General features: G+C 45.0%; 4 protein-coding genes and 1 long non-coding RNA gene across 7 annotated transcripts; all 5 read left to right on the top strand.

Moving 5' to 3' along the window:
* The first annotated feature begins 10,804 nt into the window (after positions 1-10,804).
* Positions 10,805-18,234, top strand: EIF3D (eukaryotic translation initiation factor 3 subunit D). Of its 2 annotated transcripts, XM_062492134.1 has the most exons (15): positions 10,805-10,895; positions 11,186-11,319; positions 11,599-11,644; positions 12,033-12,169; positions 12,268-12,353; positions 12,828-12,900; positions 13,035-13,150; positions 13,327-13,459; positions 14,023-14,170; positions 14,406-14,536; positions 14,983-15,068; positions 15,295-15,424; positions 15,870-16,012; positions 16,775-17,055; positions 18,067-18,234. In XM_062492134.1, the coding sequence occupies exons 2-15, from the start codon at positions 11,197-11,199 to the stop codon at positions 18,078-18,080; spliced, it is 1,647 nt and encodes a 548-aa protein (XP_062348118.1). In that variant the 5' UTR covers positions 10,805-10,895; positions 11,186-11,196; the 3' UTR covers positions 18,081-18,234. The 2 variants fall into 2 exon arrangements, with proteins under 2 accessions (XP_062348118.1, XP_062348119.1); XM_062492135.1 differs by lacking the exon at positions 10,805-10,895 and having other exon boundaries at positions 11,023-11,319; positions 13,038-13,150.
* Positions 18,235-18,949: 715 nt separating this feature from the next.
* FOXRED2 (FAD dependent oxidoreductase domain containing 2) lies at positions 18,950-26,337 on the top strand. The gene is made up of 8 exons (XM_062491301.1): positions 18,950-19,500; positions 20,901-21,152; positions 21,634-21,903; positions 22,606-22,772; positions 23,400-23,565; positions 24,066-24,307; positions 25,141-25,311; positions 26,072-26,337. The coding sequence occupies exons 1-8, from the start codon at positions 18,992-18,994 to the stop codon at positions 26,335-26,337; spliced, it is 2,043 nt and encodes a 680-aa protein (XP_062347285.1). The 5' UTR covers positions 18,950-18,991.
* Positions 26,338-28,356: 2,019 nt separating this feature from the next.
* TXN2 (thioredoxin 2) lies at positions 28,357-34,853 on the top strand. Its single transcript, XM_062492133.1, has 3 exons — positions 28,357-28,827; positions 29,816-29,939; positions 34,707-34,853. The coding sequence occupies exons 1-3, from the start codon at positions 28,610-28,612 to the stop codon at positions 34,821-34,823; spliced, it is 459 nt and encodes a 152-aa protein (XP_062348117.1). The 5' UTR covers positions 28,357-28,609; the 3' UTR covers positions 34,824-34,853.
* Positions 34,854-45,693: 10,840 nt separating this feature from the next.
* On the top strand, positions 45,694-52,947 carry LOC134043593 (uncharacterized). Its single transcript, XR_009933166.1, has 3 exons — positions 45,694-46,796; positions 47,485-50,433; positions 50,515-52,947. It is a non-coding gene; the product is annotated as an uncharacterized LOC134043593 (long non-coding RNA).
* A 5,068-nt stretch (positions 52,948-58,015) lies between these two features.
* On the top strand, positions 58,016-126,871 carry MYH9 (myosin heavy chain 9). 2 transcript variants are annotated; one of them, XM_062492131.1, is made up of 42 exons: positions 58,016-58,112; positions 73,499-73,851; positions 78,643-78,799; positions 88,703-88,730; positions 89,458-89,551; positions 94,522-94,614; positions 95,308-95,371; positions 95,917-96,015; positions 96,887-97,030; positions 99,984-100,079; positions 101,179-101,297; positions 102,386-102,538; positions 103,737-103,910; positions 104,699-104,872; positions 105,438-105,552; positions 106,028-106,090; positions 107,891-108,084; positions 108,423-108,544; positions 108,908-108,977; positions 109,929-110,089; positions 110,806-110,914; positions 111,906-112,037; positions 112,676-112,882; positions 113,335-113,472; positions 113,972-114,095; positions 114,763-114,934; positions 115,516-115,728; positions 116,169-116,313; positions 116,801-117,007; positions 117,936-118,040; positions 119,288-119,440; positions 119,804-120,052; positions 120,542-120,754; positions 121,406-121,618; positions 121,970-122,131; positions 122,802-122,930; positions 123,275-123,363; positions 123,569-123,692; positions 124,745-124,953; positions 125,360-125,468; positions 125,764-125,936; positions 126,102-126,871. In XM_062492131.1, the coding sequence occupies exons 2-42, from the start codon at positions 73,519-73,521 to the stop codon at positions 126,220-126,222; spliced, it is 5,949 nt and encodes a 1,982-aa protein (XP_062348115.1). In that variant the 5' UTR covers positions 58,016-58,112; positions 73,499-73,518; the 3' UTR covers positions 126,223-126,871. The 2 variants fall into 2 exon arrangements, with proteins under 2 accessions (XP_062348115.1, XP_062348116.1); XM_062492132.1 differs by lacking the exon at positions 106,028-106,090.
* The last annotated feature ends 13,503 nt before the right edge of the window (positions 126,872-140,374 follow it).

The following is a 140,374-nucleotide window of genomic DNA, read 5'->3' as shown; positions in this document are numbered from 1 at the left end:
CCAGGGACCCTTCCCAGCAGCAGCCTCTCCAAGAAGGAGGTCACGGGGGGGAGAGGCAGCAAAGCAGCAGGAGCCTGTCTGGGGGGACACCAGGGAGCTCCTGGCCCTGCCACATGCTCATCTAGGAGGTAGCTGCCTTCCCACCCTGTCTAGTGCACAGACCTCAAAACCTTCTCACCTCCTCCTCATCTCCTTGCCTGGTTCTGAAGCCTCCACCAGTGCTGAGGGGTCCTGCTCAGGCATGGGTGGGATAAGCTGAAGGAACCCCCCTGCATTTCCTCCATCCACCCTGTGATGTTTCTAATCCTGGACTGCTGCAGAGCTTGGGGCAAGAGTGTCCTCTCTCATCCTCGCCCGTACCGGTGAGGCACTGGGGAGATGTGGATACACTTCCCACACAATGTCCTGGCCAGAGCGAAGGGGGTACATGGATCACCCCCTCTGCACAATTCCATGTGGGGCTTCTTCTTCGTAGGGTTCAGATGCTTCTCCCCTTCTCTGTCTGGCATTTATGGGATGAAGGAGCGAAGCAGCAGCGACCTGAAATTAGGTGTGGGGAATGCTCCTCAGACAGCGCCAGCCTCCATGCCATAATAATTACTACTAATATTCAGCACTTATACAGCACTTTTCATGTTCAAAGCACTTTGCAAACATTAACTAATTAATGTCATATTAAGTGATGTCTTAGAGGGGCAGCATCGAAAGCAAACGACTTGTGTGTGGGCAGAAGCTCTCATTCCCTACCTATTCCCTAGGCACATTAGGTAGGTGAGAGACCCCAGTGTTTTCCTGAGCCCCTCCTAGTTCTCGGTGCTCTCCATGCCACCTGCTTGCTTCTCCCACTGCTGACTGTGCTCTGGCATGCTCCAGAGCAGGGCACCAGGGTCCTCCCCTCCACAGCACTGAGCCACTGAGGCCTTAGGGAAGCTGAAGACTCATGACTGACAGGTCAGTGAAAAATATTTGGGTTGGAAAAGTTCCTGCCCTAATCCCAAGCCCCAACAATGGGAAAGGAGAGACAGCAGGCCCCTCATAACACAGCCAGAGTGGAGATGGAGCAGACAAAGCCTGGTTCAATGCCTTCAGCCAGGTCCCTGACCTGCCCCTGCCTTGTGACCTCTTTGGGGCCAGTAGTCATTCCCTGCTTTCAGGTGCCAAAGGAATGCAGCATGTGGCCCTGCATGGGGCTGATTTTGGACAGCACCTCTCTGAACCTGAGGACATGCTCTCAATTCTCTCAAACGCTGGCCAGGGATGGGTAGAAGGCAGGCAGGGCATCTGCCAGAGAGAGTGCTGCCCTACTCAGATAGAGCAATCCACAAGGATGCCTCTGGCAAAGGATCTGAGCTCCAGAGGGTCTGCACTGCCCAAGGGATGCTGGCCTGAGCTGGCAGAGGTGCCAAGTCTTCCATCCCATGGAGGCACAGCATGGTTGGAGAAGGGGCTGCCTTTGGGGGATGGCGTGGGGCAAGGGAGCACTTGCTACTGAGTAATGCCCAGGCCCTCACGTGTGTGGGTCTGCTGTCAACATGTGCTTGCTGCTCCTCTGCTGCCTCTCTGATCTGGACCACAGCCAGAGCTGGCTGCATTTTGCTTCAGTGGGAGACGCTCTGAGAGCTCCTCATGTGGGGAAACCCAGATACTTGGTTATTAAATTAACGTCGGGCATTTGACTGCAACATTGAAATGGTTTAAACACCCAGGAGTAGTAATTAGTAATTATGGTTTGGTGAGGGAGGATATTAAGACCCAGGTATGGAGCCCAGTATTTTTCTCTGCAGATAATTTTTAGTGCCAGATGACTACAGAGAGAGGCCAAGCGTCAGACACGCAAGCCTGCTGTCTTGCATGTGTGTGAGGACTGCCATGGGGGAAGGAGGCAGCCACACAGCTCGCCTTTCAAAAGCCAAGCACCGAGGCCAAGGACAGAAAGGTTTGAGATGGAGAGCTGATGGAGAAGGAGGGTCCGTGAAGAGGTACTGTCAGCATAACTAATGCTGCTAGATGAGCAAGGTTGGCAAAGGACAGGCTATCTGAATGTCCTGGAAGTATCCTCAAAGTTAGAGGTGGGTCCAGACATCTTGGCATCTCCTTCCCAGGTGCCTTCCAGCTGCTGGGGCCTTCTCCCCTCATCTCCCCAGACTTTTCTGGACACCTTCTGGAGAGAGAGAAACAAGGGGCAACAGTTTTGGTAGCGAAGAGTGGAAGACAGAGGATAAAACTGAAGTGGGACATATGCAGATAATGCAGATGTGAATGAAATACCACCAGGCATAATTTTACTTCCAAGAGGGAGGAACAAATCACTCCTCAGGCTAAGCTGAGGCATGGAGCTGGACCACACGTGGGCTGCTATGCAGTATGCAGCTCCTCACCCAGGCAGGGCATTTGCAGAACTTCTGACCAAATCACAGTTTGCTGGCTCGACAGAGCTCCAGACTAGCTGTGCAACCAACATGCCCCACGGAGATGAGAAACTCCCCTCCAGCCCAAGAGAGGGGACAGGGCCCTGTCACCCGGACACGGTCATAAAAAGACCTTTAACTGGGGATCTGTGCCCACAAGGGAAGGGAGGACATCTGTGATGTCCCAGCGTCTATGGTGGCTGCACTTCACTAAAGCCATCAGTGGTTACTGGCTAGTTGAGGGGTGCTGAGGACCTGCCAGACATGGAGCTGCACTGAGGACCCTGACAGAGAATCCAGGACCCCAGTGGGCCATGCTGCTTCCTATAACTGCAGCAGCAAAAACTGGGTGACCGCCTCCATCTCCCTGGCTGCAAATCCCAGCTTTGACCTGGCTGTGGCAGAGCCAACACAGACGTGAACCATTCTGGCAGAGCGTTGTCACTTGTGCCAATTTTACACCGTGGAGAGGAGTAACGTGCGAATGACGCCAAACCCCGCTGGCCTCATTTCACTTGCCCTTTATTGGAACCTTCAGGCCTTGCACCCCGGGCTCGGAGCGATAAGGGTGGCAGGGCTGGCGTACACAGCGAGAACCCGGCATCAGCATCCTCTGCGGCGGTCAGCTCTGACATTGTGGAGCGCCCGCAGTGGAGGAGCCGGCCGGCCGATACCCGCGGCTCCTGCAAAGGGGTCAAGATACACGGCTACGGGCTGAGTCCCAAAAACACATCCCCAAGGACAAAGTACTGGGCTCGGGAAAGGGTTTTCTCTGCTGCTGCTCCTCCTGCTGTTCCTGATCCCCTCGGGGATGGAAAAAACAAGGGATTTTGCTCTCTAGGGACCTGTCAATCAGAATCTGCCAGCACCGTTTAATTTGCTGCATTTACGCCTGCCAGGAGCGCCGGCCGGGCTGGCTGTTCCTGAGCAGGCAGTGCCATCCCGCGGGACGAGCTCGGCACAGCAGCGGAGCTTCACAGCCGCACTGTGCGGGAGCTGGAGCCGGAGCTGGAGCAGCCCCACAGCTTCCCGGGAAGACGAAGCGCTGGGACCCTTGCCCGGTGTCCCCCCGGGGCACAGAGGTGGCCGGCGGACATTTCTACTCTGCCAGGGTTCTTCACTACCTGCTTTCCTTCATTCCCCCTCTCCTGACAGCAGCTCAGAGGGGACACAAGGACATAATTTGAACCTAGGGGTTCAGCTTAGTCCCCCCGCCCCCGTGACGGGCTCCAGCCAGCACAGGGACAGGTACTATTTTAGGAGGGGATGGCAGACAACAAAGCTCTTACTGTGATGAGCATGCTGTGGCCCTGAGGTTGGAGGCAGCATGTCCCAGGAAGCTGCCTATCATCAGCAAGTCCCCCCACTTCTCCTACTCTAAAATCTGCAGGTCTGACTAGTGTCTGGCCAGGGATCATCTAGGAGTGTTTAGTGGGGTAATACTTAATGCATGCAGAGAAAAGAGTAATTCCACAAAGCATTTCCAAAGTCAGGGAGCACCATGGCTGCCACATGTCTCCTGCCCTTGCTACTCTCCCTCGAGTACCTGGTGGTGCTTGTGGATCCTTTGGGAAACAAGGGGTGAAGAGAAGGTTCCTTTCCAGCCCAAACCCCTTCCCATCCCCTACAGCCGGGGCCAAATGTTAAGCCTGGGACTGACCTTGGGAATCAGCTGTGACCTTGGGAAGTGCCTGATCCAGAGGAACAGGCTGCAGACAGGGAAAAGGAGAGAAAGAAAGACCTTGGACTGCTGCAGTGGGAGCTTTCTGGAGCAAAGCTGAGAGTGCGCATCCGTCCCAGCTGCCTCGGGGTACCTGACGCCCAATGGGGGACATACGCAACACAGCTTTGCCAGAAGGGACAAAAGCACCCAGCTGACTCCTCCAAAGAGAGAAGAGAGCAGATGGCACTGAAATCTGCTCAAGAAGAGAGGAAGGAATGGCCCCGAGGCTCCGTACTCCCTGTACCCTCCACACTCCCTGTACCTCAAGAGGCACATTTGTCCGCGGCCAAGCGTGTCGGCCAGCCCTGTCTCTGACTTACCAAGGAGCAGAGAAGGGAATGGCAACCATGGACTTGCTAGGCTGCTGCTTATCCCTTGCTGCCGTTCTCTCTTGTGGGGACCTTCTTGACAGTCCCTGGGAAGGGAACACTATGTTACACATAGGTAGCCTCTGCTTTTGACTCCTTGCTGCTTTGAAACTAGGTCTTGTGCAAATAGGGTTCAACTGTGCTTCCTAGCAGAAATTGCTTGCACTCTTTTTCTGGCTCCTGATATTCTGCTTAGATCTCTTTTCCTGGCTGGCATAAACATTAAGCCTTCCAGAGAAGACACCAGCCAGGCAAGAGTATTTGCACAGCATGTTTAGCCCCAGAAGATTCTGATATTTCACGGAAGTTACTCTAACACTGATGTTGTTGAAGGAAATAACCGTGGGTGCTTCTGTGCTGGGCAAGGGCCCATGTAAAGAAAAACCATGCTGCTCATAGCCCTGCTCACATCGAGAGCAGTGCTGCATACAACTCAGGGAGTGGATAACGGCAGGGCAAGGAGCAGGGCCCCAGGAGCTGAAAAGCAAACTGCTAACTCAGTGGTGAGAAGGCACTGTGAGCCTTGCACCTTCCACCACCCAGAGCCCCATCCTCTTCCCTGCTGCAGATCTGCCTGGACCTATGCAGCATTTCCCAGAAGCAGCAGCCTCTGTTGACATGGTTCTCCAACACCATAGCTTGTATTTCCTTCAGTCAGGCAGGGAGTGTTGTCCTCCCTGCATGACATGGAAGTGACAAGCACCCACTGCAGAAGCTCACTGGTGTGGCCTAGAAAACAGCCACAGAGCAGGGATTTGCAGCTGAGCCTGTGGACTCTCAAGCTCATACCCCAGTCACTGCACCAGCCTTCCTCTCCTGATGCAGGCTTGAAGCCAGCAGGGATGCTGCTGGCGCCAGCTGCTCTAATTGAGCTTTGTAGAATAAACTTGTGGAATTAGCCTGTTGGCTGCTGGGATAAAATCCAGCACTGAGTGCAGATCAAAGGAGACAATCTTGCTGACAGTTTGAGGGGAGGCAGCAGTACCTGGGCTCCTTCTGCAGCTCTGGAAAGGGTAGTGCTCAGCAGCCAAGAGTGAGGATGCATCATGACACACACACTGCCTCTTCGGCAATTCATGTGATCCAGACCCTGATGGTCAAAGCTACAGAAGCCTTGAGGGAGTTCTAACACTGGTGACAAAAATAGTCAAAACCAGGCAAGAGACAGCACTAATTCAGAGAAAGACAATTTTTGGATACACCAAAAGTCTGTGGCTTTCCCTCGTAATATGTGAGGAGCAGAACATGGAAGGTGCACTCAGGCTCTGAGCCCAGCCTACAGAATCTGTGAGGTTGAAGAAGGGGAAGTCTGCCCTTGCTCAGTTTCTGTCTGTCTGTGAGGACAAGGCAGAGTAGCCCAGCAGCCAGAGAGAGCTCAGCACAGCAGGAGGAGGAAGAGGGGAAAAGCCTCATAGTGAAAACACTATCTGCTACCCAGAATAATGAGCTCAGCACATTCCTTGTGCGCACCTTACTGGACAGACATGGCTGGTCTGAAAACCCATAGTAAATCTGCCAGGTGCCACCTGCTCCCAGCCCCACTAGATTGCACAGGCAAGCAAATTAAAAATCAGATTCACCGCACACACACAGTAACACTGTTTTATGGCCATTTTTCCAGGGTTCTTGAAAATCCAGTCAAGAATTTTCCTGGAAATCCAACCAAGAATTTCCCTGACAAAGCTGGTGAGCAACAACCACTCAAGAGGACACGTTTATAGTTCAGCAACCAGGACAACAGCAAGAGGAATGAAGCTCTTGGAAAGGAGGGCTAGCATTGCAGAAAATCACCTGGCCTGAGAGAACAGCAGACTGAGGAGGCAGATAAAAGTACCGTGGAAAAGATGGGATGCAAAGAGGAGGGCCAGGGAAGGAAGGAGGGCTTCCCAGCCCATGAATATCCATCTGGGGCATGAGTTCATACATGGCCAAGGCTGGTTGCAACAAAAGCCCTGGAGCCAGCAATAAGTTTTGCTGCTTAAAGATGATGACAATGATTGCAGAAGAGGAATCTGACCTGAGGAGGTGTGTGTGAACATCAGGGCTTCCTGCAGTGGGAAGGTGTTAAGGCTGAACAGTATTCCCCTTGGTTTCTGGGTTTGTCAAGAAGCATGGGGCAGTGGAAACTAAGCATATGGCACAGGCATACGGTGTGTTTGGTCTTTAGCAAGGAAAAGGAACCCAGCTGCCTATTTTTGATGCATATCTTGAAAGAATGAGAAAAGGAACTACTGGAAAATAGTATTTTAATGTGAACATTAGTCTTCCAATCCTCAGCTGCCTCTCTGATTGGAAGTACCATCACACAATCTGGAAAGCAGCCCATTTTAAGGCTTTCCAAAGTTTTTTTCAAGGCAGAGGTGATCTGTTTTCTAGGAAGGGCCCCTAACAGGTTGGGAGCTTGGACTTGCTCTCCTTCACTTAAAGCTGGCAAAGCCCTGGTAACACTGCTGAGCTGTGTATCATCCTCTCTCAGCAGGAGGAGGCTGCTCAGCACCAGTTCACGGGTCGACAGCTCTCCAGCAAGCCCCAAACCACAGAGGTGAATGGAAGAGAAGGCTTTGGACTGGAACATCAAAGGTACTAGAATGAGACCCTCATGGAATGAGACCCCTTCATGGGTCTGATAACACCACACAGAGCCCAAAGCCAGAGAAGTGGGAGGCAAGAACAGAGAAACAGATGGAAGCAATTTATCCTGGCTGTTCTCATGAGCATCTTCCAGGGAAGAGTCATTAGTCTTATTAACTGATTAAATGATTAATTAACTGATGAACTGAAATTATGGATCAAGGATCAAATGATTGCAAGGCAAGTGTATTTGGAGTACTTTTCCAGGAAGCGGCGTATTTCACGTGCCTTTCATGAAAACCTGAGGCCAGGAGGGGAAGTGTTTGCAGCAGTGGCAGCAGAGTGTGGGGTCAGCAGGACAGGACCAGAGGCACATGGAGCTGTGGGGTCCCAGCAGGACACAGGAGGTGCAGTGCCTGGTGTGAAGTGGGAAGCAAGACAGACCTGCTCCCTCTGCTAGTAAATCAGACCTGAGACAGGCTGAGAAAGTTTGGTCTGTTCATCCAGGAGAAGAGAAGGTCTCATGGAGATCTCATGGCAACCTTCCAGTATCTGAAGAGGGACTACCAGGAAGCCAAAGAGGGACTCTTCATCAGGAACTGTAGTGATAGGACAAGGACTAATGGCTACAAATTAAATGAGGGTAAATTTAGGCTGGATATTAGGAAGAAATTCTTTGCTGTGAAGGTGATGAGACACTGGAACAGGTTGCCCAGGTAACTTGTGGATGCCTCAGCCCTGGCAACGTTCAAGGCCAGGTTGGATAAGGCCTTGAGCTACCTGCTGTAGTGGAACATGTCCCTGCCTATGGCAGGGGTGGTTGGGACTAAAGGATCTTCAAGGTTCCTCCCAATCCCTAATTCTCTGTGATTCTAAATGTTACAGAAAATCTCCCCTGCTCAAGACTAGATTTTTTTTCATAGAACTCTTCTTCTCCTTGCCAAGAAAATGGAAGGTTAGATCCATGCCCAGGGCAGCATTTATCCCACACCAGCTACTCCCTGCGCATGCAATCTCCTCCAACCCACACCTAAATCCAACTGTGTCACCAGAAAAGGAAAACTGATGGGCTGAGACCAAGCTGCACATGATCTGGCATCTCTGGTAGACAGCAGCAGCACTACATTCTCTTGCATGCACCTCACACAGGCTCAGGAGGGAAGAGGAAACTGTGGAAAGCACGGGATTTTGTTTTATCAGTCTATTTCTCTTTGTTCATTAATTCATTCCTAAGTCTATTTCTCTTTTCAGAACTTCTTCCTCTTTTCCTCACCATCTCCTAAGTTGTGAGTCCCTCTGAGCCCATAGAGCCCATTGTCCCAACCTGGGGGGACGAGGAACAGGTGCTGTGGGTGTCACATGGAGCTGAGATCCCACTGAGCCACTGCAAGAGAGCAGCGAGGCAGTTCCAGCACTAATGATGTTTGTCTCCAAAAAGGCTGTTTAGGAGAGACAGTTACAAATTGTATTTTATAAACTGTATTTCTATAAGTGGATTTTTTTTTTTTTTGCTAGCGGGAAGAGGCACTTTAATAATCCCACTTCTGATTAATGGCAGGGTGTCTTGTCAAAGCAAAGACCGCTGCAGCTTCGGTTCTTTCTCAAGGAGAAATCACAAGTGGAAAATAAAGAAGAAAATGCACAACCTCTCTGCCTGGAAAATATTGATCCAGACTCTTCCTAGGTAAAAGATACTCAGTAAAATTCTCTGAAGAGTTTTTTAGCCTGTAAGCTGAAGAGATTTGTAAACCAGATCCTGTCTTTTTAGGGGTCAAGAAAATTTCAATCACTCTGGCATGAGAACATTTGGGATTTAATGATTTATTGCCCTCACACCCTGAGAAGAAATACTATCCCAATTACAGAGACAAGGATCCGAGGCACTGCTGTATTAAATCACTGGTTCATGGTCTCCTAGAGAGGATGTAGAGCTGAATCAAACTTCCAGCCCTAGGTCTGCCTTCCAGCAGGTCCAGGGAAGCCATCAGGATGATGGGAAAGCTTGAATATCACACTGTGAACACAGCAAGGGTAACTGCAATTCCCCTTCTTCACACATCTTTTACTCTCAAAGTCAAGTGGTTTTTGTAACACCCTCTAAAAACAAAAAGTTGGTTGAATGATCATACAACTACAGCCTGGAAAGTACCTGATTTTCCACAGAATCATTGCAGAGTTTGGAATATATTTTTATTTTAAGAAGTTGTGTGTGTGAGAAAATGAAGAGGTACACCACTAAGTCATGTTTCCTGTCCTAGCAAGTGACTTTATTGACATATTTCTTGTCCAGAGTCCTGTAAGTCTGCTATCAAAGTCATCTCGTAATCTATATCTCAGTTTTTATCTGGGAAAACAGGAATTAACCAACCAGACATCACAGTAACTCCATCACCTGTCTGCAAAGCAAACTTTAATAGATGGGAACTGTATTTGACTAAGCTGAGAATCAATATTCTTCCAATCCATTATTTGTAACGTAAGTTGAATGCAAGTTTTTCCAAAGGAAAAAAAAAAAAAAGTCATTTACACCAAAGCCCTTCCCAAAAGGCATTTTTTGCGTACTGTAGAGCTGAATGTTTCTGCCAAGAGAAGTTCCCCAGTTCCAGGAAGTTTAGCACTGGGGATGTTTCTCACCTCACCATTATCCGAGCTACTGTGCTCTGTTGAGCCTTCAGCAAACACAGAAAGTCAAGTTTTCTTCCTCTTTATGACATCTGGGTACAAAGTGAATGGATTTTGTCACACACCATCCCCGCCCAGCTTTTATACTCAAAAGCCAAACTCAAGCGTTTTAATCAGCAGGGCAAATTTATACTACCCTTAATATCACTCTCCTTCCACTCCCACATATTTTTCCTTAGTAAGTGGCAATTATGCAGGAACAAAATTTCAGAAAATGACAGCGTTGACCCAAAATAGGTTCTTTCATCTGGCCTGCAAGAGGCCAATCCACACACATAACCCAGGTATTTGATTTATTTACAGTTCTGCATAGAAAGAGGTGCCGGAGGGTAAATCCACAAAACCAGCACAACAACTTTTCACCAAAACTTTTCACTGTTTATATATTTTGGCAAACTAAGGCATTAATGACCCTTGGCTACAAGTTACCTAATTCTCTTTTTAATTAGTATTCTGTCTTCTATTGGTTAATGATCCTCTCATTGTTCATGCCAATTAGTCTGCATGCTCAGTCTTTCTCTCCTTTTTAGTCGGTGGTTTCTTGGGTCCCTGACCATGATCTCCCCCTGACAGAAGTATCTTTAACCCAGTTGCTGAGCTGTCTTTATTAGTTTCTTCCTTGTCTTGGGGGTTCTGCCAAATGTCTCTGCGGCCTGTAAATTCTGCATTCTTGGAGCCCACTACCTGTGGTTCGTTCATCCTTCTTCCCACGCTTTGTTAACCTCCCCTGAGGTCACTGAAAAATTCTGCTGTCAGGTAATTTGTCTAACACCTGGACATCACTTGGAGCTTGTTTGTTAGCTGCTGTTTCACAGATTAAACCTCTTTTCTCGTTGATTAGACTTGAAAGCATACCAAGATCAAACAACATCCTTTCTTAAGATTTTTTTTTTTTTTAATAATTGACATTTTGCGACAACGCCGCTGCTTTACGGCGGCCGCGCTCGCCGGTCGCTTTTCCGGGGGGGTTGGCGGTTCTCCGCTTTTACGACAGGGCGCTGCCGTCGCGCGGCGCTGACGCGCAAAGGGAGCGCCGGGGCTGCGCGCGGCCCTTTCCCCGCCCGCCGCCGCCGCCGCTGCTGGAGCCGCTCCTGGATCCGCCGCTGGATCCGCCGCCATCGGGGCCGTACCGGGGCCGCGCAGGTGAGGACAGCGCTGGAGCCGCCCCAGAGCCGCTCGCCTGCCGCGTCGGCCCCTCCCGCGCGCACCGAGACCCCCCCCCGGCCCCGCCCCGCCGGTTCCGGTGGGGCCGCGTCCCGCCCCTCCCCGGCACACGCAGCGCTCACCGGGACCCTTCCTTCCTCCCCGGGCCTGGTTGGCGGAGGCGCTTTCCCTTCGCCAAGTGCCGAGGCGAGACCTCAGGTCTCGGTGCCATACCGTGCGACAGCTGAGGATTTGAGTGATTTTTTTTTTTTTCATATTTTCACCTTTAGAAAGTTAAAAAATGGCGAAGTTTGTAGCACCCGTGATCCAGGACAACCCGTCCGGCTGGGGTCCGTGTGCTGTGCCCGAGCAGTTCAAGGACATGCCTTACCAGCCTTTCAGCAAAGGAGACCGCCTGGGCAAGGTATCCGTGCCGTGCTGGGCCGTGAGCTCTGGGAGCCTTCCGGGCCTCCCCCCGCATGCTGCCTCCGGTGTTCGCTTTTGTTACCCTGTCTGCTCCTCTGGCACCCTTGGCAGTGCGTCCTAACACACTGAACACCTGGCAGGCTGAGGTGGGAGTCGAAAGGATCAGACCTGGGGCATATGGCAATGTTTGTTTCTGCTGCTGGGAGTCCTGCGCGTGCAGTTAAAGGTGTGGGGGAGAAATGTGTTAATACTTTTTATTGTTTATGCTCATTCTTAGGTGGCCGATTGGACAGGAGCCACATATCAGGATAAAAGATACACAAGTACGTGCAGTCTGCTGGCTGTTCCTGGGGTTTATTTTCTGCAAAGTTTTCTTCCAAGCGTCAGTTCCTGCTTTCATGTCTCACATCCACCCTGTAATTACCTGCACAACTCAGCAAGACAGGCAGCTTACTTCAGGAAGCGTGCTTTACCCTTGGGAGAGCTCTGTGGGGCTCTCCCTGTCCTTGGGGCTTACTCTGGGTCTTTTTACTGCCTTACTACCCAGGCTCATAAGGGAGGTTTAAAGGGGGAGAAGACATGCAGGTGTAAGGCAGGAGTCCCAATTTAGACATCAGACTTAGGTGGAGGGAGCTGGGGAGAGAAAGGGGCAAAGCATCAGGTTTTTTTCTCTTTGCACCTTGGTGCTGAGATACTTTGTTTTATTTCCAGACAAGTACTCGTCGCAGTTTGGCGGCGGAAGCCAATATGCCTATTTCCACGAGGAGGATGAGACCAGCTTCCAGCTGGTGGACACGGCCCGGACGCAGAAGACAGCGTACCAGAGGAACCGCATGAGGTTTGCACAGGTAATGTGTTCAGGAGACAGCATCAGAGGGGAGCTTCAGCAGCACAGGATTCTTTCACAATTCAAATGCCTTCATTTTTCTTTCTGTCATTTCTTTAGAGGAACCTTCGGAGAGACAAGGACCGTCGGAACATGGTGCAGTTCAGCATGCAGACACTGCCAAAGAGTGCCAAGCAAAAGGAGAGGTGAGGCTGCAGAGACAAGCATACTGAGCTCGGGTGTGTGAACATACTGCTGATGAATTTGCAAACTTAAAGTAACAGAATCTGCTGGAGCAAACAGTCAGCAAAGAATTTCAGGATGTTTCGAGTCCAGTGTTCTGCTGGTGTCAGTAGTACTTAAAAGCGTGGATTTCAAATGGCTGCCTAATAATTTAGGAGAATTTTTTAATTGTATTTAGAAAGCAGAGGTGGCACTGAAAGCAGTATATGCTCTCTGAAAACTACATTTCAGTCTTGAGGTAAAACTATATAAAGAGCTGCTCAGATCAAAGAACATGCCTCAGACATCTTGATCAACAGATGGCTCAACAAATGTTTTAACAGCTCAGTGCCTGAGAGCACTGCTCCTCTGGTAGTAGTTTGGAAGTGGAGGAATAGTTGTGGCACATGGGAATCAAGAACTTCTCTTCATGGCTTTTCTCACATTTGTCATTTTAGAGATCGTTTGCGCCTACAAAAGAAGTTTCAGAAGCAGTTTGGAGTGAGGCAGAAATGGGACCAGAAATCACAGGTAGACAAACTGATGAGCACTGTGCCCCTTCTGATGGTTAGATTACGCTGGCTGCACTCAACAGGGCAGCTCCTTGCACATATCCTGATGTGTCTCCTTTTCTCTCTGTACCTGTCCCACCTCTGGCCGCGCAGCAGAAACCTCGTGACTCCTCTGTTGAAGTTCGCAGTGACTGGGAGGTGAAGGAGGAGATGGATTTCCCTCGGCTGATGAAAATGCGCTATCTGGAGGTGTCCGAGCCACAGGACATGTGAGTTCCTAAAATGTTTGGAAAGCAGGAGCTCAGGGGTCTCCTGCCTGGTCCCAATGTTCGCATGGGGGTACCAAACCCAGGGGGAGGTAATGGAACACCCAGCAGGCCCTGTGTGGTTTATGGGTGGTGGCAACTGTAGGAGGGGTATCCAGATGGTTCTCTTACCTTTGCAGAGAGTGCTGTGGAGCCCTCGAGTACTATGACAAAGCCTTTGACCGCATTACAACAAGGAACGAGAAGCTCCTGAGGAGCATTAAGCGCATCTTCCATACCGTCACCACTACGGATGACCCAGTTATCCGAAAGGTATCCACCTGTTTGTAAAACTCAGTGTGTGCTGTTGTTGGAGACCAGCTGTCACGCTCAAACCAAAGGGCAAAAGCAAGAAGCATTAGCTGGTACCAGTATTTTTCTTCGGTGGAAGGCAGAGGTAAATTCATGCAGAGTTAGGAACACTGGCCAAGGTAAAGCTATAATTGTGGAAAGGCAAAGAGACCAGTACTTGAGCTGTGTTGGGAAGAAAACTTAGGTCAGAGACCTGATCTTTGGGGCCTTGCTTTTGGAGGTGAGGAAGGCTCAGACATTTCTCTCGTGACCTGATTGCCAATGAGAAACCATGCATTTTTCAAGAGAATTAGCATCTTGTAGTAGTTTCTTACTTTGCCCTTGTGTGGGTGAGGGTGGGCCAGGATTGCTGGGTAGTACCTTATGCTTTGTCTGGCAGTGGATGTGGTACTTACAGTAGTTCAGCTTTCTCAGAACAGCAGAAGAAATCAGGGATGTGGTTTGCTAGCACTTCTCGTCCTGCCTAGGGACGGGGTGTCTGTTCTTATTGCTGAAATGGTTTTCTCTTCCTTCTGTATTCACAGCTGGCCAAGACACAAGGGAATGTGTTTGCCACAGATGCCATTCTGGCCACACTGATGAGCTGCACTCGCTCTGTCTATTCCTGGGACATCATTGTCCAGAGAGTTGGATCCAAGCTTTTTTTTGATAAGAGGGACAACTCAGATTTTGGTGAGGAAAAGTCCTGAAAGGAATTCTTGTTGCAGTAACTAAAGGGTCTAATTTTCTTTGTGCTTGTCTGGGTGTCCACACTGAACCCCCTGGAGAAGCTAATAATTGCAGTACATGTGATAGCTGTGTGGGGAATTTCAGTATTGATCTGCTCTGATGTGGGGCAAGAAACTCACCAAAGCTGACACAGTTACTCCCCGAAGTATAACCACTTGCATCTGATGTTTTTTCCCAGACCTCCTGACAGTGAGTGAAACAGCCAATGAACCACCTCAGGAAGAGGGCAACTCCTTTAATTCTCCACGCAACCTGGCCATGGAAGCTACCTACATCAATCATAACTTCTCCCAGCAGTGTCTGAGGATGGTAAGGTGGAACAGTGATGAGTAGTGGGGTCTGTGTTTTAGAGAGGCTCAAGAAGAGACTTCATTAAGGCTGCTTTAATAGAGTACAGAAGCATTTTAATTGACAGTTCTGTTATACCAGTGGTCTTTCAGTTTTGAAAGAGATGGGATTATTTCTGGTGAGCACTGTGACTTGTAGAAAGGTTTTTGCCTTGATTTCACAGAGAAGTCATCCTACTCCCATTGATGATGCTTCACACAGGCTTCTCAGTACACTTAATGAAGCCTAAGTGCCAGTACAGGTACTGCTTACAGTGCTGTGACTAATGTGGGCATGAGGCTTTCATCATCTGTCTTAATGTTTTGGTGTTCTGTGCATAAGGGAAATCAGCTACTGTTGCTGTGAAAGAATATTTTTCCAATAGAGGAAAGCTGTCTCCTAACATGCTCTGCTGTTCTCATCTGTAGGGAAAGGAGAAATACAAGTTTCCCAACCCAAACCCCTTTGTGGAGGATGACATGGATAAAAATGAAGTAGCCTCTGTTGCATACAGGTGAGTTGATACTTCTGATGCCCAGGTTTGGCAAGGGGGCAGGATGTTAGTGTGATACGAAGGCAAAACAGGTTGGGAATGTTATTGATAGAAGCTTTACCTTGAGACGGATTCGTGGATGACCTCACAGTGAAAAGATGGAGGAGGAAAGGATTTTGCTGAACTCTTACATGGATCTGGAGGAGAACAGAGGTCAGATATAACCAGCTGGACTGTTTATTGGCAGATACCGAAGGTGGAAGCTGGGAGATGATATAGATCTCATTGTCCGCTGTGAACATGATGGAGTGATGACAGGAGCTAATGGAGAAGTGTCATTCATCAACATCAAAACACTGAACGAGTGGGATTCGAGGGTGAGGAAGAACAGGATCCCCAAGCTAGCTCTTAACTGCTTCACTGCTGCCTGACATGCCAGGTACAGCAGGGAAGATGAGACAAACATCAGGCGGTGTTCCCCGGGTGTTAGGTTCCACTAAGGAATATAACTTTGATGGACAAGCAGTGCTGATTGTCCCCTAAGTGTTGTAGCTGGCTTGAACCCTCTTGCCCCTAGGTGTTCAGCACAGTAGCCAGTCTTCTTATGGTTCTCTTTAGAATTCTTCCCTCACAAATTACCCGTTCTAACCAATGGCACAAATATTGAGCAATCCCAACTGGTGGACTGCTCTTTAGGCTGCAGTTCACATTCCCTCACACGGTACCGTAGGGTAGACAGCTTCCGTATGCGATGGCAGGATGGCGGAAGAAATGGCTGCTGCTGGCTTGTCAGGCTTACCCTGCTTCTGATTCTCCTCTCAGTATTGCAATGGGGTGGACTGGCGCCAGAAGCTGGACTCTCAGAGAGGAGCTGTCATTGCCACGGAGCTGAAGAACAACAGCTACAAACTGGCCCGCTGGACATGCTGTGCGCTGCTGGCTGGATCAGAGTATCTTAAACTCGGGTAAGGTGGGATGGTTCACACTGAATATCTTCCGGGTGCATTTTGCATTATTAAACTTCCTAAACATCTGAGTGAAGCATTTAAGTAATCCTAAAGTCACCCAGTGTTTGAGTGGCCAAGAAAGGAAAGCTTGTGGTGAGTGCACCAGCCTTGGTGTAAGCTGCTTCCCCTCAGCATTGAGCTGTGACTGACCCTGCACACGAGGGACAGGTGGCCTCTCAGCCTCTTTGCTGTGGTCACCAAAAGGGAAATAAATACAGTGACTGTGGTGCCTGTCAGGAATCTGACTGAGATCCTCAGTGCCCTGTTACTGAGAAATTGAGTGGTGGGGGGAAATACAGCCACTGTGTTTTTTAAACAGCCGGCTTAAAATCAGTGGAGTACTGCAGGTAATGAACAAGCAGCTTTTGCTAAATAAGTTCTAGTGGTTCTGCAACCCTCAGTTCTGTTCACAGACATGGAACTGATACTTTTCCATCTTTTTCATGCCAAACTCCCAGCTAATCGTGCTATTGCTTAATTTTATCAGTAGGGCTAATTCTTCTTTATCTTCTGTACCTCTACATCCGATTTGGGGATTTCCAGGTGCCTTGCAAATTGACAGTTTGTAGCCAGGAGATCCTCTTAGCTTTCAGTGTTGGAGTATTAGGATTTTTCAGCCCAGAAAACAAAAATAAGATGATCACGCAGCTCTTCTTGCTGGTGTTTTGCTGTCTGGGTATAATCTCCTGATACCTCTATGGTTACTTCTTGCCCCCCTAGGTACGTATCCCGTTACCACGTGAAGGACTCTGCCCGCCATGTGATCCTGGGCACACAGCAGTTCAAGCCTAATGAATTTGCCAGCCAGATTAATCTGAGCATAGAGAATGCCTGGGGCATCCTGCGATGCGTCATTGATATCTGCATGAAGCTGGATGAGGGGAAGTACCTCATCCTCAAGGACCCCAACAAGCAGGTGATCCGCATCTACAGTTTGCCTGATGGCACCTTCAGCTCTGATGAAGATGAGGAGGATGAGGAGGAAGAAGAGGAAGAGGAAGGTTTGTAGCATACTTGGTACTTTATGCTTTTAAGTGATGTAGTAGTCTGGATGAAAAGCGGTGAGGTATGAGGAAGACCAGAGATAAAGGGTTAAATCTGACCAGTGCAATGGCAGGAGAGGAATGAGGTGGGAGAATGTGTGGTCCCGAGGGGGGGAGTCTGTGGAAGATGTGTGGGTGACATAGGGAGTACTCTTCTGGAAGAAAAAGAACAGCGCAGAGTTGGAAATGCAGATGTTGTGCCTCTGTACACATACTTGAGGAGGACTGATTTTAGCAGGGGCTGGGGGAGGTTCCAGATCCTGAGCACTGTCTGGCAGAGCGGAGCCTGCCAAGAAGCCCTTCATTCAGTGGCCCCAAGGTCTGCAGGAGTGGGTGGGTGCTAATTTCTGTTGGTACTGGGATATTTTTTGAGTGCAGTTATAGAAATGCAGTGACTATAAGGTGACACATTTGAAATGTGTGGTGACGGAGTGCAGTTGAGGGAACGTGGTGAAAGCTTTTCTGAAGTGACTCTTGAAGCTGAGCAATCACTGGCTGGTCAGGATGCAAGCTTTGGAGGATCAGTGGTGCTCGGTAGACAAATGCTGCCTTACCTTTGCTGCCAAAAACCATCTTTGGTCCCTGAGATCTGTGTGCTCTGCTGACAGTGGGAAACCATTTATCTTAGACTCTTGCTTCTGTAAGAAAAAATATCTCCCAGCTTATTTTTAGGCTGTTAAGCTTAGCCTGGCTGCTCTGGATTTTATTATGGAAATGTTAGTTGGGTTGCTGCGTAATTTGCTCAGGAATGTAAATTGTGTATGACAAGTGTGTGGTCTTGGCTCATGGGAAAGTTTGTTGGGAAGCTGGGGAGAGGCGAGGAGACGGTTGGAGGTGGGATAAATCTCCCTAAGTGGCAGCCTTGTTGTTTTGTGTTCCTTGTGGCATTTCCTTGACAGCGAGGGTTTAATTCTGGGGTTTTCTCTCCCCAGCAGCATTCACTTCATTTCTGTTTCTCTTCGTTTTCAGAGGAAGAGAGCTGAACCCTGCAACCAGCACCAACGGGCTGCAGTGCCCGGGCAGCCCCGGGCCCGGGGGGCGGGCTGTGGCAACACCTTCATCCCGGCTGTGCTGCGCATCGATGATTAATGGGGGGAAAGCGGAATAAAGTTGATTTTGCCGAGTGCCGGCGCTGTCTGTTTGTGTGTGTGTGTATGTGCCTGGTTCGGGTACCTTCCGCGGTCACGGCTCCGTCCCGCGCCTGCCCCTTTAAGCGCCGCCCGCCCCCGGACACGTGGTGCGCGCGCCGCCATGGTGCCGGCGGCGGTGGAGGCGTCACGTGACGCGGGGAGCGCGCAGCCCCCCCCAACCTCGCTCGCCCCCGCAGCGGGAGTGAGGCGGCGGCGAGGGAAGGAGGAGGGAGCGGAGCGGGAAGAGCCCGGAGCGGGAGGAGCGGCGCGGCGGGAGCTCCATGCTGCAGGTCAGGGCTCCGAGCGGCCGGCGGCGGTCATGTGCGCCGCGCCTCGTGCGCCGTTTGGCGGGGCGGGGGCATCGGGGCCGGGACCGTATTGGCGGGGGAGTGAGGGCAGCGCGGGGCACCCCATCTCCCATTGGCCGGGGGGCTTGCGCCTCTCGTCCCCATTGGCTGGTGGGGCGCAGAGGCGCTCGCGACCCGTAGCCCACAGGTGCTGCCCCACCTTGCCACCTGTGGGCGGGGAGCGCCCATTGGCTGGAAGGGCTGGGACCCCTGCTGTTATTGGCTGGCAGGGAGCAGGGCCCCGCCCCGACACTCTACTCTCTGTGGGGGCCTCATGGCGACCGGGTCTGGGCGGCGGCGGGCGAGGACTGATGGGGCTGAGAGTCTCCTGTGGGGAAGCTGCGGCCCCTGGGGTGACGCCTCCCGGTCCTCTTCCCTCCTCTTCTTCCCTTCAGGGCCGGCTGTGTCAGCCCCGCCATGGCCCCGGCGGTCTGTGGGACACTCCTGGGGCTGGCCCTGTGCGCCGTCAGTGGTGCCACGTTCCTCTACCACGACTATTGTGTCATCGGGGCCGGCCCCGCGGGTTTGCAGATGGCTTATTTCCTCCAGCAAGCCGGCCGGGACTACATCGTCTTCGAGCGGAGCCATGCTCCCGGCAGTTTCTTCGCACTCTACCCTCGGCACCGCAAACTCATCAGCATCAACAAGCAGTACACAGGCAAGTTCAACAGCGAGTTCAACCTGCGTCACGACTGGAATTCGCTCCTCAGCCACGACCGGCGGCTGCTTTTCCGACGCTACTCTCGCGACTTCTTCCCCAACGCTGACGCGATGGTGCGCTACCTGGAGGACTTTGCTTCCCTGCTGAAGCTGCAGGTTCAGTACAACACAGCCATCATCCATGTGACATTGGAGAAGAATGATCAGGTCTGGAACGGCCATTACTTTCTCCTGACCGACCAGGACAGGAAGAACTACAAGTGCAGGTAAGGGGCAAACCTGGGGCTTGACATGAAGCTCAGAGCTTTGCCCTGCTGAGGCATGAATATCTCTAAGGCTGGAGATTTCTCTTAAATTTCTCTCTTAGAGCCTTAATCACTATCAGGGGCGGAGAACATTTCTTAGGGATTGGCAGGTGGATGGGTAGAATAACTGCTCCTGAGAAGGCGTTGCCTTTTACGAGCAGTGTTTTGCTTTGAGCAGTTGAGGAGTTTGGCAGGGCAGATACAAATTGGCTGTGATGGCCGTCACTGCAGCGTCTGTCCTTGATAGGTATGCTTGAAATCACTTTTGTTTTATCACTAGATAATTGCTGTCTGTGAAAAAAGTAACTCACAGCCAATACTGCCATTAGTACAAACTGGACTGGGTCAGTGCAGTGACATCTCGCTCCTGTTTTCCCACATTTGCTCTCGTGTATATCCCAGACAAGTGAAGCCCTTGGTTGACACAGAGCTGGACACATGGGGGGAAGCAGAGGAAAGTGGGGCTTTTTTGGTGGAGGGGCAAGGACTGTAAGAAACAACCTTCAAGTCTGCTGGTCACTGAATTCCCCTTCCACGCATCCTATTTACATGTGTGTATCCTGTACCGCCACTGAGCGCCATTCCTAAAAACCTCGAAGTTACTCGTATGAACATACGGAGTATGTTTCTCACCTCTCCTGAGAACCTCAGCTCTAAGACAGCAGGTCGTGCTGGCTGTCACTTACCGATGTGCTGCTGGCAGGCTCCGAGGGGACAGAAGGCAATCCCGGACACCCACGTACCACGAGCAACTTGCTCTTGGGATGCTGTGTAAGCAAGGCTGGGACAGCAGGCAGCACTGCTTGCCTCAGCTGCCTGGTGTTTCCATCTAAGTCACCAGAACTTCCTCAAAAATCAAGTAAAAGCTCTTATGGAGTGATATAAAAAGATCACTGTGGTTATTTTTGGTGTTAACAATTAGCTATGTTGCTAACGTGTTTTTATGACTGGGAGTTACATTTCAAAATATTGAAATAATTTCCTGTCCATCTTAAAAATTACTTCTGCTCTGCCAAATGTCAACTCAGATTTTAAATCAAAGTTGTTTTTATGCAACGTATAATCAACCTGTGAAGCTATATTACATATACTGTCCGTGAGTTCATATGAGTAGAAGTTGCTTTCATAAACAGGCGACGGAGGTACAGCACCCACACTGACTATTGCTATATATAACAGTGTTCCTAGTTTTCCTGAGAATAGGGAAGAGAGGAGCATTAGTTGAACCTAGAGAGAGGCTTCTTTTGAAACCATGGCCTGTGCAGCTGGTCCAGTGTCACTGTGGGAGGAGGAAGGAATGAGGAGATGGAGCCCCTTTCCTGAAATTGCTGCATTTCCAAGTGCTATCCTTGTTTTTGCAGCTGTTTGTTGGTTGCTGCTGGGACGTGGGTTCCCAATGTGGTAAATTTTCCTGGCTCAGAGTATGTTGAGGGCTACGAGACTGTGTCCATCAATCCGGAGGACTTTGCTGGCCAAACCGTGTTGATCTTGGGCCGAGGGAACTCGGCCTTTGAGACAGCAGAGAACATCCTGGGCGTCACAAATTTCATCCACATGGTGAGCCGGTCCCGCGTGCGCCTCTCGTGGGCCACCCACTATGTCGGGGATCTGAGGTAAGAAACCTCTCCTATTCCTGCTGCTAATACAGCTGAAATACAAACAAGGAGAATCCCTTCTTTCCCAAGCAAGAGGCTGGACTGGTGCTCTGGTCATGGGGGCCACAAAGGAAATACAGGGCCTTGTACGTGTACGTCCTTGGTTTAAACTAATCCAGGTTGCAATTGCTGAACACAGAGGTTTGGTGAGAGCTTTTTAGGATCTGTGTGAAACAGAAACATGCCTACTTGGAAACTGTAATCTTTAAAATGTACTGGCTCTCAATTTATTCCCTTGCTTCCAGTCACAGAGGAAAGTTAGGAGGTTGGCTGCATCATGCAAGGACAGCGAAGCTGTGTTACCCTTGCTGTTCCTGTGAGCCCTGAGGCTCTGGGGATAACCCTTACACTGAAGAGGAGTTGGGATGCCTGATAAATCATCCCATTTTCAGCAGCTAAGACAGAACCTCCCTTCTTTACATTCTTGTATTTTCCATAGAGCAATTAACAACGGCTTGCTGGACACCTACCAGCTGAAATCTCTGGATGGACTTCTGGAAGGCGACCTAGAAGATCTGGCCATCATTAAGGACAAAAAGGGAAAGCTGCACATCACATTGCGGTTCTACTTGGAGAACAGGAACATCAGCACGGGCATCGACTCCATCACCCTCCCTCAGGATGAACTGGACAATTTTGCCACCCGCGCACCTTACGACCGTGTCATCCGCTGCCTGGGCTGGAAGTTTGACTTCTCTATCTATAATAGGTGAGGGAGAACCAGGATCTCCATGAAAGAAGGTGTTTAGGCTGAAGGGCCTGAGTAGGGAGGAAAGGGAAAAGCAGGTCTTTTCCCGGAAGCATTGTTTGGACCTCTGTGCTCCATGCTCTGAGCTGCTTGGTGCTGCACAGTCCTTTGTTTATCCTGTGGGTAAGGCTGTTTCCCAGTGGAAATGTGTCACTGCCCTCTGACCAACAGGCTGTAAGGCTGTACAGATGGCAGCAATGAGGCTTCAGTGACAGAGAAAAGTTTGTACCTTTAGAACTTAACATTCTGACCTGCTAGATCACATGGACAAGGCTAGCGGTGTATGGGGGTTTTTTGAAAATGAGGATGATAAAGGTGCAGATCGCTATGCAAAGGTTCTGTCTGGGGAAAAGAAATTCCCTGAGGATGCAACTTTCACTCCACCTTGGTACATCCTGCAGTTGAAAATGATACTGCTAACTTCACCGTCTTCCAAAATTCATTGTTAATGGCTCAGCTGAGGATTAGATCTTGTCCAGGGCTATCTTCAGATGAACACCCTTATCTTCCAAAGATCCTCATTTTAGTAGTCAACACCACTGAAAGCAGCAGGGGTGTGAAGCAGAATCTTGCAGTGGCTGCAATATAATGTGTATCAGAAGCCCTTTTTATTTTTCTACTCCTGTCCTTCCTGATAGCCTGCTGTTCTCTTTTGCATATCAGATCCCTGAGAATGATGCCAGGAAAAGGGAATATTAAGAAGTATCCTCAAATCAAACCCAGCTACGAGTCTAGAGGCACTCAGGGGCTCTTTGTTCTTGGCACTGCTAGCCATTCAGTTGACTTCAGGAAATCTGCTGGGGGCTTCATCCATGGATTCCGGTATACAAGTGAGTATTGGAGTGTACAGAAAGGGCAGAGGTGGAAATCATTCCTCCCTTCAAAGGAACAATCCATAGCTTACTGCTGGAAAGAGATTGCCCTTAGTCTTTTTCTGGCAATAAAAAGGACAAAACACAGTCAAGCTGCAGCCTCATCATCTGAAGTGGAGGAGAAGTGACTTGGGGTCATATATGAAGTTTTTGGTTGTCTGTCTTTGTTTTGTCTTGTGCCTCTCTTTCCTGCTGTCTGTTATTTATGTAACACAATAGATTTCTTCCTGCCAGACACTGTGCCTCGTGACAGGCTGTGGGTGAGAGGTCTGTGCTGTAGAATTAAAACCCAGCAGCTGTGGGCAGTAAAGAGAATTTCCTTCTCTGTGTGTGTGCCCATCCTTATCATTACAGGACTGCTGAGAAGTAATGAAATATCCCCAAGGACCTCCCCCACCACTTAGCATCACATCAGCTTTCCAAGCCATCTCTACTGCAGTTACTAGCAATTGGGGTGGGAGATCCTGAGCACAGAGTAGCTGTAAAGGTTGTTTATTGAGTCCTGCTGCAGCACAGAGATTGGATTCCTTAAAGCATAAGCTCGGGCTGTTAAATAAGCTGTCTTTGTTCCTCTCCATGTCTTAGCTCGGGCAGTCCATCGCCTATTGGAAAACCGTCACCATGGTGTCCCCTGGCCATCCACAGTCTACCCTATTACACAGCTGACCAATTCCATCATCAAGAGGGTGAACGAGGCCTCAGGCCTCTACCAGATGTTCAGTGTCCTGGCTGACATCATACTGCTGAGAGAGTGAGTGAGTAATTACTCCCAGCACTGTGCTCCATAATTTCATTTCTGTCTCTTTACCATTGCTTCCCCTGTTGCCACCACACAGATTGCACTGTTCCTGCCTAAGGATGTTACCAGTGCATAGGTAGCCAGCCCAAACCTGTACCACTACTTCACTGGTGCCCAATTGTACAGTCTATTTCTCCCTCTTAAAGGGTTGAAATGGTCCAGACCTTTCCTCTAGGCTCAGAGGTGTAGTACTTATTACTGACCCCAGGGAAAAACTTTGTTGAGCAGTGCTGCTGTAGAGAGAATCCCATAATAGAGGAAAGCAATGGTGTCTTGTAACAGTATCAGCAGCCTTTATAAGCTCTGCATCAAGTTCAGCTAATATCTGTAATGACCAAACAAAATTGCTATCTGATGACTTTTTTGCCTTAGCCTTGACCAACTGAGGGTGGATTGGATCCCAGCTGGCTTTCTCTGGTGGAAAATTCTGATGGTGTGTTTGCAATTCACAGGAATGCCACAGCATTTGAGTACCTTGAAGAGTACCCTATTGGAGTCCTGGCCGAGCTGGAAATGCAGACAGGAAGAAAGGCTCACAGTGGGCTCTTCGTCATCATCATGGAATATGGAAGGAATTTTTCTGGGGCTGACAAGGATGTCTTCTACTACAACCGTGCTGTAGGAGAGGCACAGCATGCCTGGCAGTCCAACTTTTTACATCCTGTTATTTACTATTACAAACGCCTCCCAACAGGTAAGCTTTCCTGCTAATTATGTGACACAAACAAAACAAAGAAGGGTAAGTATAAATCAGAGCCAAAGTGGGGGTGGTACCTGGAAGCACTATTCCCCCCTCCTGTGAGACACCCCCCACCACTGTATGAGCTGAACAGGAAGCTAAAAGTTGGCAAGAAAGTTCCATTGGTAAGACAGATATAGGGGCTGGGGGTGTTGTACTAGAGACCTTACATTTGAAAATAGGAACAAAAAGGCATGCTGGAAATTTCCCCATGGCCAAAAAGAGGAACAGTTCTTCCCTTTCATTGGCACCCTGTGTGTATTTTGCAGAGCCTCACAGATGAGGCTGTTGTTTGGCCATCTTGCTGCCCAGACAAAGCTGCTCTCTGGCAGGCTCAGGTCTGAGAGGTCACACAGACACACAGGCAGCCAAAGGCAAGGGCTTCAAGAGGAGTGTTCTATCCAGCAGCCAACAGGCTCAGAGCAGACTTCCTTGGGGAATGATTGTGTTGAAATCTTCATCTTCAGAAACCTAGGGTTAGGGTCCAGCTTGCCTTCACAGAAATAAGTATGATGGGTAGCAGCATTAAACACAGCTTAGCTCATCTGGCAGTCTCTGCTCAGGGGGAACAGGAGTGAAATGACAGGAATGCTATGGGCAGGGACAGAGGGCAGCTGTGCAGTGGCAGGGCTGTTGAGGACAGAGTTAGCAGAGGGGATTGCAAATGAAAGTAATGGATTAAAAGGTTAGGACAAAAGCGGAAACAGCTGTCACAGCTGCTTTCCATTCCCCAACTCTTTTTAATGCCATTTTGCTTCTAAGAGACTCCTTTAATGTTCTCTTGGCAGAGAGTGAGATGAGAATCCGTCCCCCAGACTGGCCTCTGCCCCGGCCAGATGCCATCCATCACATCGTGGAGGACTTTCTGACAGACTGGACAGCCCCAAACGCTCACATCCTGCCGCTGAGGCGGTTTTTGGAGAACTGCCTCAGCACCGACCTGCGCAATTTCTTTGCAGGTAATTTGTGCACAGGGTCAAAGTGGCAGGAAGAGGAGGAGGAATGTGAGGAACAAGTGACAGGAGTGATCTCCTCTGCAAATAGCTGAGAGATCCCTGTGGTGAGCTGCGTATCTCACTATCAGTCACACCTCCTCAATGCACTCACCAGATGGTACAAAGTGCTGTTCTGTGGGTATGTTCCCAAAGAGTCCTTGCTCTTTTTCACCATTAGAAAAAGACTGGCCCAGGCATGCCAGGATTTAGAGAAAGGCATGTAAGGTTGGGTTAAACCCTTTTTCTAGCTGCAGCTTTCCTTTCTTCTTCATTATCTGAACATTTCTTTGTGCCATTGTGTACTAGATCTCATGTACTGGTGATTGGATTGCTTTCCCGTGGGAAATGGGAGTGCTGTGATGTGAGAAGTCAAGAGCCTCTGCTGTCTCCTTTCCTGGTCTTAAGACTGGTGTGGGACCCTCCTGCAGGAAGCCCACGTGGCACACAGAGGGAAACCATCTTGTAGCCCAAAGAAATGCCAGATGGATGCAAGCTCAAATCCAGCTCCTTTTTCTCTCAGTGTATAGACTGGGGATCCCTCTCTGCATCTCCTGAGCTCTGTAGAATTAAGTTGATTACCAGGGCAGGGTACTGGGTGGGAAACTCCTGCCATCTTCCCTCATCCTCTGTGCCTTTTGTTTTGAACAAGCCCCTGATAGTTTATGGGAGTATTTCCCTACAGGGTGTCTCTGCTGACTCTAATTTTTGATCCTTTTCCCTGCAGAGTCCTGTTTCCTGTTTGCCTTCACCCATCAGAAGCTGCCTCCCTCCTGCCAGCAGGGTTACGTGAGAATGCAGGGACTGGTGGGGAGCCAGGAGCTCCGGCACCACGCGGTACAGGCTGGGCTGCTCCAGGATTACCCTCACACAGATTTTTTGGATGACAGACCCTCTGACAGCCATGATGGGTCACAGGAGCAGCTGATGAGAGATCATGGGATACCAATTCGTCCTCCGCAGCATCTTGTCAATGCCAAGGATGAGCTTTAACCTTTCTTGCTCCACACTGAGATCCCTAGGTGCTCTTGTTGACAGTACTGTAACGGAGATCCACAGCAGGATTCTGCCCTTTACAGCATCCCTTTCCATCCCCCTGCCTCCCACTGATCCTGAGTTGCCAAAGACCTGCTCAGATCTTGCTGTTACAAAGAGGACCAGCATGCTCTGAAGGATTGAGTGAGGGACCAAAATCCAGTGACGCTGAGGCTCCCATGTTGTCCTTGCAGAGTTCAGAGTTGCCTGAAGATGGTGTTCGTGTTTATCTCACTGACCAGTGTCTGCAGTGACGTACAGAGGCCACAGAAGTGAGCACAGGAATGCCTGGGAAACTTTGGATGTCATGTCATGTCCCCTGTCAGAGGTGACCTGCTCACACCCTGTGGCAGCCCAGTGCTGCTTCTCTGGTCCCTGGGTGCCGTACACTGTGCATACTTGAAGATTTGTTTCTGCGTTGAATCCTGAAGTGGTACTTCAGGCAAACTTCCTGGTATTTTTCCTGTGTTTGAGTTAGGGCAATTGTGTAGCTCGAGTGGGGAAAGATGATTTTTTTTTTTAAAGTTACTGTATAGGTCAGGTAATTTATAATTTCCCACAGAACACTACAAAGGACTCTTTCCTCCACAACAGATGAGTAGCTTTCTTGGAATGCCTGGGACACAGAGACTTAGTGAGTTTGGCTCTGCTGTCTTCGTGTTTTTCTTCTCCCACACCAAGCAGCCTAGAAGGTTAGTCTGTCTTTTATAAAGCATGACAAATATTTCTCCTATTTGCACTATGTCCCATCAAGAAAGTTTGATGTTGTTAAACTGGTCCTTAAAATGCCTGTTTTATTCCCCACCTAAAAGGACTGACAGGAAGGCTGTCTACACTTTACTGCTTCCTCTCTGAGCCACATGCACTTGCCTGTCACCTCCCTGTGGATTCCTTCCACGGGCCTGGAGTTGCAAAACGAGCAGTTTTGAGCTTGACCTCACGATGTCCCTGTGATTTCTAGGAAATAAAGGGGTGACAGGGAACAGACTTCTCTCCACACGTTTTTCAACCCTTTAGCTTCTTGAAAAATACACGCTATTGCTTCCAAACTGGGCGGGGGGGGGGGGGGGGGGGAGTGCTGTACCTTACATGTACCTAGAGCTCTCCCAGTCCTTTGAATTCAGCCGCTGTTTCAGTAAAACCCCCGTTCCTTGCAGAGGCTGGAGAGCAGAAAAGGTCAAGGAAGTGAGAGGGGAGTTACTGCTCTCTTTGAGAACACTGGGCTATGCAAGCAATGCTGCTGCTAGAAGATAATGCCTGTTCACATGCAGCAGGAGAGGGTGGCATGGGCCACGCTGCTTTGTGGTCATGCCTGAGTGTAGGGGTGCAGGCTCATTCCCGGTGTCCTGTGCGGGCGGGCACGTTGTGGAAGGGAGTTAATTGCTGTCCGGAGGGATTGTAGATCTGTGCGGTTCCAGGTGATCTTAAAGAAGCGGATGAAGCAGGCACCCCTTTGCCTAGCCCCAAGCCGAAGAGAGCTGGAGGCACCGGGGCCGCGCCACGGCTCGTGCTACGCCTATTGGAGAGTTCCCCCGCCAATCAGCGGCCAGGCTTTGCCCCACGTGACATTCCTAACGTCCCTCCCAGGGGCGGGGCGAAGTGGCGCGAAAGACGGACGGGTACGGTAGCCAATCAGAGGTGGCCGGGGGCGCGGGGCGGCTGCCGGCCGGTTCGCAGGAGCCTTCTGCTGGCAACGGCCAATCAGCGTAGGCGGGCGGGGCAGAGAGCGGAAGTTCCGTGTGTGCGGTCACCTCCGTGCCCGGGAAGGTGCGGGCGGGCCGCGAGCCCGGCGGGTGGATTTGGGCCGTCCCGGCTGTACTCTCCTGCCCTCGGGCTCGGGGAGCAGCGGGACGCTGGCGTCTGGGGCTGTTCTCTCCCGCAGGGTTGGGGGCCGGGGGCCTTGTGCCACCTTTTGGGACATCAGCTGAAGGAGCCCCGCGGTATCGGAGCAGCGGGAATCCCGCGGCCCTAGGGGTCGGGAGGGACGGGCGGCAGGGACAGCTCTGCTCGGCAGGGCTGAGGGAAACTGGGAGCCTGTGCCTGGAGCTGTTTCCTGTTAACGGGGAGGTGGTGGGGTCCAGCTGGGGGCCTTGCGGCTGGGGCTAGAGCTGCGGAGGAGGGCACAGAGAAAGGAAGCACACCCATGTCATATTCCATAAGCTTCTCTCCCGGACACCTCCTGGCGAGGGGGCTCGGATCATGACGCTGCTGCAGTGGGACCTGCCAGGGGATGCACTTACCCCAGCAACCACTCTCCCCACAGATGGCACAGAGGCTGGTGCTGCAGCGGCTGCTGTCCCTCCCCGCGCGGGGACCCCTGGCATCCCACGGCAGAGCCTTTGGCACCTCAGCTGGACGCAGAAGCACTTTCAACGTGCAGGATGGCAGCGACTTCCAGGACCGGGTGGTGAACAGCCCCAAACCCGTTGTGGTGGACTTCCATGCACAGTAAGTTCCACCCGTGGCTCTTGCACTGCTCTCCACCATGCACGTGTGTCCCTGTGACTTTCCTCATGTAGTGGCACTCCAGGCACACCACAGAGGAGCATTCCCAAGCTGTGAAGTCTGGTGTTGAAAGATGCTTGTGGCTGTCAGGCTCAAACCATGAAGATTCCCCTCGCAGACACACCCTGTAGCAGTGTCAAACAGGAGTGCCGGGAAGACGTTCCCCAGGGTGGCATAGCTGCACCTTCCAGGTGCTTAGGTGCCACCCCAGCTCCAGTGTTGTATCATCCTACAGAAGATGCCTCAGGAAAAACCTCTGATATCTGCCCTATTTGGCTTCATAGATGAAACGTCATCTTAGTAACATTAAAGTTTATTAACAGCCATGGGGCGTTCTGCACTTGCTATGCCTTGCCATTATTATGGTGTATCATTCCACATTTCTTAAAGCTGTGTGTTTTTGAGGCTGTTCGTAGCAAATGCCTTCATGCGTTAATAACAGCCATGTGACATCAATGACAGCAATTGTCATCAATAAAAATGCTGTCATCCACCTGCCAGTAAAAATATTCCTAGATGTTACCTGCTCTGTTAACAGTATAATTATCTTTGGGTTTTTCATGTATTTTCATAGTCCTGCAGTACCGTTATGTGAACCTGTTATAGCTGATTTGGGGCAAACAGAACACAAAACAGCCAAAAATCTTCTGCTCTAAATAAACCAACTGATGAACCACAGTGAGTATTAGCTGGGATTATACAGGGAGGAGAGGACAATTAATTGAAGCCTGAAATGGGGTACAGAGCTTCCTTAACTTTTGGCAGCTCCTTTGTGAGAGAAATGTTTTTCTGAGCTGTGGTTCCAGAACTGTATTTCCGGGCTGACTCTTGAGTGGAACACCAATGGTGGTAAAGGCACTGTTGTACCAGCATGCCTTCCCTGGCTGCACCTGCCTCTCCTAATTTCCCCTCTCTTTTCTTGCTCCATCAGGTGGTGTGGTCCCTGCAAGATCCTAGGCCCCAGGTTAGAGAAGCTGGTGGCCAAACTGGAGGGAAAGGTGCTGATGGCCAAAGTGGACATTGACGATCACACAGACCTTGCTATTGAGTACGAGGTAGGAGGTGGAAGAGCACAGACTTTCTTTAGCTGCCAGTGCAAAGGTGCCTCCCTGGGGAGAGCTGTGCCTGCACAGCAGCAGCGTTGGAGGGGAGGGAAAGCCCAGATCCTACACGTTCCTGATCCATTGGGTCAGCAGGTGGATTTTGCTGCTTGGCTCTGCTCCAGCTCTGCTGGTCATGCCCAGCATCCCCAGCTCTAATTCTGCAGGGAGGTGTTCTCTAGGCCTTGAAGGTGTCTGTCAGTGTAAACACTTCCCTGGCCTCGAGGACCCTGGACCACACACAGCATTTTGGTGTCAGCGGGGGCTGCTCAGGTTGAGGGCAAGAACGTGAAGTTACAAGCCCCACTCTTCTGTGCTACATGGTTCTTTGTGCAACCAGCATGCCTTCTCTTTCCCTTCCTTGTTCAGGATCACTAGCTAGGTCATAATGTCCCCATCCTTAAGTTGCAGCACAAGGAGACACAGTGAATTTTGTTTGGACGGGTAGAAGCCAGGTCAGAAAAAACACATAAACATCAGGAGCTTGTGTCCTGCTCTTGAAAGGAGAGGACCTTGGCGCTTACCTTGGTGTGTGTGACTTTACTGCTGGGTGTGTTCCCTATCATGACTTTCTGCTAGGAAGGAGCAGAATGACTGGAGATGCTATGGCTTTAGTTCACGATTCATTTATTTGTCTCCTCTGTCAGTGATTAGGTAGTGCTTAAGAAATACAAAAGCTCCTCTGAGGGCCGTGCTTACCTCTGTTGTCTCTCCTTGTAAACAACCACTCTGCCCGTGAAGTTGGGGCATCCTGCTGTTATGTTTTACAGGGGAAAAAAAGCTTCATTTTCACTTGGGTATCACACAGATGGATCTGCTCCCCCTCTGCAGATGAAGTCCTGCTCCCAGGGTGACAGCTAGCACAGCAAGCTCCTCAAGCTGCCCTGAAAAGTGAACCATCTCATGAGCAAGCTGTCATTTTGTTGAGCCTGGAGAAGATGCTGTGTTCCATTCCCGCGCCCTGCCGAGCCAGAAGGAGACGGAAGTGGAAATAGCTTGTTCCCTCCTACTCTTTCCCCAGGGAGACCTTTCTGCCTGTGCTGTGCTGGCGTGCCCATACAGCTGGTGGCTGCAGTCATGACTTGCAGCTCCTACAAGCTCAGCACGAGCATATCCACTGCTCTCCAGGGTGGAGGCGTGCTGGCAGATACACCCCAGGCCAGGGAAGATGGCTGCTGGCTCCTGAGCAGGGCTGGCTGCTGCAATCCCAAAAGGCAGCATAGCTTAGAACGTGCTGGTGAGAAGATGAAGAGGATGAGGTGGTTTTAGTGATGATCTAAGTGTGCAAATCCTAATCGATGCAGGGAAAGATCTGGTAGCAGCCGCACTAAGGAGAAGAAAATAGAGATTATTAGCTCAACTCATGTGTTGTTCCAAGCCTTCCAGTAGATAGAATTAGCTGGGATTACAAGAGGATAATCTCAGATGAGTGGAAAACGACAAGCAGGGCGTGTGCATGCAGAGAAAAGTCTGTGAAAAGAGGCTGAAAGTCCTGAGGTGTGCAGGTTTGATGATGTGCTGTGTGTCCTCTCCCCACGGGTGCTGAGGGAGCACTGCCTGCTGTGTGTTTGTGTGCAGGTAGGACTGAGGCTGCAGGGAAGGGTCAGCTTCTAGCAGTTCATTCTGGAACCTTATAAACAAACATAACGTTTTTGTTTTGCAAGAGGTCCTCCTCCACTTTTGGAGTGATGTGTGTGTGTCTTGTCTTGGCCATTATCCCTGTGGCTAAAACACCATCCCTAGACTGTCTGCAAGTACCATAGCTGCAAACAGGTAGGAGGATAGGAGAATTTTCTGCTCAGATCTTCATAGTTTGGAGCATCCTTTCTGAGGCAAACGTTTCGTTTGTGTGCTGAGCATGTGCTTGGTTTTGCTTCATTTTCTGGGAAATTGCCATATAAGGAGAAATGTAAGGATTGATGGGAAGGCACCAAGTCGAGATCAAAGAGGGACCAAATACAGTGTTTGTGAGAGATCAGGAGAACCAGAGGTGGGATCAGAAAAGATTTGTTTTAAAGCAATTCCATTGGGGATCAGATGTCTGCACATTGAGGAAGTCTTTGTTTGAAGGTTTTTAGTGTCCATGCCATCCCCACAACTCCTTCACTAGCTGCCAGGAAGTCTCACTCCATCCATGTTTATTCCCCTGCCCACGCACACACACGTAGCCCCCAGCTTGCTGCCTGCTTACACAATGTCCTCTGCAGCAGCCTCCTTGGCACAGGGGGAGGCTGAGGGAGGGGGAGACCCCCGGGAAGAGCTAAGGAATGCTGGCGCATTCCTTTATACAAGTGCTGTCTGCCCCTGGCTCTCAGCCATCCCAGCTTAGCACAAAGCACGGATGCATTTCCTGCAACTAGGAAAGTCCCCAGTGCCCTTCCCTGTCCTGTTATACCCAGCACAAAAGTGTTTTCTCTGGAGACTCCCCATTTTACCTAATACCTTTCATCTCTGGTTGTGGCCTTTCTCCACTGCTCCATCCAGCTCCTGACCTCTAGCCTCAAGAGCAGAAAGGGAGAAGAAATACTTTTGTTTATCTTCAGTCTCTTAAAATTCTTTAGATTCAGCTCTTGCCTTAGTGAGTTGCCTCTCTGTGTGGTGACTGGGAAAGGGCAGCCCATTCTCTGGCCCCAGTGGGTGGGCAGCTCAATAGAGCTGCTGGTACAGAGGTGGTCATTCATCAATGGAGCTCCATCTTGTTACCTCCTCACTCAGAGGCCTGAGTAAAATCCTTCCCCCTGCTCTGTTGTGTGGCATCTGAGCTGGTATAAAAGTTTCAGGTGGGAGAAAATCCCCTTGGTACAGGTGTTGCCAGGAATAACCTGGATGGTCATGTTTATTTATCTGTGTGGTCTACACTGATCAAAAGCAGACTGGTTTTTTTTTTTCCTGTAGAAATGCTCTTCAGGGAGGAGGAAAGTTTGTTTAGGTTCAGTGCAGATGGGACCTAAAAAAAGTGCCCTCAACTTTGCATTCTAGAAATTCCCATGACATTTTCTTCTCAACCAGCAAAACAAAGTATGTGCTCCATTAACAGGGTGCCCTTGCTGCAGCTGGCAGGAAGGAAGCTGACAAAAACATTCTGTTTTCTGAGCAGTGGAAAGTTGCTCTGTGCCCCCAGTTCTCATCTGGCTCTGCAGCACCAGACCCAGACCTTCCACCCTTTCTTGAGATTTACCCACCAGCATGAAGAGGGAAAGAGACAGAGGGATCAAGGCTGTGAAGCTCGTGGGTGTGCTGGTCAGCCTGCAGGGTCTGGCAACATGGTGTTGGCTGCTTCTCCTTAGGGCTTCCAAGAGTTGCCTGTTCCTTATCCCAGATCTCATAGGGGGCCAATTTTGGGGTTTTTTTGATGGCACTGGAGCAACTCTGCTCGATATTAACCCACTGTGCAAACCAGAGGGAGGCTCAGTGGAGGTTTGCCCTTCTTGGGGGAAGGAGCAGCTGAATGCAATGCATCCTTTCTCTCTGCTAAAATCACAGGGGAATGTGTTGGCACCATCGACGGTGCTGGGGCCCAGGCCCTCTGGATCTGCTCCTTGCAGTCACTAGGAGGAGCTGAAGATTGTGCATTGAGCAACCCTGACGCTCCCATCCCTTCAGAGAACTGCAGAGCCCTGAAGGACTGGGGAGCCACGCTGGACTGCCCAGCTGGGACTGGGTGGGAAGGGAAGACAAAATGTTCCTTTCATCTCAGGCTCCCAGTGGGAGAAAAGCCAGCCCTCTGATGGGTTTCCAGAGGGGTTTGCAGATCTTTGGTGGCAGCAAGGCTGGCAGTGCACACGGGAAGGCCCTGCAAGCTGGAGGAGAGTCACTAGGCAAGATAAGGCAAGATGTGTTTTTTTGGGGGGGAGACTTTGCAGAGATAAGGGCATCAAAGCGGTGGGGTCAGAAATGTGATCAGATCTTCCCTTGCTGCAGGTCTCCAAGCTCTCATTGTTCTTTCTTTCAGTCATGTCCCTGGGGTCTCTGCTGTCACCAGTCAACCAGCAAGTCCCTGGGGAGTATTGTCATTTCCAACACTGTTCTCTTGGATAATTCCCAGAGAACTTTGTTCTGAGCTAAAAAACCAGTGCCCAGAGCAGCACAGCTGACTGCTAGCTCTGGTCAGAGAGACTTTCTCACTTCTTACCTAATCATCAGGCATCTGCAGTGAATGACCACTGGTTTATGACCAGATAAACCACTGAAAACACAACTGGGAAAGGAACAAGGCTTGGAGGGTATTGGCGTTGCCATAATATGACAGAGCAGGAAATCTGCCTTTGCAGTAGTGGGGCAGGTTAAAATTAGAGCTCTAGTCCCATCTGGAGAAAAACATGGGTCCAAGTCTGATGATGCTCTGGCCATAAAATGTCCAAAGGTCATTATGTCTGAGATGTGTCCTAGATGTGTTCATTTATGATAGCAAAGAAAGGAAAGAGAAGAAGTATTTGTACTGGAGATGGTTTTTGTATTAGCTGTGGTTTTCTCTTTAAAAATTTGGCTCTTATTTAAACTCAAAAAAGCAGCTCAGCCTTGACTTGAGCAGAGTGTTGTAAGTCAGTTCAGAGAGGGTGAGCCTGGAATTCAGCTGGCCTGTTTTGAGAGTGGACATCTTACCCTAGAGCAGTGCATGCTCAGATGCCTTGTAGCCACTTCCTTAGACTTCCATTGGGGAACCAGGTGCAGGTGGCTTTCTGCAGGCTTTGCTCACCTGTCTCCCTGTTTCTCTTGACCCAGGTGTCAGCAGTGCCAACCGTGCTGGCTATGAAGAACGGTGACGTTGTGGATAAATTTGTGGGCATAAAGGATGAGGATCAGCTGGAGGCATTCCTCAAGAAACTCATTGGAGCCTGAAGTAAAAGGGTGTCTGTACCTCTGCCTCTGGACATGTCCATGTTGTGCATTCCTTGCCTGGGAGAGCTGAGGGCAGGTCAATTCCTGCCCTGTACAACCCGGGGGTTTCTTCAGTTTCGGTGTTTTTAGGAGATGGAAAATGTAACCCTTTCCTCCTTCTCCTCCGTCTCATGAGCAGCAGTAGTTGTAAAGGGCGCTGAGGAGCAGGGCTGCTTATTCTCAAAGTGGGGAATGTGGCTGGAATTAGGAGCCTGTATTTATCAGCCAAGAGCTGACGTGCAGAGCTGCTGCTGCTGAGCTAAGAGAAGGAATGTTTTTGTCTTTGTCTCACATCTGATAGCCCAGAGCAGAGGGCAGCTGCTCCCTGCAAGATGATGGTACATACCTGCCCTGGGTGGGTTTGTTTTAAAGCTGAGAATGCCTCTGCCTTGTCTGTGAAACCTGTCTCTTTCTTCCTCTGTCCTTGTGTTACTGGGACAGGTACAACTCCTCCACAAATCCATGGGCTCCCATCATAATTTTGTAAGAGAAAATAGGGAAAAATATTTTACGGATTTCCTTTTGTATGTCTGCAGTAGAGAACTTTTATCAGTCACTGCTGTCTAGCCAGGAGAATAAAACTTGATTCTCACAAATCTGTCCAGAGAGGTGAGTTGGGAGTATCAGCAGCACAGTTTCTAATGATGGGTTGGGAAGGTACAGGTTATGACTGGATCCCTCCTAAAAGTTAATGTGCTGAAAAACCAAATAGGGGATTCCTTCTGTGGGGCTTTCAGTGCTGCCTGTAGGACCCCCTTTGTGTGCTGCTGGATCCAGGGGGCCAGAGGGAGGACTCACCTCTCATGCACAGATGAACAGCTGCTCACTGCACACAAGGAACTTGAGCTGTGCTCGCTCCCCCCTGTTCTCTTCCTCTCCTCCTGTCTGTGGAGCCTGAGAGCCTCCCTCTCTCTCTTCTGGATAATTAAATGTGCTTGCACAGGTGAGCCCTGCCAGAAGGCAGCCTTTTGACTTCAATTGCCCTGACCTTTGGACTACGGGTGCCAGTTGTGGGCTTCTATCTGAACAGCCTTCAGCCCTTCCAACCTCTTCCTCCTCCTTCTCCTCCTCACATACACCTGTTTCCTGTCAACCTGGCTTCTGAGTGCTCCCAGCTTCCTCCTATGCTTGCAGGCAGAGTACAGCACTGATGACTACTGTACTGCTTAATTCCAGCTTGCTTATCTAAGCTGCATGAGAACATTGTAAGTGCTTAATAACCATGTACAAGCTGCTGCATTTTTATTTTTTTTTGCCACAGCTTCTGTTTCCTTCAGTCACTCTTAAATCTGCTTTGGCTTTGCTCCATTTCACCTCCCTGGCATATGAGCATCCAGGTAATTTTTTTTCTGCACCTCTGCATAACAATCTATGACCTTTGAAAGAGCCAGGGGAGTGGTGATCCAAGTCCTGCTGCAACAGCAGTGCTGCTGGCTGGCATCACAGCTCCCACCTACTTCTGTTACCCCAGAGCCTGGGCCACAGCACAAGGTGGTACTGGTCCCCTGAGGTGGGTACCTCCCATTTGGGCTGGGCTGATCTCACCACTGGCACGCTGCTAGAGGTGATCTCACTTAGATGTCATCTGGCAAAGAGCTGCTGGTCAGTTACAATCAATAAAAACTGGCATCTCGTTTTATTCCAGAGATCACAGAGGCTGTGCTGCTCCTGACCTCCTTAGGTTTCAGGCTGGGCAATTTCCCCTGCAGTTTCTGTGTTCCTGCTCAGTAAACACTTCTAGTAAAGACCCTCAATTTTCCTGCACAAGCAGGAAAAGTAGGGGAACAGCGTCACATACCCGACAATAATCAACTTTCTTGCCTTACCATCCTACAGAACAGGAAAAAACACAGTGACTTTGCATTGTGTAATCAAGGGGCAGTATAAAATAGTTATTTTATTGCTTCCTTCTAAAGAAAAGCAGAGTTAAAGTGTCACTCAGCTGTTAAAGTGCCTGCACACTTTAGGGTGCAGTATATGAAAGCCACAATGTTTCTTTGAGATAAATGCTGAAGGCCCACATACATGGTGCCCTGTGGGAATCCTTCAGAACAGTGCAACAGGTGGACAGTAGGAGAGGGGTTTGGGGACAACTTGAGATTCCTCAAGCACTTTGTAATGTTTTCACCACAGGGCAGGACTCAGACCAAAAGGATATTTTCTGTGCCAGGTTTTTAAGTCAGCTCCCTGTTTGCCAACTGCTGGGGAAGGCTTCAGGGATTCCCACAGCGGTATTAATAACAGGAGGTGTATGCAGGATGCAGTGCCAGCAGTTTATTTATGTAGTGGTTAAAGAGGAGTTGCACAGCAGTTTTCATGCCACCTGAATGTGATGTTGGTCTTTCCCGACTGAAGGGAGCTGAAGCAATGGATAGTTCTTCAGCAGTAGCTGTTTATTCCATCTCAGCTGGGAAAATTTTTCCTCTCTCTAGCAAGGATGCAGTTTGTTTTCTCTTTAGGAGTTAAGCACATTGAATCCTCCTCTGATGTGTCCAGCATCTGCTCTCTCCTACCCAAGCCTGTCTATTACAGTAGCTTTCTGATCCCTTAATGTTCCTTGTTTCTGTTTTAAGAGGACATGGCAGTCAGTGCCTTCCCAAGGGGAGCAATGCTCAGCTAAGCCCACTTCTCTTCCCCATGCATGTTTAGAACCCAACACCAAGGTTCCCCCAGGGGTCAGGCACAGTACCTCTGTCCTTGTAGTCTTGTCCAAGGTGCCTGATTCCAGCCAAGCAGAGGTTTTCCATTCATTTCTGTTGGCTTTGTACTTGCATCAAGCCCTAACACAGCTGCTCCTTTCCCCAAGATGTTTGTGCCTGCCTGCTGAACTCGGAGTTAATCTCCAGCTGCTCTGGCTCATAGTGAGTATCTGTAAGGAGGGAGGGAGAGCTTTGCTGTCTTCTCTACTAGAGGTGCTATGCCAGGAGCAGCTTCAAGGGCTGGTAGAGGATGGAAAACTCAGGTTGCTTGGCTTGCAGCACACAGTGGACTGTGTATATGTGGTCCTTTAAAGGGGATAGTTTGGGCCAGTTTGTTTGCAGTGAGGTCTGACCTTGGCAGCCTGGCCAGTAAATCCTTTGCTTTATCAACAAATATATGATTCCTCCTGTGCAAAGAAGAAAACAAAGACCAGCTCCATGTCAACAGGGAAGTGGCCCCCACTGCCACTGCCTTAGGCAGGGCCTTTCACCAGCCCAGCCAGGCTGTTGGCCCAGTTTGTTAATGACTTTGAGCTTCCCCTCACACACCTTGTTTTTCTCATCCAAGTAATTATAGGATTCAGACAGAATCAGCAGTTAAATTCTCCAACCCTGCAAGGCTGTTAGCAGCAATGTTAAGCTCAGTGTTGTTCAAAACTACAGTTAAATGGTGGCAAGTGTTTGCTGTGAGTTTCTGCAAGTTAAAGAGTAACAGCAGCTGCAATAGTCTAGTCAATAAAAAGATAAAACTATTGGCCATGCTCCTTCCCAGCTTCTTGTGTAAGTCTTCACTGTCAGAGCATAGGGAACTGAAAAGTTCTTGATTTAAAGTAAGCACTGCTTAAAAAGAAGTAGAGCATTGGTATGCTATCAGCATTATTCTTATACTAAATCCAACATACAGCGCTGCATTAGGTACTGGGAAGACAATTAACTCTGTCCCAGTCAAAACCAGGACACTGTCCATCACCACACAGGGTGGTATTCTGCCATATCTTGTTGCTCTTTTCAAGGATGTGGGGTGCCCTTGTGAGCTTTGTGGTTTCTCTGCCTCTGCAGCTCTGTAACTTAAGCACTTTCTCCATAAAACGCTATTTTTTTTTTCTCCATGAAACCTTTCATAGGCAAAAACAAAGACTGCAACTCTCAGGAGAGGGATACCCACAGACTGGATGTGGTTTGGAGGGGGCTGCTGTGCTGAGCCATGCCTGGTTCCTTTTTCTCTGTGTGCATTCTACCAGCCAGGGAAGGATGGAGGCAGGAGCAGCAGGAGAAACCCCAAATTTCTTAGACCAGAGGAGCCAAATGGGTGAAAATGAGAGGCCTACAGGGAGAGATTGCAAATGCATCTGCCCACATCCCAATGGGAGTGGAGTGAGGAGAAACCCTGTGGCTGCCTTCCTGATGGCAACGGGTCCCTTGCCCAAGGATGGGCAGTGAGACTGGGAAAAATCCTATCAGGAGAGGCCAGAGGGGGGACACTGGAGCTGCTCGTGTCCTGAGGGTGGAGGACAGCTGGAAGTTGCATACAACATGGCAGCACCCAACTTCCCACCCCACACTGACTTCCTAGGTTCTCATGATCCAAAAGTCATTATAAAAATGCACTAAAATTGATGGATTTTCTACATGGCCTGCATGAAATAAGGTCCCTGCAGGTGTATATATGTATATATATATATGTGTATGTATAGGTGTGTGTGTTTATCTACTCCCATACTTCTGTTCTCTGTTCTGGAGAGTGCCAGGAGTTGCTGTGACTCACAGATGTCTCCAGCAGCTGCAGCTGTTGACAGAAAAGGACAGGAGCCAGCCTGCTGGCTCTCCCACCCAAGGCAAAGCTGAGCTCCCTGCACCCTGCTCAGCCTCTACACGCTTCTCTTTGCTCTGCTGCTAAAGGCACCCTGGCTCCATCTCTCTTATGAGTGGACAAGTGGTTGAGCAATTTCCTGAAAAACAGGAAATTTTTGCAGTGGGAGTCCTCAGAAATACCGACTTCAAGTCATCCAGGGGGTACAACATGCACCAGAGATTTTGGTGTTTTCCAGAGATGGTCACCTTTGGTCACCCGCATGGCTGCAGCTCCTCCATACCAGTCCCACACTGTCAGTGAGAGGGTGTTTATCCCGCAGCCTCTGCACATGGAGCTTCATGGCCTCGGGAAGGAGAGGAGCAGCATCCCCCGGGGTTGCTCCATCCAGAGGCAATAACACTTCCCCCTCAGTGCCTGTAGCCTCGGGCGCAGGGACTGCACAGTTCCTTTCTCTGCAGGTGGCTTTACCTGCAGGGCCATGGCACAGGCAGCAGCAGGTAACAAACCCAGTCCTGGGTCTGGCTGTTGCAGGGCCGGGATGGAGATGGAGTGATGCAAGCTCCAGCATGCCTGCTGGTATTTATATAACATCGTTTTGCTTTAATCCAGCTTTTTAAGTAAACTGTCAAAGCCCTTTCTGTTAATTTGTTCACTAGGAACTTTTTTTTTTTTTTTTTTTTTTTTTTTTTTTTTTTTTTTTTTTTGACTGTGAGTTTCGTCTTTCAAAGCTTGGCTAGTTTTGAGCGATGCCGAAAAACCTCATTTACAGTGGCTTTTTGTTCTGTGCTGGTATTGTTCAGGCAGAAGTGGTTGTTTTCTTTTCATCCTGGCATAGCTCAGAAGTGACTGCATAGTCTGAGCTCAAACTTTCTAAAAATACTTACCCGTGAGGAGAGATCCAGCATGGCAGTGTTCAGACCCAGAGATTAATGCCTTGGAAAGGTGCAGTGGTGTGAAAAAGAAGCCAGTGGCAGTGTCCTGCCAACTCTGGTCACTGTAAGCCCTGGAGCTTCCACACGTGGCAGGCAGAGTGGATCTGCAGAGGACTGTGGATCTCTGAGACACCAGGGAAGTCCACCCCGTGCCTGCAGAACCAGCCCAAGGGAAATACTTTCTGCGGAGAGGCTATAGGGTGACTCAGAAGTCATAAAGAGAAGCATTTCTTGCTGCTTGGAGCAGCAAGGCTGAACAATGAGCCTGCTCTGCACCAGAGGTTGGTATTCATAATCATGTTCTCCTGTTGGAGTGTGAGATGGCTCTGGAGGAAGGGAGGATGACAGGCACTGAGCAGAGCAGAGATGAGACATACGACAAATTGCAGGAAAGCATGTGGGAGCTCCTTTTTGTCCTGCCACTGGCTGATTGCAGGAAGCTTCCCAGGTGACAGCTTTAGCAGCTGCTGGGACAGGAGACCTTATTGTTCGGCACTCATGTTTACAGCTGTGCCAGTTTTTGGCAGGAAGCTACAAGACAAAACCCCCACATTCCTTCTTGCTTGCCAGGTCTACTCTCAAGGGGCAGATCCTTCAGCCTAGCTATTTCAGCTTAGCTCACTACCTGAGGAGATCCAGCTTCCCCTTCCCAGCCAGGCCAGGTCCCATGGGCTTCATCCTAAAATCCTCGCAGGAGCATGGAAACTTTTCATAGAGCTCAGGCAAGATTAAAGGTTGTTGCAACCACTGCATTTATCATGTTAACTGTGTGGTTACCCAGCACTCCAACCCCTTTGTACCTGTCTGAACCCTATTTAGTTCTCGTTCCTCTTTTTCCTGGCCTTGGGATCAAGTTCTGTTCTCAGTTTTTTGGCAAGTCTCAGGAGGAAGCACATTTGGGGTTTTCTTAATCTGTCTGGCATTGCACATGAAGGCAGAGGCTGCAGCATCCTTGAGATGAAAGGATGCAGGAACACAAGGGACCCATCACTTCTGGTCTCACTGGAGCCTGTGGCACAGAAATTGGCAGCTTGTGGCCATGTCCGCAAGCAAACTCCTTAGGCTGCTGTCATCTCTCTGTTCTGCTGCCCCCCCATAATGCTGTGCCTCCCTGTGACATTTTGTCCAGCCCATCGTGGCCAGCAGCACATGACTGACCCAAGGGCACTGTTCCCAGCTTCATTTCTCCAGCTTGCAGCTGGGGTCATGATGGCTAAGTTCTGCCACTGTTACGTCCCAAGCCCTGTTTTCCTGCCTCCTTTCTCCTTCCCTCCCTGGGGTTTTATACTGAGGCCAGGAATGATGGTCATGTCCCCTCCAAGGAATCAACAGGCTGTGGCATTTCCGTTGAGGATGGAATCTGAGGCTGTTGGCAGCAAATCCCTCTGCCATGGAGCTGACGAGGCAAGGAGGCTGGTGTGTCACCGGCTCTGCAAAGGGGTGTCAGCCGAGGTTTTCCATGGACTGGATGCACCCGCTGTCGTAATCTCACCTGGAGAGTGCCTGGCTGCAGTTCAGCCCTGGCCATGCTTGCCTGTGCCTGTAGTCTCCCCGGGTTTTGCAAAAGCGCCGGCAGCCCACAGCGGGGGAGCTGCAGGGAAAGCTCAGTGCTGGGGGGATTCAGCCAGGGAGCTTCTGTCCCAGCTGAGTCAGGCTTTATTCCAGCATCTCCCTGTCCTGCTGCAGGGGGCTATGTCTACAATACATCTATGTCTCTTGCAGGAACTTCACAAACTGGGTCTCCTCTCCCCAGCGCTTCTGCCCCTTTGCCCCCCCAGCCCAGCATCCCAGCCAAAGCTGGCTCTGGCCGTGGCTGCTTCCTCTTCGCGGGACTGCTGTGCACAAACAGCTGCATCGTGTCAGCCCGGCAGGCTGCACTGCCCTGATAAATGACCCAGTTCTCAAGAGCGGGGACATAACTGCCAATGTACAGCTCCTTAGGCTGAGGGGAAGGCAGCAGATAGCCCAGCCGTGCTTCAGGAGCCTCACTGTCCTCATCTCCTATTTCATATCTCATCTCATCTCATCTCATCTCATCTCATCTCATCTCATCTCAGTCTCCTACCAGTATTGTGCATCCCAGTGTCCTCTTGCCACACACACACAGCAGTACAGGTAGCACCCAGAGTGTCTAAATCCATAAACCCTGCTTTGCAGAGAGGGTGAATGGCAGCACCACTGGCACTTTGGAAAGCCATGCCAATGCCTTGGAAAGAGTCAGCAGAGGCTGAGCACCTGCAGGTGGTGTCCTCATAAAGATGAAGGAGGAGCAGCCTCCAGCCATAGCCCACGGGCACTCAGCAGCAGCCCAAGAGCTTGGGCTGGGGACACTAGAAGATGAAATGCTGCCCTACAGGGTGTTCTCTTGCCCCATTTCTGCACCAGCCTTCGCTGGTTGTCCTTTCTCACTTCAGGACAGGGGGATGGGACAGGAAGGCCCTCATTATCCGAGGCTTGCTAATTAGACGGGAATGTTATCTCCAGCCCAGATGTCAGCTCTGACCTCCCTCTAACCTTCTTCCAGAAATCAAAACAGACACAACTCTGTTTGTTTTAAAATAAGAAAAATAAGCTTTTGGGGTGAAGCAGGCAAATCTGGCCTTGGGGGTACGTCTGGGGAGGGAGGAAGGCACAGATAAGCCTTGGTAAGGTTCTCCAGGCTGCCAAGCTGGGCAAGACTGGCCACCATGCCCTGGGCAGAGAACAAGGTGCAATGGCTCATGGTGGCTGTGCACGTATTTTGGGCCTTCTAACCCATATCCAGCAGGGGTGTGGTGCAGACACAGCTTCTTGTCTCAACTCGGGGTATCCCAGCTGGGTCCTGTGGATCCAGATGTGGAGCTTAGAGGGAAGAGCAGCTGAGTTTGTATTTCACCTCTCTGCCTTGCTTTTGGTATTTACAAAAGGGTCTCAAAATGAAATATTGATCCCTGGAACAAATTCTGCCTTTCAAACCTGACCTGAATTTCTTTTCCTCATGCCACCTAGGCAGTCCTTATATTGTTTCAGAATAAATGGACCTGGGTGACAACCAGCTGGTGATTCTTGCCCTTGACTTATACTAAAACCTTGCTTTATTGCATTTCTGTAATAATATTCTATAGCTGGGCAACAAACTTTGCCTGACTCTGATTGGGTCAGACCTTTGAGCACCTCACCCTATGTTAACCCAGATTTACATCTCCATTCACCATAGCAAACTACACTGTTTCACTTCCTCTTCTTTTTAAGACTACAGCTCCAACTTGAAGATAATCACCAAGGAGGTTCTTTACCCAACACCCATTTCCTTTTCTGTCTCAGGCATCCAAGCACCCTTGGCTGCAGCACCAAAGCTCCTTATGACAGAGGCTTGATGTAACTCTTGCAGTAAAATGAGGAATGGATGTGGCCAGCTGGGAACCATCATCTCATGGTTCTCTTCTGCTGCTGCTGCTGCTGCTGCTTCTGTAGCTTGGGGCAGTCACTGGCCCAGCCTTGGCTCTACCCTGCCCAGTCCACTAACACCACAGTACCAAAATTTATGAAGACACCAGAGGGATTGTTCATTAAGCCACAATCCCAATATTTCAGAAGTTACTGCTGATTTGCGGTCATGCAACGTTTTGCTTACCATATCCCCAAGACAGCAAGCAGGTAAAAGTTTTGAGGTGTCTCTTTTCACTTGACTCCTTTGAAAGCACCTTTTGGCCCCCTGAGTAATGGATGTTCTTTTTTATGCTCTGAAGGCTGTGCATTATGCTTGTGACATCACAGCAGTGATGTGTTGCCCTTTGGCAACATCACCAGAGCAGAAAATTATTTCTGTTGTCTTCCAGACCAGGCTACTGCCTGGTACACCCCGTCTCCCTGAGTTTCAGGGTTACTGAAGCAGAGTAATAGCTGAGAAGTGAGTAATCAAGAAGCTACCTGAGCAGGTTTAAACCTGACTGTAAACATCTTCTCCAACAATAACGGGAATGAGGATCTGTGCTTGCTAAGGTGCAGAGCTGCTGCAGGAGGACCATGTACAGATGTCCCTGGGACTCGGCATGGATGGCATTCACAAAGCACACCTGCAGGAGAGCTCTGCTTACAAAAACCACCACAGCTCCAGGGCCTTGAGTGAATTTGCACCCATTTTTATGACCTAAACTTCTGAGTCAATATTTACCCGAGAGGCGGATGCACAACTGCCCTGTGACACTGTGTACACACCTGGACAAATGCTGGTGCTGTGCATGCACACCCCAACACTCACACTCAAAGACTCGAGCTTCTACAAGCAGGCAGAGACACCTGCTCTCCTTCCTCAGGCTGCCTCAGGATGGTCTTTCACATTTGCAAGAGGGACACTGACAAACTGGAGCAACTCCAGGGCAGAAGTATGAAGCTGCCCAAGGGAACTGGACTGTCTGACACACGGGCAGAGTCTGAGGGAGCTAGGTTGGTTTCCAAAGGAACAAGAAAGCTTGTGAGGGGGACCATATAACCACTGACTTCTACTACCCAAATGGGGGCTATGTGGAAGGTAAAGTCACATTGCCAGATGTGCTCAGTGGAAGGACAAGAGGGAAAAGATGGTGGATTTGCCATCCTCTGAGTTTTTCAAATCCCAGTTGGATATGGCTCTTAGTACCCTGATCTAATTTTAAGGCTGGTCCTGCTCCAAGCAGATGGTTGACCTGGAGACCTCCAAAATTACCTCTTATGCTAAGTGATGTTGTGATTTTGGTAATGGTAGATATTTGATAGTAGACATTCTTTAATTCAGATACTGATTACAACCGCTTGCATGGGATGCTATAAGAACATCTGTGACCAGCCACACAACTTCTTGAATGAATTCAATTCATTCACAATAGCCCTGAAAAAGAAGCCTTCTGGCCTCTACTGAACTTCAATTCCCTCATAATTTCTGAGCAGCTTGTGGGTCTGGCTGTTCATGACTGTGCATTTTCAGCACCTCTGTTGCAGACATGTAGTCAAATGTACCAAGGAAATTATCAAACTGGAAACATCTGTCTTTCTTTTGATTCAGGGTTGTTTCCAGCTGAATCAGCTGTCGGTCATCTGAGACTGGCAGTGGGAGTGTGAAGATCAGAGGAAGGAGGGGAACAACCCTACTTCAGGGACTGCTTAGACTTTGGTCGGCTTCACACAGTCATCAAACCCCAACCCTGACCCATGAGGAGAACATGATGTTCCACGTTTGCAGGTTAATCTAACCTATGTTGCTCATCCCAGGGCAAAGGGTACACAGCTCCTCCTTCTTGAGAAAGAGAAAGCAGATAAAGGGTGGCTGTGGGGTAGGCTTAGGAGAGGGCATCTCCTGAAATCACTCCCATCTGTAGACCACTCTCACAGCTCCTGCCCCTCTCTTAAAATATGTGGTGTGAGATCTGTAACAACTCAGTAGGTGGTAGGGAAGGTCATTACATCTGGCATTTCTGCAAACTGGGGTGTCTGAGAACTGGTAAGTCCATGTAGGACCATCTAGCCCAGGCATTTCTGCAAGTCAAATACAGCCCAAATAACGAGAAGTGTATCATAGAGGAAGCTCTAGTGCCTGTTTCCTCTCACAATACAGAGATAACTGCCTCCTGCAGTGCTAAATATGACTGGTTTTGGTGGAGGCTGCTGAGGCCTGGTTTCATCAGTGTGTGCTTTGCCCTCTGGAAAACCAGCCTTCCACAGCTCCCAGGTGGCATGGCTAGCCCTTGCCTCCTGCTCCTTCCCAAATCATATCAGTATTCACAGAGGGAAGTGGATGCTGTAATTTTTTTGTTTTTTTCTTTTTCACCTCCTGCTGGGAGAAATTGAGTCACACTAGAGTGACGGCTATGGGCTGGTAGAAGGCTAAAAAAATTAAGTTAAAGCATGAATCTCCATTCACCATACCTTCCTCCCCATCCCAGGCAACATATGCTTGTGGCTTAACTTTTCATGTCCTTGGTTTAATGAACTCGTGTCAGGAATTTCATGTGCATAGCAACCTTATCTGATGACAGTGACATTTTTAGCATGTTTATGTTCAGTTTTATTTGCAAACCATTTCCAGCATAGTTCAGCTGAGTGGATTGGACGGGGCTGAAATGTGTAATAACCCAACACACAAACTGGAAGCTCAGCCAGAGTTACTACAGGGCTCTGAAGCACATCCATGGACAAAAGGATTTGCAACTGAGTTTGTGCACCAGATTTTCCAGCTGCAGCCTTTCACACACTTGCTTGTGTCCAAGAAGAAATGCTGGGGGGGGGCATGGGGAGGGTTTATTTCTCTTTCTTTCTTTCTTTCTTTCTTTCTTTCTTTCTTTCTTTCTTCTCTTTCTTCTCTTTCTTCTCTTTCTTCTCTTTCTTTTCTCAGTACGGTCACAATCAGATGACAATATGTTTCCCATGACAGCTGTGGGGCCACTCTCCAACCCAATGCTCCCTGATACCCACAACATTACAAAAGCAGACATCTCTGATGACATCTCTGCTTCACCGCAGCTCCAGCTACTAGGAGGTATGGGGAGAAGGGGGTGGGGAGCCGAGGCGTTTTGTAGTTTGAAATTTGAACAGCTGGAATCAGCAAGGGTTCCCAGGGTTTTTCCCGGGAAGGAGGTCAGCGGCTTGGGAAGGCAGATAGCCTGGGAGCGAACACCAGGAGTGCCCCTGGAGGCTCCACCTCCGCAGCTCTGCCCCGACCGGAGCGCTCTTGCCCTTATAAGGCTGCGGTTGTCACAAGGAAAAAGAGCCATAAATAGTTGTGTGATTGTTACCTGCTTTGCTCTTCCCAAGTCAGGCTCTTCCTGCCTGCAGCTTCCAGAGCTCTCCTCCCCTCTCCAGCTCCAGAAAGGCAGTGTATCCCACGTCTCTGCACATGGATGAGCAGGTCCAGGTCATGAGGTCCATGCTGTGCCCTGCGTTGTTTCTTGCCTTGGCCTTTGCAGAATGCCTCCTGCCTGGGACTGTTCAATTGCTTTACAGAATGCTGCAGGAGAGGGGCTGTGGTTCACCCATCTGTGTGTCTTTCTTCCACAGTTCATGGGTCAAAAGTTTCCTTGGTTTGAAGGGTGTCACTTTTGTTCTTCAATTTTGGGTGTATGAATAGGGTAAGGTGTTGGAGGAGAACACAAAACAGTAAATCAGGGCAAAATAAGAAATTTAACAAAAATGACAAGCAGCCCTATGTTTGTTTGCTTCTTTTCCAGAATGTGAGATCCATACCTAAATGCAGAGAAGATTTGGATGTCTCCTTGAAGGAGATCATGATGAGTAAGGCACTGTGGGCTGAGCAGTAGCAAAGTCTTAGACCAGCAATCAGGAGAGCTGGTGTATCCATCAGACAATTATTTGCTTGTTTCCTGATGTGGTTGAGTTTTACCCCTTCCCCCCTTCTCAATTTTTCTCTAAGTAATGAAGCAATTCATTGTCAGTGCATATTTTAAACACTGACTCTCTTGGTTCCTGTCTTAGACCCAGCACACACTTCCCAAAAGTTTCCTGTGGGCCCCAACTACAGCAGTTTAAACATTTTCCATCGTACGTGCCGTAGCTCTGTGCTGCCATGGGGTCCTCAGTTCCCTGATTTCTGGTCAGTCAGGGCAGTACCTCTACATACTTCCTGCCTGGGACCTGCTGCAGCCATTGAGGCCACTTTCAGCCTTTCTTCACTTCTGATCACGGTCTCATACTGAGTTTTCCTGGTCTGTCTGAACTTGAAAGCTCTTTGGGGAAAGCAGCAGGAGCTGATCTTGGCTTCAGAATCAGTCGTGCTACTGCAACACATAGAGAAAGAAGGCGTAGTTTGATGCGCAGCAATACAGGTCAGAATGCCTATCTTCCCTAGGCTATCTGCAGCCTCTTCCAGAGAGGAGAGGCAAGTTCCCAATACGAACTGCTGTGCTTGGGAAGCTGCCACTAAGAATTATGAGTTTTTCCCTAGACAGTCTTTTCCAGGTCTGCTGGCAGGATGGGATACGAAGCCCCCATTGGGAATGTAGCTTGAGCTACTAATTCCCCAGTCCCACATAAATGTTACTCCCCTGCTTTCCAGGCAGCTCCTTCGACACAAAGGTAGCTTAGAATATCTGGTGCCTTCTGTGTTGTAAAGGTGCTGGGCAAATAGCACTATCAGAGGCAGCAAGACAAGTGTGATGCTGACCAGAGACTGAATCATAATGTGCTTCTCCCAATACCATGAATTCACGTGCCTTGCTCGACCTTTCTCCAGAAATCAAACAGAAAACAAGATTAGAAGCAGCAGTGTGAAAGGTTTCATGCAATCATGGAATGGAAAATGTTCGGTGTTAACATGGCAGCCATCCTTATAGTACAGTTTTCCATCATGGGGATCGCCTCTCTTTGGGGCACAAGGACAGCCCTGAGCCCCTGGGTTTTGCTCCTTCCCTTGGCAGGAGGCAGAGGGAGGAGGAGAAGGAGGGTCCCAGCCTGGGCGGCTGGTGCTGCCCCAGCTGGGGACAGCTCGGTGCCAGTGGGTGAGGTCACTGCCATCAGGGAGGAGGGCAGGGGCTGCTCCCTTCCCAGCTGTTGTGTGTCCCGAGTCCCAGCACATGCTCAGCAGCCACTGGGGACGCCGGCAGGCAAGGAGATGTCTGGAGAAGTTGCAGTCATTCTCACTTTCCTCTCTTTCCTCCTCCTGCAAGGAAGCAATCATTTTAGGGCACACAAATCCTGATCATATTATTTCACATCCCCAGGCATTTACACCCAGAGTTGCTGCCAGGGTTCCAGTTCCTTCCATAAACTAGATTTTCAATTTTAGAGGGACTTTACATTGAACTTAAAAGACCTCGGTCTCCTGTATCCTGAAGAAGCACATTAAAAATGCATCTTTAAGTGCTTCTAATTATACTGGTATTTTTCCTCATGCTTTACTTATTTTCCTACTTGGGTTTGGTTTGGGTTTTCTTTTTTCTTTTTCTTTTCCTTGCTAATTAGAAGACTAATTTTAGAAATTAGTCTTGTCCACTCTGGAAACCTAATAGAAAATTAGTAAAAATGCAATAGCAGGAAAATAAAAGTAAGCCTGGGGAAAGGTAATTGTTTATAACTGAGGGGTTTTGTTAACTGCTGTGCTTAATTAACACGCTGCAGAGGGGATCCTTTGTTGAAACTTCCACATGCTACTTTCTCAGTTAAGGTACAAGAGGGATCCTCATAAAAAAGAGCTTGGAGACAACTGGTATGTCCCCTAGCAAATTTAGCATTCCTTAAAATAAAAATTAAAAAAAAAAATTAAATCCTCAAAAACCAAAACCAAACATATGCATACCCTCTTTCTTTTTTCTGTATATGATCATTTTTCTCCATGTAATCCAAAGCTCTTTCTCATTAATTCCTAGTAGAAACAAAAAAACTTAAATTATGATCCTCATTGCTGATGTGTTTTTAGCCCACAGGAAAAATGGGCTGGGGTGATTATTTTCAGGGTTATGATGGCTGGTTGAAGAAACTGCAGGAAAGCTGAATCATCGGGTGAGCATCTTGTTTTCATCTTTTTTTATTTTGCTATCCCACATCTAAGGGCTGGCTTATGAAAATTCAAAAGGCTTTTATACATGTACATTCCTCTATAAAGAGTCAAAGAATTACAGGCCACTGCAGTGTCTCACAAATAGCTACAAACTTAGGTAAAGGTGTGTGTTTCAAGTTCCCTGTCAGATGCAGCTGTAATCAAGAGAGTGGTAAAGCAGTAAGAGGCTTAAGGATGCTTTAACTTTATGTACAAACAGAAAAGTCAAAGAGGGAGAGGACAGGATTTACCATAGCTTGAATGAATTGCCACATTAGGTAGAAGAGAGAAGTGCTAGCTTATTTTGTGCTTTAGGTCTGTGTATAACTCAAAATCCAAATATTATTTATAATATTCTCTTCCACAGAAAAACCTTTCAACTTTTTTCTTCTTTTTTTTTCTTTTCTTTTTTCTCCCAGGACCAGTGCAAGAAGGCAGCAGTGCCTGCAGGACTCCTTACATCTTGACCTAACACAAGTTGCTACCTCATGTGAAGGAACTCCAGAAGTCCCTAAGTACCTCTGTCCTGTGGGTTTGATTCCTTCAACACTTTCCTGTCTCTTGGTAGCTGAGAAATTGCAGAGCAGGTTGTAGACTGGGCAGCTCAGAAGCCTGCTACTCCTTAGTGAGTTACTGACTTTTTTACCAGAATCTGTGTGTTATAAAAACACCCAGGATTTCCAGTGAGTTGCTTTCTTTGTTCCAGACTAATCCCAGGAAACGATGATCTGATAAATGGGAGAGAAGGGTGACAGTGTTAAACGGAGCTCATCTTCACCTCATCTGAAAGGAGGCTTCCCACAGTGATGGCACCTCACGTATCTGTGTTGGCAATTTCTCACATCCTACAAAGCTAGGATCTTGGCCTCAGGAGGTCCTGGTGAATTTTCTGCTTTCTGTGTCAGCACTGTCAGTTCACTCTTCTGGTCCATCTCCCTGACCCAAACGCGGGGCTGAGAATAAGGGCAATGCACAGATCTTTGTGCACAGCTTCCTGCGCTGGTCCATATGTCCCAAAGGCAGAGCAGACCAGCAAAGCCATCCAGAACAGTCCATAATGACAGTAGGAAGCTGGAGGAGCTGGGAGAATTGAGGAGGCTCTCAAGGGAGCAGGAAGAAAGTCCTAAATGTGGGAGGGAATCTTGGCAGAAATGAAAGGGGGGTTGTTGAGCAAAGCATGCACTAGCTCCAGATGCACAGAGCTTGCCATATGTTATGCTGAGAATCTGTGGGTGTGTTTATAAGACCTGCCACTGACTTGCAAGCACAAAGGATGTAGCTTCCTCTTATCAGAAAAATGTGGGCTTCAGCCTTGCAGAAGAGGGAAAAGGAACTTTCTAGTAACTTCACACTGGGTCTTCTTTCTGGTTGTAGTCTGACAGAATGATCCCAAAGTTTGGTTTTGACTGGACCGACTTTGGTTTCAGTCAGACAAAAGTGGTGTCTTTAATTGGGGCAGGCTATAAACGAGTTAGTTCCCCTGCAGTTCCCACAACAAAGCTACAGTGGGAATCTGGATGACTTTCTACGGCACTGGAAAAATCCCTTGCTCTTAACATCTCTTGGGCATACTAGAGAATTTCAAGCTAGTTTCACTTTGTCCTCAGCCAGCTTCCTGAAATGAGAACCACAGGGCCACTTCAGTTGAGCAAATATTTGGCCTTGATTACTGTAGCAGGCTGAGCCCAAAAACAAACAGCGGACATGGGATAAACTGAGAGGCACCATTAGTGGAGAAGAATTTCACACAGTAACCTCAGGAAAGGCAGCTAGCTGAAAGTAGGGGTGCTTTCTTGGCTTTTTGTAAGGAGGGTTTTTAAAAAAAAGGGGAACTAATTTCATCCTGGTAGAGGAAGAGGGAAGTGAACATTCAGTTAGATGCCTTTTGTTTAGAGGTCCATTAAAGATGACTGATGCTGAAAAGCAATTAAAACAATAATAAATTTTGTGAAGTAATTAAATGCTGCCACTCTTATATGTTCTCTGAGCCAAGTCCTGTTTTTGTTATAGCACAATCACTCTGCTACTGAATTCTTGGTTCTGTGAAAACATGGCCCAGCCTGAGACCTACAGAAGGAAAATAGAAGCAAAGGTGGCAGAAAGCTCTCCACAACCCTACCTTATCAGAGTGAATTAAACAGTGTTTAGATGGATTTATCAGTATCTTTAAAGTGTATTTTCCTTATCAGTACCTCACCCAAGCCCAGCTTGTCATAAGCATGACAGGTGCAGGGCACAGAGGGGCAGGGGAGGGATGCTATTTTCCTTTCAACTTATCCTCTGCTAAGAGGAATGCCCCCAAGCCCTTCTGAACTCAGGAATCTGAAGCATTTCTTACCCCCTCTGAGAAAGAGAGAAGGAAAAGGAGGTATTTGAGATGTTAATAAAGGCTCCTTAGCAATTGTTGAATCGGGGAGCTGTGAGGCCAGGGCAGACAAGCCTAAAATTTTGTACTTGTTGAATTATCACTGAAGGAGCTAAGGTGTAACAGATGTGTGAAAAATATTGTTTTCTTCAGAGAAAAAACACAAAAACCAAACAACAACAACAAAAACAAAAGAAAAAAACCCACAAAAAACTCAACACCCCCCAACAAGCAAACAAACAAACAAACAAACAAACAAAAATCCTACAAAGAAAACCAACAGTTGCTGTGCTTTTTAAAAAGCAGGTAACATGATGTTTTCTGCTGACATTTTGGACAAGTCTGGGCAGGCCCAAGTCAGGAAAATCAGATTCCAAATCTGAGTTTTGGGACAAAGATTCTTTTGCTGGATAGCTTGTATTCGTGTTGGCCATTTTGTTTACTGGTGTTGAATGCCAGCTTTTTTGAATTTAAAGCTGAGTAGAACACAGTGAGCAGCAAGAGAACAGGGCTAGAGGAAACACAGTTTGGAAGAGGATATAATGAACTAAAAAATGTCTGTTGCTTAGGACTATGGTTCCATATAAATGGCAGAGGTACCTCTTGGATTTAAAGAGCTCTGGGCCATTATTCTTAGTATGTCAGATTAGGAATGTGGTGTCTGTAACCACACCAAATGGAGTTGTAATCTTATCTCAGGGACTGGAGGAACTCACAAGCTCCAAGAAGACTTTTCCTGTGCCTCAGACAGAAATTTTCATCTAGGTGTGTTTCTGAGGATATTTCATTACTTCAGCCAGAGCACAGCTGTTTGACAACCTGCTTCCCCAACAGGGTCCTTTCTACAGCATGGTGTCATTCCCATTTTAGTGAAAGAAAGGAGTCTGGCATGTGATAAATGTACTTACTGCAGTACAGTGGTAGAGAAGCATGCCTCTGAATGGTATCCCAAATGACCAGAGATGCCCCATGTAAATGGTTTGTTTTTCAGCAGCTAATCTTGTCATTAGTGTATTAAGAAAGTAAAAATATGTTTCTCTTTTACTAAAGTTGAAGCAAGAACTACAATGAGAGAGCAGGAGTTCAGCAGGTTGTTCACACGGAACTGTGTAGGTGGAGGACTGGGGAAAGGTGAAAAATAACTGTTTTAAATGCTAGAGTATGCCAGATACAGCTCCTCCCTTCCTCCCCTGTCTCGGGGTGCACATGTATTTCCTTCTTAAATTTTCTCCACCAGCAAAGTCAATTAAAAAAACTCCCATCACAGTGCCTCTGTTTAATCCCCTCAGTTGTGCTGATGCATCTCTCTGAGGGCCTATAAACTAGATCAGTGAACTGCTCTTTTTTTCTTGACCTTCTTTTTTCAGCTGTTCTTCAGTGATCCAGTGATTCAGTGTACAATATGACTTTTTAAACATCTTCAACATCACTGCTGGAGCAGTGGCAAGCTATGTCACAGCACTAAGACCAAATGTCTAGTGGGAGACTAGACAACATCTTAAACCAGTTTTGCTGATGAAGAGTGTGTGATAGGATTGCACCTTGACATATGAAAGTGAGCCAATTAAGCCTTACCTTCTCTACAGCCACGCCAGAAGCTGGGTAGTTCTGCTAAGAGTAACATCATTCTGTAAGAAAAAGACTACTCTCCCCCTAACATCTGCTCCTGGCTGCTTCTGAGATAGGTTACCCGAGACACATTTCACTCACTGACACACACACACCCCTCCCACCCCTCAGGGGAAACATCACTCGCTGTCACTCCTTCCACATCTCTTAAAATGGCTTTCCACCTTTCACACTCTCACAGTTTGGATGTGGCATTTGGTCTGGGAGCAGAACAATAAAGAATTGGTATAAAGGGAAAAGGAAGTTATGTGCTAATACATGGTGCTTAAATTGCATACAAATTTCAGGTTGCTCAGAGGCACAAAGTCCGCAGACATTCGTGTCTTTCTTCTACAGAAAGACACGCCTCCAAAGAGCCATTTCCTTTTGCTACAATACCTGAAAACGCTTCAAGTTCTCATCTGCATTTATAGCTGCTACTTTGTATGGGTGTATCTATTAAAGCCACTTCAGAGCTGCTTCTCTACAGAAATTATAATTATGAATCTGCACTGAAACAACTAAGGTTGCAAGTTTTGCAAAAGCCAGAGCTCAGGCTTCTTAGCAACATCAGATTGTGACATTCTCCAGATCTGTACATGTGCGGTTTCTGTCTTAAGCCACTGTGGTTAGAATTTAGCAATGTGACTCCTTCGATGGAGTAAACACCTTTTTGTCTCTGTCATTCTTCTCATTTCACTCTCTCCAGCTTGTCAATAAAAAACTAGTTTTGGAAGAGGTTTTTTTCTGCCCCCCAAAGCATTGAAAATTATTCACCAAAATTAATTTGACCACTTTTATCTATTTGTCAGATACAAAAATCAAATGTCCCTACATTTATTGCCGATCAATGAAGTGCAGGCTTCTCCCAGGGCTTGCTGTGTGCCAACAAATTTAAGCAATGTTTGTTTGCAACAAACCTGAGACCAAACTGGACTTGGATTAGACCAGTGTAGGGGAAAACACTGCAGTTCAGCAAGGTGGCCCTTTGTCTGGTATGTAAAAGCTGGCAAATTGAAGAAGTATCTCTGGATGCTCACTGCCTCATAGATTTGTTTCCCTCTGGAAATAGCACAGTGCCATTAATTTATTCCCATCAAACTGGTAAATCTGTTTGCTGTTGAGATGTTTTCCAGAATTACAGGTTCATTCTTCCAAATGATTCTGGCTTTCAAACACTGATGGAAGATGTGAGTGAAGTTGATCAGAAAGATCCACATAAACATCCTGTGAATTTGTAGAAACCAAGAGGTGTATAAAATCAATCTGATAGCTCTTTTAGTCATTCTTGTTTTTCTTGGAGGTGTGTCCCCTATCCTGAATAACTTCCTGCCAACAATAATCTATTGCACTTGTTTTGAAGGTAATCAAACTACAGAAAACAGACATTTAAAATCTGACTTGCCTCAAGTATGGCACATCTACAAATCAGACCATGAGGGAAACACAAGAGTTTTCTGTAGAGGTGGAACACACTTTTTGTGAAGGGGAAGCATGGTGTGAACCTGCACCAATCTTTGTTCTGAACTCAGTTTTGATGCTTTACTAATGAAGCCATCAAGAAAGTTTTGTTATCAATTAAACAGGAATGGGACCAAGTTCTTAGATTTATATTAAAAAAAAAAGAAAAAAGAGCCAAACCTTAAGAAGGCAGTCCAACCTGACTTTAGCCTTAAATCTGAGCATCAGGAAGAGTAGAGAACATATGTGAGAGTCAGAGAAGAATTTAAAAAAATAAATTATTAATATTATACACTCTTCAAAATTAACTTTGTGACAGCCTTTTTGTCTGCATTTCATGCTCTCAGTCATTATCTTCTATTTCCAAAATAACTACTGCTGTCAGTTCATGTTGCCTTTTGTACTTGCTTTCCTAGCTAAGATGTGCTACTTTTCCTCCTTTAAAAGCTCTTTTTAGAATTGATACTGACTAGACTCCTTAATTTACCTTTCCTTTCTCAGCCACTTGGCCGATGATGAAGCTTCTCATGTTCTTAGGAAGCTTTTGACATACTTGGTTTCCTTCACTATTTTTGTTCTGCTTCATTTTTGTGGAAGAACTTAAACCCCTCTTGTTCAGCCAGTAAATATCCATTCCATATGTTGGTCACTTTTTTCCACGGCTCAGTATGAGCCACTGGATTGTTTGACCATAGAATCATGGAATGGTTTGGGTTGGAAGGGACACTAAAGATCAGGCAGTTTCAACTCTCCTGACATGGGCAGGGATACCTTTCACTAAACCAGGTTACTCAGAACTCCATCCACTCTGTCCTTGAACACGTTCAGGGATGGGGCATGTAAAATTTCTTTGGGCAACCTCTGCTAGTACCTCATCACCCTCACAGTAATTCCAAAGGTATCTGGTTATGTAGGCAGCTGTCTGTCACAATTCCAACTTCCTTTAATTTTCTGCCTTGAAGTACTAGCAAAGACCTACCCCGTATATTCCCTTCTCACTGCCAAATTAAATTCTCGTTTATATTTTGCATTTGTATTTACATTTCTCGCCTCTGCCTCTGACAATGACACCTCTGTGTCCCTGATACTCACTGTACAACCTTTCAGTGATTTCTCCCACTGTCTTCTGTGTCTTGAGATAAAAATGTTTAGGATTGTTTCCAAACTGTTGCAGTGAACCTTTCTAAGCCTGAAGTGTTTCACTCAGACAAGAAATGCTTACTTTAGATACTTCTCCACAAATTTCCCTCTTTATTCAAGCCTCTTTAACTTCATTTGTCTCTTCTGCTTGTAGCTTTGATACTGCCACCAGTAAATCTTGCCTTGTATTTTCTGTCACTGACACCTACATCTGCAAATGTACCCTCCTTGTGCAAAGTAGGAAGTCACAAAGGGAAGGAGCCTTGCATTTCTATATGCTCATAAAGTGTGCAGTAAACCTTATCTGCTTTTCTGGATCTGACATATACGCTGTACTCTTTTCAGAAGAACTTTAGTCTTGGATCCTGGCTATTGCTTCCTCCTTTAGCTCATCCTGAAGTTCCACTTAATATAAGGAGGCAGAATTACACCACCTTTGTCTTTTCACACCTCAGTGTTTCAGTAAGCCTTTTAAAATACGTTTCAAGCCTCTGTGAGCATGTGCCCCGGCTGTTCAAACACCTCAGCAGCATCAGGGGCTGCTTACACTCATGCTTCTGCCTGCCTCAGTTTTGTCCCTTAGAGTCCAGCGAAAGGAAACAAAGCTGGGTGAAGGATCTGGAGGAAAAGTTCTACGAGAAGCTGAGGAACCTGCAGTTCTTGAGCCTGGAGAAAAGGAGGTTCAGGGGGAGACCTGATCTCTCCACAACTGCCTGAAAGGAGGCTTTAGCCAGGTGGGAGTCAGTCTCCTCTCCCAGGCAACCAGTGACAGGGCGACATCATGGCCTCAAGCTGAGCCACCTTGGACATTAGGAGGAATTTCTTCTAAGAAAGTGATTAGACATTGGGATGGGCTGCCCGGGGAGTTGGTGGGGTCACCGTCCCTGGAGGTGTTTAGTGCCATGGTGTGATTGACATGGTGGTGTTCGGTCACAGGTTGGACTCCACGATCTCAGAGAGCTTTTCCAACCCAATCGACTCCGTGAAACAAAATTTTGACCGGCACGTTCCTGCCGCAGGTATTTTGCACTACAGCAAGGATGTGTGGGAACCTCTTCACCGGGACACCCCCAACCCCCATGTCGGAGGACTTCTGGCACGGGCTCCGGCGGCGGGGACCGCAGCCCACGGCCCCGCCGAGCCTCATTCCCCGCTCCCGGCCCCGGCCGCACCCGCTGCCCTCGGAGCACCAAAGGCCGGCGCGAGGCATTGTGGGGCTGCCGCGGCGTGCGGCGTTGTAAAGGCGGCTCGGCCGGGCTCGACCCCGGCGGATCGAAGCGGAGGAGCCCGGCCCGACCCCGCAGCCGGCGGGGCGCAGCCCTCGGTGTCGCCGATCCCCCGCGCCCCGCAGTTCTCCGCCCGAGCGGCCTCGGGGCCGGGCCGGGCCGGGCCGGGCCGGGCTGGGCTGGGCTGGGCTGAGTTGGGCGGGGCCGGGCGGGGCGCACGGGCGTTGCTAACGGCTCAACGGCTTCCTCGGCCTCCGCGCACCTCGGCCGCTCTGATTGGTCACTTTGACCGTCAATCCCCCGGAGCGGCGCCGCCATTGGCGACTAGCGGCGCGGGGGGCGGGCCGGCCCCGCCCGGGCGGGCGGGCGGCTGAGCAGAGCCGGTGAACGAGCGGCGGTCGCGGTGCCGCGGGAGGAGCCGCAGCCGGAGGACGCCGCACTCTTGCCGTGAGGAGCGCAGCCGCCGTCGCGGCGTTTCCTTCCCTCCACTGTAGCCGGGCTCAGGTGAAGCCGGTCGGGCGGGGCGGTGGGCTCCGGTTTGTCCCCCCTGGCGCCGCGCTTCCCTCCCTCGCTCCCTCCCTCCCTCCCTCGCCGGGTTTGGCGCCTCTTTGTCCGGCCGGGCGAGAAGGCTCCGCTGTCCTGCCGCTCTGGCGCTCCGTGCCCGTGCGACCTGCCGTGCCGGGGCGCTCCCCGTGTCCCCGCTGTGCTCCGGGGCCGTGTGTGCCCGCGGAGTTGCCGCTCTGCTCCCCGCACGCCCCGCCAGCCGGCCTCCCGCAGGTGGGGTCGGTGACCGGCGCTCTTTTCCGCCGGACCCAGCTCCTTCCCTTCCCTTCCCTTCCCTCCCTCCGGTGCTCAGCGGGCAGGGGCCGGCGGGCGGCTGTCAGGGCTGACAGCCCTCCTGCAGACACCGCCATGGGCTTGGCTTCCGCCCGCCCGCCCGGCTCCACTTCCTCGTTCGCTTTGGGCCAGGAGAGAGAGAGAGGGAGGAGGGAGTGACAGGGCAAGATGAAGCTTGCACCGAGAGCTCTTGCAGATAGCTTGTGCTTTCAGGCATCACCTCCAACCGAGTAGTAAAAGTTCTCCGGCTTTGAGTGGTATCTTTGCCAACTTGTCCTCGGTAGGTGTGGAAAGTAACAAGTTTCATAGCCCCCGAGCGTGGTGCCTGCCCAGAGAAGTCTGATGGGGATTGCTCTTAATATTCCTAAACCCAGGGCAAAATTAGTTTTAAAAGAATAACACGCTGCTGGTAATAAAGGGGGATTTTTCAGAAGTAAACTTAATTGGTCAGCAAACTCTGTGCAGTGATTCTTTTATTCCACTTTCTTTTCTTCCTTATAATTCCTTTCCTTTTTTATTTTTTTTTTTGTTCTTGAGCACTGTTTGTGCTCTTGATCTTTCTTCTTCTCTAGGTTTTTCTTTTGTATCCTATGTCTTGGTGTCCTGAGCCACATTCCCATGAGAGTGCACTAAGAACCTAAGCTTTTTTATAACTGGGCAGGTCTTCCAAAACAGAGGAATCTCTCAAATAATGCATAAAAAGTTATCCTTCAAACTTGTAAAGATACCGCAGTAGTCTGCGGGCCAAGGTCCATTTATCATTTGTCTGCTGTAAGGAAATACAAGGTAACTTACATGGAGGCTGTTGAACCATGGATTGAAAGATTAAATTACACATTCTTGACTCTTGTATACATCTCCTGTTCATAAGGCTAGGTATGGTAAAGTTTTAACTCCAAAGTAACAGCCCTGTAATCAGTTACTGCCTGTGTAAAATGCTTTTGAAATTAGTCACTGTGTCACAATGTGACCAAGTTCGCTTATCAATGGCATTCCAGCAAAAATGGCAAATCATTCTGCAGATATGTATCTACTCCTGGATGCACTGTCTGGATCTGTAGTGCTCTCACAAGGTTTTAATGAGATAAACAAATTTTTATTAACTAGAGAGTTGTAATGAGGGGAAAGCAATTGATAAATGTAAGTGGCACCGAAGGGTTTTGAAGTTTTTAATCACAATTTCCCAAAGTGTATAAACACAAGACTTTATGCTAATCTGACCTTGTGAAAATAACTACAAGGAAATCATGCAACAGTTCCGGGATGTTCCATATCAGGTGGACTGCTGAAATTGATGTGTTCCACTTCTTGATAGATTTATTTATTGCACTTATTCATAGTGTATGCACTACCTTTAAAGAGATGGACAGGCAAAATCTTCTGTAACTCTAAAGTAGAAGCAGCATTGGTAAGTAGTGGGTAGAAATGGGGATCTGAACTTCTTTATTGACCTGAAACGTCAAAATGAGTGTGACTGACGCCAGGCTGGTGAGTGATGTGGTTCTTTTTGGAATCTGGTGTCATCTCTTGGATGCTTGACTTGTGTAGCCAAGGTCTGATTTTGGAAGATCCCTGGAGAAGAGTCTGCGACCTCTGGAGAAGTGTTTGTGCTGCTGAGTAGCCTGTGTCTGTTTCTGTATAAACAGGGAGGCTTAATAGTCAGGTTCTGTTTGCCCCAAAAGAATGAGTGAAGAAGCTGAAATCCTATTATTTGCCCTTGCCTAGATTGTTAGGATTTTTCTACCGTGGTCCTGGGTTGGTTTTTGGTTGGTTTGGGGTTTTTTGACTTTCAAGTTAATCTTGTAAGAAAAGAGTTGCCACCTGATGATTTAATCTCAAGAGATAAGGAATAAGATTTTTTTCATTATTTCCTCTGGGTAGATTTTTATGTGCTTCAGGATGTTTTAAGAAGACAAATAGTTTGAGAGCTACACCATAATCTTTTAAATTAATCTAATGAAAAAGTAATGGTGGTAATAATAACGAAAAAGAGCCCACAACTTTGTCCCATAAAATCATAGGGAAGAGATTAGAAAAATTTCCCACTTAGGAAGCTGAAATAATCTTTGTTGTCCAGCACATTATTTAGGTATTATGCAAAATGTTGGAGAGTGTTCAAGCTGTGAAACCAATGGTAGGTCTAATACTCACTCATCTTCAAGTTGAAAACTGCAGTTGGGTTCCACAGGTGCTTGAGTCTCTTTGCGACATTACTTGACACTGCAAATGTGTATGCTATAAATATGAGACTTGCATTTACCACTCTAACAAGCTATCTTGAAAACCTGACCCATTGTTATCTTGGAAAGTCTTTAAAAATAATGTACCGACTGTTTTCATTTAATAATTCACAGGTTAGTCGTGTGTCGGGCTATTCACATGCAGGTATGAGGGGGTGCATGCATATCTAGCCTCTAGGAGCTTTGTGAGAATACACTTCAGTTGTACTGGGAGATCAGTCTGTGTGTACTCAAATTTCAGATTTGGTTCTGTTAGTTTCCAGAACAAAGGAGACCGGACGCGTGTCAGAGGTATTGTGATTTCTGAGCTGATTCTGCTCAGTTTTCCACTTCCACCCCATTCCCAGGCCTGTGTCTTGCCCAGACTGATGTTGCTTATGGATTAGTGTGACTGTAATAGGGTGAGATTATAAGTGGACTCATGGGAGGTACAGGAACTCATCTAGTTAATGCAGTGTTTACTGAAAGGGGAAGTCAAAGCTAAGGTTGTGTTATCCCTCACAATACATCTACTCTTTTGTGTGGTAGCTTTGGGTTATTGGGTAACATGCTGAAACTAACTGAGGGATAGAGTGCATTTTAATTAGTGTGCACATCTACTAAAAGGTGTCCAAAACCTTAATCCTCAGTGTATGACTGAATGTATTTTTGTTGGTTCGACTTAATAGTGCACTCAGTGCCCTCTAACATAAATTTTTTTCTTTGATTTCTTTTATAAATATCTCATTACTCTTTGCTTTCTTAGGTTATAATTGAGGCAGAGCTGTTTGCATGTTAAATAGAGAAATTGTGTGCCTGACATTAAGTCTTCTGTGGGTTGGAACAAAACTGTAATAGCAGAGGATTGCCTACAGCAGCATTGTTTTTGCTGGCAGCTGCTCTAACTTAATGGTGGCTCGGTGACCTTGTACCTTAAATTTCTTTTCAGTTTAACCACACCGTGGTTCTAATTGAGTTTTCTAGTGTAGAGAGAGATGGAAACTAGCAGCCCAATTTTAATAGAGTATGCTGAGTTAAAAACACAAATGCAACTTCTGCCCTGGAAGCTAATGCAAATGGGTGTTGTCCAACTAAATGCAATGCATCAATTTACAGGTTCATCTTAATTATGGTTTATCTGCTTCGCTTTTTTCTTCAGTGGCTGTGAGAACTTGTTCAGAGTACTTGAAGTAATAATCTCAACACTGATTTGTCTTGTAGTCCTGGGCCACTGTAGTGGTTTAACAGCTTCTGACCTCACTCCAGCCCAGTTGTGTTCAGCATATGGGTTAGTCCCCATTTTCAATTAATGATCCTTTGGCCTGTTACTGTTCATCACAATATCTTGCCTTTTTGAGCCTCCTAAAGAGTCTGGGGAGAGTAGTGTGTACAGTTTTCTGGTGATGGGGCTGTGATTGATTGCATTGTGTGATACTTCTGGAGCTAGTACTGCTAAGTCATGTCCTTTTTAACCATAGTGAAAGGGAAACTGGAAAATTGATCTGACATACTTTGTCTATTGTAAATTATTTCTTGTAGAAGCATTACAAATGTATTGCTGCTGGTTGCAGAGAGGCATAATGAAATGCAATGCTATATGCTGTGTCTTGACTCTATGACCTATTTATGAAAATTATGCCTCTAGAGTTTTGCACGTAGGGTTTGGATTCTGCTTTGTCTTCATGACTAGAAATTTAAATTTCCCCTAATGCATGTATCCTGACTCTACTGAGACCAGTAAGTAACACCACATGGATGAGCGACTTCAGTAAACTCAGGCTAATAATTAATATATTAAGGGAAACTTAACCTGGAAATTTGTATCATGAAGTCTCTTTAACTGATGAATACTTTCATTCATCAAGAGCTACCGTTTTAATGAGTCTCTGCAGGAAATCCATTGTGATATGTGCCTCTGCACAGAACTGGACTTCTGATTTGCATGTAAGCAAAGTGGGAGTTCAGACTTGTAAGAAAAAAGGTTTAGAGAAATTTTACAGCTCTATTTTGTCAGTTGTGTGCAATCAGAGTTTTTTGCTTTTTTTTCCCCTGCTGGGCAGCTTCCTGTTTAAAATCTAAGACTTAAAGCATGCTCTTGTAATAGTTTACTTCACTTTTTATTGTTTGTGGTGATAAGAGTACATTCACCTGTGTTTTTCTTTTAAGCTCAAGATTTGACCAGTTCATTTGAATTTAGGTCTTTTAATTAACCTTGGAGGTGCAGTAGATTTGACTTTGGTTAAAGTTGGTTATGGCCATCAACCAACACAGTTAACTTTAATAACAGAGTTGTTTTAAATGTTCCAGGAAAAAAAGGGAACCTACAGCCAAATCTCAATTTAAAATTTAGTTGCTTTTGGTTTTTTCTGAGTGTGACTGACTTAACAGAAATGTAGTATCAGTTTGGAGGTCAATTTTAAGTAAGCTCTTTTTGACAGGGACTGTTATATGGAGGTGTGCTTGCCATGTAGTGCAAGAGATTGCAAGCTTTCTTTGCCAGAACTGATAAAATCAAATATTTTGAAATGTGTGAACAAAGTAATTTTCATTGATGTGCTATCAATTTAAGAAACCTTATCTTAGGATTTAGACATATTTGAACAGATATAGGATGTTTAGATGAAAGAACTTCACAGGAAATACTGAATGTAAATCTGAGATAAAACCTGTGAACTGTATTAGAAAGTTCCTGGCTAAGCACTTGAAACTAGTTGGTTTATAAGGTAAATTGATGTTTGCACCTTTTTTATGTAGATGAAGAAAAATACTCTCTCCGTTTTGGCTGTATCAGTCATAGTTTTAAATGTAGAGGAAGGTATTGACATTTTGCTTTGGGTTTTTTTGGGTGGTTGTGAGGATGGATAGTGGAACAGGTCGGAAGGGGAGGATTTGAGATGAAGATAACCAGAAACAGCAATTTAATTTATAAATTCCTCATTGCAGTAACTATCTAGAAAACAACTTTACTTTTTGCTTGTAAATGTGCATGAAGCGGTCCAATAAATATTTTTCGTATTAGTGGAATTTTATTTTTTTAGCAGAATGCCACTTAAATATATTTTATTCTTCATAGTTGTGGTTCGGACATTGCTTTTTCCCCTGTTGTTCAGAGACAGAAATGGTTTTTACCCCTTTCTGACATCAAGTAGAATGTATTCAGACTTCTCAGAATTGTTTAAATGGAAGTATGGATGCAGATATACACTAGAATACCTAAAATACTTAAATAGTTGTATAGTTGAAACTGCTGTGTTTCAAGTGGATGTTTGTGCATACTGACCAAGTAAATTTTCTTTCTTAGAGGAGCATAAATACCAAATAAGATTGCTCTACAAGAACAAAAACTCTTTAAACTGTGACTTAAGATTTGTGATTTAACCCAGACAATAAAAGCTAAGTGAACTGGTTTATGTTGCAGTATGAATCTTTATAGCAGACACTAAAGTCTGTGACATTTCATTACACAGTAAATTATTGTGAATTGGTTTAATGGCTCTTTCCAAGTTTAATGCAGTATATGATGGGAAAAGTAAAATGAGAACACACAAATGTGATGAGAAAGATGTATTAGTCATAAAAGGATTGCCAATTTATTAGGCAAATTAATTCTAAAAACTATCTACATTGTCCATGTAGCACTGACATATACATGTGCACAATCAGTTTATCATCATCTTCCACATGGTGGGAGGTAATCTTTTATGTGGCAAATCCTATTTTTTTTCCTAATGGGCAAAACTGTATAAGTAATTTTTAGTTCTTAAGTGCTTGAAAATCTTGTGGATGTGGATTTAACTGATAAATATCACCATGTTGTGTTATTGCTAATTTTGTCAGGAAAAATTGCAGCTGCAGTAATGGTTCAGCTCTTCCTCATGTAGATAACGAGTGGAGTATCAGAGAGATCATGGGATTGTTTGGGTTGGAAGGGACCTTAAAGATCATTTTATTCCAATCCCCTGCCTGTGAGGGACACCTTTCACTAGGCCAGGTTGCTCAGAGCCCCATCCAGCCTGGCCTTGAACACTTCCAGGGATGGAGCATCCACGACTTCTCTGGGCAGTCTGTTCCAGTGCCTCATCACCACAGCACTGCTGTGTATATGGCTGTGGACAATGTTGGGTGCACAAAACAGCTGGGCTGCTCTGTGGTCAGTGTTTCCTTATGCCATTTCATATCCTTCTAGGGCAGAAGGCAGAACTTTATTGGAAACTTTCAAATTGTATTTGTTCCCTCATATGGGAACCATGGAACTTTTTATCTCAAAAAAAGTATTTTCTTGTATTGCCAGAATAGAGAAAATTTTATATGCCATATAGCTGTGATTGTAATAGTCCAGACTAAGTTTCTACTTCAAATGCCTTTGCTTTTACTCATTTGAGATTGGAAGATGAGTCCTTTCTTTCCCTCTAACGCAAAAATCAGTGTTTCAGGAGATCCAGACAGGAGGGCATGGTTGGGTGAATTCCAAAATTAATATTGCCTGATGCTGTTCCTTTTTGAAGACTGATATATTTGCCAATGAGAGAAGAAAGCACAGGTCAAGGAGGGAGCAAGCTAAGCAGAAGACAAATTTGATTCTGAGGTGTACAGATCAGACCGGTGTTCCTAGTGTGCTCTGCTGCACCAGGAGCTTTCTGTAGAACAGTGCTTGTAATGGAAGGCTAAGAAGTTGTGCCAGACCTTGAATGCAGTAGGAAAATGTTGCAATCTGGATTTTCAGGCTATCTTGAACATGATATTTATGAGCATAAGTTATAAAACAAATATAAGTATAATTAAAAAACAGTAAATATTTTTGGGCAGGCCTCCTTACGCATCGTGCACATAAAGGCTATGCACCTTTTTCTTCTTTGTGTGGGAGTTGCTGTGTTCTCATGTCCAGAAAAAGTCATTCTTTTCCAGACCTCTGCCTCAAAGATGACTGTCGTAATCAGAGATGTGGATCCTCTTATTGAACTGTTAATGTGTTGCTGGAAGGGTTGAGGATCAAACTCGGATGCTGTAGAGGCAGTAGACTTCTCTGTGCCAGGGTTTTTGCCCACCATCCCCACAGGTGATGTTAATGTGCAGCAGAATTATTTGAAACAAAAATAAAAATGATATGTAGCTGAAGGCTGTTTATACCCAGTCCCAGTTTGGCACAGTAGGTTGAGCTGAAAATGTCCAGAGAAATTTCTGCTGCAAAGTAAAACTAATATTAAAAAAAAAAAAAATATTTGCTGGACATTTTTCACTGATGTTCTCATGATGAGCTGGAAGATGATTAGTGGTATTGATGCTGAGATCAAAGCAATTTGTCAGTTAACGTTTGCAAGAGTAATTATTCCTGTAAGATGACTTTATCTTGGCTGCATACATGCTGAATATTGCATCTAAAAGGGTAAACCCAAACCGTATTTTTTTGTCTCCATATTTAGGTGTAATTGTTTTATTCCTTGTTCCCTCTTGCAGTGAACTGAAATCTGGCATTGACAAAGATTACAGGGAGTGCTAATTGACGTATGTAGAGCTGTCTTATGCAGTGCCTCAGAGTTCTTGGCAGATACCTTTTTAGCCTTAAATGAGAATATTAGGGAAAGCATGAAAAGTGACCCTGAGGTAAAAAAGGTTAAAACTTCCTAAGCTCTTCCCCCCTCTGTCTCTCATGCAGTGTCCCTAGGGAACTCTGCATGCCTGATCAGAACTTATGCAGGCCATTATGCCTCCTGAAAACAAGTCTTCCAGCAAAACAGCTTGAACAGCAGGGATGGACTGCAATTTTCTGAACTACAGCTGTCTCCTTAAGTGGGATTACTTTGCTGAGTGGTCACGAAGAATGTGTTCTCCCCCTGAAATGTTTTCCTTGTGGGCACACTGTCTCTGTAAGAGGAATTCTCTCCTCTGCTGAGAAGGCATGTACTGTACTCCACTAATGAGAAACAACAGTTGCAGAAAGTGTATTATGCAGGATTGTAAACTTTGAATATTTATTCAAAGTGAATGGGTTGGGTGGCAGCCAGCCTAGCTTTGTCATGCTAAAGACTGGACTTGAAATCAACAGAAGGCTACCCTCCCCCTCCCTAAATCAGTGTTTGGTGTGTTCAAACAGCGTGCACAGGCTTCATAGAGCTGATTAACTGTATTGGTGCCATCTACATGCTAGTGTGTCTTTTTGTCTCCCTGAACTCATAAGGTGCAATTAAAATAGAGGCAAGCATACCCTCCCTAGCATTAATTTAGGGAAGCTATGCCTGGCTTTATTTGCGTATAACCTACAGTAGTTAATTGCTGCATGCAGTGTGGTTGCCCAAGATCATTCCTGTGCTTCTGTAGCCCGTGGTGAAGCCTGCACTATCCTGTTTGCAGTCTGTGGTACCCAAAAGTAGCCTCTTCAGATTGGCATTAGTGTTTGCTAAATGTATGTGTGCCGTGCTTGTAGGACTGTTCTCACAGTCCTACTGTATTTGAACCCAGTGGAGAGAAAAGGTGACTGTTAAGTGGCATGTAAGTATCTTGCTTGTACATGGCCTTTGCACTTTGCCATGGGAGGTCCCAGCTGCCAGAGCTCAGCTGTTACATACAGTAGAATATATGCAAGTGCTGCTTCACACATACCAGAGTGGTGCTTGGCAGCTGATGAAGAGGGCTGGACACAATTTATTGTGGAGGAACAATTTATTCCGTGTTCACTGTTCTGAGGATGTATGTTAGGTACCTTTAGGCTACTTGGAAAATGCAGAATTTCCTTCAAATTCTTTAGTCTTACCTGTAGTCTGGCCGGTAGGTCACTTCTGTGCAATAGAAGCATCACTTATGCAGTAGATAATTAGATTTCTCCTTCTTGGTTCTTAGAGCCCCCACATACAGAGAGGACACTTCAGTGCTCCACCTTGAGTTTAATTTACAGTAATAAACAGGGTAGCTGGCAAGTCTGGGCAGCACTACAGTCAAACTGAATATGCAACAATAATTGCCAGCAAACTGCATTCCAGTTGTGAAATAAATCTTTCAACAGTGTATTGTGTGCGTCAGACTGTGACTGGAGAGGAAAGCAGTGAACTACAGTAAGCCTAATAGCAGTCATTATGAATCCCAAATAAAGCTGAAATAGAAGAAATGAGTCTGCATGGCAGCATTCTGAATGCAAAGGGTAAGTGCAGCTCGGTGCCTTTAGCTTGGGGGGCTGTCTGTGAGGGGGTGTTAATTGCGGACTCAGGTACTTGCCTGGTGTTGTGTTCTCTCCTGGGATAACTGAAATTCGTGATTCTTGCATTCAGCCTGAAACATCAAGCACTGGCGTGTCTCAGTATACTGAACTTGAGAAATAAGCAGATATAACCTGTCCATCAGTTCAACTTCCTGCCAGCTTTTCCCTTTCCTTTCTTCTCCACCTCCTCCTTGTGATTAATTTCTCACGCTTAGTGATTTAAACTCCGGTTTTTATGTAAGTGTTGCTTACAAATTGAAGCAGTTTGGGCTAACAAACTTTACAGTTTTCTTTTCCATAAACATACTGGCACTTGGAGCTGTGAAGTGTCACCCTGACCTAAGCAAATGAGATCTGAACAGTTTCTTAGTGACTACAAGGGAATTATAGGAAGTTTTTTATTGGTGGATTAGGGCTTTTGTATTGTCAATTCATGGTCACTGTAGCTAGCATGGCCACTAAAGTCTATTTTAGTTCAGTCTAGCTTTCTAGCTGCTCTTAAATCTGATTTGATGAACTGTATTCAGCTGGCTGGGGAAAACAAAATAGTTGAGTTGCAGGAATAATGCAAGTATTAGCTGTTCAGATCATATGCTTAGCAAGGATTCCCATCATATGAATGTTACTGACCAAACTTAGTTTGAATCATTAGGAGCTTCTCAAAGTCAGATTATTTTTAAAATGCTGTGTATTAACAAATCGAATCAAATTTCTTCACTGAGTGCAACACAGTTGTACCTGAAATAGGGCCATAAGTAGCCAGTAGTGCTATGATTTTCTAGTGCAAAAGTTTTGTCTTGCCTATTGAGATAGTGTACATTACTTTTATTCTGTGAAAGGGCCTTTGTCTTGTACTGCAACAACAACAGCCTGCTAAAGGTAAGACATTTTGGAAAGTGGTGGGAAAGCTGTGTTCCTGAACTGCTTTTAAAAGGTGAACCCTTTTAAAGAAAGGGAAATTAACTTGTAGTCTAAATGTGTTTGCTATTTATTGTTCATTCTTTTTGTCGCCCTTCAGGGTAGTTCCTCTTGCACCATAAGTGGAAAGGCCACAAGGCAAACCATGTGGGAGGATTTTTTAATATGAAATCACAGAAAATTTCTAGCGGTGTCTTACTGGTGGATATGAAACAGAAGAAAACTTCCAGTAGTTATCCACTTATGTCCCTTTTCACACAGGCTCAGTCTTACAGCAAAGTTCTGAAGTGATGATCTGAATTGCCAAGGATTCAGTGCATGTATACGGCTATTTTGCATCCTCTGTAGCACAGTATTTCACAAACTTCTCATAATTCATTAAAGCAGGGAAATGAAACGAATGGTGTGTGAATAAAACTGTCTATTCCAGTGTAGTAATGCATCTTTGCTCAGAATGAGGCTGAAGCTAAGAAAGATCAGTGTGGGGATTCCTATTTTCATGAAGGTTTAGGTAACTCAAACTGGAGGTGTTTCCTTGCCCATCCAGTGCTCTAATACTTGTGTGATGCTTTAACCCATGCATTAATGCTCTTATGAAATAAGAATAGAATTCTTATGTATTCTATTTCTACTTCAGCTGTTAGCTCCATAGTTTAGCAAAGCCCAAGCTTATCTTACTGAGCAGTGGCTCACTCCCAGGAGCAATTCTGTGACTGCTGACTAAATGTCTGGGGGGAATAGGAATATATAGGAATAAGAGTATAATACAAATAGTTATTGAAAATGAAATAGGTAATGTTCTGTGCTTTTAGCAGTCGCAAAACACTTGTCATGGAAAGAAGCAGAGGTAGCTTTTAAACCTTTTCAAACTAGATAAAGTATTTGTGGGAAGCACTTGATGGTTTAAGTAGAGAGTGTGTGAAGTGTTATAATTCAAGCCTTAAGGCTATGAAATTGCAGGAGACTAAGGCAAACTTTGATCCATATCACTGTATTTCAGTGAGGGTTTGGAGTAATTCTGCTTAATTCAAAGGGAGTGCATGTCATCTTAAGTTAAATCTAGTGTTTGACTTGTTCCTCTCAAAATAATCTGTCTGCTGGGAAAAATGTATGTCAACAGGGCAGTTGATTTTTTTTTTTTTTCCTTCTTTTAAGGTTGCTCTACATACTGATGTCTTGGTCCCATCCTATTCGTGACTGTAGAGATTGTTTTGACTCTGTCTGTGACTCTATGGCATCTTTGTGGCAGTTATGTAGTTTGTTAAATGGCAGAGAATGCCTTTTGGACCCTGAAATAATGGGAAACAAGCAAAGTTTGATCAGCCTCTTCCCCAGACTGCTGTGAACCACAATAAGGGAGCATACTGGGTTAATGGGGAAGTGACTGTAGTATGTCATTTTTGGAAACAATACTAGGAAGGAGGCATTTAAGCTCAAAACAAGGATGGTCCGTCTTCCTTCTGTACTCTTTGGTTGTCTTGCCCATAGACTGGCATCAAAACCAATATTGTTAACGTTATTCTCCTCTGGCACTTGCATAATAGCTGTGTAAAGGTAAATGTCCTTGTCCTACATAATGATCTACACCCCAAATGCAAACTACCAGCCAAACAAATTGCTTCCTAATTTGTTCCTAAAATGACAATAATTTGCATTCATTGTGAGTTGCTGTAAGGCTGTAAGAGCTTACTGGGCTGACTTCCTTCCTTGACCACTTTAAAGGATTTTTAGAAATGCCCAGTGAAATGCAGCATAAGTTAGGAAGATGAATTTAGGAGTCTGTGAGATGGAACTTGCTGAATCTGATTCCTCTGGTACTGTTCTTGTGGAGAAGACAAATTAATGGTTGGTTTGTGGTATTTCTAGTTTAGACGCCCTGTGGGTTCAAAGTCAGCCTCGAGAATAGCTCTAATGCCATGTTATCTTAGCGTGAGCCTCTAGTCTTCTTTTCCTTCTGCTATGTGGGGATTCTGTTCTGGAGCACAGGAGAGCAAGTTTAAGGTGATGATAAGGCTGCTGCTGCCATGCAGCAGGGGAGTTTGCAAGTCTGTTTCAGTTTTGAGGTGCAGACCCTTTTTGAATCTCCTCACTACTATTTGGTAGTGCTTAAAATATTAAAACTTATATATATATATATACAATATACTATATTAATATATATTTAATATATTAAAATATATTAAACTTAGTGTTTGGTGAGATTTTAAAATAGCTGTGTTAGGCTCTTTCTCCTCTTACTGTGAAAGTTGTTTTTAGGCCTGAAAATAAAAGGGTATAGATGCTCTAGAATGATCTCTTACTGGCTGAAGAATGCACTCTTGTAGTCTGTTAGTTAATTTGGGGTTCTCCTCCTGCAAGGAATTTGTAACTATCTGTGTCTTCTTTCCTTAGTTCTTTTCAGATCTAGGACTGAATGGGGATACCCTTTGGAAGGCTTTTTGTGGTCTTTCCTGTTTCTTAGCCAAAAATAATTAGTCTTTATCCTAGAATGTGTCTTAAGGTGTACTGAATGCATGCATGTACTCTAGCAGTGAGGAAGTGAGGACTGTGTTTCAGTGTAATGTGGGGCACTTCAGATGGCTGGTTACTTCGGATTCCTCAGGAAATGATGAAACTGAATTTAGCTGAAGCATAGTGCCTCTGTGTCCTGCCTGATTATAGCCAAAAAAGGCAACTGGTTACATTCTGGGAGTTGCATAGGCAGGAAGCTGTGTAATGGAGGGTAGAGCACAGCTGTTGCCTTGCCAAACCTGATACAACTCTCAACACAATTGAATATTTATTTTTTTTCTTTTTCTCCTTTTTCCTTCCACTCCCATTTTTTAACCCTTGATTACAACCTGCAGATGATACTCTGAAGTGTCATGAAATCCTAGTATCTTCTGTTGAATTATTGATCTTCTTTATTTGCTATATACTTTGTCAGACTTGTTGTTGGAGCTCTCCCGACAGCTCAAATTTTTTATGGCAGCCTCCAGATTGCTGCATCTTATCTCTACAACAAATCTTCGTGTATCTATTGAAATCTAGTTTCAGAGGAATATGAAAAGCCAGGGAGAAGTTGCTCTGAGAATCACCATTGTGGTTGAAGTGGAAGTGTTAGTGACTCTGTGGGGAAGCAAAGATGAGGTCAAGTGTGGAATAGCTGCTTGGCATATCCTGTAAGGCTTAAGACAAAGATTTTAAACCCAAGCTAAAGGAAGTGATTATTGATATAGTAATTTTCTCTTTGTTGGCTGAAGAATTTTTGACTCTGAGTATACAGCTTTCCATGCAGTCTCTGGCACAAAGTTACATACTGCTTACAGTGATACATTTATTGAAAGGAATTTCCCTGCATGCTTACAAATGACTGGTGTGGGCATTTGTGCCCATCATTATTATGGCTGATGTTTTTCTGGCTTCGTTCACTGTTTGCTAATGCTGGGACTCTACATCTATTGTTGCTCTCATGCATGTTTTGGGAATTGAACTGCTTCTGTCCCACTTTCAATACTTTTTTGTCTGCAGCGTGTTTAGTCAGACTTCAGTTACTTGATTTGCCTGCTGGATAGTAAATATGAATTCCCTAAAAAAGTTATCCATATAGCTCCTGAGAGCCTTTTAGGACGTGAATACTCACATTTTAATTTCCTGCTCTTTAGATGGTAAAGAGCTCTAGTTTCTATTCAAGCTATGAAAAACATATATTGGGGACACTGGTATCTTTGTGAGGAAGAATTCGAGAAGTAATGTTTATGCGATCTTGTAAAGAGGCTGCTGTTACATGGTTAATGAGCCTTGACGCTTGCAGTTCTTTTCTGATTGAAAGGACTTTTGAATGGCACTAATAAAATTGCTGCCTTATAAACTGGAAAATCCCTGGCGTTAGTGTTCTGGTTTTGATGAAACACTAAATCTAGGGTGCCATTTTTCAAGTATGCAGCCTAAGTCTCCTTTTTGTAGGGACGAAACTCTCTCTTCTATCTTTCCACAGCCTCATAGAAGGATGTTAGTAGAAGATACTTAGCTGTAAAATTTCTTGCTTTATTCTGTTACTATCTTGGAGATATTTTGCTGCTGAACATTATCTAGAAAAAAATAAACTGATAGGCTGAGTATTACTATTAAGCTGGTCATGGAAAGTACCTAATATCAGTCTTAACTGGTGTCTGCAAATTACTGCTATCTTTTAGAAGCAAAGTGCACTTCACATTCTAAACTAGTAATTGACGTTTCTGAGAGGCGGTGGTTTTTCATTTATAGCTTATCAGAATACAGACATACAAAGTAAAAGTGTTGATTACACATTTATGATTCTATTTCTGAGCCAATATCTCTATCAAGTAGGTCAGTGAAGAGTTAATGTTGACCTGAATGTTACTGACATAGTGTCTGATGCTTTGAGGATTGGCAGAAATTGTTTGGTGCTTGCCACTTTAATGTGCTTCCTCTTTTCTGCCAAATAATGGCTTCTAAATGCTTAATGGTCAGTGTTTTGTTGTAGGTTTTGGGTTTTTTAAAAACTGCTTGGTAGTTTGGCTTTTTTCATACTCTTGGCAAGCAAAACCTTGGCCTTATTGCAACTTTAGCAGTGCTTACTAACATGAAATTAAAGGAGGGAGAGGCATGCTCTGATGGCCAGGGATTCAGAGTACTAAGCACGTGCCTGACTGCCTCTAGGAATTTGCAAGGCAATTTGAGGCTTTAAAAATAACTTTTTTCTTTCTTTCGGTCTCTCTTCACAGGTCCCCACTTGTGAACCACAATGTCGCAAAGAGACGCAGATAAGTACCTTTATGTGGACAAAAACATCATTAACAACCCCCTGACTCAGGCCGACTGGGCAGCTAAGAAGCTGGTATGGGTTCCCTCAGAGAAGAATGGGTTTGAGGCAGCTAGCCTGAAGGAAGAAGTAGGAGATGAAGCCATCGTGGAACTGGCAGAGAACGGGAAAAAAGTGAAAGTAAATAAGGATGACATCCAGAAGATGAACCCCCCCAAATTCTCTAAAGTGGAAGATATGGCAGAGTTGACATGCCTGAATGAGGCTTCTGTGCTTCACAACTTGAAGGAGAGATACTACTCAGGACTGATCTATGTAAGTAATCTTGTCTGTTGGGGTAGGAGTTCCTGATTTCATGGTGTGTGAACTTACTGTAATTGCTCCTAAATGTGTATGTTCACCTTTCATTTCCCCAGTACACATCATATGACTTAGCTTCTTCCCTCTACTTAAAATTTTTTCACTAAACTATGCCAATCCCCCTCTAGTTGAAGCTTTCAAGGAATGCTTATGGTAAATCTGGTTTTAATGTCTTTGTTTACAGGATGTTTTGAATGCCTTTTAACTTTCTCTTAGCAAGACACAAGAGCAGTTGGATAGTGGTAAACGGGGAGTTTGATCTGAACCGAACCAAATAATAATAATAATAAAAACACAGTCCTAATCCACCCAGCATCTGAAGTGTGTTTTCCATGTCTGGAGCTTCAGTGGAAAGAAGGCTAGTGCCAAGCTTTTTGTGTGGATCTCAGAGCATCTTACTAGAGAAGGAACATGTGTGCCTGCATGTACTTACAGATAGGAAATGTTCCTTTTCTTTCCATCCCCAAATGGACAAGAGCAGAGATTTCTGCTTCTTATTGCTGTATAAATAACAGATACCATTTGTGGGACCAAGGGTCATACCCAATGAAGCAGGCTGCAACCATTTCACTGAATAACAAAGGCAATAAATAGGGAAAGGTGGGGAAGGAGACTCTGGAACCTTGACCTGGTTCTTCAGTTCCCTTCTGATTTTCCTCTTCGTGTTGCCTATGTTTAGCAAGCAGATGTTGGTCATGCTAGCTTCTGCTTTATTAATCCTCTGCAGTTATAGAATGAGTTATTAAACTCATTACCACTCAGTAGTAATGTACAATTTGTGTGCAGTGTCTGGTTAAAACAGGACTGGGGAAAACACAAAGGAGAAGCTCATGACTTTCTAGTGCTGTGTGCTCTTCTGGAGTGGCATGAAGGCATACAGACAACTCTTGGAGAAATTATCAGAGAATTTCTGAAGGATGCAAAGCTGATATAAATTTAGTTTGACTTCTACAGTCTGATGTCAGAATTCAAGAGCTGCTGGGATTGGAGGTTGATGTAGTTTATTATTCTTTCAGTTAGCAACTCCTTTTACTATTGGTCAAAATCTATTCTCAGATGGAAAAATCTTGGTATTCAGGTGAAATAGTGAAATGTATGTGTAACATTTTTAGAATAGGAAACAGTGCTGATTTATATAATAATTGTTGAGAATAATTCAGCAGTGCCTCAAGGTCTGTTGCATGCTGGACAATGGGCTGTTAAACATATCTTGCAAGATACCATCTGAAATTTCAGACACAGTCTGTGACTAATAAATTGACTTCTTCTAGTTGGATTGTAAGAAGATTGATAGATTTTTTTTTTTAAATCCTCACACCCTTCACCCAAGCAGACCTTGCATAGTATTTCTTTATTACAGAATCTTAGTCTTGCCAAAACTGTGTTCCTGTGCACTTGTGAAATGGACTGATCTCACCTGTCAGCAGTTCTCAGCAAGTCAGGAGATAAGTGGGAGGGCTTAAAATACTTTTATTGGAGTGGCTCTTAGTTGATCATTAATCCGCTTGAAGAAAGGGAGTACATGCAATGCATCTCCAGCATAAATGTCTCTGGAAAGATCACAAGCATAGTTTAGTTCTGTTCTTGTCCTTTCTGCCTTATTTGGCAGCACGGCTGTGTGTTTTTATAAATTATTTTCTTTTTTCCTTTTTATTTTCTGTCTTTCCATCCTGTAATACGAAGGATGGAAATCTTATTGTTGGTGCAGGCAAATTTTGAGTGAGGAGTGTCAAGCAATTCAAGAACTAAGCTTGACTCCAAACACCAGTTTGCTGTTTCCTTGTATGGATTGGTTCTGCACTGGGGTGACTTGCTAACAGGCTGGTTTTCATATTAACCCTTCCTATTTGGAATCCTTCATCAAAAGATAATTTTCAGCTTTTGTGAATCATTTTTGCTCACTTGAACTGCTTTGTTTGTATTCAGTGTGAAACTCAGAACTCAATCTTACGTGTTCCAGTTATTTTACTGAAGTTAACTGTTACTGGAAAATAAATTTTCTGATTGTCAGCTTTGTGCCATGCTGCAGATGGTCCTTTCAACTCCTCAGAGCTAGTTTAGCAGTTAGAAAAATAAAACTAGTTCCAGTTTGGCGTGTGTGTCACTTGAAATAGCTAGTGAAAGGTAATGCCAGAATTCTATTTTGAGATAGTAATGTCTGAGACAAAGTACAGATTTCCAAGCCAGCTGTGCTTATAATAGATGAGCCTTTCAGTTGGAACCTTGGGTTCAATTCAGCGATTTATACATATAAGTCTTTATTTGTACTTGAGTTAAGATGAAGTTCACTCTTTTCTTTTCTGTGGTAGGACTGTCAGCTTCTGCTTATTAATACAACTCAACTTGCTTCCTATATCAAACTGTCAGTGGGCTTGACCAGCAGTTGTGACATGGTGTCTTACTCAGTTGCTTATCCCAGCCATAGTTAGTTGCCCCTCTTTATTAGATAAAAATATGCCTTCACACAGCTGAGTTTGGTCTACTGCATGGGACCTTCCCTTAGGTATTTCTCCTGGGAAGCAAAATGCTGGAAGAAGGTGGTAGCTTCTTCTTGCATACTTGCTTCATGGCTTAATTTCACTCGAAGTGAAATGAATGTGTTCTCTTTTCTAAACTGCTGCTCTCATCAATAGGGTGGCTTTAGACACGCACTCTGCTTACTTGAAAAGCAACCATTCTAGTTTGTCAGCAGTCACAGCCATGAAGTCTCACATACACAGCTGAGACAACTCTATGTTCGTTGTGGACTTGAGTGCACTGTGGCATGCTGTTCTTGCACTGGGTCATTTCTGTCTCTCTGTCCTACTCTCTTCCACTGGTGTAGTCAAAAGTCAGGAAAGCATCACCCAGACTTTCCACTTTTATTCTGTACTGTGCAAGTGCTGTTAGACTTGATGGAGAGCTAAAGCTGAGGCAAAAGGAGGTGACATTGTGTGCTTGGTTGCTGTAAACTCCTTAAACTGCTCCCTTCAAGTACTACCTGAAACCTAACCTGAGTAGAATGTCTCATGGAAGCTTAGCTTCCTGGAACTTTAGAAGTACTATGCCAAAAGGTTTTTAGCCAACTTTCATAGTTTTCCGCTTTGGAAAGACATTTAGCGTTTTCTGTAAGCCATTCAAATATTTTAGAAAATGAATGGGAAAGAAAATGGAGTAGGTCTGGAAACATATCTTGATTGTTTATACTGAGATGTGGAAAAGAAACCTTAAATATCTATGAAACACTTGGTTCCTGGAGGACATCTGTCTGAATCTAAATCTGAATCTGCTGCATAGAAGAGTGGATTTGTTACTTAGTGTTAAGCCAGCATATAGAAAGTTTGGATATAAGACCACAAACTATGTAGTAGATGCTATTTTCACCCTTCTGATCACTGCAGTCTAATTCTTACCTTTATCTAGCTAAGGAGCTAAATCTGATTAAGTACTCTCTGTGCTCCTTATGGAGAACTCTTTACCACTCCAAAGCACTCTTTCTTCACTAAGCAAACAGTAGAAGAGATCTTGGCAATAGAAATAAAAAGTGCCAAATGTACTGTCTTCTGGTAGCAGTGCTGTTGTTGTAGAGAGCTGCTCATCTCCATATGTTTCAAAAAGCTGCTTGTAAGGTTGACAGGGAATTAGGATAGCTCTAAGCCCCAGGAGCAGGGCTTGGAATGCTATTCTTAGAATATCTATGAGGTATCTGAGATGTGTCTGCTCTTCTTACTGCTCTTCTTATTCCCCTTTCCAAGTAAATTATTATTATTTGTTGGACTTTTTTTTTTAAGGTACTCAGATCTCAAAGTTTGGGTGTGTGGGGGTGTTTTTTGTTTTTTGTTTTTTTTTTTTTTTTAAGAAGTGTAATATTTTCATTGGAAGTGTTTTGACAGTTGTATCTCATTAGAATCGTGCAATTTAAGCCAGTGGAAACCAATTGAGAAATTGAAGTTTGCTGTCAGAGATAATGAATTAACCATTTGATATTAATTAGAAGTAAACTCTGGCATATATTGCTGATTCTTTTAGCGTGTACTACTTTAGAATTGTTTTCTATTTTGACTGGTTCAGAAAAATACTGAGCATTCTAAATATACATACTGAGCATACTATACATTGCTGACCTTACAATTTGAATCTACTTCTAGTCATACTCTGTACATTATAGATCATAAAAGATTCAGGCTTGGAGGGTCTTCAGGAGGCCATCTAATCCCACTTCCCATTAAGAACAGGAGAGCACTTAGGCATGGTCCAGCAGTCTTGAAAACCTCTCCAGAGTACACTGGTCTTATTTTTCTTCTAGTAACTGTTTTGGCTTGAGATTTTATTTTGTTTAATGATCATTTACCAGATAAATCCATATGAAGCATGAGGCAAAACAGAAAATGCATGCGTTTTGGAGCTACCTACATTACATAATGAAATGGCTCTTGACTTTGAATATAGGAACTTAGAAAGGAGGAAAAGCCAGTCCTAGTGGACTGTTAATTAGCTGGGGAACAGACCAGTGATATGTGACTAATGGGTCAGTTGATGATCAGTGTGCACTTGGAAAAGTTGAGTACTGGTCAAGGTGATAGGACTTTAGCTGTTCGTTAGATTCTAATATTGCATAGTGGGAAGCATCTGACATGACATCACTGGAAGTAGCATTTAGGAAAGCACTATTTCGTTTCTTTGTTTTTCCAAGTAATGTACTGTTAAAATATGCAAGTGTGCAGCATTTTTAATTTGTGTCTATTTGATGGGGTGTTTTCTTTCCAGACCTACTCAGGCCTGTTCTGCGTGGTAATCAATCCTTACAAGAATCTGCCCATATACTCAGAAGAAATAGTGGAGATGTACAAAGGCAAAAAGAGACATGAAATGCCCCCTCATATCTATGCCATCACAGACACAGCCTACAGGAGTATGATGCAAGGTGAGTGCTGACTGAGGTAATGACTCTTGTTGAAATCACAAATCAAGGTTGCAGTCAAAACACTGTAGGAGAACAACAACTCACTGCTATCAAGAGGCATCACTGTCCTTGCTTACACACACTGCTTGGTACCAGCTTCTGTGTTCAGGTGAATAGCCTTCTCCTGCTCTGGTGGATTGAAGAACCTTACAGAAAGTCTGGCGAGACCTAAATTTGACATAAAGAACAGGCTAGTGTCCTTGCATGGAGTTCAGAGAAGCAAGCAAGGAGAACTGAGGTAGCAAATTTTCCATCTCAGTGATGAGCCTATAAATTGAGATAGCTGTAGGTGGGCAGGTATGTGTATTGTTTGATAGAGGCTTTTAACAAAAGCCAGCTTAAAATCCAGTTGCACAATCTGGTGGGGGGGAACAAGCTCAGTATTACCTATATTTTGAACTGTGATGGTCAGTGGTAGCTTTACTGTCAACTTGTTTGGATATAGTCTTACTTTGTTAATAAAACTCAGTGTCACGAAATATTAAGTACTTCTGTTGCCTTTTCATGGAATAAAAGAAAGGAAGTGGATAGACCTATTTCAGTCCACATTATACAACTGAGAATCAGAGAATTGTGGATATTATCTGCTACCTGTTTATCACGTGAGGACTTCTAAATATGGAACTGTGAATGCCCTGAGCATATCCCAGGTTCTGAGAGGAGGTCTTCCTCAAACAGTGGTGGTGTGTGTGATCCTTAGAGAGGTTCAGCTGTGGAGGTATTTTGTACTTTTCTTCCAGTTTGTACCTGGGTTTTATTAGGAGGCATACTTTGTAAGATTTGAAGGCTGTAATGGACAGTTTGATTTGACGCGCCTGTATGAATGTTGCTACTCCTTTACTTTTTGATGCCTGGAAATAATTAAGGTGTTTGTTCCTCCTAGGTCTTGTCACTTGCCTCACATTTTTGAGCAAAGTCCAGATACAATAAAATCACGCTTTAAAATTCTCATTTAAGTCTCAGTCTGAGTTCTGCTTTTGACCTGCCTTTACTACCACTTGCACCTCCAAGCATGGGAGGACTATAATGATATAGGTTCCCAGAGTGGAAAGAGAGAAAGAAAATCTCCATCCGCTGATTTGTGTTAGTGGCTTCCAACAAACTTGGTGTGGAGAAAGCTGATAAAGGTTGCTAAAGCATGGTGCCATGTAGAGCAGAGCACAGGAATAAGCTAATGTGATGGACCAGTTAATCTATATTTACAGAAGCCTGGGATGGAGAGGGGTTGAGCACACCGACGTGCTGAGATGGACTGGTGGCAGGGTGTTGGTGGCAATTTGCTGGTGTGGCAAGTCTTGAAGAAATGTAGCCATATTGGTGGTGTGTTACTCTGAAATGAATTCTGTATCCAGAAGATAAAAACCTGTGAACCTGGACCTCTAAAGGATCTCACTTCCCTTAGAGAAAGACTGGATCTGCCATGATGGTCAAGAACAGGTGCTCCACCTATATTGTACATGGCAGAATGTTGTCCATAAACCTCATTGCACTTTTGCTTCTTTTATTACTTCCTTCTCTCCATTGCCCACTCCTTGTTAGCTCAAGACTAATTTGTATTTTTGTTAAACAAGCTATTGGCTTAACTGTACCAAAGTTACTGTTCCCTAGAAAGAAATCTTGTCTACCTAGGATCAGAAGCAGTTTCTTTGGCCATATTGTGAGGAGATGAAAAAGTCCTTTTCCCTTATAGAGAACAGTTAAACCACTTGAAAGTGCATGTGCCTGTATCTTGTCCTTCATCCCTGCCAGGTATATCAGTATGTGACAGAAGATACCGAAACAGCTGCAATTCTGCATCAGGGGACAGGTGACTTTTCCTTGTTCTGGTGGTGGTTCAGTGGTAGTGATTAATCTATGTGGGTATTTTTCTTCCTGTTGAAAAGAGATGATGTCTCTGTCAGACCACTGCTTGGATGATGTCTAAAACTTGGAAATCCCAGACTTGACTTTCTTTGCTGAGCAAAGCTGAAGAATGGCAGCCCTGCTCTCTTTTCCAAGCATGGGAAAGTTGCTATGAGGTCTGCTGGAGTGTTTACCTTTCTCAGAACAAGTCTAGCTATGCTGTATTCTTAGCAGTATTGACAGTCTAGAGGCTTACCCCAGCTGCTCTTTGCCTAGTTTAAGATACCTTGTTGCTGACTTTTTGGAATGCTTGTTGATAGGAATATCATTCCCAGTTAGCTTTTGCAGTTGCCTGCCTTGATCTGTTTAACTAGGTTTGGAAAGATTTTTTTGTGTGGTTTCACAAGTACCTGTGTGTACTACAAGACCTCTAGAGATTGTTTTATGGTTATTTATTGCCTTATTTCCATGTTTCAAAGGGTAGCAGTAGCATTCCAATGCCTGCTACTGAGAGTGAGAATGAATAGTAGGTTGTTGCAGTGTCTCTAGTCCTGGCTAGCCTCGAGGGGAATGGAAAGCAACATTCCTATTCCACTTTCTCGGTTTTGCTCAGCGGTGGGGGAGGTTTGATGCAGCAGCCAGTGGTATGGCAGGAATCTGTACAGAGAATAGAAGATGAAAGGGTCGGGTGCTCCACATGAGCCAGAGGCATTTAGGATTAGGCTGCCTTCCCTAGGTTACTTTCAGAGCCCTGAAGACTGGGAATCCTTCATGGCCTGGAGAAGGATAGCAAGCTGGCTTGACTCTGACTTCTGTCAGCGCAGGGTATAGCTGTCTCTCAAGCTGACAGGGTGGAAAAGCTTTGCGTGTTAATTGATTTGGACTCGGATTTTTTTTTTTGGTTGGTTTTCTGTCAACTTATGGTATTTGAATAAGCAGAGCTTTCAAAAAGATGGTTCATCAGGAAGGGAGAGAAAGATGAGAGTTTTGTTCCAACCTCTGCTAATCCACAAACGATTTAACCCTTTTCAGGCATCTGTGCTGATGCACTGTGGGTGAGCTTGTTCTTCTTTTTGCATCTCTTCAGAGCACTTAGGATATTCCAAGAGATTATGTGGCTTTTTGTTAATTTTCACCAGAAGTACTTTCTTGAAGAAATAAAACTGTGAAGGACATGGTCATAGTGGGTTATTTGTTGTTATTGGGATTTTTTTTCCCCTCCTTTCTATGACCCAAAACTGTGACTCTCAGAAATGGCATGAAAACATTACTTTGCTGCATGTTACCTGGAGAGACTTCCTGTGCTTCAAGAACAGAACTCTCAAAAAAGTGTAACATTTTTGCTTTTAGAGAAAACAACCATTTATCTTAATGTTTATGTTCTCTGGGTACATTCTTTACCTCAATTCAGAGTCTCCAGGGCCTCAATTTAGGAAAACAGATTTTAAAGCTGTTAAACAGCACCTGTTTTTCTATTTGGAATATACATAGAGAATTTTCTGTGTTAGACAGTGGTAGAAGATAGAAATTTCATTGGTGTCTGGAGCATGATACTTGTTTTAATGCCCTGAAAAGGATCTGAAACTTCTGTAATACGTTAGGTCAATATAGTTATTCTGGTCTACAAAGCTTAGACCTGTTCAACTAAGGTAGATAGGAGAGGGAATAGACAGCATATAGCTAATGAATGTATTCCATTTCTTTTCTTACCCAGTTTTCTCCATGTTATTGGAGGGCTCCTAATGTTTCACCTAACAAAATTCTGAAAATCATTGAGCGGTGATTAAACCCTCCTTGACCTTGATGGATTAGTCTGCAAAGGAACCTGTGCAGCCAGAACTGTGCTGGTGTTCACTTGGGAGTTAGGTAGTCTCTGGGTTTGGTGTTTAAAAGAAAAAATTCTGAAGACCAGTAACTTAATGATTTTTTTAGTGACCTTGTTACATTAAGGGAGGAAACACAGTGTTAGGTGTTGTGAGACAAATCACTTGCTTTGTAGATCCTCACCTGCACCTTGGGACCATTTGTAATTTTCACAAAAGACACTCCTCTAGATCTGATTCTGTAGAATATAGACCTTCAAGTGTTTGTAATTCTTAAATGTTTGCATATTTCTCTAAGTTAACCTAGCTAGCAGAACACTTCTGTTTTAACTTGCTTGTTGCCAAGTAATTTGTCAGCTTGCTTCTTAGTATTGGGCTGCTATGCTGCACTGTATAATGCATTACCCCAAAGTGCATCTTTCTTTTCTATATGATATTCTGTCAGTGATTCTCAGTTGAGACCTGCTAGATTATGTAGAGGCACACATCTCTTTCAAGTTGCATCTAAAGGTCAAGGTCTATTTCCACTAAAACCCAAAAGAATATAGCCTGTGGTTTCACAAGTGTGTTTTCCAGATTTGTCCAAAAATTTAGATGCTAGTTACGGAGAACAGTTGTTTTGGTGCAGATGGCGAGAAGATATGTACATTGTTTCTAATTTCCTTAAGAAAGGTTTTACATTCTTTGAATTATTTGAGATTTCTAAATGCAGCTCTAAAAATATGTGTCTTGAGATGCGGTTTTCATGAGAACAGGGAGCTAAAAAGGAGTCCAGTTGCCCACTTGTTTTTCAGTAGTTACCACACCCTTTTTGCTTCATTCCTGTAAACCAGAGCAGGAGTTCTCTGGCAGTCATTTATGTAATGGTTCAGCCCCTGCTGTCAGTCTCCCTGCAGTTCACTGTTTTACTATCATGAGCTGCCTGAGCTTTTTGCAGGCTGCATACTAGTTTTTCTTTTCTTCATAAACATTTGCTTAACTTAAAATTACAGCTTACAACGTGTTTTCTGCTATTTCCAGGTTCACTTAAGCAGTGCTAGAGAAGGGGAGATACGGGCTCTAGTCCAAAAATGTCTTGGGGGAATAAATATTTGCATTTGACCCCATAGGATATATTTCATTTTGGAAAATGAAACTTAGGTTTCTCCTTGTGACTGTTTTCAAACTTCAGCTAATGCAGAGCTGTATCTTGGCACTGCAGTATTCCTGCCAAATCAAGTGATTTTTCTCTTTGGTGGGTGTTGGTTTTTTTTTGTTTGTTTTTTTGTTTTTTTGTGGTTTTTTTTTTTGTTTTGTTTTGTTTTTTGTTTTTTTTTAAGCATCTTGAAGCTCTGTTGCTGAGTGCTGTCTTGGATATGCTATGTTTCTCCTTCACTTGATGTCTCTTTTTCTTTTTGTACTCGATGATAAGTTGTTAGCATTTTGAAACTTCTCTATAATACGTTCTTTAAATGCCAGTGCAAAAACAGGTTCTCAAGCTCTGTTCTGATGTTCCCCTGGAGTGTTTTTGATCCCATTCAAACCAGCATGTAGGTTAAAGCACTACAGTGAATGTACTTGATTAGGTCTGATGCCAGTGGGGTTGTTCTGTGTAGCACAGTGTGTCAGGTCCCTGGGGCTCCTCCTGCATTAAGAGCCCTGAGGAAAGGACATGGGGATGTAAAATTATGTTGATGTTGAAAGAGAAGTTTGAGTGCAGTAATAACGGGAACGTGGAGGGCTGGGCTGCTGCAGCCTGCCAGACGCTTGTGGTTAGGGGGTGGGTGGTACCATGAGCAGTGGGTAAGCTCTCAGCCTTAATGAGTCAGCTATAGGCAGGGGACTGCAAGCCAAGCCTTTGCCTTTCAGCTCCACTTCCTCTTAGCTGCAGAGGTGATGTCACCATTGTGTGAATGCTATATTACTTCTCCTTTTATGGAGATGAACAGGCTTGAAACGGGAGTCACTCATGCAGAGGAAGTGGGTGATAAAGGCCTGGTAGGATGTTCTGTAACTGAGATGTGAGGCTTAAATTGCACATTCTCTTCTAGCCTCCTAACCTTTTTCTTCACCCATCCCAAAACATGTAAAAACAAAATTCAGGACTTTGAAGCTGTATTAATTTATCATTTATGCCAATATATTTCACCACAGCAGTTCAGCATTCATTCACATTTGTTGTTTTGCAGTGGTATATTTGATTGAGTACTTTCTGTGTACAGAGATGCCTCTTTTGTGAAAACAAATTTTGGTGCAATTGAGTTTTCAATGTATGCTGAACCAGGCAGCAGTCTAAAATGCAGTCTTTTATTCTTGGACTAAAGAAAGTCAAGAACAAGTTATGTATTACAGGTTTTTTTACATAGTAAAATTAATCTACTGCTCTTACTATACCATACTCCTGTATAGCTTAAATTTGAAAGATATTTTACTTCCTGAATTTCTGGATGTTTGAGGCTGCTGTGTCTTGTGATCACTTGAATACCGTGGTGATGAGAACTGAAGAAGAGCCTAGATAAAAAGCTTTCCTTGTCAGCTGGTTTGAAATACAGAACTGTTGCTATAATTAACTAATGACTTGTTATTCTGGATTGTTTTTAATAAGTGACTCTGTTTAGGATTGAAAAGCAGGTGCAGATTTCTTCTAATCAGGCGTTTCTTGATTGTGTTATTATAAGCAACTGAGTTTATGGTACCCAGCACATTCTCTTCTGCTGAGTAGGTTGCTTGCACAACTGACAATGAAGTAAAGGCAAGTGCTGACTGAGGTAGTGCAGTACGCCCATGTTGTATGATCCTTTGAAAAAAAAGCGGGGGGTGGAGGTGGCCTTTCCTCTGGACAACTGAATTCTGATTCGTGATGACACAAGTCAGTATTGTATGGAGAACGAATATTGGCATTTGAAACTGTTCTTAATTTGAAGAGTATCTAAGAGTTATGCTTTGTATGTGTTAGCTCTTTTCCCCTTTGCTCGGCTCCAGTTTCCTGTTGCTCAACACATTATTTGAGTTGTCTGTCTATACACAATTAGAAGAATTCCAGCTATCCCAATGACTGCTGCTTTGCAGTTCTGGGAAAGAATTTCCCCCGGATTGCAAACAGGAATGTTGCCTTTTATGGCAGTGTCTGCGTGCTCCCAGAGACTTGCCTGCACTCGCAGGTACGTTCCTGCTGACTTAAAGCAGAGGTGACTAAGGCAGCTGCAGAGGGCCACCAGGAAAGTATGCTGGGGGAGGAAGGCTTTGTGCCAGAGGAGTTTGAACACAGTCTGTGACTTTTCCTGCCTGACCACCTTTGAACACCTTGCTCTGTGTTAAGGTGGGGAAAAATCCTGTGCTTGCCCCTTTGGGACTCCTTAGGGTCAATCCAGGGTGCTGTGGCTACATTGCCTTACTGGAAAAAGGCTGAAAAGAACTTCCCAATCAAGTATGAGAAAACCTGGCATGATCAAGAAGTGTTCAGTGCCAAAGAGCTGCTTGGTATTACTGTCTGATGTTGACCATCTCTTTTTCTGTTGGGCAGTCAGTTTATCTGTCTGCTTACTGGTATTCTTTTGCTGGATCAGCTCTAGGATGGAAATGGGGAGGCAGGTGCTATTCAGGTACCTGGGGCTCCACTGCCTGTTTGAGAAGCCCCAGCTCATAATTCCAAGATCAGAGCTGGTTACCAGCAATAAGGAGCACCTTATTTTGAGTTATCTTTATAATTTTTTTTTCTTTCTCTCAAATTTGCTTCTTAGAAGAGCCTCTTTAGTACCTGAATGCAAGCATAATCTTTTTCTGGACAGGTGAACTGTTTGTTTTTATTCAAGCTTTTGAAAGTCAGATGTTATTCAGAGGCACAGTCTTGTCCTTTCACATAGCTGCTTTGTGGTGCAGAATTGTACTCAGGTGTTGTACTACTGAAGAATACATTTCCTTAGGCAATCCATAAATGAGTCATTAGTTATTCCCCTGATCCACCCTCAAAGTGCCCAGTCATGCAGAGGGCTGGCATGTGCCTTCTAAGCCCTTGACCCACTGGGAACCTTAAATGTGTGAGGCCTTTGGAGCTGGCTAACATCTATTCTTAGCCTGGCCTTCAGCAAAAGGAGTGTATATCTCAAAGGCAGTGAATAAATTCAGCACTTGAAAAAAATGAATATGCAATTTAAGTAAAGCTGCAGTATCTAGTTTTGAAGGCTTAAGAATTTGCCTTGAAAGAAACTGTTTGAGTGATTTTCTTCTACTTGCTTTCTTCTAGGCTTGGGGCTGATCAGCTCTTTCTGAGAATAGTATAGCAGGGTAATGACAGGTAATATTCTGAGTTTTAATAGGAAAAAAGCAGATTATTTCCCTCTCATTTTTTGTGCTCATCTACATACAATCAGTTTCCAGTAGACGCTTAAGAACAGGAGTTGCACATATGTAGCATGTGAACCTAATGCTTCCATTATTTGTTTCAGAACCTTTTAAGATAGAATCTCAAACCTGTTAGGTTTGCCAGCTTTCCTTATTCCACAAAAATATGTGCAAAGGCTAGATACACCCCTCGTATTTTAAACTGGGTGTGCAGGAGATTTTTCTTGATGAATGTGGCATTCATGACGTTAGTGCTGAAATGCAAAAAGAGGTTTCAGGTACTTGGAATCTATCAGACTAGAAAGCCTTCCCTAATTACAGCTCAATCTCTTTATCTTGCGCAAAACAGCTTGAATTGTGACTTAATTATATCATATAGGGACTGTCTGGTGGGAAGAATATTGAGTGTACTTGGTTTCTCTGAGCTATGGGGGAAAGGAATAGGAAAAATACAGCTAAAATGTGGAGACAGTCACATAAACATACTGTTGCATGTCACCAGTTACTGAAAAAAATTATTAGAAAGACCCAGTGAATTGCATACTCATGGATGTGTGAGGCTTGGTTTCTCTCTCTTCACTGAGTACATGTTAGTCCAATGCAATGAGTGGAAAAAGGAAAGTGGCAGTGCCTGTCTGAAGTCTAACTGCTGCTGTGTCATTGAGCTTCTCAGACTGAGTAATCTGGGAGTCATCTGGTCTTGATTGAAAAACAAATAAGCACTTAATATCAAACCAAAAAAAACCCACCTCAGCCTAATGGAGTTTTTTAGTTTGGTGGCATGGTATGTTCTGAGTGCCCCAGTGGCTCTTGTAGGCTGTCAGTCAATGACTTGCTGTGCCTACCTGTTCCGTGTTTCACTGTCTCTGTCATGTCTACAAGCTACTGAGGCTGTTCTGGTGTAGGCACAGGCACTTTCCAGTCTTCCTAGTGCTCCCAGCTCATTCCTGGTGGTGTGAAGGAATGGGGGTAGGTGGGCACAGGGTGGAGGGCAGGGCTGAAAGTGTAACAGGGCAGAATCAGTGGAGTGTGTACAGGAGCTGTGGGATGAAGCCATAGTGGAAGGACTGGTCAAAACTGTGAATAATGAAGTGGAATCATAGGTGAATGCTGACAGGAGGTTAAAGATGTGGGAGAAGATAGTGGTGAATGGCCTGAGTGAATTAAGTTCTGTAACTGGAAAGATATCCACAGCTTGGAACTGAACACAGGCATTAGTATTTCTGCTGGTATGTCAGCATGGGAAAGAAAAGGTTTCTATTGTTACCAACTGCTGTGTTAATGCAATAGGGAGTGGTGCCACAAACAATCAGCTATATAGGATGTAGGCTGCTGCTCAGTGTTTTAGTTTTTGGGTCCAGTCTGTGCAGAATAAGTAACAAATATTTCATCACTGAGTCTCCAGTGTTTTGGTCTGAAAGCCTCTGTTTGATGCAAATCTTTGGCACTTGAGGATTTGTAGCAGTTGCTGTCCCACTTTCCCCCTACCTCTTCCCATTTTCACTGCTCTGCTGATGACTTTTGTAAGTCAGTGTGGGCCCACTGTAAAGTAGGGACTGAAGAAAAAGTAGATGCACATCACACTGTAGCTGTGTGGTAAAGAAATATTCAGTAGGAGACTCTTGTAGTGTTTGTAAAAAGAATAATGCAAATAATATTCTTTCTGGATGAACAAAACTAAATTGCTGTGGTGCCATTATACTTTGACATGTGTTAGGAGGTGGGTGTCTTGCCAGAGAAGGGCTTACTTGGCTGTGTTTCTGAAGATACTTGTCAGTGTTTACTAGTTCCTGGTGTCTTTCGTGTTGAATTCATTCTGTCAGAGAAATTTACTTTTTAGATTTCTACTCTGACTACTGTTCTAAAATTTTTTTTCTAGATCGGGAGGATCAGTCCATCCTTTGCACGTGAGTATTTCCAATTGTCAGTTTGTCTGCATGTCAAAGTTTGTGTTTTTACATTCTTGGTGGAAGAACTGTCTTAATTTAAAATGGAATTACAGAATCAGGTAATAACGGAGAATCAAGTAAAGTCTCACTACAGTTTCTCTAATATCTAATTCCTTCTGCAAAATAATTTTTGTAATAAATGGAGGGAGGATGGCTTTGAAACATCCCCTGCGCTCAAACTACTAAAGGAATGCAGCTTTGTCAGTGGAAGAGGCTTGGAGTGATCCTTCAGATTTGATGCAGCTGTTTTGTTTAAGTACATGCATACTGATGAGGCTGATAGAGTGAGTAACATACTCTTGATGCAGCAGTTTGTCTTCTAGACACAGTAAAATTGATGGGCCCTCAGCCATGCTTAAGGAATTGGTATGTTTTTTCTTGCAGTCAGGACGCTTCTATTTGAAAGATTTACTTCATTACCTTTCACCCTAACCTCTACAACAGCCTCCAAGCTATTCCTCAGCCACTTGGCAGTCTTTATATACAAGTGACTAGAAACCATAGTTCTTTATTGCTTTCCATATTGCAGTCCAGCTGCAGCCCAGCTTTTTTTCCCTTGGTTTTAAGGGAGGTGCTACAATGGCCAGAATGCAGTTAAGGGTGTCGGTAGCCCTTTTTGGGATTAGAAATATGATGGTGTCCCCTTATATCTTGTTTGTGGATAACTTGCAGATTTTCTTTACAGAGGTGAATCAGGAGCTGGTAAAACAGAGAACACCAAGAAGGTCATTCAGTATCTGGCTCATGTTGCTTCCTCACACAAGTCCAAAAAAGACCAGGTAAGACCTGGGTTTAATGATGCTCTATTGCTCTGCTGACTTTGGACACTCATCATATACTGGCTGGTGTTGGTAAAAGACATTCTGCTCAGTAGAAGCTTAGATGCTAACATCTCTCAAGGGATTGAGGAGGTCAATGAACTATGAAACAGTAAGTCTGTCAAAAATTGCAACTCAGGGAGCACTGTTCAAAGTCATAACTCCTTTGAATTCGGTGGATCTGCAGTGGGCATAAACTAATCCACAAGCCCTTGGATTTGTGGGCAAGTACGTGGACAAGAGCTGCCATAAATGCGTCACCTGTACTGATCTTTTCACATGGATGTATTGCTTATAGCTAGTCTAGGCAGTTTAAAACTGATCCTTCTGTGGAGGACTTGTCTCCTTTCTTCTGTACTATAGCAGATTAGGTCTGGCCATTACACGTACTGTCTCAAGACAACGATAAGCTAGTGGACATCAGCTGAAAACCTAGAAATTGTAGGAAAACATTAAAAGGGGGGAAAACAGCCAAGTGTTAGCAGCACATTAGAGGAGGGTGGTGATGATGGTGGGAGGACTTTAAAGATGTCTCACTTATATTTTTTTCCCCCTCCCTCTCCCCCGATGGACTATTGCCGAATTCTTCAGTTGTATCCTCGTAGGTGAGCTGCACGTTTACTGCACGTTCTGCACCAGGAATGCATTTTCTGTCCCATTGTGTGATTTTTTTGAGCAGCTTTTCACTCCACACCAATATCACTTTCTGCAGCTAAAGCAAATCCATAGACAATTCACAATTATTTTTTTTTTTTTTTTGTGTGGTGCACAGTAATCTTTTTGTAAGGATGTTCAGTTCGGACTGTAGTGATACCAAGAATACTTATGTTCTGTGCTCAATATTAGTTTGACTTTAAGGTTTTCCTTGCAGGATTTTCCCATATGCATACCATTTTAGAAGTATTCCTCCTGGACAATAGGACTGGACAAGGCTTTCCTGGAATCTTAAGCATATAGTGTGTGTTGTGTTCCTAGTAAGATTGATGTAGTTAAGTGTTTAGCCAGGGTGTTTTATGACTGTGGGCTTGTTAACCAGATCTGAACACATTGGAAATGTTCATTAATGAAAGCCAAGTGCCAGGTGTGTCCACTGCATCTCTACATAAGAGTTTTCCTATAATAGCTTAATGTGTAGGCATGTCTAATGCATGTAGAGTATAAAAATAAGAAGGCATTTCTGCATGCAGGCACACTGTGTGTGTGCGTGCACATAGTAGTAACTAACTTCTGGAATTCTACCAAAAAAAAAAAAAAAAAAAGACCAAGGTTCTATGTGCCAAAATTTCAGACATATGAAGGCTTTTTCCATGGTCTGTCAGTAGCTGTATTTAGAAACATTCTCCTTTTTTTCTTTTTTTTAAGTATGGAAAATAGAATCATGGGGTTTAGTTAAGTATTCTTCCACTGCTCGTCTGTGAGTAAAATTTGAACCGCCAAAGCAAGACAGTCAGTCTGCTTAGGAGAATAAAACAGTCTTAAGTTGGACTGGTTGGTGATTTGCCCAAGTTTGATATTTAATTTTTTTCCGTAAGTTTTGATTTTTTCAAAAAGTCCTGCTGCCCACGTTTTGTCACTAAACTGACCTGACCAGAGAGGATTTCGAGCTGAAGCCTTTGTTAATCAGCAATGAGTGCTCTCTGCAACACTTCTTTATGGGGTGAACTTGGAATCAGAATATAAGGGCTTATGAAGATGAATAAATTGAAATCTCAGGTATACTGGTCACGGAAGATTTTTGTCTTTAGTCACAGAACTTTACGAAGGATATTATAGAAAGTAGTGATACTTTCTTCACCATGAACATTTGGATGTAAAGTGGCATTTTTCCAAGTATCAGGGCAAAATCAGTTTTATAATATATATTCTATAACTCTAGCTCACGTGTTTTGGAGGTAGTGGTGCATTCCACCATTCCTAGTGTGTTAGTATATTCAGCTAAATTAGCCTCTAGCTGTATGGTGTGACTTCTAAGCACACTAAGGCTCCTTTTGGGGAATGTACTGAATCTAATTATAGAAACTATTTTTTTTTGTTTATTGAAACTTCCATTTGTAGAAGTTGAAATCAATGTTTTCCCATGTTTAATCTCATCTTCTCTACTGTCTTCTTAAATCATGTAATGATTTTTCAAGATGTGTTTGCAGCTAATCAGAAATTAATGGGCAATAGTAGCTAGTATTTAAATATTTGTAACAAAACTTTGGTTAGGGATGATCTTTCTCCTTCCCCCATCCAGCTACTGGTGTTGGGATTTAGTTATTTGATAATCTCTCACATGACTGCAGAGAAGAATACAAAGCAAATCCCTGAAGTGTAAAAAACAAAACAACAAATTCCAGCAAACCAAACCAACAACCCAAACACCCTCCCCCATATATTTTTTTAAAATTGCATGTTGTTAAAGGTAGATGTGATTTCTGGATGCCTTTCTCTGTACTTTCTGAAGAATAAATAGCTGGAGAAACTGCTAACTTGCTTAGAAAATCTTCCAGTAAGTGTATGAGATGCAAACAAATTGAGTACAAGGTAGATGTCAAGGATTTTAGTTGCTTTAAATTGGTATTGTATGTTCAGAGCAGTAGAAAGAGAGTGTGCTAAAGAGTGTTGGAAACTACCATCCACAGGATAATAGACCCAGTGGCTTTTTCTGCTTCTGTTTTCATGAGGAATATTGCACATACTTGAAATGCATGCCAAGTGTTAAACAAATCTGTTTCAGGTCAAGGAATGGCAATTAGAGGTGCCAGGAAATTGGCAGCATCCTAATGGTAGGAGCCTTAGGATTTTGAGAAAGCTTGTGATGGACAGGTCTGTCTTGTAGTGGTTTTGCTTTGCAAAATTGCATTGTGTAAAAATAATGATGTATCTTCCATCAGTGAAAGGTGACCATCCAAATTTAAGGTAAAAAATCCCCAACGAACTCCACCCAAAATCTTACTAAAACTTTTAAACATAATGGAATTGCCTTTTAAACAAAGGCAGCATGCAGTGAGGAACTGGTACAGTAATTGCAGACACTTAGTCTTATGTGCTGTTACTGTGGCATGCTGAGAACTTGGATTTTCCAGGCAAATCAGGAGGGCTCAGTGATTTGACCAACTCTTGAACATTTTCCTTTCCCCAGAGCTTCATACTATTGTGAGGCTGAGCTGGCATTCTCTATGCGTATTGCTACCTTGGTGTTTGAAGAGACCTAATCACTTCTAAACTACAATTTAGCAACACCTGTGGGAAACCAATGGCACTTTTTCCTGAGGTACTAAGGAACAGTAGAGTCCATTATATGTAGATTTGCATAAACTTCCCGTCTTTGTGTAGCTAAGTATGGCCTCAGTTTTATTTTTAGCCAAAGAATTAAAATAGATTTGATGTCAAAGCCTGATTTCTTTTCCCTCCTTGCTCCATAGTTGGGTTTAAGTGCTGTGTTGCTGCCATCTCTCACTTGAATAGTAACAAATTGCCGTTAGAAACAGAGATCTAGGACTTCACTGCAGGATGGGGAAGAGGAATGGTGTGAGGGAAGAGCATTCCAACTTCAGTACCTGTGGCAGAGCACAAGGGGAAATGTGACTACTACACAATTTCAAGGACTGAAGCCTAGTTTAGAGGTTTTTTCCCTTGCAATGCCAGATGCTGGGTCTGTTACAAGATAGATGATGTCCCAGCTCAGGTTCCCTTAGCAGGGCTAAGCCCCTTGTTACGTATACTTGACAGTGAATGAAGGAATTAATAAACAGTGTTTGCAGCAGCTGCCCCTTCTGTGTATGTGCAGTTCCACCAGGCCTGAGGGTCTTGTTTGGCCTTGCACTTTGCAAGCATGAAGTGAAGTGATCGTGGAATTAAAAAATAAAAACTTTTAGTTCATTGTACAGTTTTGTATATATCTTCCTCTTTTTTTTTAATTGCCTGTATTTTTAGAGACACTGTAAGAACTAATTTGTCTTTAAGAACAAATGGGAACAATTTTCCTTTAAAAGTAACCTTAAATAGCTTCCCCATAAATTCCAACTCTCACAAATCAAACTTCATTTCCATCTGTTATGCACAGGCAGTCTAGAGTACTTACTGATAACTGCTAAAAAGAGAAACATTAATCTAAACTGTAATTTTGTGTCCCCAGAAGCTTTTTAGTTGATCTTGAAATATGGAGAGCACCATGCTTTTAGCACAGAGGACAAGTAATTTTTCAGAAGAGCTAGGGATACATGTGGAGCCTGCAGGGAAAGATGTATATGCTGCAATGGTCTAATACTGGGCAGAGATAAAAGTTCTGAATTTCTTTTTCTACAGTTCCAACATTTTGTGTTCCTTGAGGGGAGGAGTGTGTGAATATGGCAGCAGAATGCAAGCAATCATGCAGTTTGTGAGATACCACTAATTCTCATTTTTGTGTGCTCCTCCTTACAAAGGAGATTTTTGCTCATTTGTACTTAGTAAGGTGTAGACTCTTAGAAAAGTGCAATCATTTTGTGCTTGGTTTTTATAAAACACTAGACCTTTTCAGACTAACTTCTTAACCTACTAGTAGCAGTGTTCAGAGCTGGCTTTAAGTAGTAAGATAGAATTTACCTCACTCTTCCAGCCTCTATGGCAGTACATTTTTGGGATGAGGGCCTGGTCTTGGATGGTGGTATGGTTTTCACTTTGTCCCTGAGAAGTCTGCAGGGTGTTACAGCCAAGTGACTTTTAAAGGATTCTTGCTAACAGACACAGTGGGAGGAAGGGAATCATGTTTATTTATGAATGTTTCTTTTTAACCCAGATAACTAATGAGTCTCCTTTGAAGGTTTAAGTGATCATCTCCTAAGGTTTAATATGGCTTCTCTGCAGCAGATGCCAAACTAGTGTGAATTGAAACTGCAGCGCTGGTTTGACCCGAGGTTAATGCGGTGAACCACTACCTACTTTATTAATTTTGGATTTCTCTCTAGGGAGAACTGGAGAGACAGTTGCTCCAGGCTAATCCCATCCTGGAGGCCTTTGGAAATGCCAAGACAGTAAAGAATGACAACTCCTCAAGATTTGTGAGTATTATTATGTCATGAGTGTATTCAAAAAGTGCATCAAAAGTGTATTTTACGCTTTTCAGAGTGTTCTGCTTTTGGGTGAATTGCTATCAGGGATAGAGTAACTGAGTGACTTCCTTTAAATTAATCTGGGAAATTAATTTCATTCAAGGAATTATCCAGAATAGATCTTTTAGATCTCTAGAATGAAGAAACCAGACCCTGTGCCAGGATAATCTGTGCTGATTTTTGTTGTAATCATTGCAGTCAGTTTTATCCAAGAGACCAAATGCTCATCCTTATTTTGCTTGCTCTGGAGAGCAATGGACAACATCTGAGAGGCAGGTGGGGGAGCTGGAGCAAAGTGAAAATGGTTGAAGCTAACACTGAAAGAGGTGGAACTGTCAAGGTAGTGTAATGTGAAATTGAAGGGATCCTGTTTGTGGGAAGTCTAGGTTGAAAGGTAGTGAGTGTGAATTGTAGGCTGTCACAATGACAGAAGTGTCTGGAAGTGCTTGGTGTCTTTTTTGTTCAGTTGCTGTTGTGATCAGCAGGCACTGCCTATTGGCTGACCTTATGCTTTACCTAAAACCTGCCTGACCTGTTTGGAGTTTCCTTTCCTGGATTAAAAAGAGAAGGTTTACCTCTGTTGTTTACTGTTGTTACCAAACACAAAGAATACTAATTTTAATGCTGTTGTCTTCCTCTTAGGGCAAATTTATCAGAATCAACTTTGATGTCAACGGCTACATTGTTGGAGCCAACATTGAGACCTGTATCCTTTCTGTAACCCCTTGAAAGGTTCAAGGCTCTAAAGGTGTCAGGAATGCTACCCAGCAGTCTCTTCACAGCTGACTTAGGTTGAGAAAGCAGTTGGAAGCACTCTAAATTTTTGCTATCAAGATCACTGTTGTAGTCTCCTGTTTCCTCAACAGTGTTTTGTAACCTTTGTGATCATGGTGCAGATCTTTTCTGAATGAATGAGTGAATTTTAATCTTAGGAGATGAAATGCAAGCATAAACTGCAGCAATATGAATAGATGTGGAATTTCATAAGTCATTCTTACTTCTCTCTGAGGCAAGTGGGGATTGATGCCCACTACTTTTTTTGTTTGTTACCAGTTAAGTCTCTCTTACTATAGTCATCATTCAGAAGCTGGCAGAACTGAGACCAGAAGCTCAATGGGTTGTTGACTGATAATGATTGCGAAGTCAATGCCCCTGTCAGTTGGTATGAGGAGAACATCAGGTAGCTTTTTTTCTCCTACCACAGAATAGAAAGGATTTCTATGTCCTGTCATGTGCCTTGACTCTCTGAAGATCTGCTGGAGAAGTCACGTGCAATTCGCCAGGCCAAAGATGAGAGAACCTTCCACATCTTTTACTACTTGCTCTCTGGGGCAGGGGAACATTTGAAGAGTAAGTATGATTGTGCTGCGATGAGGGAATCCCATAACTACAACAACAGAAGGCTCAGAACACTTGTAGGCAAAGAGCTGTTGCTTCACCATTCCTTCACCATTCCTTCTCTGCCTTTTGGACATGGTCAGCTTTCCTCCACTTCTTTCATGTACTCATACATCCATCTGCCCTCCCCCTGCACTTCTCAGTTCCTGAAAACTTGCTTCTCTGGTTCCTTCCTGCACTCGTCTCCTTGCCAGCAATGACTCTATGCCCTTCCTTGTCTAAATCACTGTCCCATGTTTAGTCTAGTCTTGCATGATGTAAACCTTTCTGGTGCAGGAATGGTCCTGCTGTGATGCACTCAGCATGAAACTGAGTGGAGCAAATCTGCAAACCTCTAAGCAGCTCTAGCAGTCTGGGATCCCAGCACACCTTGTTTTAATACCTCAGCTGGGTAATCTGGGTCTGTGTTGAGCAAGAGCTGCAAATGAATCTGCAGAAATGACACAAAGGAGAGGACTTTCTCATAGCTGCTACTGTTTCAAGAGTTAATATATTATTTTTTATATTAATTGAAACAAATGAGGTATCTGAAATTTAAAGGTAACTTTGCCTTCAGGTTAATCCCTGCTTTTTACACGTTTGGGGCCTAACTGATGAGTGCTTTGGTGGAGTAGTCAAAAAAGGAATAGCAAGAAAAAACACAGAAATTTTGTGTTTATCTAAAATACATTAAATATTCAGCTTGAAGTAAAACTGGGCTTAATCCTAGATTTATCCAGGAGATTGTAGTGTATGCAAGTCAGAAATTTTATATTGGTAGTAGCTTCTTGGGTGTTTAAAAAAAAAAAGTCTATAGCAACTTCTTTCTGAATTCTTTCCTAAGATGATCTGCTACTGGAGCCTTACAATAAATACCGCTTCCTTTCCAATGGGCATGTAACGATCCCGGGTCAGCAAGACAAAGACATGTTTCAGGAGACCATGGAGGCAATGAAGATCATGGGCATCCCAGATGAAGAGCAGATAGGTATGAATATGCAAAGAATAAAAGAGGGAGGGAACAGGCCATGTCTCGACTTTTTTTTTTTTTTCTGATGTGATGTTCTTTTTTTTTTCTGTTTGTTTGGTATTTATTTGTTAGCTTTTTGTGTAGGGATTTTGTTGGTTTTGTTTTGCTTGTGTCCATTCCTGCTCCCGAGTGAACAGTGTGCAAGCAACAAAGTCTAGTAGCCTTGGAGTGACCCACCTCAGGATCTACCAGCACAGTTTCAGGTTACATGGTTAACTTTAGAACAAGCAGCTAATAAAAACATGCTTCTGCTTGCTGCTTTTGTTCCCAGTCTGAGGCTTGTATACCCAGTTTATGAAAAACACATCTGAGATACAAGAATCTCCTCATTCTCTTTTGCAATGCATGGCTTGTGTGCTTCCCCCATCCCTTAGCAGTGGCTCTTAAAATATCTGATCCAACCACTGCTGGATAAGTCCTTTGAGAATGGGCTGGGCATGGTGCCTTTCTTTCCAGCTTAACACTGAACTGCTGATCAGAAATTAATATTGTCTGATTCTGGGAGCAAAGTAAAAATAGAATTGCACGCAGCCAGCACAAAGCACGGTAATACATGTTCACCAGAGCTCTCTGCTCTGTCCTCTCTCATTCATAATCTGCTCCACTGGTTGGCAGTCAGTGTTCTGCCAAGTCTCACCTTCTAAATACGTATGGTCTTCTGAAGCCAGGACTGTTACTCTCTACACTGAAGCAAGCAAGCATCTATTGTGCTTTGAGGTCACTACCTCCTCTGCTGGAGGCTGCAGCTCTTGTGGCTGTAGGGGACATTTATTTACCTGTGTCTTCTGCTCCTTACAGTCCAGCTGTTAAAATCCATGCTGTTATTGACAGTTTAATACATTTCTTGATATCCTGAATCATCTGAGACTGAAACTTCTGTATGGAGATAAGATAAATTTGCCTAAACAAAGTAAAAGAAATGGCAGCCTAATTCTTTGTCAGGGTGTCCTGCTATGCTCAGTTTCTTGAGTTGTTTTTAATGTGTGCTCTAGGATGTCTTTGCTGTCATGTACATGAGTTATTGGTTCCAGGCACTACAGCAAAAATAGCTTTAATATTTTACACTTGCTGAGGAACCTGTCCCAGTGCCCTTTTCTCAAGATCCAGCCTAACCCTCCCCTGCAATAGCTTCATGCTGTTCCCTTGGATCCTGCCATTGGTCACCAGAGAGATGGGTGCCTGCCTCTCCACTTGCCCTTGTGAGGAAGCTGTAAGCTGCTGTGAAGTCCTCCCTCAGTCTTCTCCAGGCTGAACCACCAGGTGACCTCAGCTGTTCTTCCTATGACTTTCTCTTGGCCCATCATCATCTTCATAGCCATCCTTTGGACACTCCCTAGTAACTTTATATCTTTCTGATATTGTGCCACCCAAAACTGCATCCAGGACTTGAGGTGAGGCTGCACCAGTGCACAGTGGAGTGGGACAATCACCAACATATGTTTCTGTTCTGTTACTTCTAATGTAGCATATATGGAGCCTTTGTTCACTCTCTTATCAAAAGGATGTTCTCTTAAAACAAATCTTTTTGTGATAGTGTTGTGGTTTAACTCCACTTGGCAGCTAAGCCCTACATGGCCACTCACTCCTGCCCAGTAGGATGGGAGAGAGAATTGAGATACTAAAATTGAGAAAACTCATGGATCAAGATAAAGACAGTTTAATGGGTAGAGCAAAAGCTGCACATACAAGTGAAACAAAGCAAGATGAGGAATTCATTCACTGCTTCCCAAAGTCAGGCAGGTGTTCAGCCATCCCCAGGAAAGCAGGGCTCCATCACACAGTGACTTGGGAAGACAAACATCACTCCCAACATCCTCCCTTTCCTTCTTCTCTCAGCTTGATGTGCTGAGCATGATGCCATATGGTATGGAATATCCCTTGGGTCAGTTGGGGTCAGCTGTCCTGGCTCTGTCCTTTCCAGTCTTCTTGTGCACCCCCAGCCTCCTTCTCACCAGTGGGGTGAGGTAGAAAAGGTCTGGACTCTGTGTAAGCACTGCTCAGCAGTGCCTAAAACATCCCTGAATTATCAACACTGCTTCCTGTAGAAATCCAGAACACAGCCCCATAACAGCCAATGAGAAGAAAATTAATTCTACCCCAGCCAAAATCAGCATAAACAAGTAGATACCAGGGGAGAAAAAATATCTTTGTTACAAGATCCCCTTCAAGTGATTGGCAGTTTACTTTGCTCAAGGCACCTGGGGGCTATTATGCAATGAGCTTTGATTGATACGTGGTGAAAACTGAATTGACACCATCCTCCCTGTCTTGGCATCTGATGGTTTGGCTTTTTTGATGTGCATCATTTGAAGAGTATGAATATATCATTAGCAATGGGGTGGGGTGCTTCAGCACATAATTAGTAATAGTTACTGTACAGACACTTTCGCCCACATCCTGCTGCCTTCTCTACATTATAATGTGTGTCTGTAAGGACTACACATCTTGGTCAGAGAACTGAAAGTGTTACAGGCTTAAAGAAACAAAATCTTTAATTGAGGTGTACTCTTAACTGTCTCTTTCCTTTGTTCAACAGTAAGTGTTGAGGAAAGTTGAGTATCGAATTCATTTCATGGAGTTTGACCCTCAAGTGGAGAAAAAGTGTTTTATTAAAAAATACAGATGTAGAGGTGACACTCTATCCTCAGTTCTCTCTCACTGTTATAGAAATGTTGAGAATAGGTAAATTTCTAGGCTGTGTAGTCCTGTGTAGGAATGACAAGGCAAGTTCTTCATCCTGAATGGGAGTCATTTAGAGGAGTAGCCTGTGGTGTTTTTTTCCTAAATTTCAGATGGATTTTTGGGATGCTGAGGTGGGCCTCTTAACCATGTTACAAAAGGTAACTGGGTCATGTCAAGGCTTTTGGTGATGTCTGATACTAAGCTGTTATTTTTATTACTATTTTAAAAGGTCTGCTGAAGGTTATCTCAGGAGTCCTTCAACTTGGCAACATAGCCTTCAAAAAGGAGCGTAATACAGACCAAGCCTCTATGCCAGACAATACAGGTAACCAATCTCTTCCCACACACCAAAGAAAAGTGCAGCAAAAAAGCCTACAGGAAGTTCTTGCAAGTGGGAGAATGCATTGCAGTATGTATGGAATGCTGGAGTCCTGTTTTTCCACAGGGTGAATTATTTGTCAGAGGAGCAGGCTCTATACAAACACACACTGTTCTGCCAGGCGTGTGTTTGCAGCCACCCACGGGCAGGAATGTGGCACTGTTCTTGTGTCAGGGCTAGGCAGGAAGTACACGTGATGAACACATGAAAAGGATTACTCTACTGGAATATGTGGAGTGTGTGCTTTAAATGAGCTACAGGAATTGCTCCTTCAAACCTATATGATCAGATTTTAAGGAATGTTCTTTGCTGCCTTTGTAGGTAGTCTGGTAACTAAGAGTAAGGTGGTGGGTAGTTTTATAGTGAGTATAAAACACGTGTATATATTTTAATTGCACTGCCCATTGTTGAATGTGTAAATAGTGCCATGTTTCACGAGGTAGAAAACTATTTTTGGAAGACTTAACTCTTAGACCTTCATTCTAGATGTACTGCAGAACTCCAAATGTTGCTAATTTATCACTAAGTGGAGAGGTTTTGGCTGTTATTATTTAGAATATGCTCTAAATGTAATTTTAAAGAGGAGAGCAAATTGGGTTTTGGATCTTGAATCTGAAATACAGAGTTGTCCCAAAGACTAATCTGTAGATGAAGACAGAACAATTAGCTTCATTAAAAAATCCATTATCTGATGTATTTTTAAATTGATTACAGACAATGACCTTTCTAAACTTCTGTGTTATAATTTAGTAGTATGAGGCTATTACTTCAAATGTACTCTAGTGACTTCTGAAGAAACTCAGCAAACTGTAATATGGGTTGCAAGAGAGTTTTTTTTGGAGTTTGTGTTGTTTTGGGTTTTTCTTTTGTTGTTATTGTTAGGAAGGTATTTTGTCTCAGCAAACTGTTCTTCATTTAATGTTTTTGCAAGCTGTTTCGTGACTTTTCTGAAGACAGTTGTCAGAATGATTTTCTTTTTATCTTGCTTTCTATGAGGAAAACAGAATAATATGAATCTTTTTTGTTTCCTTTTTACCATCTTCAGCTGCTCAGAAGGTGTCTCACCTTTTGGGTATCAATGTGACAGATTTCACTAGAGGTATCCTGACTCCTCGCATCAAAGTTGGACGAGATTATGTCCAGAAAGCTCAGACCAAAGAGCAGGTAGGCATTCTCAAAAAATGATTGAGTACTTTGGCCTCTAATCTTACTGCTGCACAGCTAGTGAATGTATCAGAGGTTTCTGTAGTGTTCACTAACCCTCTTTATGATTGCAGTGTATGGCAAGCACACTGGAACATTTTGCCATAATATATTGCTTACTCATGTAATCTCTATAAAAAAATAATTCACTCTGTCCCTTAGCACCTTTTCTCATCTGAAAAAAAAGGAAAGAGAACATAAGTCCCTTAATTTTGGTGACTGGCTGTCCCAGGGGAGTTAGTAGTTTCAATGTAGTGTGCAAGGGTGGCATTTTCAATTTGGTGCAATACAGAAAGCACTATTTTTGAGTAGGTCAGCTATTAAGATAGAAGAATTTGCTGCTCACCCTTGAAATTTATTAGAAATTTCGTAACACCCTTGACTGGTTGTGCTGTAAATGAAACCTTACCTAGCAGCTCCTGGCCTGCTTGAATGGAGCAAGCCCCTGTGCTTACTCATTGCCTGGCTTGTTCTTGAACGTAGCATTATCCTCTGAATAAAGAAACATGGCCCTGTAACATGGAAGGGATTGATAAGAGATTGATATCTGGAAAAAGTCACAGGTTCCCTTTCCAATGCTGCCTGTCCCTTTTGATGTTTAATTTCTTACTACACGTAGTATCTGTGTCAAACATGGGTAGAGTAGTGGCAGGGAAGGATTTGCCTTCAAAAGTCCAAAGTTACAAAAGAATTTCAGTTCATTTTCATGGGCCTATGAAATACTCCATGTTACTACAGTCTTTGGAAGTGACCGAGCATAGTTTTTCCTTCTGTACTACCAGCTCATGTTTCCTCCAGCAGGCAGGATCTTGAACTTTGGTTTTGACACACTGATTTAGAGACAGATTCTTTGCTCTTGTGTATGGAATACCACTATGCCATCTACTTTTCATCTGGGATAAACTGAAATAAGCCTTGTTCAGTAAATTTTCTGGTAGAGAGAAAAATGTCACACTACAGTTTTGTGCTGTTAGATCCTGAAACAGTGTAATCTGTGCCTTTCATTGGTTTGTAATGCAACTTCTGATCTTTATCTGTTTGCTGTTTAGGCTGATTTTGCCATTGAAGCTCTGGCCAAAGCCACTTACGAACGGATGTTCCGGTGGCTGGTTATGCGCATCAACAAGGCTTTGGATAAGACCAAGAGACAGGGTGCATCCTTTATTGGAATCCTTGACATTGCTGGCTTTGAGATTTTTGAGGTAAGGAAATGTCAGGTCCTTGCACTCAGAGTAGTTTAATATGGAGCAAAGACTGCAGAAGGAAATGGCTTTACAACTGGAAAATAACACAGTCTTGGAAAGGATGTGAAGCCCACAAAAAGGGGAATGGACATCACATCCCCTGCAAGATAAGTGTAGGTGATGGAGAGCTGAAGGAAAGTTGAGGGAAAGATGGGAGAGAGGGGAAATGGGAGCTCTTTCTCTAGATGACAGTGAACTGTTAGGCCAAACTGTTATGGGATTCTATGAAATAATTTTAGGATGTGGTTTGCATTATAACCTGAAGCAGCGACAGACTGCCATCAAAAAAGAAGTATCCTTCCATTATCCCAGCAAGGCAGCTCCTATCAATCTGTGTTGTGTTATGTGGATCTAGCTCATGAACAGCTGCAAAATGAATTGGACCAATTTTATTCATGAAACAGAAAACTGATACACAAAAAAGCTGGGGTTGTTTTTGGTGTTTTTTTTTTTCATTTGTCGGTTGGGTTTGGGGGGATATTTCTGTTTCCTTCCCCCTCTTACTGGTATGCCTTTGACTTCATGGTTGCTGAATCTCAAGTGAAGAAAAGGAGAAGAAATAACATAGTTAGGAATTATTAAATATGGAGGAATTTTAACAGTTCCACTTTCTTTAGAAGCTGCATTATGGTTTGTGTGGTCAAACATAAAAATGTATTGTGGGTTATGAACCTTATCCTTACTGTTTGAAGAAATCTGGGAATTTTAAAGAAATTTCCCTCACTTGCATTGCTCTGGTTTTTTATAAGGATTAAAAAGGGACTTTCCAGTCCACACACTTTTAGGAATTTATCGTCAGGCTTCTGTTGCTGCTTCTTCCTATGAAGAGGACTTGCTGGCTCTGCATTTGTGAGAAAACCAGAGTCCTTTCTGTTCCCGGGTTAAGTAGCTGCAGTAATCTTCTGCTGTTTACAGCTAAACATTCTTTTGCAAAGTCTGAGAACCAATGTGTATGAACTTCCCTAGGGATTGCAGCAGTGTGCAGTGGCGCGTGACAGAACAGGCAGTTCATATCCAAAGGGGTTATTGACAGTGGACTGTCTGCCCCATTCTATCTTAGATTCCTGAACCACAGATAAGATCTTTTGTGCTAAGAGGATGCTGGGTGTGTCTTCTCAAACGATTGCTCAAACCTTTCTACCTTTTTCTTCATTAGCTGAACTCCTTTGAGCAGCTGTGTATTAACTACACAAATGAAAAGTTGCAGCAGCTCTTTAACCACACCATGTTCATTCTGGAGCAAGAGGAGTACCAGAGGGAGGGCATAGAGTGGAATTTCATTGACTTTGGCCTGGACCTGCAACCCTGCATTGACCTCATAGAGAAGCCGGTAAGTTTGTTGTTTCACTGGGGAGCAGGAAATGGCCTCACTGATTTTTGTCATTGAGGACATCATCTCTGCCCCTAGATTGGAAATGGGCCCTCTAGTTTTTGTAATCCTCTACTGACACTGTGATGTGAGTAAAAGCAGGAGTGAACAGTTTCTTCTTTGTCTGAAAGCGTGTCACCAGTAAGGTTGTTAGTATCAGTTCTGTAGGAAATACTGCATGAAAATGGATCTAGTTAGCCAGTTTTTCCTCTCACTATATTGTCCTCACTTGTGTAGGTCTGCATGGTCCTAGATGTATGTGCAGCTTGCCATAAGTAGTGTGAACTTTCTTACTAAACTACAGGTGTGATGAGAAGCTGTGAACTCCATTGCTTTCCTTCTGCTGTAGTAAAACTTGAGAATTTACAAATTTCATAATAGATGTTCCAAAAGTAAGGACCAATTTGTGAAACTTCCTGCTATAGCCTTTTGCATTTAGAAACCTGAATGTATTTAGAGAATTGTATAATAATATTTCTTCTGTTTAAAAAATCTTTTCCCAAAAAAGCAACCTAGACAAATGTCACAGAACTGACTTTCTCATAAAAATGGTCAGAATTCAGATGAGGATATTGGAGAACTATTAACAATTTTTATTACAATGGAAGTAGTTTAACTGATACCACACAAGAGGTGAATGTGATATGGATCAGGCTTAGGTATTCTTTTTTTTCCTCTAGCCATCTAAAGGTGTTAATTATCATTGTAGTCATGTAGTTAATGACGTTTTGATGTTTCCCTTCTTTAAGGCTGGGCCTCCTGGTATATTGGCCCTGCTGGATGAAGAGTGCTGGTTCCCAAAAGCAACAGACAAAAGCTTTGTGGAAAAAGTTGTACAAGAACAAGGCACCCACCCCAAGTTTCAGAAGCCAAAACAGCTGAAAGACAAAGCTGACTTCTGTATCATACATTATGCTGGCAAGGTAAAGAATTAATAACTAAAATGTGAAGGTTGGAATGCTTAATTCATAACCACTGCTTCTTAGAAATGGTTACTTACCAAAATGGTTGCCTGTGAGAAACCATCAGAAGATTTCATGAAAGTGTTCTGTTGCAGAGGAGCTTATAGGGCCTAAGGAGATTTGCCTGCAAGTTACATCTATATTTGTAGTTCAAGCCATGTCAAACTAACAGCAATTTCAATTTGTTCTGTGTGACTTGGTGAGAGTGGAGCTATTGCTCAGAAACCTGCATCAAGACTTCATCACCAAAAATGCTGATGCAGCTTTTTGTTGTGTCACTCTCTGGATGGTACAGACTAGCATTGTAAATCCATTCCCTTTACTGACAGAACAGAGCATGCAGCTTTTTATAAGGGCTGGAAGTTTGTAAGTGTGCTTACTTAGATGGCAAATCCAAGAATGGTTAGGTAATCTGTTGTTGTGCAAACCTTGGTGATAAATTTCTAAACTGTGCCAGATGTTGTTGGATTTTGGGCTGCAGAAAATTGCTCCCCCCCAAGCTTCTTGATGTGTTTATCTTCTCCAGGTGGATTACAAGGCAGATGAATGGCTGATGAAGAACATGGATCCATTGAATGATAACATCGCTACTCTTCTCCACCAGTCCTCGGATAAGTTTGTGTCTGAGCTGTGGAAGGATGGTATGTAATTAAGCTTCATTTAATTTGTTTGATTTTTTTGTGTGAAAGAGCTTGAGCATCAAAAGCCAGTAATGAGCTGTTTTGCTTTTTTCTCCTGAAGACTAAGCCACCAAGATGGGCATTATCTGGAGCATCCTTTACTTAGATCATGGTATTTCGGTAAAAGTTCACTTCAACTCAAGAGAAAGGTTCATTTGCATCAACTTCTGTTAAGTTTGCTGAATATATAGCAATTCTGTCTCAAAATGAGGAATACTGGGATAAAATATGAATGCTTCATTATGAGCCAGCAGCTTGCATAGCTGCAACACTCAAGATCTGAGGTGGAATCTGTTTTCAGTCCTGCAACTAAGTGTGCTCTTTCTGCAGTGTTCAGTATTTTACTCTATCTTCTCTGGGTTTTATCTGCTTTTGAGTCTTACTGTTACTGTCACTTTCTGTGGTAGGTTTTCTTTGACGTCTCTGTCTGTTGCAGAGATGCAGAAGGTTCAGAGAGCCTATTTCTATCAACACTTTCCTATTCTTCATCTAGAACCAGGTGACTGAGAAACCCAGCTGTCGTGTCATGTGTGTGATGCATCCTAGAGCCATGCAAGAAATGCTTCCATTAACTTTCTTTGTCCCTTTGTCATACCTGCCTGTCTTTCTTGTTCATTTCCTCTGCTTTGTGCTACTAGCTCCTCATGGACTTTGAAACAAAAGTAAAACTCACCTTGAAAGTGGATAGAAAAATACAGACACATTCAGGTGCTAAAAGCTGCTCTTGCACAACTTTTGTAGGAGTAAATGCCTGTCAGCTGTTTGAATGTAGAGCTAGCACAGCTGTATTTCTTGCAAGATATGGAAGGAAGGTTTCTGAGACTGCATAGAAACTGAAATCCAGTTTTAGTACTGGGATTTCACTTCAGCAGTTGATGATTTAAAAGAAAGTTTGGCAAAGGAACTTGTCCTGGATGAAAAATGACCACCTAGTTGTGCCTAGCAAGGCCTTTGCTGTGTGAGACTACTTTTGGGCTTGAAATGTCAACTGACCACAGCTTATCAGTTTTCATTTATTGTTCTTAGCTAGATCTTCTGTTGCAAGTGACTGTTCTTTTCACTGTCTTGAAGTAGATTGCAAGGCTCAAGATTAAGAGGATTGGCACATCCACAGTCTGGGATGTACTTTTGTGGATTTCCCTGTGATGTCATCTAGTAACATAACCTTCTTTTCTTTCTGATAAAACAACCTTGACCCTATTGCAAAAACTGCTCTAGAAGTGAACAGTTTTCAGCTAATATTAGCTGTAAATTAGAGTATTATTTATAGTTTATTCTTTTGTAGGGGTGTCTCTTAGCAGCTGCATTTTTTTATTAAATCAGAAGACAGTTGAACACATGCTGGTGTATTTTTCCAAAGTGAAGACTGGGAGCCTGAGTTTAGGTGTCAGCCAACCACTAAATATGGTAAAGAGTAGCTTGAAGCCCTAAATAAGAGTGTATTGGAGGTGTGGGAATTTATAGTGATAGAGTTGTTTTTTGCTGGATGGGTGGATTTTTATCTCTATGTAAAAAAGCAGTGGGGGAAAAAGTAAAACTTTAGTTTCTTCTTGCCCCTGCTACTATCAGATGTAGCTGACTTCTTTTGAGGGGAAAAAAACAAAAATGTGGTGTCCATCCATCAAGGTGATAGTTTCATCAGTGCTTGGATGTCACTGTGGCATAGTGCAGAAATTTGGGGCAGGGAGTTCTGATTTTTCTCCTAGTGCTGTTGTTCATGTCTGTGTGACAGAATACTTGTACTCCAAAAACAACTCAAGCAGTGGTATCCTGAGGTTTGGGGTTTGTTGTGCCTTTGACTGTGCTTGTTCAGTTTACAAGTACATATGACTTTTCTGATCATTGGTTATGACAGTCCTGCCTGTAATGCAAGAGTGAAGCTGGGCTTTTTCTCTATCTGTGGCCCCTTCTGGATCAGAGTTAACTAACAGTTGACTCTGCTGGGCTAGCAGCTAGAACTCTTGTTGTTTTTCATTCTAAACTAAGCAAGTAGAAGCGTCTGAAACTCACTTCTAGATTGCTCTTCCAGTGCTGCCATCCAGGGCATCAGTAGAATATGTTTGGGATTAAGTTTGACTCCATCACTCAAACTTCCTGTAGTGAGCTGATGCTTTCTTTTCCTTCCTGCTCCTATCCCTGCACAAATTTTGTACAGGAGTCGACATCTGTGTAGAGATGAAGCAAAAAGGATCCTGCAGCTCCTCTCATTTATCCTATTCTACCCAGATGTTCTTTGTATGTCCCAATGCTCCTTTTGTTTGTGGGAGAATTTTAATGCTCTTTTCTATGCTCTCTCTAGTGGACCGTATTGTTGGGCTGGATCAGGTAGCTGGTATGTCAGATACAGCATTGCCAGGGGCCTTTAAAACCAGGAAGGGAATGTTCCGGACAGTGGGACAGCTCTACAAAGAACAGCTGGCTAAACTGATGGCTACCTTGAGGAATACCAACCCCAACTTCGTCCGTTGCATTATCCCCAACCATGAGAAAAAGGTAAAGGCAGCTCTAACAGCACAGCCCATGCATTCTCACATGGGCTTCCTGGGGTGTGTGGCTGGGTTGATGGCTTTTGTCAAGTTTTACAAGAGATCTGGAAAAGTCCCTGTTTTCTCAGGGTTTTTTTTTTAACGTCATCCTAAATAACTGTATGCTCACTAAAATTTTGGAGATTGATCTTTGCAGTTCTTAAGGTGGCATAAAAGCCTTCCGTTGCTTCTAACTGAAAAATAGAGAACTGGCTTCTTTACAAAAAGAGAGGGGGAGAGGCAAGGGGGTGAGCCGTTTTTGTAAAGGCTTTGTAGTATTCATAAAATATATGTTTTCCTCACTAGGCTGGAAAACTGGACCCCCACTTGGTCCTTGATCAGCTTCGCTGTAATGGAGTGCTGGAGGGAATCCGTATTTGTCGTCAAGGTTTCCCCAACAGAGTTGTATTCCAGGAATTCAGACAAAGGTGAGCCCTAGAAAAGAATCTGAAGCAGTCTTTAGCCTGGCAAAGTTAAGACATAAGTACAGAAATGGAAGTCATTTATTGCAACTAGATTGCTAGTTTTTCAAAGACAACACATCTATACCTTGATATTTCCTAGCCCAAAGCCTCTGAAAAGCATTTTTGATTTCTTCAGTAAGGATGTAGTTAAGGTGATGCATAGAGGAGCCTTTTCATGTATGCTGCCTCATACTCTGCTGTCTAGAGGTGCAGTGTTTTTTGAAAAACTGTTGAACTCATAATGGTATAGGGATGCATACTGATTTCTTTTGTTTTGTTGTTTTCAAATACACTTGTGTGACTAGTCTGATGCTTTATCGTTTTCAGATATGAAATCTTAACTCCAAATGCAATTCCCAAAGGATTTATGGACGGAAAGCAGGCTTGCGTGCTGATGGTAAAACATCCCAGAAACTCTACTTGAATAGAATAAACTTAATGGGTGTGGTTTAAGAAGTTGGAGTTGTGCATGCTAAATATAACTTGTACTCACAGACCAAAATTCCAAAGTCAAATGTTTTGTCTCAAGTGTACAGAAAGCTTCCTCTTGGCTTCATGGATGGAGGATTTTGTCTAGCATGAGATTCAATAATCCTAGGCAAAGAGGACCTTTCTGTTTCCACAGATGCATGCTTTGAGATGCCAGCAGTATTCATAGAATCAAAATGCTTAGAAGCTTTAATGCTATCTTTAGCACATACTTGAAGTATGAGCTTCAGTAAACTTTTTGTAATGGTCTGCTGCTGAAAAATGCTTTCAGCAAAGGCTCCAGTTAGTTTCTGTAGAATTGCCTGCTTCAAAGGGAAAGCTTTGGCTCTAGCTTGACGACTAGACTTGAACTGAACTTGGCTGTAAGGGATTCCCTTTTTTCTGTCTTACAGGAGTGTAGCTGATTCTTCTTAGATTAGCTAATATAAGAATTGGCAGCAAATCCTTGGAGGGAAGGTTGGGCTGGGCTGTCTTTTTTTTGACAAAGATAGGACTGAGAAATCATAGGTGGGAAGGCTTCAACAGATGTGTTAGAAAAGGAAGAGGGCACTCAGGACTAGACATGCATTCCTCACAGCATCCTTGTATTCTGAGTACTTGATATGATACTGTATTAAATGATGCTTTCTGTCATGTTTTCTGTCTTTGATTACCTCCATTTGATGCTGTGCTTGGCTGAGCTCTGGCTCCTCTAATTGGGATAGGCCAGGAATTTATTGGGAGTTGGCAGTTTTGGTTTGCCTGAGTGGCTCATTGTAGAGAAGGGTTGTCTTAGGGCCACGAGCCACAAATATGTTTTGTGATGTTTCACATGAAACAGTCTTTGCAGGACATGAATTCTTCTCTCTCTCTTTTTTAGATCAAAGCATTGGAGCTGGATTCTAACCTTTACAGAATTGGACAGAGTAAAGTGTTTTTCAGAGCTGGAGTCCTTGCTCATCTTGAGGAAGAGAGAGACCTGAAGATCACAGATGTCATTATTGGATTCCAAGCATGTTGCAGAGGCTACCTGGCCAGAAAGTAAGTACCTTGATTTTTAAAATACCTCATAAACATATGTTTTTCCCATTCAGGCTTATCTTCAAAAAAAGGGAAATCATTATGTCTAGAAATTGTTTCTTGTCAGAAAGGTCATGATTTATTTATTGTGTGTAACAATTGATGGTCTCTTAGGGTTTTCTCATCCCTGTAACACCAGACTTCTGGCACCTGCAAGAATCTGTGTGCTGTATTCCAGAACCTACCTGAGCAGTAAAGTCTATTCTTGTCTGTAAGAATGCTATACAGCAGATCAAGTTTTTGTCAGAAATACCGTGAAGGTGCATTTGGAAAAATCTTAGTACAGTACTGATGCAGGAGGTGTAGGGTTTCTTTTCACCTGTCAGGTGGGGCTGCAATTGGTACAGTTCTAAGATCAAAAGTAGTACCTGTCGGTTCAGTACGAAAACACACCTCTTCTTCAGATCTCCCTTTTTGGAAGTGAAGATAGTAAAGCTTTTCAGAGTAGAAGACATGAGGGAAATTTTGTTAAAACAGGAAATTGAATTAAGGAAAAAATAGCCACTCTTACCTGACAGGAAAAAAAAAAAGAAAATTGAGAAAGTTCACTGGAAACTGCTGGTTTTTTGGGAGGGAATCTTCTAAAGAAAAAACACAGAAGTATCTAAGAAAGGGCTTGATGGTGTGAACTGTGTGCTGCTCTGGATTCCTTTATCTTATCTCCACTTGCTTTGCAGAGCCTTTGCCAAGCGCCAGCAGCAGCTGACAGCTATGAAAGTGCTTCAGAGAAACTGTGCTGCCTATTTGAAACTGCGTAACTGGCAGTGGTGGAGGTTGTTCACCAAGGTAATAGTTCTCCCTTTGCAATCCCTCTGCCATGAACAAAGACATCTTCAACTAGATCAGTGTGCTCAGAGCCCCATCCAACCTGACCTTGAATGCTTTCAGGGACTGGGCATCCCTCCACCACCTCTGTAGAAAACCTGATCTAGTGTTTCACCACCCTCATTGTAAAAAACTTCTTCCTTATATCTAGTCTGAATCTACTCTTTGTTAGCTTAAAACCATTACCCTTTTGGCACAACAGGCCTTTCTAACAAGTTTAGCCCCCTCTATTTCATGAACCCCCTTTTAGCTAGTGACAGGTGCTCTGAGGTCTCGCTGGAGCCTTCTCTTTTCCAGGTTGATCAGCCCTAACTCTCTCAGCTTGTCCTCATAGCAGAGCTGCTCCAGCCCTCTGATCATTTTTGTGACCCTCTGGACCCACTGCAACAAGTCCATATCTTTCCTAGGCTGAGGACCCCAGACCTGGATGCTGCACTCCAGGTGGAGTCTCACCAGAGCAGAGGGGCAGAATTCCCCTCTGGATTCAACCCAGCCAGTTCCTCGATCACCACTCACTCCACCCATCAAATCCATCTCTCTTGAGTTTAGAGAGAAAGATCTGGGGTACCTGCCAAAGGCCTGACAGAAGTCCACCTATATGACATTGACTTACCTGTGGATTTCCCCATTATATGGCAGCTTTTTTATTCTCTCACTATTGGTACTTAATCTTTGAGGATCTGGAATTTACTAAACTCTTACCTGATGCAACCCATCCTGGAGGAGAATAAATGGTCTGGCAGAAAGTGTGCTATTGGCAGAGTAGGTGATATCTAGTCCTGTATGATTCCCCCAGTGTTGACAACAAGACAGTTAATGGGTCCTTCAAATAAGACACTTACCTGAAATGTCGTTTTATTCAATGCTTGTCTTGAGTACAAGAGTACAAGAGCATTTTTTCATGTTTTTGTTATTCCTTATACACATCTCATTCCCTTGGTTTCCTTTTCAGGTGAAGCCCCTTCTGCAAGTGAGCAGACAGGAGGAGGAGATGATGGCCAAGGAAGAAGAGCTAATAAAGGTCAGGGAGAAGCAGCTGGCTGCAGAAAATAGACTGAGTGAGATGGAGACCTTCCAGGCCCAGGTGAGTTTTGCAAATCTAATGTGTAGAAATTGTTCCCTCTCCACCTGTCCAACTGCTTGAGAGCACCTCCTTTGCTTCCTTGGTCTGGAGGACAAACTTCAGGATTCCAACTTGGTAAAACGTGACTTGGCTGCCTCTTGTTCACTTTCCTTTGCCCTTCTTGCAGCTCATTTCCTGCAGCAGGTGTTTTTGTACAGTGACTAAGTATTGCCCTTCTGAAGCCATTATAGGAAAAAAATTATCCTTTGTCCGAATATTACAGCACACTGGTTTAATTCAGTCTTGTCATTAATGGAATCCTTTTTGTTTGGAGCAGAAGGTGGGAGCAGGGTAGTTTTTTTCTGTAGGGCTAATAATTATTGTTACTTTTGTAAGGGGAAATAGACAATATCATTTTTCAAATTGATATGGTCTTACGAAATCTGTGAGTAATTTGTGGTTGCAGCACCTGATTTGTGAAGAAGAACATGCACTTAAAACTTCTTTGATATTTAGCTTTCAGTTAACAGCAGGGGACTGCTGTGATGTTTAAAACTGTAACTGCGGAACAGAGGAGCACAGAACTTCACCTAACACACGTTGCTAAGTGCTTTGGTAGATTGGAACTTGTCTTATTTCTGGCTTTGCATCCAATGTAGCTAATGGCAGAGAAGATGCAGCTGCAGGAACAGTTGCAAGCAGAAACTGAACTGTGTGCTGAAGCTGAGGAGATAAGAGCTCGCTTGACAGCCAAAAAACAAGAACTGGAGGAGATATGTCATGACCTGGAAGCAAGGGTAGAGGAGGAGGAAGAACGGTGTCAACATCTTCAGGCTGAAAAGAAGAAAATGCAGCAGAATATCCAGGTAATGCCTTAGGAACATTTTCTCTTGTCAGTAAAGAGGCTAGTAAGGTTTAGAGGATAAGTAAGGGTTAGAGCCTCAGCTTGGGGGGGAAAGAGGCATAGGAAAGTCTATCTCTGGAAACAGCAATAGAACCAGCAGTTCTGAGGCATTCAGTCAGTCATCTGGAATGAGCTATTCTATTCTTGAAGGTGATAGCCACTTCTCAAATAATTAGACAAGTCTTTGCTTTGTAGTATTCTTTGAAAAATAGCATTGTTTATTCTGCTAGAAAATGTGTTGATTGGCATGCAGTATGTTGCATTAAGTCGTGGCAGAGATGTCAGTCTAGGACCACTGATAATACCTTGAAGGAAGGGTGAAGAAACCTTCCAATCTAGTATTGCTACTGTGCTGTTCCATGGATTGGTGAGCAGCACTGACAAATGCCTTGCTTTCCTTTGGGTGTTATAAAGGAACTAGAGGAGCAGCTTGAGGAAGAGGAGAGTGCAAGGCAGAAGCTGCAGTTAGAAAAAGTGACCACAGAGGCCAAATTGAAGAAGTTGGAAGAAGATGTGCTAGTTTTGGAAGATCAGAATCTCAAATTGGCTAAGGTAAGACTCCTGCATCTTCTTCCACAAGATGAAGATGCACAGGTGTTTCTCTTGGAGAAAGCCACCACAGGCTGACCTTTTCCCTATTACAGGGGAACTTATTAATTAATTCAGTCTTGTCTTTGAGAATTCTGACCCGAATTTTTGAAAGTAACTGCCTGCCTGTATTGTCAACAGTCAGTATTGTATGATATTTAAATAACCTTCACTACATAATTACACATGAACAAACATTTCCGTTGCATTGATATGCTAGCAAGTATCAAGTTATTTTATAAACAGACTTCCCTTTCAGTTTTGAAAGGGCTATCATATACAAACCTTTAATTTAAATTCAACTTTAAATTATTTTTAATTCTGTTTGTGGTGTGTGAAAGGATTCCTTTCTTTCTGAGTTTCCTTGTAGCAGGAGCAGGCACTCATGACATTGACATTTCTAAGCAGTCAGATCTCAAATAATTCCAGCAACTCTTTTGACTATGCCTTCTCAATTCTGCAGGAAAAGAAACTCTTGGAAGACAGAATGTCTGAATTTACAACAAATCTGACAGAGGAAGAGGAAAAATCTAAAAGTTTAGCCAAACTGAAGAATAAGCATGAGGCCATGATCACAGACCTTGAAGGTAGTTTTGGTTTTTGTTTTTTTGCTTTTTTTCTTTTTCAGGTAGAGCCTGTAAAGACCTTGCCTAATTTGTTTTAGGTGGTTTTTGTTAAAATTTGTTGAACTTCAGTTTCATTTCTGAAAGAGTTTTAGTTCTCCTGAGTTTCTGAAGGGTTAAAAATTAGTCTATAGTGTGTAAGCTATTGATCAGTTTGATAGAGCTGTGTTCTGTCTGGGTGAAGGTTATGTGCCTTGTCAGCTGAGCCCTTGATCTAAAAAAAAATCCTCTCCAAAGCAGCCAGGCCAATGGAGAAGAGAGGCTGGTTCTCTTTCCTCTCCTGCTGTGGAAGTGTCTCTACTTTTCTACTTCCAGCAGCATCAATCTGTCAGGGTTAGTGCTGTTTCTGATAGCCTGTTTGCACAAGCTCTAAAGAGTTCTAGGAGGATATTCTTCTGGAGATTGCCTGTTTAGTTTCAGGAAAGGGAGAGCAGAGCTTTTGTTCAGCATCCCTTAAATGGGTGCTTATGCCTGCATGGAGTGAGACTGGCATTGTGTTTGCATTGTTACAGTGAAAGTGGGAAAAGGAGGTTTGGCTATAAGGTGAGGGGAAGGAAAATTGCCCAGATCTATTTTGAATGTTCTGAGCGTGTCTCTTGTGTGTAACTTAACATGTCCCCATCTCCACTAGAACGCCTGCGACGCGAAGAGAAGCAGAGGCAAGAGTTGGAAAAGACTCGTCGGAAGCTTGAAGGGGACTCCACTGATCTGCATGACCAGATTGCTGAGCTGCAGGCTCAGATTGCAGAACTCAAAATGCAGCTGGCCAAGAAGGAAGAGGAGCTGCAGGCAGCCTTAGCTAGGTGAGAGCCTGACCTGTGGGATTCAGGTTGGGAAGTATTTCTGGTCTTGTGATCACTTGGAATAGGATGAATAGGGATAAATGCAATCTGTGGATGTTGTATTTTAGCCTGTGGACTATTTAAGTTCCATGTCCTTGACATTTGAGTTCTTTAGCTGCTGCTCACTGCCACATTCTCTGTACAGAACTAAACTGTGGATGCAATAGGCACTGCCTGTGTTTGACTGGAGTAGCAATCCTTAAACTGGGATTAAAAAGTAGTGGCAGCACACTGTCCCTCTGGTAGTTGCTGTGTTCATCTGCTCAGTAAAGTGTCCAATTTCCAATGTAAAATGGTGCTTTCTCTTCTGCTTTCTGTTGTCAGTCTCTCTCTGTCCCCTTCTTTAAGGTGAGTAATTGCACTGTCTCAAGTATTGAAAGATAGATCTTAGAATTTGTAGATCATATATGGATCAAAGTCTGTATATAACATTGTAGAGCTGCCCAATACCAGCTCTTCTTGATTGTTTTTGGTAGGACAAGTTGTCTTAATTTGTATATGGTTTAAATCTGACTCTGACCAGAACCTTATGTTGACCACAGAGTGGAAGAAGAGGCAGCTCAGAAGAACATGGCCCTGAAGAAAATCAGGGAACTCGAATCCCAGATCACTGAGCTGCAGGAAGACTTGGAGTCAGAGAGAGCATTCAGGAATAAAGCTGAAAAACAGAAGCGGGATCTAGGAGAAGAGCTGGAAGCATTGAAAACAGAGCTAGAAGACACACTAGATTCTACAGCTGCTCAGCAGGAGCTGAGGTAACTCCAGCATGGGGCTGTGTTATCTTTTTTTGGGTTTTGTTGTGACTGTTCTTAATCATTCTGCTGTATTCAGTCTCCTACCATAGCAAGTCTGCCTTTATCACTGGTTAGCAGCCTCAGTGACTACAGGAGATGGTGTGCAAGCCCTTGTCAAGACTGCATTACCTCACCTGATGTCAGAAAGTTGATTTGCTCCCTAACCAAAGTATTAGTGTAACCCCTGAAACATTGGTACTTTCAGGCTGCTACTTCTTAGGCAGAAATATTGCTGCCAGCTTGCACTTAAGGAGGGTGCAGCACCAAGTGCTGCCTTTGAAAACTATCTTTATAGCCTAAACAGACCTTGGCATTTTTCCGCATTAGGTATGCTGCTGGTGGCTATACACCTCTGTTTGATTCCCTCCTTGGCATCTAAATGGAATTTGTGAATTTTTCAGATCAAAGAGAGAACAAGAAGTAACAGTTTTGAAGAAGACCCTTGAAGATGAGGCAAAGACTCATGAGGCTCAAATCCAAGAGATGAGGCAGAAACATTCACAAGCTATTGAAGAGCTGGCAGAGCAGTTAGAACAAACCAAACGGGTATGTGGTACAGAAAATATAAGGCCAAAGCACCCAACCTCCCTGAAACGACAGTGCAGAGGAGCACAAAGTGTTCATGATACTCATACATGTGTTGTTCTTCCCTTGGTAGATAGTTTTTCTCCATGAAGCGTATATAAAGTTGTTTTCAATAGTGACATTCATTCTTTTTTCTCCTGTTAGGCATGTTATACTGCACAGCCAAGACATTCTTCTCACTGTTAGCACTTGTTACCTTGTACAACCTTTAATTTGGAAATCTGATGGTGCAAGACCTTTTTCTGTATTGTTAACCTTCTATGACTGTTAGATTGTCTCCTGATAATCAGTGACAGGCTGTTCAACTTTTTTTTTTCCCGAGTAAGCAGTCTGCAACTTAACTGCTAAGCATACAGCATTAGCTTGCTTGTTGGGAAAACATGTATTCACTGGATCCTGCCATATCTAAAGTCTGAAGGGTTTTGCTGCCTTTTCTTTCCATCTTCAGGTGAAAGCAAATCTTGAAAAAGCAAAACAAGCTCTGGAAAGTGAGAAGGTTGAACTGTCCAATGAGGTGAAGGCTCTTCTGCAAGGCAAAGGCGATGCTGAGCACAAGCGGAAAAAAGTGGATGCTCAGCTCCAGGAGCTGCAGGTGAAATTTACAGAAGGTGAAAGAGTGAAGACTGAGCTGGCTGAGAGGGTTAACAAACTGCAGGTGAGTGGCATGGGTTTTGCTTAGCTTCAGCCCGGGGCTCAAGAGAAAAGGTTGTAGGGTGGTGTCTCCCCGTGGCTAGTTCAAAAATTCTCTTTGTTCTGAGGATAATGTTCCTACAAACAGCAAATCCATAATTTGCTTCCCAAGGAGTATGCAAACTCCTGAACTCGTTGCCAGATCAGGATGTTTGGATGGATGTCACTTATTTCACCTTCTCAGGGCTGTTGGAAATAACCAGTTGCTGTTTGAGTTTTGTAAAGCTCACGGAGTCAGTGGGTTCTACAGCCCTGTGAGCACTCAGCTGCTGGAACACTTGGAGTGGCACACACAGACTGGTGGTTGTGTAACTCATGTGGAAGACAGTGTCTGGAAGTTTTGTCACATGGCTGATGGCTCAGGAAGGATGATGTGGGAATTTACAGGTTTCTCCTCCTTCCTTCAAAGGAGCAGCATATCCCTTGGTGTCATGAAACATTGTCTTTGGCCTTCTCCTTTATGGAGGGTCATCTTTAAAAGTCAAGCATTGCCAGCATATGCAATCTTTTGAAGTGTGAAAATGGAATTTTGAGACTTTAGATGTAATTCTGAAGCAGATAGTATAAAATAGAAGAAAGGTAATTTAATAAAACATTTTACAATGGCTTACCAGGCTGTCTAAAATCTCATATAGGCCTTAAAAAATCCAAACCAACCAAAATCAGAAGGCTGTTGCAATACAGATGATCTGAAATAAAAATCTCCTTTCAACTTCTCATGTTTAATTCCTGGGACTGTGGAAATGTGTTCATTCTTTGAAAGATTATTATGCAGATGCCCTCCTGTTGAGAGGTGCTTCTATTTTCAGTTTTAGGTCTCATAGCTGCTCACCTCTTCCTGTCTTTGTTTTTGCTGGTGCATTCAGTAACTGATACCCTGATCTCTCTTTCAGGTTGAGTTGGACAACGTCACAGGTCTTCTGAACCAGTCTGACAGTAAATCAATCAAATTAGCAAAGGATTTCTCTGCTCTGGAATCGCAGCTTCAGGATACACAGGTGAGAGTTTTGGAAAACAAGGCAACTGTGTGTCTGTTACAAATTGGTAAAGGGAGAAATCCCACTGGATGTTGTAAAGTACTGATTTTACAACAATTCAAAGGATTTGGTCTGACTTTTTTTATTATTTATTTTCTAAGAGGTTTATACTGCATGATATTGAGAGCATTTCTACAGAAACAAGCTGGTTATCTTACTTCTGCTTTCTCAGCCTGGAACATATGTGACTTTCCCTGTCTTGGGCTTAGAAGTCCTGCTCTATCACCTTTCCACTTGAGAGCACTTTAGTGCTTCAGTTGATTGGAATGCTTGTTTGAAGTTCTTGTTGAGATCTTCATAGTCAAGTGTTTGACAGGGTTTCTGTGTGTGTGTGTGCACATGTGTGTGATTTCCAGTAAATTGGTCAGATTAAGCATAAAGTTTTATTTCCCAGTGGATATTGGGGAAGTGATAGATTCAAATAATTTTGTATTTTTTCAGGAAATAAATCATCCTTAGTCTTACACTTTGGGAAAATCAAGCATTTGCAGTTAGCAGAATATGACTCAAGGTCAGTCATGGAGTGCTAAGAAGGTTGGAAGGGAAAGGAAGGGTACATCAATAATAAATAGCCTTGAGCAGTCATTGATGTTCTGTCTACTTAGTACTCCTTAAAAAACAGACTCAAAGACAGGACACAATACAAAAATTCTCCACTAGTTTGAAGATTGATTAATCTTTACAGATCCCTCAGCTCAAGCACTGGCAGCATAAGTGAGTCAATGCTGTTGTGCCCGAAACTTGTAAATGACGAGTGCTGTACAGCTCATCTGAGACCAACTCTGTTTTTAACTGTGCAAGAACTCTTGGGCCTGTTGTGTGTTCTTTTGGTACCAGAGTGTGAGAGAGCCACAGCACAGTTCAGTCATGTTATTGCTGGGAAAGGACTGAATACTTCCTGTGCTACTTGTAGGACTTGAGAAGGGACTGTGGAAAAAGCTTGTGTGGTAAGGCCTTGGGAAAGGCTTGTCTGGCAAAGAGTGTACTTTAATGATTAGAGTGTAGGAGAGAATATTCTGAATATTTTGTTTCTATGCTGGCTTACTGAAAGGCAGTTATTTAAATTCTGTCTTCAGTTGTCTTATCTATGAAATTAGTTGCATGCTTAAACTCAACTTCAGAAGCACTCCTAGACAGAGCGGGTGAGGACTGTGAGCCTTTAAATCCAAGGAGTGGTGCTGAATTCCACTGGGATGTTTGCTTTATAGGAGCTCCTACAGGAGGAGACTCGACTCAAACTGAGCCTCAGCACTAAGCTGAAGCAAATGGAGGATGAGAAGAATGCTCTCAAGGAGCAACTGGAAGAGGAGGAGGAGGCAAAGAGAAACATGGAGAAACAGATCTCTCTTCTTCAGCAACAGGTATGGAGTCTGCATCCTGTAAACCAGTGCCTTTTGAGAGGAAGTATAAATACAGATCTGTCTTGAGAGAAGTAAGATCAAAATGCAGAATTGACTTAGTACCACAGCCTTTCCTGGGCAAGGGTGATTTTGCTGATTTGGGTGAGGCAAGAAATGAGGAGGTCTCTGATGATAATCATATGAACTGCTCATAGATTTCTGTCCAGGAATTCCTTTGGGAATTCAGTCATACAGTATTATCTGATTGGGGAATAGTACCTTCAGAAATAATCAGACGCTCTTACTTGAAAGTCCTAAACTTCTGGTGCTGGTAAACTGCGCAAAACATTTTCTGTGGCTTCATGTGCCATCCTGGTCCTTTAGGCAATAGATGCCAAGAAGAAGATGGATGATGGTCTGGGCTGCCTTGAGTCATCAGAGGAAGCCAGGAAGAAGCTGCAGAAGGACTTGGAGGGCTTGAGTCAGCGGTATGAAGAGAAGATAGCTGCCTATGACAAGCTGGAGAAAACAAAGACCCGCCTGCAGCAAGAGCTGGATGATGTTGCTGTGGACTTGGACCATCAGCGGCAGATCGTCTCCAACCTAGAGAAAAAGCAGAAGAAGTTTGATCAGGTATGACTTCAGTCATAAGCATTCAGTAGGTACATCTTATTGATAGGTCTGCTTTAAGAGTACCTAAGCAATACTGCTTGGAGGATGCATATTTATTTCTGAACTAAGGCAGAGCACGTAGAGTGGAGAAAAAAGCTTTAACAGAGGTAAATTAATTTTGTTCTATGAATAGGAAGTAATGTTCCCTTTTCCCAAAGGGATAACATTTATATCAAAACCAAGATTGAGTTTGAAGTGTTGTTTGCAAATCATCCCAGAGAAGGTTGAAAACAATAGGTTGGAGGTGTAGGAAGTCAGGGTTTTGTTTACTTGGGGTCAGCACAGTTGTTAGAGATGGGATGGTGCGCTTCATTCTCTGAAGCTGCATATTCCTGATTCCTTCTGTTGATGGAAGAACACTATTAAGAAGGCCCTGACAAAAAGATGCACGTTTACCTTGTTAGCAAATGATCAGTAATTTCTCAGACTAACGATGCTGTGGTTTTGTAGCTGTTGGCAGAGGAGAAGACCATCTCTGCCAAGTATGCGGAGGAGCGGGACCGTGCTGAGGCAGAGGCCCGGGAGAAGGAGACCAAGGCCCTGTCCCTGGCCAGAGCCCTGGAAGAAGCCATAGAGGAGAAGGCTGAACTGGAACGGGTCAATAAGCAGTTCCGTGCAGAGATGGAAGATCTCATGAGCTCAAAGGATGATGTTGGGAAAAGTGTAAGTATTCAGTTGAAATGTCACACAGTTGATAACTGTTACTTTTGTCCTGCAAAAGCTGATGCCAGTGGTAACACAGAGGAACTTTGTAGAGAGTACTGGATACATTGTGAGTTTGCAAATGTTATGTTTGTGTTACATCAGTGAGTGATAAAGGTGGGTTGGAAATGACCCAAACGAGGCAGTGGTGAAGCTGAAAATTATCAGATATCCTTGTGGTAGAGATGAAGGTATGGTGTGAACCTGATATGTAAAATACAGCAGTTAACCAGGCAATATAAGACATTATCTCCAATATTAAACAAAAAAAAAAAAAGTTATGTTAATGAAGGGAAAGAATAATTTCAGAGGCTAAGAAACATTTTCTTGAATTCTGTCAGAACCAGAGGTGTCCAGCTCTGATAAGTCTTCACTAAGTCAGGATTGGGCTGATGATTGCTTTTCCCTTTCTCCCCACCACCACATACACACAACCAGAACTAACAGTAATTGTGGTTCAGACTGGCAGTGTGCATCTGCTCTAATACAGGGACAGGTGCAGTATTCTTGTATCCTGTCTGATGTGAGTGGCTGTTCTTAGCCTTTTCTGTTAGGGTAGATTAAATTGTTTGCACTCTCTGCAGAAACCTCACATGTGGTACTGTGTTGTAGGTCCATGAGCTGGAGAAAGCCAAGCGAGCCCTGGAGCAGCAGGTGGAGGAGATGAAGACACAGCTGGAAGAGCTGGAGGATGAGCTGCAGGCCACAGAGGATGCCAAACTGCGGCTAGAAGTGAACCAACAGGCTATGAAGGCACAGTTTGACCGGGACCTCCAGGGGCGCGATGAACAGAATGAAGAGAAGAAGAAACAGCTGATCAGACAAGTGAGAACCGCTCTGTAAATCCTCAGTGCATTCTGTACACAAAGGCACTTGTGTCCAAAGACGGTCAGACAGACAGTGCCAATCCAAAGATTGCTGTTAATGTTGTTAATACTCCAGGCAGCATGGCAAAGCTGTGAGAGACTTCCTCCCTTGTGTGTGTGATTGTTCCAGTAGTCTTTGTCTATCACAGGAACCCGTCTAGTGAGGAATGTCAGTCCCACATTCCCCTGCCAGGGAGAATGAAGACAAGTCACATGCTTGCACTTACGAAGCCTTTGAAAGGGGGGTGTGAAAAGTGGGTGCTGGGAAACAAAAGAACTGAAATGCTGATGCCTCTACTGCTCTGCACAGGTTCGGGAGATGGAGGCAGAACTGGAGGACGAACGCAAACAGCGCTCCATGGCTGTGGCTGCCAGGAAGAAGCTCGAGATGGACCTGAAGGATTTGGAAAGCCACATAGACACTGCTAACAAGAATCGTGAAGAAGCCATCAAGCAGCTGCGCAAACTGCAGGTGAAACACTGCAGCTGCTTCAGCTGTCAGGGAAGAGTTTTAACCCAGGGAAACAGGATGCAAGATTTCACCTTGCCGGAACAATGCATCAGTGTCACAAGAGGAGCAGAATCTTGCAGCAGTTCACTGTGAAAGATTTTTTTGGCATTTCAAGCATCCTTCTAATCCTGGTCTGCCTGTTTAATTCCCTAGAGGGCAAGCTGTAGGCAAAGTCCGCTCTAAGTGTTTGCTTCAGGGTCTGTGTTTTTGGAAAGGATTACAGAGCTGCAAAGCTAAAGGATCTTAAATAACATTTAGGCCTACTCCTACCCCAAGATGGCTCTGTTGTGCTTTTTAAATTCCTGCAAGAAGTTGTCTGACCTGTTCTTGGGAAAAACTAAATCCTCCCTACTGTTCATTCCATTGCTTCACTAGGAAGCTTCTTGTACCTTCCCCTCTCCATTTGTCTGACAAAAGTTTTTTTCTACAAATAAGCAATCCTGTTTGCTTCCATTGATATTTGTGAAATGCAAAAAGGATGATTCCTTCTGTTTTACAGCAACTTTTGTGGTTGCTCAAGAGTAATGAATCCCTGTTTCTGTATTCCATCCATGTTTCCCATAAGACAAACAAACCACATCTCTTAATACGAATGCTCTGAAATTCATCCCTTTCTATTCTCCATTTTCAGGCACAAATGAAGGATTACATGCGGGAACTGGAGGACACACGTACTTCCAGAGAAGAGATCTTGGCACAGGCCAAAGAAAATGAGAAGAAGCTGAAAAGCATGGAGGCAGAGATGATCCAGTTGCAGGAGGTAATGGAATATGCATGAAAGTCAAGGGTTGGTTTGTTTTCTTTGGATCAGAACTATGTGCAGCAGTCTAAGCTGGAGTGTTTATTTTCTTTCTCTTGTATTTTTTGCTCTGCTCAAATTGGAGGTCCAATTCAAAATGCAGAATTTGGCTCTTTCCTTACAGCTGTGATAGGAGTGTGCAAAGCAAAGGGGGTTGTGGGGTGGACAGGGAACAGGCCATGTCGTATAATTAGCTTTGGATTATGCTAGAGACCATACCAGCTATTACCAGTAACTCCTTTTTCCTATGCTGCATTAATTGGTAGCTTCCTATTGGATCATTGTCCGTCTCATTTTCATTCCAGGAGCTTGCAGCTGCTGAACGTGCTAAGCGCCAGGCCCAGCAAGAGAGGGATGAGCTGGCTGATGAGATTGCCAACAACAGTGGTAAAGGGTGAGTAATGTTCCTCACTTGAGGAAGGAGGAGTTGCTGTGAGAAAACACTTCTCAGCCTGTTATTTTTACTAGACTGCAGCACACACTGTATCTCTTCTGGTCGCTAAAGACTGAGCTAATTTTGTGTACAAGTGGTGAGTTTTCCCCAAGGCACTGATGCCATCAGTGCTGCTTTAATGCTTTCATGACTCTGTGTCCTGTAGAGCACTGGCCATGGAGGAGAAGAGGCGCCTGGAGGCACGGATAGCTCAGCTGGAGGAGGAGTTAGAAGAAGAGCAGGGCAACACAGAGATCATCAATGACCGGCTCAAGAAGGCAAATCTCCAGGTACCTATTCAGGCTGCAGCAGCTCGTGGGGCTTCTCTGGTGTCTGTGAATTGTCAAACTGTGCTCTGAGTAATCCCAGCAGCTGCCCTTTGCACAGTGCAGGCCCTCAGAAGGCCATAGGTCTGAGCAAGATGAAACAGCTGAATACCACAGTACAGAAAATAGCAGCCAAAATTGATGTTAACTCACTGGTTCTGGCCATTTAAAATCATTGGGTAGCTGGAACAATCTCCCAAGTTTATTTTAAACCAAACCAACCCCCTCCCAGTCCCTTTTTTCTGTATTAAGGGATATTGAGAAAGAGGATCTGTGGCATGATGCTCCAGCTTGACATGCTGAAGAGTGCCACAATGTATTCGGAAAATTACTTTTCTGCCAGTTCTATGCTGTTTTAAGTAAGACATTTGTTAGGCTGCTATAGAAACCATGATCTTTATCTGCCTGTTGTGTGCCATATTTTGTCTGCCCAGCTTTGAGAGTCAAGCATGTTGTTTTCTTACCACTCTAAAGCCAAGGAGCTGGGCTGATGGTTTTCCAAATGGCTCATTCATTTTGATGGATGAGTGTAGTTCTCTGTTTGGTTGACTATCAGAGCCCTGGCTCAGAAGTAGACAAGTTCTCACCCTTTTACCTCTGAAAGTTGGTGTTTTTAAGCTGGTACTGTGTGGTGGAAGTAGACAGACTGCAAATAATAAATTAGTAAAGCACATATATTGGATCCACTTGCCTCAGGATTTTTGTAATTCAGAGACTGGTAATTACTGTGTTAAGTGCCAGACCATGGCCTTAGCCCCAGAGGGCAGTGAATGTGATTGGCAAGTTTAGTTAGCCCTAAGAGGAGGTTGATAAACCTGTTATTCAAGGAATTACTTTGAAAATCTGGGTAAACTAAGATACATTGAGAAGTGTCCTGCCTACAGACAGCTCCCTCTGCATCAGAGTTATTCCAAGTATTCAGCTCACCCTCAGGGTCCTTGTTCTTTTCGAGTCTGAGAAATAAATGAGCCTTTCAGGCTATGCTGAGGAGTCCTTATCTCTCTCTTTCCCTGCAGATCGATCAGATGAACGCCGACCTGAACGCCGAGCGCAGCAACGCGCAGAAGAACGAGAACGCTCGCCAGCAGATGGAGCGCCAGAACAAGGAGCTCAAGCTCAAACTGCAGGAGATGGAGAGTGCTGTCAAGTCCAAGTACAAGGCTACCATTACGGCCTTGGAAGCAAAGATAGCACAGCTGGAAGAGCAGTTGGACATGGAGACCAAGTATGTACTAGGAGAAACTCTGTCTGCTTTACAGGCTTCCACCCCTTCTGGGATTTTAAGCTCTTCTTAATTCTGATTGGTCTGAGTGAGAGCTTCATCCCAGATACACAGGGCAGTACAGAAGTAAGATTTAGGCACACCACCTTTGTTTTTCATAGCAGACACATACAGCTCCTTGTGAATTTAACCACTCCCCAAACTGTACCTGTGGTACACTTGTTGCCTCTCTGTAGCTCTTGTCCATGTGACATAAGCCTTTTGATCATTTCTGGGGAACATTGCTTCCCATCCCCTTTTCTTCCTAAGTTAAGTTATCTTCCTCACCTCTAACTTGCCCAGGTCGGGTGATCTTGTTGGGGACAGTGGGAGGTGAACTGTTGTCTGAGCCCCCCGTGTTTGTGTTCAGGGAGCGCCAGGCTGCCAGCAAACAGGTGCGCCGTGCCGAGAAGAAGCTGAAAGACATCCTGCTGCAGGTGGATGATGAGAGGCGTAATGCTGAGCAATTCAAAGATCAGGTGGGTACACTGACCTGCAGCGCCTGAGAGTCTCCTGGGGGGGCAGGCATTTCCTTCTATGACCAAGGCATTCACCATCCCATGGATTTCTCTTCTCTGTCACTGCAATAATTACAAGATGAGACAGGTGAAAATATGATTCTTGTAAATTAAAACTAGGACCTCTCAAGTCCTAGGCAATTCCCTTCAGAAAGGGAAGAGGGGGCTTTGGAAACTCTGCTTTTTGCTGCTCTATTGTGCTGCAGCTCTGGGGAAACACTGAGCTCTTACTGTTTTTTGCCCCATACACGCTCAGGCGGACAAGGCAAACATGCGCTTGAAGCAGCTGAAGCGGCAGTTGGAGGAGGCAGAGGAGGAGGCCCAGAGAGCCAATGCATCCCGTAGGAAGCTCCAGCGGGAGCTGGAGGATGCCACCGAAACAGCAGATGCCATGAATAGAGAAGTCAGCTCCCTGAAGAGCAAACTCAGGTAAGGAGGAGCATTTTGTGTCACGTCTTGGCAGCCAGTGCAGCATGTGCTTTGTGCAGCTGCTCACAGCATAGCGGGGCCAGGTGCTTCCTCACCTCCTCGTGGAGCCTGCCCTGCCTGTGAGTTGTGTGGAACGTTGCTGACGTGCCACGTGTCCTTCCCTAGGCGTGGGGACCTGCCGTTTGTCATGACACGCCGGATGGTCAGGAAGGGAACGGGAGAGTCCGTGTCCGACGAGGAAATGGATGGCAAGCCAGATGCTGGTGATGCCAAAGCTACTGAATAAGTCCTCCCATTTGACCCAGGCTACACGTGAGGGAGTGACCCATCTACCCTCCCCTCTTCCATTGGACTTCCAGCAAACCCTCTCCTGCTGAATTGGCCGGGGATCTGCAGAGCAAGCCCAGGTCTGTGTATCTGGGGCCGTTGGGCATCTGTGTTCCTAGTTTTCTCCTCTTTCCAGTTTCCTAATCCTCTTTGTATTTAATGCCAAAGAGTCAGGGCTCTGAAATTTGACCAGCAGTTTGGCCACTGAAAAGGCCTGTAGAACTGTCTGCCATATCTGCTGGTGAATCCTTACACAGTTCAGAGGGAGTGGGGTTAGGGAAAGATTATTTTTGCTGTAAATCTTCTTTTGTCTTCAATTCTAGCTGCAGGGAAGCTTCTTCCTGTATTCTTTCCCCTCCTTCTTTGTTTGCTTTTGGCAATCATGTTCAGTGACCTCAGACTTCTGCCTCTTTTAATCTGCCCACCCATGTGGTTGGGGAGCAGTTTCAGGAAAAACGGTGTGCTTTGGCCATGACAATTTGCCCTTTCTTCTTTCATGTGTTTCCAGGGAGGGCTGAAGAGGGAAACTCCTCTCAGTACCGCTTACCTGGGGGACTTGCCAAAGTTGTGATTTTTTTTTTTTTTCCCTTGTGTCTTCCCCCCCCCCCCCCCCCCCCCCCCCCCCCTTTTTTTTTTTTTTCCTTCCTCTTTCTTTTCTCCTGTCTGGATAGATCTCTGAAGTGCAATGATGTCCTGTTTGTGTCTCTGCCTCTGAGCGGTTTCATCTAAGTAGTTAATGACAGGCTGGGGGAGCAGTCCTTGTGCTTGTCTGAGAATCTCTGGGGGACCAAATGTATTTAATGGTAATAGACAGAATCTTGAGGAATTTAATAGGGTAGTGGGCAGAGGGTGGGGATAAGGGGAGGGAAATTCCTCTTATTGACATGTCCAAGCCTCTTGCACCTGCTCTGTAACCAGGGGTTGGGTTTAGTTATTGTGCACCATTGACTAAGAGTATATTAAAAACCCTTTAATCTGCACAGATATATGTAAGGCCTTTGTATTTCTTGTAATAAGTAATTAAGAAAAAAAAATAAAGGTCTTTATCACTGCCTTTCTCTTGGGACCATGGTTATATATAGATAGTCTTTACTTTTGTACACCGTACACTGGTTGCTGGATTTACCTGTATTCTTAACCATATTGTATATGCTGCATTTAGACCTACTTATGAGCAAAGTAAGATTTAAATATGAAGCACCATACTGTATTCCTGAAGCACCCTAATGCAGGAACCTCCTGTCCCAATTGCTGTCACAGAAGAATTTAACTAAATTTTTTTATATAATAAAAGTGCCTTAGCATGTGCCTCAGCTGCGTGTCACCACTACAGTCAATGATGGTTACTGGTGCTCCACTGATGTTACCAATAAAGATTATCCATGTGCTGCAGTCGTGTGCATTTGTTGCCCTTCCCTCGATGCAATGAAGACCCTGTGCCACCACGGAAACTGCTTTTTGTTGCATTTTTGTCAGAAATTGAGTAAGAAACTTGTGCCTGTATTCCTGTATTCTGTTCTTTCTGGCCCCTTGAAGTGCCACAGGTGCACTCTGGTCCTGCAGCCAGGGCAGGAGAAGCTGGAGCTCAGCACCAGCCACTCCTGACTGGGAGCTCGTCCCTCCCATCCTGTGCTGGCAGATTTAGACCTTGCTGGGAGTCTGAGCTGGGAGCTGCGTGCGGGGCTGGGCCGGGCCCTGGTGGCAGCCATGGGGAAGGAGGGGCTGGCCCGCACCAGGAGAGCCTGTGCTGCCAGCAGGGGCTACTGCCAGGGCCATTCTGGCAAACGAGGAGTGGGGAGGGAGGGTGCAGCTTACAGCAAACTCCTTCCCTGGGGAGCACACGTGGCTGCTGCCCCCAAAGGGCGGCGTTTCTGCCTAACCAGATGTTGGGAGGGGAAACATCACTTCTCATTAAGAAACTTCAGTGTAAGTAGAAGTTAAAAAAAGCCAAGGGGGAGTGTAGAAGGAGCAGGCACTGTTAGCCATGTGCTGCTGCACCAGTGGGTGCAGTCCCTTCATAAAGGGGCAGTTGAGAAGGAGCTGCTTTGGAAGTTGTGTTACTTTGGCTGCAATTTTTGAAAGTGTGGGTAGGGATTAAGGCATGAGGGGCTGGATGTGGGTTCATGATGTGTGGAATACAGGCACTGCTGTTCTGATGTCCTGCATATAGGCTGTTAAAAACAGGACAGGACTTGGTGTCATCTGGGAGGTTACTGGCTCAGCTGCTTCACTCTTTCCAAAGTGTTCTGCAGAAACTTGCAGGGTATCTCTGAGAGCAGTGTGCCCTTTAAATTGCATAGAAATTGCTTTCCCATCATAGGATCAAATTGAAATGGCACCACTGGCCAGGCACTGCAGTGATCCAGAGCAGAATCTGTGTGCTGGTGCTGTAATGACCCTTTTAAGCTCAGGCTGGTTTTTGTGTCCTTAGGCTTGCGCTGTGTGAGCCAGAGCACTGCTTGGTTGCTGTTCTGTCCTGTGCAAAATGGAAAGAGGCTTGTGTCTTTTTTATTTTTTTTAACTGACACAGTATTTTTCTTCAGCTTTTCACTTTTTTTGTGCATCCCCATGGAAGGGACAAAATTAGGTCTCCTTTTCACCATTTTCTGCTTTGCAGTTTGCAACCCTAAGCTAGGAGATTCTCATGGCTTCAGGTTAGTTGCTCTTCTATGGCTCTCCAGAGCTAGTAAATGCTTCACAGTGGTTTTCCCTGGGATTTTGGGGATGGTCTGAGTCGGTGAATGGTTACAGTGGTAATAAGCATGGAAAAGAAATTGAGCTGTGACCTTTTCTATGGGGCCTACAAAAAATAGTTTCTGGAAGTTGTAGCTGGAGCTCTGTTTTTTGTCTGCACCATCCTTGCCTTAGGGCTGATCCCAGCAGGTGGTGAAAGGAGTCTAAATTAGAGGGAAGGGCATAGAGAGATTGAGGAGGTGTAGGAGATGATGGATTGATTCCAAACATTCGTATCCCCTCATTGGATGGTTCTGCTGGGACAAAGGATTGGCAACAAGATGTAATAAACTGCTGGCAACATGTAATAAACTGCTTTAAGAAAAGGTTAAATTTTTGCAGGTTACACTGTGGCTCTCAGAGGCCGTGACAACAGTAGAACCGAGGGGCAGGGCAACCAGCCCAGCCTCTGGGAAATGAAGGTAAATCACCAGAACTGCAGCAGCATCCTGTGCAAAAGAGCCTTCTTTCCTGGGGAGCAGCTGAGTGCTCTGCTTGTTCCTGCTGCAGCTTCTACCCCAGGGCAGAGCAAGGACAGTGGCCATTAGAGCCTGTTCCAGCTGGGTTCCTGGGCACAGCAACACTGACCTGCAAAATTTAGGGTTTATCTCTCTTCCATTTCTTCCACAAATTGATTCAAGTATCACTTAATGTAAATGTAGAATGAAGGGTGCAGATTCAATGGCTGTGGAGTGGGATTCCTCAGTGACAGGCTCTGGAGTGGGGAGCTAAGGTGGAAATTGCAGCTTGGGGTGTCAGGGAGGTCTCAGAGCAGTGGTTTGAGTGATCTGAAAATAAATTGCAGGCTGCTGAAGCCCAACTAGAGCTGCGACAGCTCAGCCTGTTCTGGAGATGCTGGAAACAATACTCCCAGTTTCAGGACAGAGAGATGGTAGTAGTGGATAACAGCCGTTTGTATTTAATTTTTGTCTTTTCCTTGATGCTCTAGCAGTGGAAGCAAAAGCAGAAGGAAAAGGATAGCAACAAAACTAAATGGAAAGCTTTTCTGTCCTAAATTTGTGATTCCCATCCTTGCTAGCACTTCAAGCCTGTGTGGCTGAGCAGGATGAAAAACTGAACAGTTGTGCAGCAAGAGGAAAAGCAAGATGTGAAATGTCTTGAACAATGATGGTCTGGCACAAGAGGAGAGGCACAGGGAGCTGGGAATCCTTTGTCCCTGCACTGGTGCAGCCTCCCTCTCTAAGACTTTGAATTTGGATGAAACATACAGAGAAGGATGCTGAAAAGCCAATTAGGTAAAAGTACAGTCACTCTTGGGACTGGGCTTGGTTGTGCAGGAGGAGCATTAAGGTCAGGCCACCTTCTCCACTCACCTGCAGCAGCTGAGGGTGTGTGCAGGCAGCAGAGGCTGTGGGACACGAGCCCTGCAGAAGAGCCTGCCTTGGAGGTTTCACTATTGCTCAGCTCTTCAACCCTAAGGAAGAGTGAGGGAGGAAGTGGAGGACTGATGATGATGGAGTGGTTGGCCTCACAATGCTGTGTTACTCATAATGTGGTTGCTTGCCGCTAATTAAGCGGGAATTACACTGTGAATGGCTTCATTCACTACAGCCCTAATTGACTTCTGATGGAATTTGTGCAGAATCTCATGGAAATAGGTGTTGTGGCAGGGTCTGTCACTCTGGACAAATAGATAGCTTCCTTGGGCTCCTTTTTAGGAGAAGAGCTATCACTCAAATCTCTGACCTCATTTAAGACTGAGCTTGAAGGAGGGTTCTGTGGCAAGAGAAAGTCTCACTAGATGAGAAGTTCTGGTGACAGTGGAGAGATCTGCCTAGAAGGGCAGGGATGCTGCACTGTACAGCCAAGAGGTGTGGGGCAGCATCCACCAGCTTTGTGGATGAAGCAGTGACTTAGTGGAGGAAAGGAAAGGAGAAAAGAAGAAAATACAACAACCCCTTCGAGCTGTGATCAAAGGAACTTCCTGCTTTTCATCCCCACTGTATCCAGGGAAACATCTCCCTGTGTTGCCTTATAAAGAAACAGCATCTAACAGGAGCTGAGCCCACCTCTCACTTTTCCTCCCCCAATCTCCTGGCACTGAGGCACTCCTGGTGCAGCAGCAAGGGAAGCATCCTTTATCCTAGACCAGGCTCAGTCCTGAGCTGTCCCTGGGATTTGAGAGGACCCTGGCAGAACTTCCCAGCCCCACGTGGATGGATGTAGCCTGCCCAGGCTTCCCCATGGCTAGCAGGCATGTGTTGAAAGCTTGTTTCATTTCCTTCTCAGCACTTCCCCGTGGGAGCTGAGAAGGGCATGGGGGCAGCATGATCCTGTCCGTGCTGCCAAGTCCATCCTGGATCAGAGCTGGCTCTTTCAGACCCCGTTTCTGCCTCCCAAAGCTGGTGCGGGGGCAAGAAGCTCAGCCCTTGAGGAGAGACTGGCTCTAGCCTCAGGTGAGGCTCTCTGCCTGCCGAAGTATAAATGTTGTCGCTAACAATTGCAGCAGGTTTTGAAGCTGAGGTTATGGGCACAGCCAAAACAGGTTTTCATGAGGTAATTTGCTGGGCAGGCTTTTGATCCTGTGGGCTGTCAATGTGCTTGTGCAGCTCACAGCTCAGCAGTTCATCATTTTTAGAAACATGAGGCACCCAGCTGTCTTGCCCTGATGTGTCCTTGTGGGTAAGGCACAGAGGAAGCTCTTGATCAGCTTTTGCTTGAAGCTCAGCTCACCATTTCCCTCTCACCTGCGAAGTTTCTGGGAGGTGACTTCAAGGACACAGCTTATGCTCCAGCATGGATCTGTAGTTAAACTTCAGTGGGGCCCCACACCCCAAGGAAAGGGGCCAGGTTTGTGCTGTGTTTATTCAGGCCCCTGCTGTGAGGCCGGAGGGGATTTACCTCCATCCCACCACCTCTCCTTTGCTAAGGGAAGCGCTCATCTCTGTGCTGCAGCCAAGGAATTTGGTTCAGAATAGGGATGGCCAGCACAGCTGGCAGCCCTGCTGCACTGGAGGATAACACAGAGTATCTCCACAGGTAGGAGGAAATTACACCAGGAATAAAGCCCAGCCTACATCAGAGGTCGTTTGCTGGCACTGCTTCCCTGGGCAGGTGAGAAAACCAGAAATGGCTTGAACAGAAAAGCCAGAGGGGCTGGGACCCAGCACCTGCATTTGTAGGGCTGACTGGTTCAGGGCAGGCAGCTCCACTGCCACCAGTGGAAGTGTCAGGACAAGGATGGGACTGGCATTCCAGAGGCCAAGGATGTGTCAACACATGCCCTGCAGGACTGGTCCTCTCACTGGGTATAGCACAGCCCTAAACACAGCATAGCTTCAGAGGGACACTGGGGGTGAGCCAAGACTGCAACACATCCCCATGAAGGGACCTGACATGTTTGCTTTTGGCAGAGAGAGAAAGGGGAGAAAATCACAGGGGGAGACCAGATAGCAGCTTCTCTGTGGCTCCTCTCCCATAAACTGGGAGCAAAGAGATATGTGATGGAGAGAGGAAGTGGGCACCCATTCCATGGACATGGAGCATGGCAGGGGCAGAGCTGTGTCCAGGATTATTATGCAGGATCATTTCAAAACAGCTTCTCTTTAAAGCAAGATTTCAAGGTCCCAGTCCCCTGGGTGGAGCAGTAGTTCCCAGCTCTGCTATCCAGGATCTGGCAGATTGGTTCTCTAAAATCTTCCCTCTGCATTCCCCTGGCACCTCTATGAGCTGTGCTAGAGGATGCCTGCTCTCTATGGGACTGCAGTACCTATGGCTTGCCCAAGAGGAGAAGCTGCCTCACGGCACTGCCACGAACTATTAAAAGCAGCAAGACGATTAAAATAAACTGTCATGGGATATTCACTCCAAACAGAAAACATGAGCTGGATTCTGTTATTTCCCAGGAAAGTTAATCTGTGTTTGAAGCTTCTGTGAAGTTAGGAGGTGCTCAGGCAGTGCTGGTGGGTGGCTCCCCAGACTAATTTCTCTACTGGCAAGGTGTGTGGGGGCAGCAGCACTGCTGTGGGCAGCTGGCTCTGTATTCCCCTGTCAAACAAAACCTTTTCCTGGCCACTGGGGTGGAATAAGCAAATATCTCCCAGCAGGTGCCATGGTGGGAAGAGCTGGATCTGGAAATGCCAGCGCTCTGCTCCTGGGCACGGCAGAGAGGTGCTTGGGTGGGAGCCCCTGGGGCACCTCTTGGTCACAGCCCCATTTGCTGGGACATCCCACCGAGGCAGAGAGCGCTCCCTGTGAACTGTAGCAAGCTAGTTGGACTTTTATCCCCCCCAGGCCAACCAGAAAAACCCACAGGTCCCCTCTGTACTCAATTTTCTCCAGCACAGGTCAGAGATTCCCTGAGAATCCTCCAGATGATTCCAGTAACATTCCTGCCTGCCCAGCTGGGACCCTGCCTCTATGCAGGAAGGTAACCCCATGACTGCTGCTAAAAAAAGAGGCTCCTGTTTAGGCTGGGGGTAAATCGATTGCACTGGCTGGATATCTTTGCTGGGGAGGATCACAGATACCTGGTCCCAGTTCTCCCAGCCCAATGTCCTCCTCACACTGCTGAAACAGAGCACACATCTGGTGTGTGAGAAGCTGCCCTGTGCTGTTTGAGTTGCTGGGTAAACCAAGCAGCAGAGATGGAGATGGGTTGCACAGGCAGCAAAATTTTGCTCTGACATAATTTGTTCCCTTTACCTGCTTAGCTTTTGGATTCTGCCTTTTCTTTTTGTGTTGCAGCTGGCACAGCCCTTCTTGCTAACCTCTGCCAGGACAGGGATTGCTCCCACATAGTTTTGATGCTACTGCTTTCTGGTCTTCTCAAGCAGTGAATAGTTAAAATATTTACTGTCTTTTATATTTTTTGTTTTTTCTCCCTTTTCCTCCTCTCTTTTCTGAACTATCTAGTAAATCTTTTGATACCAGAATCAGTCACAGCACAATATTTCACATAAAGTAAGTGCTTGTGGCAATTCCTTCTCTGCAATTTAAATGTCTGCCCTCTCAGAAAAAAAAAAAATAAAAAAAATTTGGCAACCTGAGGATCTGGTAGATCTGGTAGGATACTACTGCTAAGTTACTGCCTTAGAGGATGACGTGGAAAGTATGGATGGAGAATACCAGCTGTGACTGATGGACTGGGATGCGTTTAAAAATTAAGTACCTCAGAGAATTAATGAAGAATGGTTTCAACTGAAGAAATTTCTCCTGGGTTGAAAGCTGGAGGAAAGAGATGAATTATCAACGATACAGCAGGTGAAAGGGGCTGCCTTATTTATTTCCTAAGCACAGCAAGACCCGATGTGTACTTACCTGTGTTGATTATGAGCCCTGCTGAGCTTGATTATAATTTGCTCTCCGGGGCGAGCGTGCTGCGCTCGGCGGCAGGGAGGAAGTGCAAAAGGAATTTGTCTGTGCCAGGATGAAATGTGATTGCTGGCTGAACACTGCAGCAGGGGTTTGTTTCTGGGGGTTGAGGATCCCACACCTCTCAAGTATCCTATGAGTGCTAAAGCACTTGAGGGAAGTTTGGTTTTTTGGCCGGTTTCTGACTGGTTTTGTGCCACGACACCGAAGCTGGTGCTCGGACACAGCACAGAGCTGATAGTGTGAGGTGAACTCTTTGGAAAAAAGCAACAGCTTGGTAATAGCTTTATATGAAAGGGGGAGCTTTGCTATAAACTAGTTCTAAAGCAGCTGCCCCACAGCCTGGAGGAGCTGAAAACTGCTTTAACAGTGGTTTTAGAGCTGGAGCAGTTTATGGATGGGATTAGCTGGTGTGATGTCTATGCTAGCAGATTTCTGGGCTCAGTGACACAGGACAGCTATGGGCAGGGATTCTGGGGATGCTGCAGAGTGATTTGGAGTACACTGCAGAGACCTCAGTGGGTTGTGGGGAAGAGGAGGGCTGAGCAGAGGCAGGGCAGAGAGCCCTTAGCCTGTAGGCTCACACTCCTGGTAGTCCTGGGAGCCTTCAATGAGATTTTGGCAGTGGAGGGGTGAGTTTGCTCCTGCTCACAATCTGCACCTCCGGCTCTCCTTTCTCTTCTTCTCCCTTCCCCTACTAATGTCTCCCAAGAGAAAATTCCTGCTGCAGTAAACGGGAGGAAAAGACAAATCACCAAAGCAGAAGGCTGGGGGATGCCGGGGGGGGGAAGCAACTCCAAGGGGCCGGCCTGCTGGAGCAGACTCAGGAATGCTGGCGAGGGAGTGGCAGCAGGGACAATGGAAAATGAATATTAAAGGGAGAAAAAGACGTTTAAAATCAGTGTAAGCAGGTCCAGGAGATAAAGCTACAGTGACTTCTCTAGGTGGACATAGTTATAGCCTTGTACCACAATTACATTTATTTGGGTGCCCCACCTGTGCATTCTCACTGCTGAAAAAGGCACTCAGATTGCTTCCAGCTTTCCCCTCTGTCGTAAATTGCTGGAATTTATAGCACTTACTTGGGAGACTCTGGTGATTTCCCTGTTCCATATTTAACCTATGTCACCCAAACCCCCTAAACTCCATCTGAATGCTAGTTGTATGAAGAAAAGTGGTAATAATAAAGTCAGAGGCAAATCTCTGGAGGGAGTGGCCAGCATGAGATGGTAATCCTGAGTCACACAGCCGATTTCTGGGTCAGCCAGACCCTACAGCACAGGGCTGGTATCCCCAGCCAGCTCCAGTGTCACTCAGGCAGGGATTTCCACCACGGTTTTATCATCAGCTTCGCAGGGCTGTGGCTATCCCTTTCTGAATTTTGCATGGGCTGGTAACATTTCATTTTGATTTGAATCTCTAGCCCTGATCAAATGGCTGTTCAGCAGGCAGGAATAGAAGGAGCTGGAAAACATGACTAAATATGGCTCTGTTTCTGGTTGCTACAGACTGCAGGATTAGCGGCCCCTTCTTGCCAGCAGCCACAGCTGAAGTTCCCAAGGTTTGAGGATCACTGAGGGGAGCGATAGCCTAGTCCTCTCCCTGTTTGTTTTTTGTTGTCGTTTTTTAATTTTTTTTATGTTTTCCACAGAGAACTCTGCAACCTATTGTGTGGGCTAGCAAACTTGGCACCCTCTAGCTGCCTATAAAATTGCATTAGGCGTTTATATTTCCTGTAGTGGATTATGTGTTGTCTGGATTTTGGAAGATTCCGAGTGAGAGGCTTATCCTTTTTTTTTTTTTTTTCTTTTGGGGGAGGGATGGGCTACAAATTGCATTTGAAATAATTTCATCTTCTTGGAGATAGGAGAGCACTGGCAATCAGCACATGGATGTGTTTCGAGACAGACATAGGGACAGCTTCCCTGCCTGCAACTTGCAGAGCTGCTCCAGCCCCATGTGCAAGGCACAGGCACCAGAGTTCTCACCTTGTCCACAAGCACATCAATAACATCATTGATTGCCATGATATTTCTCATGCTTAAAGTTAAGCACGTGCTTGAGTATCACGCTGAATCACAAGCGAAGGATTTCTTTGCACTCTTGCAGAGTCAGTTCTCTTGACCCAGCTGGCTCTGTGTACCCGCACACGTCGGGAGTTTATCTGAAATCTTAACATTTATGCACACATAGCATACATGGGGGATTTTCTTTTCAAACTGGAGGTTGTCTCGCTTTGAAAATATCCTCTTGGCTCATATACAGAGTATTTACTGTGCTTTACCCCTGTTTTCTAATTTAGATCCGAAGCCAAAGAGGCAGTAACTACTTTTAGAGTGAAGAAATCACATTGAAAGAAAATAAAAAAAACACAAAATGGAAAAGTATGTTTTCAAATCTTATTTGAAATCTGTGCTGTATCAGCAGCAAATAGCATTGTGAAAGGGTAAAATCAGATTGCAAGTGCTTATTGGTACAATGTTATCATAAATTCACAGAGCACTTTTCTGCATGAAGGAAAATCGATTATCTTTTACTGCAAATGTACAATCTCAGGGCACGATTTTGGAGTCATGTTTATGTAAGTTGTGTCTCAGGGTCCCTGTGATGCGAATGCTACACTGCTGGATAACCAGCAGGTGGAGTCATCTATAATGGATGTGCTGTGGTCTGGGAAGTTGAGTAAGTACGGGACGGGACTCGTGGAAATTTCAGTTGGAAGTTGAGACCAAGGAAAATATAAGAAATGGAACTGGAAAACTGTGAGCGTGGCAGATACAAAGAACTAAAACTTTAGCAGCAGTAGAGGAGGGACCTGCAAAATGTTTGGAATAGTGAAAAGCTGGAGCAATCCTGGAAACACTTCTGTGGCTTGGATCCCGAGGCGTAATTTGTGCTGTTGTAATTTGCACAGATGGCGGATGTCTCGAGGGAAGGCTTGAACAGCTGGGAAACATCAGGGTGTGGGCCAGCTTCAACCACACACCCTTTCTTTATCCCTGAATCAGTCACAGAAGTGAAAGATGATACCAAGATCACTGCAGAAAACATCTGCAAGCTATTCTCTGCACTGGGAGATGGCCCCACTTGCATGGTGAGTCCTGGTAAGGACCAGCTTAGTTTGGCATTTTGTGTGTAAGAATGCACTTTCAGAAGCTTTTCAATAAACCAGTTAGGGAGGAAGAATCAGCTTCAGCTCCAGAGATCAGCCATGTAGTAAACTGAGTTGCACCTAGATGGTCCTAATAAACAGGGTGCTCCATTGAAAATGAACAGGAGTTATGTGATAACCCCTGTTCCATTCCATGACGTGCCCAGCCACCACAGAGAATGTTTTGCTTTGTCCTTTGCTCTATCTGCCTGTTACACCAGGAATGAATGTCGCCTCCAGCGGGGCATTTGCCCTTCTCAAGCTGTGCAGCCTCCAGTCTATTTGGAAACGCACAGTTGCAAATAATGATTGGTACTCTCTCTTTGTCTGTGTGCTTGTGTAAGCTGAATAGTAATGTCAGGCTGCTACAGACTCCTGTCTGAGAGAGGAGAGGGTGGCACAGTCCTGAGGTGCTTCAGAGACACAGCCAGAGATGTGCAGCCAGGCCACTGGAGAACTGCATCAACAGCAGCCACTGCTGGCCCATGGATGTGGACTCCAGCCTTCAGCAACCTCTGGTTCACTCATGACAGGCAACCGAGGGGAATAAGTGCCAGGTATTTCCCAAGTACTGGATCTCTGGCATCGGTCGGGTAGGGGAGGGCCAATGAGATTTTTTTACTTCTGGTCTGTATCCCCATGAAGGGAGATACCCTGTGGTACGTCTGTGGCTCACACTGTTTATCTTGCTCATTATCTGGGTCTTATTTATCCAGTCAGCCCTGCCATCTCAAGAGTAAACCAAGAGACCTTTCATCTCACAGAAGTGCTCTTCACACACCTTTCTGCTATTATGTTTTTGGGATATAGAGGGATGCCATTTCCTGTCAGAGCTGCTGAAGGACCTACTTTCTTCCCCGTCCCCCCAGGCATAAGCGTTGCAGGCAGATGGCATTTTTATGCTAATTGCATCCACACCAGTAACTGCATCTGTGCTGCAGGTGCCATCCTGCTTCGGCAGCATCAGGACACCTGGAATGCCACACCTGTTGTACAGCCTGATGCCCCACGGAACCACGGACCATGCATACAGCAACAATAAATGTGCTGCAGTGATGTTTGCAGGAAACAGGAAAATGAGTCAGGAAAGTTTTGCTCTGAGCTCTCTGGTGGATTCCCAGCTGCTGACACCACTGCCTTGCTGGAGTGCCGAGGTGCTTGGAGGTGTTTGCTGAAGCCAGGTGTCCTCACTGCAAGAGCTGGCACTGGGAAAAGAGCGGGTGCATTGTGGGTGCTGGCCCAGTGACTGACAGCTGCCAGCACCTTTGTGTCATAGTGACATATTGATATTGGCAGCCTGCCGGGCTTGGGCACTGGCATCCTCCTGGCACAGGGCTTGGGCCAGGTGACAAGGCCTTTGGATTTTGCTGACTTTGGTTATGTGTTTTTAGCTGTGTGCTAATTGGTTACAAGAAAAGGCAGCTTCTGCTGGTAAATTTTTGTAGCAAATTACTGGCCTGAGATAAGGAAGAAGAAACATTTACCCACACTAGTTACTACGGAAAGAGCCATAGCTGCTTCCTGTGAAACCAGGACCAAAGTCCAGGGTGAAACTTTACCTTGGCAGCACTTCAGCACCTGTGGGAGTACTGCTGTGAGGAGGAAGAGCATTTGGCTTCAGATCTGTCTGACTGAACAGAAACAGGAATGAACAGGGTTGGGCAAGGCGCTAGACCTCAGCTGACCCACTTAGCAGAGAGACAAAATCCTCCATGAAGGAGAGGAACAAAGCTGCTGGAGGCTGAAAGGGCAAGAGAGAGCCAGTCAGCAGGGTGAGACACGGTGTGTAGATGATGGAAGCTGCAAGAAACAGTTCTCAGTTGTGCGGTGGAGAGGAGGCATTTGCTTTGAAGTGTCTCTGAATGATTTCTATGCCTTTGAGTCAAAGGCTAATAACTGAGTGTGTGCCTTTCTTAATGCCTGTGCCTTAGAACCTTCATGAGTCACTGCCTCTGTTCCATTCAAGCACCTTCTGGGACCCAGCCCTTTGTACTTCCAAGCTGTTTTGCACCCAGCATCCTGATGCCACCTCCAGCCCAGTGGGAGCACCAGCACGTCTCTCCAAGGAATCTCTTCAGAAGGTATCCTTCTAGGGGAGGAAACCACCACAATTTTATTCTAAAATTATATGAATCTGTTCGGGAAAGATACACTCTTCATGCCAGCTTCTGGGAGCTCTCTGCAAGGATAACATCCATTTAGGGAGAGGATTGCCTCTGTTTGATCTGTCAAAGACAAAGCACTCTGCAAACTCATCCGTGAAACTACAGCATATAGGAGCCTTTGGGAAGAGTGCTGTGCAGCAGTGGAAGGGTTAACAGAGGAGTCAGCTGTCTGTTTAGTATGTCTCAGATGTCACATACAAATACCTAAAAGGCAGCTGGGTTTTGTGAAAGGAAATCAAGGGATTAAGATTGTGTCTCAGCTCAAAAGCTTTTTTGTGACTTCAGGAATGCCTCATATCCCATCTGTTAAATGGAGATAATACCTATCCCACAAACATACCATGAAGATAAATTAGTTAATCTTATTTTAAGAGGAAATGGAAAGATCTGGATAAATGGTAATATGTAGTAACAGGGCATTGATGTCAGAGAGCTCACAACGGCACAGAGCATGGCGGTGGCAGCTGCAGGTCACTTTGGTAGGAGGGCACTGTACCCCCCTCAGCTCTTTTCACCTGCACCACAGCTCAGGGTGCTCTGTGTTCCTCCCCTGGCAGGCTGCATACCCTAGCCAGCTGAAAACACCTCACCAAGGGATGTGGCACTGCCAGATCTGCCAGGAGCTGCTCTGCAGCACAGATCATGTGCACACAGGCTGCAAGGGAGAATTGGCAGCAACTTTGACACCTGCATGGCAGGAGATGGTGGAAATGGGGTTAGGAGAAGCA

Source organism: Cinclus cinclus, chromosome 4 (genome assembly GCF_963662255.1).
Source record: "Cinclus cinclus chromosome 4, bCinCin1.1, whole genome shotgun sequence".
NCBI classification, from domain to species: Eukaryota; Metazoa; Chordata; class Aves; order Passeriformes; family Cinclidae; genus Cinclus; species Cinclus cinclus.
The sequence above is the reverse complement of the archived record's forward strand: the minus strand, read 5'-3'. Positions and strand labels throughout refer to the sequence as shown.

What these genes read in the sequence shown, in the direction of transcription:
- EIF3D (XM_062492134.1), top strand. Translation starts at nt 11,197, where the DNA reads ATGGCGAAGTTTGTAGCACCCGTGATCCAGGACAACCCGTCCGGCTGG. An exon ending in AAGGAGACCGCCTGGGCAAG is followed by an intron (nt 11,320 to 11,598) that starts GTATCCGTGCCG and finishes GCTCATTCTTAG; the next exon opens with GTGGCCGATTGGACAGGAGC. An exon ending in ACCGCATGAGGTTTGCACAG is followed by an intron (nt 12,170 to 12,267) that starts GTAATGTGTTCA and finishes TCATTTCTTTAG; the next exon opens with AGGAACCTTCGGAGAGACAA.
- FOXRED2 (XM_062491301.1), top strand. Translation starts at nt 18,992, where the DNA reads ATGGCCCCGGCGGTCTGTGGGACACTCCTGGGGCTGGCCCTGTGCGCC. An exon ending in AGGAAGAACTACAAGTGCAG is followed by an intron (nt 19,501 to 20,900) that starts GTAAGGGGCAAA and finishes TTGTTTTTGCAG; the next exon opens with CTGTTTGTTGGTTGCTGCTG. An exon ending in CACTATGTCGGGGATCTGAG is followed by an intron (nt 21,153 to 21,633) that starts GTAAGAAACCTC and finishes TATTTTCCATAG; the next exon opens with AGCAATTAACAACGGCTTGC.
- TXN2 (XM_062492133.1), top strand. Translation starts at nt 28,610, where the DNA reads ATGCACTTACCCCAGCAACCACTCTCCCCACAGATGGCACAGAGGCTG. An exon ending in GTGGTGGACTTCCATGCACA is followed by an intron (nt 28,828 to 29,815) that starts GTAAGTTCCACC and finishes TTGCTCCATCAG; the next exon opens with GTGGTGTGGTCCCTGCAAGA. An exon ending in ACCTTGCTATTGAGTACGAG is followed by an intron (nt 29,940 to 34,706) that starts GTAGGAGGTGGA and finishes CTCTTGACCCAG; the next exon opens with GTGTCAGCAGTGCCAACCGT.
- MYH9 (XM_062492131.1), top strand. Translation starts at nt 73,519, where the DNA reads ATGTCGCAAAGAGACGCAGATAAGTACCTTTATGTGGACAAAAACATC. An exon ending in ACAAGTCCAAAAAAGACCAG is followed by an intron (nt 89,552 to 94,521) that starts GTAAGACCTGGG and finishes ATTTCTCTCTAG; the next exon opens with GGAGAACTGGAGAGACAGTT. An exon ending in AAGCTCAGACCAAAGAGCAG is followed by an intron (nt 101,298 to 102,385) that starts GTAGGCATTCTC and finishes TTTGCTGTTTAG; the next exon opens with GCTGATTTTGCCATTGAAGC.